The sequence below is a fragment of the Tachyglossus aculeatus genome, chromosome X1, assembly GCF_015852505.1.
Source record: "Tachyglossus aculeatus isolate mTacAcu1 chromosome X1, mTacAcu1.pri, whole genome shotgun sequence".
In the NCBI taxonomy this organism is placed as follows: domain Eukaryota; kingdom Metazoa; phylum Chordata; class Mammalia; order Monotremata; family Tachyglossidae; genus Tachyglossus; species Tachyglossus aculeatus.
In genome coordinates this window covers 96,068,769-96,209,244 of record NC_052101.1, presented here as the reverse complement: position 1 = coordinate 96,209,244, position 140,476 = coordinate 96,068,769, and the positions used below count along the sequence as shown (strand labels likewise).

The following is a 140,476-nucleotide window of genomic DNA, read 5'->3' as shown; positions in this document are numbered from 1 at the left end:
ACTGGTCAGCTCTGTGACTTTGGGCAAGTCACTTAACTTCTCTGTGCCTCATTTACCTCATCTGTGAAATGGGGATTAAGACTGTGAGCCCCACGTGGGACAACCTGATCACCTGGTATCTATCCCGGCGCTTAGAACGGTGCTTGGCACACAGTAAGCACCTAACAAATATCATTATTATTGCTATTCCTGCCCCCATGACCCGTAGAGAGTTGGAGAGGTCATCTGAAGCTATGCCCTCTCGTCCTCTCCCACTCTCCAACCTCAGAAAAGCAAAGCCCGGCTCTAACTGGAGGGTGCATCTTAGGGTACGAAGGGCGCTGAGCTAGGATGGTCAACAGGAGGGAGAGGAAATTCATTGTGCCCTTAAAAACAAGAGGGGAGAGGGGATGCCTGCTCTGAGACCGTGAACCCCACGTGGAGCAGGGACTGTGTCCAACCCGATTTGCTTGTATCCACGCTGGTGCTTAGTACAGTTCCTGGCACATAGTAAGCAGTTAACAGATACCATTATTGTCATGATTGTTGTTGTCGCTCTGTGCGGAGGTTGGATTACAGCGTTAGCCTGGTGTGCCTGTTCCCATCTCCCGGGACAACCCGTTCTTTAGGGTCGGAGGCAGCTACTTCTCAGACTGGCCGAAGTAGGCTAAATCCTAAGTTAACCCCGGTCAGCTCTCTGGGCTGGAGGAATGCCTGTAGTCTTCCCGTCTTCTCTCCCGATCCTTCCTGGGGCAGGACGAGTGGGCGCCCTTGGCCAAAAGCGTGGCAATGCGACGGGCCTCCCAACCTGTAATTCTGGGTAACCCCTTTTGCCAGCCACATGGTTTCTAAGAGACACCCCCTAACACACACACACACACACACACACACACACACACACACACACACACACACAGGGAGGGCCATGCCCTTGAGGTCCCATCCAGAGGGACAGGGACCTGCTCCCATGCATGGCTGCCTGCCCAAGGAGAAGACATTGCTATTTATGGTCTCTGGGAATGAGTAGCTTCCGTGAGCTGCATTTTAAAGCCTCTAAAATGCTATGAAGCCGGGGAGCCTCCTTACCCCATCGTCTGCCTGGGGCTAGAACGCAGTGTCTACTTGAGGAGAATCCAGAATGGGAGGGGAGAGGGGCTGGGAGAAAAGAAGGAGGGGGGAAGAGAGCGCTAAATGAGCATAGCGAGACTTGGGGATTTTCCGTCGGGCTTCAGAAACTCAAGGCCGATCGGGCAGGGAGGCCTGGGGATTTTTCTCTCTGCATTATCCTGCGCTAACTGCAGGCTCGAAGGACAGCTATGGCTTTGCCCATTAGTCACGGTTTGTGTTTCGCGTTTTACAAGGTGGGACTGGAACAGGAGGGGTCAGAGTTAGGCAGGGAACGATGAAACCACGGGATGACAGCCTGCAGATGGTTAGTTAGATACCTGGGGATGAACCGGTGGTGGCGAGTACTCCCGGCCTCACACACGGGCCTCCCCGAACGTTGAGACCATCGGGGCTAACTCAAATGCCACGCCTGCTTGCCATACCTTCAGCTCCAGCTCTGAAAACAGCACTCAGAATAGCGTTTGACACACAGTAGGCACTTATAAATACCAGGATAAACAGGAGCCGAATCAGCAGATTGACTCCGCATCAATAGAACGTAACGATCCATTCCAATCTCCAACATCCAATCTCATGGTTAGGGAAGGCAGTATTCCCTCTAGAAATCCATCATAGAACTACTGTCCAAAAAGAATTGAATCCTTCTTCAGCCTTCCAAGTTCCCTATCATTTTCCTCTGCCCATGAATTTATCCAAACCCTTCTTGAATCTGCGCGCATTTTCGGCCCGCACAACTTTCTGGGAAATTAATTCCGTTAGTTTACCAACCACTCTGGAAGGAAGTGTTTCTTTCTGTTCGTTTTCAGCCCTTTCCCCTCAGGTCTCAGTTGGTGCCCCCTGTCCTGTGGGGTGGGATTTAGTGAACAACAGTTGCCGGTTCACCCTGCTTCAGGGTTTTGTAGACTTCGATCACACCCCCTCTTAACCTGCATCTTTCCAGACTAGATCTCTTCAGCCTTTCCTCAATCAATCAATCAATTAAATCAATCAATCAATCGATTAAATACGATTGATTGATTTCCTCATATAAAAGCTGCTCCTGATCTTTTTGCTGCCCCCCCTGTGCTTTTTCCAATGCTTTCTTCAGTCGTGTCCACTCCTTGATTGATTGAGCGACGGATTGATCTCCTAGGTGTATGACCTAAACCGCACACAGGCTGTATTTCAGCATCGAGAGTGGCTCAAAGAGTAGCAAAATTATGCTTTATCTTTTGTATTCCTTACCCCCCCCCCCCCGCCCCCAATTTTTTTCTGGCTTTTTGGGCTGCCAGCACACACTGGACCAACAATTTGAGGGAACAGTAGACTTAGTACAGTGCTTTGCACACATAAGCGCTCAATAAATACGACTGAATGAATACACCCCCCGTTCTCCTCTAATGCAAGGTTGTGGTTTTGCAAAAATGGAACACTTGCGTTGTCATACTCACCAATTCCAATGCCGCAAACGTGCACCCAAGCAGTTTCTTCCAGAAATGGCCCACTCGGAGCTCAAACGGGCACATGTGGCTTGATAAGCAGTGCCTAGTCCCCTAAGAGCGTTCCAGGGAAAATGTGTAGTGAAAACACAGGTTCTGGCGGAATCGGATGCAACTCCCAAATCTCCTTCCTGAGCCCATCGTTATGCAGTTATAGTTTACATCACGGGTACAGGATATCCTGCTATTGACCGTGTCTCAGGGTGTCTTTGCCTTTCTTCCGATCACCATGGGGATAACTTCTCTATCTATTCATTCCCCTTACCGCACCACCGTGGAAGCGGAATGGCAATTAACACGGTTTGAATTCTAGGAATCCGTTCCATTCAGAAACTTCTGGATAGGCAAGGTGCTGGAATACGGATATTACTTTTCCCGATAGGAAGATGTCTGCCCACATCCCAGTTTCAGCTGCTTCTTGCGATGGCAGTGTGGCCCAGAAGAAAGAGCCCGGGCCTGGGAGACACGGGATCTGGGTTCGAATCCCTACTCTGCCACTTGCCCGCCGAGAGAGTGGGCAAGTCATGTCATGTCACTTCTTGGGGCCTCAGTTTCCTCATCCTTAATATGGAGAGTCAATCCCAGCAGTCCTTCTCGCTTAGACCGTGAGCCCCGTGTGGGACAGGGCCTGCGTCCGACCTGCTTATCTCGTACCTGATCGAATGCTTGGCGCATAGTAAACGGACAGCAAATATCGCAATTATGATTATATTACTGTTGCTGGAGCGAGTTAACATTATGGTATCTCCCATAGGACCACAGGCCCAGGAGATAGTCTCCTGTTTGTTTTTTTTCCTCATGGGGACCTTCAGTTTGGTCTGAAGCTTGACATTTCATGGACACCAGGTATTGCTTTCCAGTCTGCCAACTGGCGCCAGGCTGTGGCCTTTAGGATGTTTAGTTTTTTGTTCGGCAGCGGGTCCGAGACATCAGAATATCCGGGGACTGCTGTCATTTGAGCGTGGCTCAGCGGAAAGGGCCCGGGCTTTGGAGTCAGAGGTCATGGCTTCAAATCCTGGCTCCACCACTTGTCAGCTGTGTGACTTTTGGCAAGTCCCTCCACTTCTCTGGGCCTCAGTTCCCTCATCTGTAAAATGGGGATTAAGACCGTGAGCCCCCCGTGGGACAACCTGATCACCTTGTAACCTCCCCAGCGCTTAGAACAGTGCTTTGCACATAGTAAGCGCTTAATAAATGCCCATTATTATTATTATTACTATTATTATTATTATTTGAGTGCTGTGAGGAAGGTGTTTGGCTTGTACTAGGGTTTGCCTGCAGCAAGTCGATGTGGGATCTGTCTCCTGTCCTTGAGCCATCTTGGGCTTCCCTTGGAGGTTGGCCATATCACCTAGGACAGACCCATTCGCTTGTAGGCCCACGAAAAGCATGAATGAATGGATAACTGCCTGTTAAGGACATAGTGATAATGATGGCATTTAATGATGGCATTTAATGAGCGCTTACTATGTACAAAGCACTGTTCTAAGCGCTGGGGAGGTTACAAGGCAACGAAGCAGAACCGCCAAAGCCGTGAGAAGCAGCGTGGCCTAGTGGATTGAGCACGGGACTGGGAGTCGGAAGGACCTGGGTTCTAATCCCGGCTCTGCCACTTGCCTGCTCCGTGACGTTGGGAGAGTCACTTAACTTCTCTGTGCCTCACTTACCTCATCTGGAAAATGGGGATTAAGACCGTGAGCCCCATGAAGGACCTGGACTTTGTTCAACCTGGTCTCCAGCCCTGATCTCTCTCCTCTCCGCGGTCTCGCATTTCCTCCCGCCTTCGAGACATCTCCACTTGGATGTCTTATGTTGCCAACTTGTACTTCCCAAGCGCTTAGTACAGTGCTCTGCATACAGTAAGCGCTCAATAAATACGATTGAATGAATGAATGAATGAATGTCTTGCCGTCACCTCAAACTTAACGTGTCCAAAACAGAACTCCTTCTCTTCCCACCCAAATCCTATCCTCCCCCTGACTTTCCCATCCAACCCGATTTGCTTGCATCCATACCAGCACTTAGTACAGTGTCTGGCACATAGTAAGCGCTTAACAAATGCCATAATTATTATTATTATGGGGACAGCACCACCATCCTTTCTGTTTCACAAGCCCAAAACCTTGGCGCTATCCTTGACTCCTCTCTCTCATTCAACCCACATATTCAATCTCTCACCAAATCCTGTCGATTCAACGTTCACAACATCTCTAAAATCCGTCCTTTCCTCTCCATCCAAACTGCTACCGTTAATCCAAGCACTTACCCTATCCCATCTATCGAGGTGGGATTGCTGTATCAGCCTCCTTGCCGACCTCCCAGCCTCCTGTCTCTCTCCACTCCAGTCCATACTTCACTCTGCTGCCCAGATGATTTTTCTACAAAAACGTTCTGTCCGTGTTTCTCCACTCCTCAAGAACCTCCAGTGGTTGTCCATCCACCTCCACATCAAACAGAAACTCCCTCCCATCGGCTTCAAAGCACTTAATCACCTTTTCCCCGATTACAACCCAGGCCGCGCACTTCACTCTTCTAATGCCAACCTACTCACTCTATCTCGATCTCACCTCTCTCGCCACCGACCTCTCGCCCACATCCTGCCTCTGTCAATCAATCAATCAATCGTATTTATTGAGCGCTTACTGTGTGCAGAGCACTGTACTAAGCTCTTGGGAAGTGCAAGTTGGCAACATATACAGTCCCTACCCAACAGTGGGCTCCTGGAACGCCCTCCCTTCTCATATCTGACAGACAATTACTCTCCCCACCTTCAAAGCCCAATTGAAGACACGTCTCTTCCAAGAGGCCTTCGGCCTCATTTCCTCTTTTCCCACTCCTTTCTGAGTCGCTCTTTCTCCCTTTATTCACCAACCCGGCCCCAGCCCCACCGCACTTGTGTACATCTGCGTAATTTTACTTATTTAAATTAATGTCTGTCTCTCCCTCTAGACTGTAAGCTCATGTGGGCAGGGAATGTGTCTGTCATATTGTTGTGTTGTAATGATGATAACAATAATAATAATAATGACATTTATTAAGCGCTTACTATGTGCAAAGCACTGTTCTAAGAGCGGGGGAGGATACAAAGTGATTAGGTTGTCCCACGTGGGGCTCACAGACTTAATCCCCATTTTACAGATGAGGGAACTGAGGCACAGAGAAGTCAAGTAACTTGCCCAAAGTCACCCGGCTGACAAGTGGCGGAGCGGGGATTTGAACCCATGACCTCTGACTCCAAAGCCCGGGCTCTTTCCACTGAGCCACGCTGCTTCTCTAATGATGATGATGGTATTTGTTATGTGCTTACCATGTGCAAGCGCCGTTCTAAGTGCTGGGGGAGATACAAGGTAATCACGCTGTCCCACATGGGGCTCACAGTCTTAACCCCCCATTTTACAGATGAGGTAACTGAGGCCCAGAGAAGTTAAGTGACTTGCCCAAAGTCACACAGCTGACCAGACCTTGTCTCTACCCCAGCACTTGTAACAGTGCTTGGCACTTAACACTTAACAAATACCATTATTATTAATGATGTTAATAGAAATTACAGATATGGACATATAAGCCCTTTGGGGGGGAGAGCAGAGGGGGAATAAAGGGAGCAAGTCAGGGCGATGCCGAAGGGTTCAAATCCCGGCTCTGCCACTTGTCAGCTGTGTGACTTTGGGCAAGTCACTTCACTTCTCTGTGCCTCAGTTACCTCATCTGTAAAATGGGGATTAAGACTGTGAGCCCCCCGTGGGACAACCTGATCATCTTGTATCCTCAGTGCTTAGAACAGTGCTTTGCACATAGGAAGCACTTAACAAATGCCATCATCATCATCATCAGTGGCACAGCCGGGATTAGAACCCATGACCTCTGACTTCCAAGCCCGTGCTCTTTCCACTAAGCCACGCTGTACTCTCCCAGGTGCTTAGTACGGTGCCCTACACACATTAAGCACTCGATAACTACGACTGTTCGATCGACTGATTAGCGTATGTCTACCGCAGCATTTAGTACAGTGCCTGGCGCATAGTAAGCGCTTAATACCGTTTATTAAAAAAAAAGCTGGGATTTGAACTCAGAAATGAGCTCTGCTCAGTCTGTTGACTTTCCCACTTACTCCACCCTACCCAAGTACTTAAAAATACTCACAAATCCCTGTAGCACTTATGTACAATCAATCAATCGTATTTATTGAGCGCTTACTGTGTGTGCAGAGCACTGGACTAAGCGCTTGGGAAGTCCAAGTTGGCAACATCAAGAGACGGTCCCTACCCGACAGTGGGCTCACAGTCTAGAAGGGGGAGACAGAGAACAAAACCAAACATATTAACAAAATAAAATAAATAGAATAGATATGTACAAGTAAAATAAATAAATAGAGTCATCTCATCTGCTTTATTATTACCTCCGAACTGTAATTTATTTTAGTGTCTTTCTCCCCAGCTAGACTGTAAGATCCTCGAGGGCAGGAATCGTGTCTGCTAACTCGACTGTACTCTCCTAAGTACTTAGCTCAGTGCTCTGCACAGAGTAAGTACTCGATAGATGTTTTTATTTATGTATTCATTGATAAAGAAGGGGAAGAATGAGGCTAGAGAGGGGAGTTAGGGGATGGGAAGGCTAGACAGGATAATCCCTATTATCCCCTAGGAGCTGGAAAAAGGGGGCCTTGCTACAGTTCTGTACATGCCACGTGGAAGGGACAGTCCTTCAACCCCCCCTTACACATATAGATGAAATTCCACCACCAGAAGCATCATCTTTGAAGATCATCATAATAATAACGATGGCATTTATTAAGCACTTACTCTGTGCAGAGCACTGTTCTAAGCGTTGTGGAGGTTACAAGGTGATCAGGTTGTACCACAGAGGGCTCACAGTCTTAATCCCCATTTGACAGATGAGGTAACAAGACTGTGAGCCCTCCGTCATCCCCATTTGACAGATGAGGTAACTGAGGCCCAGAGAAGTGAAGTGACTTGCCCAAAGTCACACAGCTGACAGTTGGCAGAGCCGGGATTTGAACCCACGACCTCTGACTCCAAAGCCCGGGCTCTTTCCAGTGAGCCACGCTGCTTCCCCGATAATATTGGTAATATTGGTATTTGTTAGGTACTAACCGTGTGCCAAGCACTGCACTCAGCAGTAGTTAAATACAATATATGCAGATTGGACCCGGTCCCCGTCCTCCATAGAGTTCGCGATATAAGTGGGGAGGAGAACGAGTATTTGAGCCCCATCTGACAGGTGAGAAAACCGAGGCACAGAGAACAGTGCTTTGCACATAGTAGGTGCTTAACAAATACCGTCCTTATTATTATTATTATGTGAAGTGACTTTCTCAAGGTCACACAGCAGACAAGTGGCAGAGCCGGAGCTAGAAACGGGGTGTGGGGTCTCCTTGGAAGATAGAAACCGACAGACCGGCATAAACCCCACGTCCTGGCACTGGAGGTCTTTTAGACTGTGAGCCCACTGTGGGGTAGGGACTGTCTCTATGTGTTGCCAACTTGTACTTCCCAAGCGCTTAGTACAGTGCTCTGCACACAGTAAGCGCTCAATAAATACGATTGATTGATTGGAGGTCCCGGATTCCTCCTGAGCCGTTCCGGGCTGCAGGAAACATCATCAGGAACCCAGGCTCCGCACATTCATTCATTCAATCGTATTTATTGAGCGCTTATACTGTGTGCAGTATATATATATGCATATATGTATATATATGTATATATGTTTGTACATATTTATTACTCTATTTATTTATTTATTTTACTTGTACATATCTATTCTATTTATTTTATTTTGTTAGTATGTTTGGTTTTGTTCTCTGTCTTCCCCTTTTAGACTGTGAGCCCAATGTTGGGTAGGGACTGTCTCTATATGTTGCCAATTTGTACTTCCCAAGCGCTTAGTACAGTGCTCTGCACATAGTAAGCGCTCAATAAATATGATTGATTGATTGATTGCAGAGCACTGGACTAAGCGCTTGGGAAGTCCAAGCTGGCAACATCGAGAGATGGTCCCTACCCCACAGCGGGCTCACAGTCTAGAAGGGGGAGACAGGCGACAAAACAAAACCTAGAAACCAAATCAAATAAATAGAATAAATATGTACAAGTAAAATAATTCTCCGGCCTTCCCAGACTGAGCCCCCTCCTTCCTCTCCCCCCTCCACCCCGTCTCCGTCCCCCCCGCCTTACCTCCTTCTCCTCCCCACAGCACCTGTATATATATATGTACATATGTTTGTACGTATTTATTACTCTATTTATTGATTTATTTTACTTGTACATATTTATTCTATTTATTTTATTTTGTTAATATGTTTTGTTCTCTGTCTCCCCCTTCTAGACTGTGGGCCCACTGTTGGGTAGGGACCGTCTCTCTATGTTGCCAACTTGGACTTCCCAAGCGCTTAGTCCAGGGCTCCGCACACAGTAAGCACTCAATAAATGAATGAATGAATTCTATTCATTTTATTTTGTTAATTATGTTTTGTTGTCTGCCTCCCCCTTCTAGACTGTGAGCCCGCTGTCGGGTAGGGACTGTCTCTCGATGTTGCCAACTTGGACTTCCCAAGCGCTTAGTCCAGGGCTCCGCACACAGTAAGCACTCAATAAATGAATGAATGAATGAATTCTATTCATTTTATTTTGTTAATATGTTTTGTTGTCTGCCTCCCCCTTCTAGACTGTGAGCCCGCTGTCGGGTAGGGACTGTCTCTCGATGTTGCCGCCTTGGACTCCCCAAGCACGTAGTCCAGTGCTCCGCACACAGTAAGCGCTCAAAAAATGAATGAATGAATTCTATTCATTTTATTTTGTTAATATGTTTTGTTGTCTGCCTCCCCCTTCTAGACTGTGAGCCCGCTGTTAGTACTTAGTCCAGTGCACTGCACACAGTAAGCGCTCAATAAATACGATTGATTGATTGTTGGGTAGGGACCGTCTCTCAATGTTGCCGCCTTGGACTCCCCAAGCGCGTAGTCCAGCGCTTCGCATACAGTAAGCGCTCAATAAGTGAATGCTATTCATTTTATTTTGTGACTATGTTTTGTTGTCTGCCTCCCCCTTCTAGACTGTAAGCCCGCTGTTAGTACTTAGTCCAGTGCTCTGCAAACAGTAAGCGCTCAATAAATACGATTGATTGATTGTTAGGTAGGGACTGTCTCTCGATGTTGCCGCCTTGGACTCCCCAAGCGCGTGATCCAGCGCTCCGCACACAGTAAGCGCTCAATAAATGAATGCCATTTATTTTATTTTGTGAATATGTTTTGTTGTCTGCCTCCCCCTTCTAGACTGGGAGCCCGCTGTCGGGTAGGGCCCGTCTCACGATGGTTGCCGCCTTGGGACTCCCCAAGGGCGCGATCCAGTGCTCCGCACACAGTAAGCGCTCAATAAGTGAATGCTATTCATTTTATTTTGTGAATATGTTTTGTTGTCTGCCTCCCCCTTCTAGACTGGGAGCCCGCTGTTAGTACTTAGTCCAGTGCTCTGCACACAGTAAGCGCTCAATAAATATGATTGATTGATTGATTGATTATTGGGTAGGGACCGTCTCTCGATGTTGCCGCCTTGGACTCCCCAAGCGCGCGGTCCAGCGCTCCGCACACAGTAAGCGCTCAATAAGTGAATGCTATTCATTTTATTTTGTGAATATGTTTTGTTGTCTGCCTCCCCCTTCTAGACTGGGAGCCCGCTGTCGGGTAGGGACCATCTCTCGATGTTGCTGCCTTGGACTTCCCAAGCGCTTACTCCAGTGCTTTGCACACAGTAAGCACTCAATAAATGAATGAATGAATTCTATTTATTTTATTTTGTTAATTATGATGTTTTGTTGTCTGCCTCCCCCTTCTAGACTGAGCCCGCTGTTAGTACTTAGTCCAGTGCTCTGCACACAGTGAGCGCTCAATAAATACGATTGATTGATTGTTGGGTAGGGACCGTCTCTCTATGTTGCCAACTTGGACTTCCCAAGCGCTTAGTCCAGTGCTCCGCACACAGTAAGCGCTCAATAAATGAATTCTATTATTTATTTTATTCTGTTAATATGTTTTGTTGTCTGCCTCCCCATTCTAGACTGGGAGCCCGCTGTCGGGTAGGGCCCATCTCACGATGGTTGCCGCCTTGGGACTCCCCAAGGGCGCGGTCCAGCGCTCCGCACACAGTAAGCGCTCAATAAGTGAATGCTATTCATTTTATTTTGTGAATATGTTTTGTTGTCTGCCTCCCCCTTCTAGACTGGGAGCCCGCTGTCGGGTAGGGACCGTCTCTCGATGTTGCTGCCTTGGACTTCCCAAGCGCTTACTCCAGTGCTTTGCACACAGTAAGCACTCAATAAATGAATGAATGAATTCTATTTATTTTATTTTGTTAATTATGATGTTCTGTTGTCTGCCTCCCCCTTCTAGACTGAGCCCACTGTTAGTACTTAGTCCAGTGCTCTGCACACAGTGAGCGCTCAATAAATACGATTGATTGATTGATTGATTGTTGGGTAGGGACCGTCTCTCTATGTTGCCAACTTGGACTTCCCAAGCGCTTAGTCCAGTGCTCCGCACACAGTAAGCGCTCAATAAATGAATTCTATTATTTATTTTATTCTGTTAATATGTTTTGTTGTCTGCCTCCCCATTCTAGACTGGGAGCCCGCTGTCGGGTAGGGCCCGTCTCACGATGGTTGCCGCCTTGGGACTCCCCAAGGGCGCGGTCCAGCGCTCCGCACACAGTAAGCGCTCAATAAGTGAATGCTATTCATTTTATTTTGTGAATATGTTTTGTTGTCTGCCTCCCCCTTCTAGACTGGGAGCCCGCTGTCGGGTAGGGACCGTCTCTCGATGTTGCCGCCTTGGACTTCCCAAGCGCTTACTCCAGTGCTTTGCACACAGTAAGCACTCAATAAATGAATGAATGAATTCTATTTATTTTATTTTGTTAATTATGTTTTGTTGTCTGCCTCCCCCTTCTAGACTGTGAGCCCGCTGTTAGTACTTAGTCCAGTGCTCTGCACACAGTGAGCGCTCAATAAATACGATTGATTGATTGTTAGGTAGGGACTGTCTCTCGATGTTGCCGCCTTGGACTCCCCAAGCGCGTAGTCCAGCGCTCCGCACACAGTAAGCGCTCCATAAATGAATGCTATTTATTTTATTCTGTGAATATGTTTTGTTGTCTGCCTCCCCCTTCTAGACTGGGAGCCCGCTGCCGGGTAGGGCCCGTCTCACGACGGTTGCGGCCTTGGGACTCCCCAAGGGCGTGGTCCAGCGCTCCGCACACAGTAAGCGCTCACTAAGTGAATGCTATTCATTTTATTTTGTGAATATGTTTTGTTGTCTGCCTCCCCCTTCTACACTGGGAGCCTGCTGTCGGGTAGGGACTGTCTCTATATGTTGCCAACTTGGACTTCCCAAGTGCTTAGTCCAGTGCTCCGCACACAGTAAGCGCTCAATAAACGAATGCTATTATTTATTTTATTTTGTGAATATGTTTTGTTGTCTGCCTCCCCCTTCTAGACTGGGAGCCCGCTGTCGGGTAGGGCCCGTCTCACGACGGTTGCGGCCTTGGGACTCCCCAAGGGCGCGGTCCAGCGCTCCGCACACAGTAAGCGCTCAATAAGTGAATGCCATTCAACGCTCCGCACACAGTAAGCGCTCAATAAGTACATGCTATTCATTTTATTCTGTGAATATGTTTTGTTGTCTGCCTCCCCCTTCTACACTGGGACCGTCTCTCGATGTGAACCTGCACGGCCCGGACGCGCTCACCGGCCTGCTCTGCGTCCCGTGCCCCGCGGCCGCCAGGCGGCGCTGCGGCGCAGCCTCCACGAGGCCTGCGTCACCTTCTTGGAAGGGGCGACGGAGGAGGAGGGTGGGGGGCCCCGCTCTGCCGACGCTGCCCCGCGTGGGAGGCGGGCCGGCGGCGCACTGCCACCTGCTGGTGCAGATCCCCCCCTGCACCTCTGCTTTCTGGCCACCCCCCCCCCCAAAGACAGAAGACCCGGCCTCCTCCCTCCCCCCGGGAATAGAGATGGCCATTCCATCTAGTGTCATTAAAACTGCCCCCCCCCCCCAAGACAGAAGACCCGTTCGCCTCCCCTCCCCCCGGCAGTAGAGATGGCGATTCCGTCTGGTGTCGTTAAAACCGCCCCCGCCATCCCAGATCTCGCGGAGCGGGGACCCGAGCCTGGGTGATAGCCGCCGGGGATGGAGAAGCGGCGTGCCCGGGCTTTGGAGTCGGAGGCCGTGGGTTCGAATCCCGGCCCCGCCACTGGTCAGCTGGGGTGACTTCGGGCAAGTCGCTGCGCTACTCCGGGCCTCAGTTACCTCGTCTGTAAAATGGGGGTGAAGACTGGGAGTCCCATGTAGGACAACCTCATCACCTTGTAGTCCCCCCCCCAGCGCTTAGAACAGTGCTTTGCACATAGTAAGCGCTTAGTGAATGCCATCATTATTATGCCAGGCGACCACCACGTGCCCATAGGCCGCTCCAGGGGCTCCCCCCACTCCCCCTCCGCCGTCTTGGAGCAGTACCCGGGCAACCTCTTCTCCACCCACCCCCTTCCCTACTTTCCATCTCCAAAGAAAGCACAAATGGGCCCTCCTGTCCCGGTACATCCCCCGGTCCCACTGGATCACCCTCCGCTGTCCCTTTACTCGACGTAAGGGTGGGATCCCTTCTGAAGCCCAGGGTCTACAGCAAAGCCTCAAAACGGCCCTGGGGGCCTCATTCAACCGGAGGCCCGGCTCCGGGATTAAAGTCGGGGTTGCCCGGTTTCCTCCTGGAAGGCCCATCCGAGGAAGGATAAGGAGGAAAAGGCCAATTCACCCCGGGGGGGTGTTGAGCTGAGAACCGGGAGGCCTCCCCCCCCATCCCCTTCCCACCCCACCCGGGACCGAGCGGGGAACTTCAATTTGTACTTCCCAAGCGCTTAGTACAGTGCTCTGCACATAGTAAACGCTCAATAAATACGATTGATTGAACAACGTGGCTCCTCTTCCCATCCCTATTTTGAACGGAAGCCCCCGAGGGAGTGTCGAAGGTGCCTCCGAGTTTAATGCCCCGGGAGGCCCTGGTGGGGCAGGGGCCGAAACTGCAATTAATACAGGCAATAATCCGGAGGGAGGGGGCATCCAGGCCAGAAGGGGACCGCAGAGTCGCTCAGTACAGCAATAAGTAACGGCCGCAGGTAGGTCGGTCAGGTTCCCATCGCCCCCCGGGACCTCCCTGACGGGGTCAGCTGAGCTCGGCCCGTGAAATGGATCTAAAATTCCCGTCCAGTTCTACCAAAGAGGTGCCTCGGTCTCAAATCCAGACAGGGCCCAAGTCCCGCAGCCACTCGGGGTCGGGGGGCAGCACGTGAGCCCACTGTTGGGTAGGGACTGTCTCTATATGTTGCCAACTTGGACTTCCCAAGCGCTTAGTACAGTGCTCTGCACACAGTAAGCGCTCAATAAATACGATTGATTGAAGCAGGAAGAGGTTCCGTTCCCATCGCCGGGGCGCTAGGCCCGGTCCAGGCTAGAAACCCTGGGATCAGGACCCGGAGGAAGGAAAAACCTTCTGGAAAATGTCACCGCCGCCTCCACCTGAAGCTCTGTGGGAAGCGGGATGTGGGGGATGGATGGCGAAGGTAGGGAAGAGAGAATCTCCCCGTCGGGGCTCTGGAAAAGTTATCCCCCGACGAGGGCAGGCGGAGGAGGGAGAGAGGGAGTTGGAATTCTCTTTCTGGGGATCTGGGCTCTGGGACCATCGGTGGGCCCGTCTGACTTGACTGATGATAGGATCGGTGGGTATGACTGTGCCGGGGGTCGCGTACCCCCCGTCTAATTCCTCCCACCCAGGTGGGCTCCCCCAGCCGTCCCGGGGACGGGGAGGATAGAGTACACGGCCACTTCCACGGGCAGGGGCAGCAGAGGCAGGATACCTCCGCGGTTGGGAGTGGGACATTATATATTTTTGAGTACCGTCGATCGGGTTGGACTCGCCCTTTGCACTGGGCAGGCGGGTCTTGGACTCTGTGTAAACACCCCCGAAGGATCTTCTCCGGACCATCCCTGCCCCCTCATCACAATAAACTTGAACCTCTCTGCAGTCCCGGCGTCAGTTCCTCAATGAATCCCCCATCCCTTTCGTTCGGCAGGGTGACCAGGCCTGGCATGGTGCGCGCCAAGTGAGGCAGAGAGCAGCGTGTCTTGGATTTCCTCTCCTCCCCCATCCCTTGCCCCTATTCTAGCGCCTGAAATCTTCATCAGCCTCTGGAGTCTGGGGAGTGGGGGTATGAACGGAGACCGTGATAGTGGAGGGAAGCCCACCAAATGGTAAAGCCCCCTCCGTGGACAGGGAGGGGTGGGCCCACAACTGGAGTGCTCAACCAACGAACGAAAGCTTATGAACGTATTTATTAGAGAAGCAGCGTGGCTCGGTGGAAAGAGCGCGGGCTTTGGAGTCAGAGGCCATGGGTTCAAATCCCACCTCCGCCACCCGCCGGCTGGGTGCCTTTGGGCGAGTCGCTTCACTTCTCTGGGCCTCAGTTCCCTCATCTGGAAAATGGGGATTAAGACCGTGAGCCCCCCCGTGGGACAACCTGATCACCTTGTAACCTCCCCAGCGCTTAGAACAGTGCTTTGCACAGAGTAAGCGCTTAATAAATTCATTCAATTGTATTTATTGAGCAGTTACTGTGTGCACTGTACTAAGCGCTTGGGAAGTGCAAGTTGGCAACATATAGAGACGGTCCCTACCCAACAGTGGGCTCATTATTATTATTATCTCTCCCCCTCGTCCCCCTCTCCATCCCCACCGTCTTACCTCCTTCCCTTCCCCACAGCACCTGTATATATGTATATATGTCTGTACATATTTATTACTGTATTTATTTATTTATTTATATTTATTTATTTATTTACATTTATTTATTTATTTATTTATTTATTTTACTTGTACAGATCTATTCTATTTATTTTATTTAATTAGTATGTTTGGTTTTGTTCTCTGTCTCCCCCTTTCAGACTGTGAGCCCACTGTTGGGTAGGGACTGTCTCTATATGTTGCCAACTTGTACTTCCCAAGCGCTTAGTACAGTGCTATGCACACAGTAAGCGCTCAATAAATACAATTGATTGATTGATTGACTTGTACATATCTATTCTATTTATTTTATTTTGTTAATATGTTTTGTTTTGTTGTCTGTCTCCCCCTTCTAGACAGTGAGCCCACTGTTGGGTAGGGACTGTCTCTATATGTTGCCAACTTGTACTTCCCAAGCGCTTAGTACAGTGCTCTGCACACAGTAAGTGCTCAATAAGTACGATTGATTGATTATTAAAGGGGTGGTTTGGATTCAGAAGATTGCGGGGGGAGGGAATCGGGGTGCTTGATCCCACCTCGGCGAGTATCTAGGGATCGGGGTGCCGGGCAGGAGACGCTTGCAAGTCCCCGTTCAGAGCTGGGCCTGCACCCACCAAACGCGGGCAATCCAATCTCGTGCACGTTGGTGCTCGTAAAATGGCCGCCCAGGCCGCCCTTGTCTTCTCCTCAGATCTCGGGCTCGACGAGGAGGATCTAGGCTACGCCACACACAGACACACAACACACACACACACACACCACACACACACACCACACACAACCCAAGGGGCTGTCTTCTTTCTGCCCCTCAGCCAATGACTAAGCGGCCCGCTCTCCACTCTACCTGGAGATAGAGGAGGAGGGTTGCAAGACTAGAGGGAGGGAAGGGGGTGGGGGGAAATTGGGGAGCAGGGATGATCCAATGATGCTCGACGATCGTTGCCGGGTGTATTTTTGAACATATAACGCTCCCTTAGTACATTCAATCGGTGAGGGGAGGGGTAGAGTTCCCCCAGAGTCTAAGGACATTGTGCTCCCTTCACTACCAGTCTGAGGGTCTCCAAGACAACCACTGTGATCTGGCGGTTCTCATGCACAGCAGGCTCCGTTGTACCTTCACGCCCGGACTTTCCCCGTTCTCTTTCAGCCGTTCCCATTCCCTGTACCCTTCTTCCTCAAAAAGCTTCAGATGGTGGCCCCAAAATGGTCAAGCAATTGTTTGTGCATTATTCTTTTAGACGGCATCTACACGGTTTTCATCTCACGTCGAAAAGCAGAGACGAGACGTTCGCCACTTGCTTCTTTCGCCAGCCAGTTCTTCGCCCCGGCTGCGTCAGGTTGACCGGGCCCAGTCTGGTCAAACTGTCTCTTAGGTTCATCCCTGTCTGCCACCAACACGTCCCTACGCTCCAAATAGAAAACCTAAAGGGGGAGAAACCGTCAGTGGGGCCCTTCAGAAAAACACTCCACACTTTGCCATTTTTCCTGTGGCCTTCTGTTGAGGAATCCTCAGTGGTCCCGGGAGGTGTGTCAATGCTATTGCTTCCAGGACATCTCCACTTGGATGTCCCACTGGAACCTCAAACCCGTCTCAAAGTGAACTTGTTAACTTAAAAACCGACTCCTCTTCCTAACTTTCCTATTTCAGTTCATAATACTACCACCATCCTCCCTGCCCCAGAAGACCACAACCTTGGTGTCATCCTTGACTCCTCATTGTCCTTCAGCTCGTACATTCAATCTACTGGTAAATTCTACCAGTTCCTTCTTCACGACACTGCATGGACCCACCCTTTCCTCTCACACTAAACTGCTACTTTTTTATGGTCTTTGTTAAGTGCTTTACCAAGGGTCAGGCATTGTTCTAAACATTGGGATAAACACAAATCCTAACAGGTCAGACGCAGTCCCTATCCTACTTGGGGCCCGTAGTCTAAGTAGGAGGGAGAACAGATATTGAATCTCCATTTTGCAGTTGAGGAAACTGAGGCACAGAGCAGTTAAGTGACTTGCCCAAAGTCACACAACAGGCAACAGGAGCTGGGATTACAGCCCAGGTCCTCTGACTTCCAGATCCGTGCTCTTTCTACTGGACCACGCTACTTGGTCCAAGTTAATAATAATAATAATAATAATAATGGCATCTATTAAGCGCTTACTATGTGCAAAGCACTGTTCTAAGCGCTGGAGAGGTTACAAGGTGAGCAGGTTGTCCCACGGGGGGCTCACAGTCTTAATCCCCATTTTACAGATGAGGGAACTGAGGCCCAGAGAAGTGAAGTGACTTGCCCAAAGTCACACAACCGACAATTGGCAGAGTTGGGATTTCATTCCTTCAATCGTATTTATTGAGCGCTTACTGTGTGCAGAGCACTGTACTAAGCGCTTGGGAAGTACAAGTTGGCAACATCTAGAGACGGTCCCTACCCAACAGCAGTCTTACAGTCTAGAAGGGGGAGACAGACAACAAAACAAAACATATTAACAAAATAAAATAAATAGAATAAATATGTACAGATAAAATAAATAGAGTAATAAATACATACAAACGTATATACATATATATGTATATACATATATATATATATATATATATATATATATATATATATATATGTATTTTAGACTGTGAGCCCACTGTTGGGTAGGGACTGTCTCTATATGTTGCCAACTTGTACTTCCCAAGCGCTTAGTACAGTGCTCTGCACACAGTAAGCACTCAATAAATACAATTGATTGATATATACATATATACAGGTGCTGTGGGGAGGGGAAGGAGGTAAGGCGAGGGGGACGGAGAGGGGGTCGAGGGGGAGAGGAAGGAGGGGGCTCAGTCTGGGAAGGCCTCCTGGAGGAGGTGAGCTCTCAGTAGGGCCTTGAAGGGAGGAAGAGTGCTAGCTTGGCGGATTTGAACCCATGATCTCGGACTCCAAAGCCCATGCTTGTCACATTGTGACTAGACGGTTGTCTCTACCTCTCCCTGACTCCAACCTCTACTCCAACCAATCTATGCTATGCCCTGGTGCATGGCTCATCTTCTACTGATTCCTCCTCTCCCAAGTGTTTAGTACAGTGTTCTGCACGCAGTGAGTGGTAAATAAATACCGTGTTCTATCCGCTACGCCATGCTGCTTCTCACTATGCCATGCTGCTTTTGTTGTGCGTGCACACACGCAAGCACACACACACACAACCAGTCACACACCAGTCACACACCAGTCACACCTCACAATTCTGTCCCAGTTTTCCTTCTGCAGACAGGATGGGCTTCAGGCTTTCTATCCTCATTGCCCCCTTTGAAGCCTCACAGACTTTCACACCCTGTGTACAGTTCACTTCTGGAGATAAAGTCCTGAGACTTCCCCCAGGCCAGAGTTTCATGGGGGAGGGGCTCCATGTCCCAATGAGGAGATAAATGAACCATCAGCTCCCTGTTGATTTTCAGCAGGTGGGGTTCCTCCCAGCATTCAGGACTGAGAAGTGAGGGCCACCTTAGGTGTTAACAGGGGCGTTTCTGGATGTTAATTAGGGACTTTCACGGGTTTTTCCTCTCTCCTTGGGTGACCACAGGCAGTATACATTCGCACAGTCAATTCTGAGGCCTAGTGGATAGTGCACGGGCCTGGGAATCAGAAGGAGCTGGGTCCCAATCACGGCTCTGCTGCTTGTCTGCTGTGTGACCTTGGGTAAGTCACTTAACTTTTCTGTGCCTCAGTTACCTCGTCTGTAATTGAGACTGAGCCCCACATGGGACATGGACTGTGTCCAACTTGATTAGCTTGTATCTACTGCAGCGCTTCGTACAGTGTCTGACACCTAGTAAGCGCTTAACAAATACCACAAAAAATACACACCCATCCTCCGTGGGAAGAGTCTACAGTGTAAACTTCTCATTGGCATAGGCCGGGTCTCACGTATCTGTTGTACTCTCCCAAGTCCAGTGCTTTGCACCCAGCCACCACTCAGTAAATATCGTTACTAATACTGCAACCCCAATTTTACTACTCCATAGTAGTAGTAGAGTTCTTCTGTTTGAAGATGCAGCAGATGGTGAGGGTTGCACCCACGAATCTGTCTTTGAGAGGACATGACTTGTCACTCAGCAAAGCAGTGGCAGAGAGCTCGGAATGGCAAGGAACCAGACCCAGGTACCCTGGTTCATAACCCAGTTTGCCCAGAGAACCTTTTTCTGCAAAATGGAGATTGGCAAACTGTGCTTAGCAGCTGAGGCCTCCCAAGAAACGTGTAACCCCAACCTCTGTCTCCACCAGCCACTTCCTGGGGCCCTGATGCTGCCAGAGAGCTGCCTCCCTCCACACTGAGCCGGCAAAAAAACTCAGGGGACAATCCAGTCAATCAATCGATCAATCAATCAACCATATTTATTTAGTGCCTACTGGGGGTACTGAACTAAGCACTTGGGGAGCATCTTAAGGTTTAGACCAGGTTGCAGACACTCAGATCTGGCCAGTGGGGCTCAGAGGAAGGGCTGGCTTCATTCATTCATCCATCCATTCATTCATGCAATCGTATTTATTAAGTGCTTACTGTGTGCAGAGCACTGTACTAAGCGCTTGGGAAGTACAGATCGGCAACATACAGAGATGGTCCCTACCCAACAACGGGCTCACAGTCTAGAAGGGGGAGACAGACAACAAAACAAAACATGTAGACAGGTGTCAATACCATCAGAATAAATAGAATTATAGCTTTATGCACATCATTGGTAAAATAGAGTAATAAATATGTACTGTACTCCCCCAAGTAAGCCCTCACTAAATACGATTGAATGAATAAATGAGTGGATGAATGAAGACACAGTCCCCACATCGGGTTCTACGTATCTGTAATTTATTTATATTAATGTCTGTCTCCCCCTCGTTCATTGTTCTACTGTACTCCCCCAAGTAAGCCCTCACTAAATACGATTGAATGAATAAATGAATGGGTGAATGAAGACAGTCCCCACATCAAGTTCTACCTATCTGCAATTTATTTATTTATATTAACGTCTGTCTCCCCCTCGTTCACTGTTCTACTGTACTCCCCCAAGTAAGCCCTCACTAAATACGATTGAATGAATAAATGAATGGATGAATGAAGACACAGTCCCCACATCAAGTTCTACCTATCTGCAATTTATTTATTTATATTAACGTCTGTCTCCCCCTCGTTCACTGTTCTACTGTACTCCCCCAAGTAAGCCCTCACTAAATACGATTGAATGAATAAATGAATGGATGAATGAAGACACAGTCCCCACATCAAGTTCTACCTATCTGCAATTTATTTATTTATATTAACGTCTGTCTCCCCCTCGTTCATTGTTCTACTGTACTCCCCCAAGTAAGCCCTCACTAAATACGATTGAATGAACAAATGAATGGATGGATGAAGACACAATCCCCATATCAAGTTCTACCTATCTGCAATTTATTTATTTATATTAACGTCTGTCTCCCCCTTGTTCATTGTTCTACTGTACGCCCCCAAGTAAGCCCTCACTAAATACGATTGAATGAACGAATGAAGGGATGGATGAAGACACAATCCCCATATCAAGTTCTACCTATCTGCAATTTATTTATTTATATTAACGTCTGTCTCCCCCTCGTTCATTGTTCTACTGCACTCCCCCAAGTAAGCCCTCACTAAATACGATTGAATGAACGAATGAAGGGATGGATGTAGACACAATCCCCATATCCAGTTCTACCTATCTGCAATTTATTTATTTATATTAACGTCTGTCTCCCCCTCGTTCATTGTTCTACTGCACTCCCCCAAGTAAGCCCTCACTAAATACGATTGAATGAACGAATGAAGGGATGGATGTAGACACAATCCCCATATCAAGTTCTACCTATCTGCAATTTATTTATTTATATTAACGTCTGTCTCCCCTTTGTTCATTGTTCTACTGTAGTCCCCCAAGTAAGCCCTCACTAAATACGATTGAGTGAATAAATGAAGACACAGTCCCCACATCACAATCGAAGGGGTGGGATAACCTCCAGTCAAGCCTCCAATGGCGGTACAGAAGAAGTTAAGGACGTCACAAAGTAGACAAGCGGCGGGGGCGGGATTCGAACTTGGAACCCCTGGCTTCCAGCCCTGCCCTGTTTCGTCTAGGCCACACCGTTAGCCACTGGGGCCATTTTAAGGCGTGAACATTGCCGCTTGGTAGCTCCCTAAGGAGACACCCCTTTCTCCTATTTGGACGCCACCCTGCCGAGAGGCTGCTGCCGTTTTTGGAGCTGAGCGCCGAGGAGACGGTACTGGACTACTCTTTGTGCCATTTTTTTTCTCGCAGAACCCGCGAGGGAGAAGCCCGGGCGACCGGGTTGGGTTGGGTTGAAGAGTTTTTCTCGAAGGTTCGGGCCCAGTCCATCCACCTCGGGAATCCCATCCTTCCCTTTCCAGTTTGGGGGGGATACTCGGGTCAGAGGGCGCTGGGGAAGGGGGGCCTCCGGGCCTTGGGTGGGTTTGGAGCTCGGGGGCCGGTGGCAGGGGGGCGTTGGGAGCTTGTCGTTCGGGGGGATCCCACCGGGGCTGAGATGGCTACCGACTTTATCCAGCCCCTCGGGGTGGAAGTGGCTACCGAGTTTATGGTGGTTTGGGGGCTCGTGGCAGGGGAGAATCAATCAATCAATCAATCAGTCGTATTTATTGAGCGCTTACCGTGTGCAGAGCACTGGACTAAGCGCTTGGGAGAAAGAGGGGGCTCGTTGTTGGGCATCCAGGAGCTTGGTGGAGGCGGGGGAACCCATCAGGGCTGGAGGTGGATACGGAGCTTGTTGGGAGATGGAGACGGACTTCGTCCCCAGGGATTCATCCCCGGGGACTCCTCCCGGGCTGAGGTGGACACCGAGCTTGTCGGGGAGGAACCCTCCGGGGGCTGCGATGGGATCGGAGCTTGGCCCGGGTGGCCCTTCCGGAGCTGAGGGGGGTTCCGAGCTGGTTGGGGGGAACCCCACGGGCCAGAGGTGGGTACCTAGCTTATCGCCGGGGGCCGGGGGAACCCTCCGGGGATGGGGTGGATGCCCAGCTTACCGCGGGCGGGCGGAGAACCCTCCGGGGCGGAGGTGGGTGCCCAATTGATCAGGGAGGGGGGTGTGTGTCCTTCCTCTCCCCCTCGTCCCCCTCTCCATCCCCCCATCTTACCTCCCTCCCTTCCCCACAGCACCTGTATATATGTTTGTACAGATTTTCTTACTCTATTTATTTGTACATATCTATTCTATTTTATTTTGTTAGTACGTTTGGTTTCGTTCTCTGTCTCCCCCTTTTAGACTGTGAGCCCACTGTTGGGTAGGGACTGTCTCTATGTGTTGCCAATTTGGACTTCCCAAGCGCTCAGCCCAGTGCTCTGCACACAGTAAGCGCTCAATCAATACGATTGATGATGATGATGATGTGGAGGGGGGGAACCCTCCGGAGCCGAGCCTGGTTTATCCCGGGGAGGGCGGGGCGGGGGGAACCCTCGGGGCTGCGGTGGAAATGGAGTGTAGCGCGCGGGCGGAAGGGAGGGGGACCCCACCGGGGCTGAGATAGGTACCCGCTACATCGCGGGGGCTGCGAGTGGGGACGAGACCCTCCATGAGTGAGGTAAATACCGAACCCGTCGGGGGGCGGGGGGGACCCCCCTTCCCGGGCGGAGTTGAGGTGGGAGCTTGGAGTGGGGGGGGGGGTGAAGTGGGTTTGGGGCTGGGCGCTTCCTATCCAGGAGGCCGTAGCTGGCCTGCCCGGAATCCGGGTAGCCTTTTCCTAGCGGAACAGGAGCAGGAGGAGCTCGGCCGGGAGCCCCACGCCGTGGCACCGACGGCAATAATGACTTCCCAGCAATGCCCGCCCTCCGACAACAGCGACGGGGCGCAGGGCCTGAAGACCCTGGCGGAGTTGGGGCAGTCCGGTGAGTACCGGGGCCTCGGGTGCGAGGCCGCTTTCAACCCCGACGCTAGGGGCGCTCTTTGGAGACGTGGCGCACGAAGAAATGGCCCAGTGCAACAGCTCTCCCTAAAGACCACTGGGATAGAAGAGTTCAGGATCCGGGGTTGCCTGGAAGACAAAAATCCCCCTCCAAGTGGGGCGGTCAGACCGGCAGCCCCATCGGATAGAGGTTGATCCACCCCCCCCCCCCTTTTTTTCCCTCCCTCCCTCCCACCCAGCCACTCTCCCAGGGCGCGCCGCCTTCACCTGGCCCTGCAGGCGTAGGCGGCGCCTTCTGTTGGGGGAGCCGGAGGAGGTGGGCAAGGCGGGGTGAAGGGACGAGCTTCTGAAGTGAAATTGAGGGCGGGGAGATGATGTGCATCTAGCTTTATTCCTACTTATTCTGACGACCCGACGCCCGTCCACGTGTTTTGTCTTGTCGGCTGTCTCCCCCTTCTAGACCGGGAGCCCGTTGTTGGGTAGGGACCGTCCCTATGTGCTGCCAACTTGTAGCTTAGTACAGTGCTCTGCACATAGTAAGCGCTCACTAAATACGATTGAATGAATGAAGGCGATTGAGCGCGCCAGCTGGGCCCGCTGAAGGGTGGCCGCGGCAGGCCCCCTGGTGGCCTCATCCTAGAACTGCAGCAGGGAAAAAGACGAGGCCAACTTCATTTGGCATCTTACAGTTGTTGGGTAGGGACCGTCCCTATATGCTGCCAAGTTGTAGCTTAGTACAGTGCTCTGGACATAGTAAGCGCCCAATAAATACGATTGATTGGATAAAGGAATGAGTGAATGAAGGCGATTGAGCGCGCCAGCTGGGCCCGCTGAAGGGTGGCCGCGGCAGGCCCCCTGGTGGCCTCATCCTAGAACTGCAGCAGGGAAAAAGACGAGGCCAACTTCATTTGGCATCTTACAGTCGTTGGGTAGGGACCGTCCCTATATGCTGCCAACTTGTGGCTTAGTACAGTGCTCTGCACATAGTAAGCGCCCACTAAATACGATTGAATGAATGAATGAATGAATGAATGAAGGCGATTGAGCGCGCCAGCTGGGCCCGCTGAAGGGTGGCCGAGGCAGGACCCCTGGTGGCCTCATCCTAGAGCTGCAGCAGGGAAAAAGACGAGGCCAACTTCATTTGGCATCTTACAGTCGTTGGGTAGGGACCGTCCCTATATGCTGCCAACTTGTGGCTTAGTACAGTGCTCTGCACATAGTAAGCGCCCACTAAATACGATTGATTGAATGAAGGAATGAGTGAATGAAGGCGATTGAGCGCGCCAGCTGGGCCCGCTGAAGGGTGGCCGAGGCAGGCCCCCTGGTGGCCGAGGCAGGCCCCCTGGTGGCCTCATCCTAGAGCTGCAGCAGGGAAAAAGACAGGGCCAACTTCATTTGGCATCTCACAGTTGTTGGGTAGGGACCGTCCCTATATGCTGCCAACTTGTAGCTTAGTACAGTGTTCTGCACATAGTAAGCGCCCACCAAATACGATTGATTGAATGAAGGAATGAGTGAATGAATGAATGAAGGCGATTGAGCGCGCCAGCTGGGCCCGCTGAAGGGTGGCCGAGGCTTATTGAGCGCCGACTGGGTGCAGAGCGCTGGACTAAGCGCTTGGAAAGTACCATTATTAATCTATTTATTTATTTTACTTGTACATATTTATTCTATTTATTTTATTTTGTTAATGTTTTGTTTTGTTGTCCGTCTCCCCCTTCTAGACTGTGAGCCCGCTGTTGGGTAGGGACCGTCTCTAGATGTTGCCAACTTGTACTTCCCAAGCGCTTAGTACAGTGCTCTGCACACAGTAAGCGCTCAATAAATACGATTGAATGAATGAATGAATGAATGAATGAGGCAGGCCCCCTGGTGGCCTCATCCTAGAACTGCAGCAGGGAAAAAGACGAGGCCAACTTCATTTGGCATCTTACAGTACCGACAGCACGGAGCCGGTGGAAGTTACACCAGATACATTTTAAATACGGGCCCTGCCCTCGTGCAGCTTATAGTAGGGCATGCAAGCTGACATAAATGAATAAAAATAGAACAGTTAAAATAGCCTGGGTGGCCCATCCCAATAGCAGACGCATAAAATCCGTAACAAACAGGCAAGTTCAGAGGAGTTCCGGGGTGGTCTAGAATGGAGGATCAATCAGGGAATGCCTCCCGAAGGAAGGAGCTTTTGAGGGGGGCTTTGAAGGAGGGGTAAGATGAGAGGTAGAGCCTGCAATTTGACCCGTGCTTGTCTCTGCAGTCATGTCGTCCTTTGATCAGCGCTACCGTTTAGACTCGGTCATTGGCAGTGGTGGTTTTGGCACCGTCTATAAAGGGATTCGGAGCAGCGATAACCTACCGGTGAGCGGAAAGGCTGGGCAAGATGGGAAAGGAGAGAAGGCCCCACCCGGCCCCACTCCGGAATGGTTCTTAGTGGGCTGAAAAGTAGTAGTAGTAGGATTAATAATGTGGTAACCGTGGTATTTGTTAAGCACGTGCCACATGCCAGGCACTGTACTGAGCGCTAGAGTGGATACAAGCAAATTGGATTGGACACAATTCCTGTCCCGCGTGGGGCTCACAGACTCGGCGTGGCCCAGTGGAAAGGACACGGGCTTTGGAGTCAGTGGTCATAGGTTCAAATCCCGACTCTGCCACTCGTCAAGCTGTGTGACTTGGGGAAAGTCACTTAACTTCTCTGAGCCTCAGTTACCTCAGCTGTAAAATGGGGATTAAGACTGTGAGCCCCCCGTGGGACAACGTGATCACCTTGTAACCTCCCCAGCGCTTAGAACAGTGCTTTGCACATAGTAAGCGCTTAATAAATGCCCTCGTTATTATTACTATGAAGCAACAGAGGCACAGAGAAGTGAAGTGACTTGGCCAAGGTCACACAGCGGACAACTGGAAGAGCTGGGATCAGAACTCCATCCACTAGGCCACGCTGCTTCTCTGTATTAGTATTAGTATTACTGAGTGCAGTGCGCAGAACTAAGCTCTTTGGAAGTCCAAAACAGAAAAGTGACATGTTCCCTCCCCACAAGGAGCTGATAGTGGGGGACACAGTCATAAAAATATTTACAAGTGAAGTAACCAAAGTAAACAATTGAATGTACAATTGAATAAACCTATATACAAAAGTGCTGAGGGTGGGTACAAATAAGCCCATATACGTATAAATGGTTCTACAGCTTGGGGTGCGGGAAGTAATTGTTGGAGGAGGAGGAATTTTAGGAGGGCTTTGACTATGGGGAGAGGATTTGGAAGGTGGGCAGGCCTCCCGGAGCCCGAAAATGGGGTTCCCTGATGCACTGCCCCTTGCAGGTGGCCATCAAACATATTCCCCGGACAAGAATCAGCAAGTTACAGAACCTGGTGAGTCTCCAGTCCTGCTCATCTATCCCAATTTCATCTCTGCTCCGTCCAGGACCTAGGCTTAATACAATGCTGTGATCCCTGGGGGCACTCAGAACTTGATTATTACGGTTATTATTACTAATATTTGCAGCGGGCTCTCAGTGTTTCAAGTACTGTACTAAGCAGTCGATCAGTGGAATTTATTGAGCACTTACTGTCTGCAGAGTGCTGTGCTAAGCAGTGGAGTAAGTACAGGAAAATCAATCAGCTACAGACCCTGCCCCACAACAGCCTCAGAGTCTAAGTGGGGGAGGACGGACACGAGAAAGCAATAAGAGTAAATGACAGACAATCACTGGGCCAAGTTAAAATTCAACAGTCCAAAATAAAACGCCTAGTTAAACGGTAGTTGGAAGGGGAAGCCCATTCGTACCTCACTGCTCCAGGCAAACAGTGGTTGGTGTTCAGAAAGTCGATGTCCTAAGAGTCCAGAAGGCAGGCTTGGTTCCTGCACCGTTTGGTAGGAGGCGGGAAGCGGCCCCCCGAGTCCCCAGTAGCCTGGAGGCTTCAGCTGAATGGGTCCCAGTTTCTGCCCTTCCTCCACTTTTGTGAGGATGATAATGGTCCTGGTCTCCCCCTCCCTCCCTCCCTCCATTCCCTTGTCTCCCCTAGAACGGTGTGTTGGTGCCCCTGGAAGTGCTGCTCCTGGAGAAGGTGTCCTCGGGCTGCCGGGGTGTCATTCACCTCCTGGATTGGGCCGAGATACCTGATGGTTTCTGCTTGGTGATGGAGTTGCCCGTGCCATTCCAAGATTTGTTCGACTACATCTCAGAGCACGGTGCTCTGCCTGAGCAGCTGGCAGCTAACTTCTTCCGCCAGATCGTAGAAGCCGTGCGCCATTGCCACTCCCGGGGCGTCTTGCACCGTGATATCAAGGATGAGAACATCGTGGTGGATCTGAACCGAGGGGAGCTCAAGCTCATTGACTTCGGCTCTGGAGCGCTGCTCCGGGATACACCGTACACCGACTTCGACGGTGAGCCCGCTGGTAGCCGCTCCACCACCTGACCTACTATGGATCGGAGAGTGAGGTGTCTGCTTCCCGCTTCCTCCGTACTGCTGCTGCCTCTCCCTCTCTCAGTCAGTCCACCAAGCCGTGGTATTTATTGAGCACTCGCTCCGTGCAGAGCACCGTACTAAGCACTCGGGAGTAGCAGACAAACGTTCCCTGCCCGTAACGAGCTTACAGTCCGAGCCCTCGCTTGAAGTACTTGCAGCGGGAGCAGTCTGGGCTCCCTGAAACTGGGGGAAGGGGAACTGGCCAATTGGGGTCATCGGTAGAGAGCTGGTCCTCTAATCACAGGGTGGTCTCTTCGTCCCGGCAGGCACCCGTGTCTACAGCCCTCCGGAGTGGATTCTTTTCCAGAAGTACCAGGGGCCCTCGGCGGCTGTCTGGTCTCTGGGGATCTTGCTGTACGATATGGTATGTGGTGACATCCCCTTCGAACGGGACCGGGACATCCTCCTGGGAAACGTTAGCTACCGCTGCTCGCTGTCCAAAGGTAAGGAGATATGAGCGGGGAAGAGGAGTGGTGAATCAAGGAGCTGGGGATTGGGGACCAGGACAGTTGGAGTAGCTGGGGAGAATGTGTCTGATGCCATATCCACCGGAGAATTTTGAGGCTGAGGGACATGGAAAGAGGCCTGGTCCGTCATATAAGCGCTTAGCACAGTGCACTGTCCACAGTAAGTGCCCAGTAAATGCCACTGATTGATCGGTAATATTGAAATCTATTTTGGAGCAAGTTGCTTACCTGTGATTTAGGGCATCTCCAGATCTTCCCAACCCCACTGCATCAGCTTGCTCTCCTCCAGACGCTTCTACCCGGTTGATTCATTCAGTCATGCAGTCGGGTTTTTCGAGCGCTTAACTGTATGCAGAGCACTGTACTAAGCGCTTGGGAGAGTGCAGTAGAACAATCAACAGACACATCGGACCCACAACGAGCTTACGTTCTAGAACTTACAGTTTTGTTCCTTTGGCCAATTGAATCAATCAATCAATCGTATTTATTGAGCGCTTACTGTGTGCAGAGCACTGTACTGAGCGCTTGGGAAGTACAAGTTGGCAGCATATAGAGACGGTCCCTACCCAGCAGTGGGCTCACAGTCTAGAAGGGGGAGACACATTGTCAGTCAGAAACTCTAAGATACGGTCTCGTGCTCGGGAAAGGCAGAGCCAAGCTCTGGTTGCCGTTTGCATTTTTTATACCAATCTTGCCTGTAATTCCCTCATAACACAGAAATGCTAAATTGTTAGCCTCCGTAAGGTTTTGTTCTTATGAAGTAGCATGGAAAGAGCACAGGCCTGGGAGTCTGAAGACCTGGGTTCTAATCCCGGCTCCGCCACTTGCCTGCTGTGTGACCTTGGGCAAGTCCACTTCTCTAGGCCTCAGCTTCCTCAACTGCAAAATGGGGATTCAATACCCGTCCTCCCTCCTACTTTGACTGTGAGCCTTATGTCGGACGGAGACCGTGTCAGATCTGATCAGTTGGCATCTACACCAGCGCTTAGAGCGGTGCTTAACACCTAGTGAGCACTTACCAAATACTGTACTAACAATAAGAATAATCATAAATGGATCTAGAGAGTAATAATTGCCATTATTATTCTATCCAGAGGCAAACGGAAGATTGTAGCCCAGTATACTAGATTCTTGTTTTGGAACATCCGTTCACTCACTCGCTGACAACTAAGCTGGCTGCAGAGTTAAGCGCCCGTTCAACTTCCCATTTACTGCTGCACGCCCATCCTCTCTTTGATGGTTTTGGTGGTGATGGTGGTAGTCATGGTGGAGCCGCGCCACCCACCCTCTTCCTCTCTTATCCGTTTCCCCCCTTTGGCCCCCTGCTTATTCTGACAGACCCTTGCCCTTCCTGCTTGAGAGGTGGGAAAGTATGGCAGAGGGCATCACCTCGCCCAATCTACAGCGGAGATGGAGCCCCAGGGGATGTTCCATAACCGGTCGCTTCTGCTCCCACCCAGTCACCCGAAAACTTTACTGCCTCGGCAGACCCCGGGGCTGAATCCTGAAAGTCGGCTGAGGTGGTCCGTGCTTGGGTATAAGGTTTATAAGGCATTTAATGGTGTTGCGGTTTGGGCATTGAAACTGTCACCTGTTCTTCCCCTTTTCAGAGTGCCAGAACCTGATTGAGTGGTGCCTGTGTAGACACCCTTCTGGGCGGCCTTCTCTGGAAGAGATCCTTGCGCACCCCTGGCTGACCCTTGGTGGATCTGATTGCGAGGGTCTTCCGGACCCAGCAGTGTCCAGCAACAACCAGAATGGCATGTAAACCCCATGGAACCAGATCAAATAAATGGGGGAAGCCTGGCCTAGAAACACCGAGAATGTTAAGTCAAGGGGCAGCCATAAGCGAGGCCTACTGAAGAACAACAATACATTAATACACTTCACTAATGCAGCGTCACTGCAGACCAGCCAGTCGTCATCTCCCATTTATGAGACCTCGTTCCAGGGCTTGAGAAGGTCCTTGGCCATTCGGCACTGGAGATTTTTTTCTTATAAGGTTACAAGTTAGGTTATTAAATCAGCCTCAGATTAACTCGGCTCCTACTCCTGGGACCAACAGAAGGTTAAAGAGGCTTTGTCGTTTCCTGTGGAAAAATTGGGAGGGAGGTGGGGTTTGTAAATAGGTGCTCTGGGTCTCTCACACAATGCACTATGATTAATTCCCTCTGTTACCTGTCAGCCTCCTTTATTTTAATTATTGGGTATTTAATTCTTTCTCTGAAATGGAAACATGCACTCCAGAGTGGATCATGACAGACGGAGGCAGCTAACATATGAAAATCTGGAAGGTAGGGACCATTACCGCTGAAATTGTTTTGTATTTCATCCAGCACGGCTCAGATGTTCACGTGAAGATGAGGGGTGGTGAGAGGGGCTGATTCTGGCTTTCTCTGCCCATCTCCGTAGTTTCAGGCTTTCAAATTTATCTGAAGCTGATTGAGTTGTGGGGGATTTGAACCTACCATCTTGGGGCAGCACCTGGCATTTCCCCTGGGCTGGATGTTAAAGTTCTTAAATAAAGTTTCAAATACATCTTTTCTCATTAGGCCCCTTCATTTCTTGTCTTTGCCTCCATTTGCCCTAAGGGGGCTGCCAGGGAACTTGGGGAATGGAAAAAGACCCCTTCCGAGGGAAGGATGTCAGCGGAAAGCAAACCCAAAAAAAGGCAATGTGAACAATCAATTCACTACCTTCATGTGAAATTAACCGAGGATATGGATCCAGTGAGCGAGGGTTTCTTTGAAAGTTAAACTCCTAAATGAGGACCGAGTTGGAACGCCGGCAGAGATAGCAGCTCGATTAAATTGGAATTACTTCAAGAGCAAGCCGCGTGGCCCTCAGTTCTCTCATCTGTAAAATGGGGATTAAGACTGAGCCCCACGTGGGACACGGATGGAGTCGAACTTGATTAGCCTGTATCCACCCCGGCGCTTAGTTCAGTGCCTGATCCATAGTAAGCGCCTAACAAATACCGTTGTTTTCAAAAAGAGCAAGCCCTGAGTCTTGACTTGTATTGTACATTCCCAAACTCTTAGTAGTTTAGTGCTCAATCAGTACCATCGATAATGACCTGAAAGACCTAGGGCTTCAGAACAGTGAAACCTGGTTCTGAAGTATAAGACCACTGTATGGGCAGAAAAGCCAAGGTGTTGCTGAGAATAACCAGCGAAAGAACTGCAGATCAGGAGGGGGTTTCTGGCTGCTTGGCCGTAGATAACGGGATCTCTGGAAACCCCTCTAGTGAAACAAGTATCTCCTGAACTCTACTACTTCCTCGATAACGGTCGAGCTTCCCCCTCCGTGCCCTTCCCTTCTCCCCTGTGCCCTATTCTTGCCAGCCCCCACCACATGCAGCACTTCCTCCCAGCCCTCCTCTTTCAGGAGCTGGGCGTGAGGGCCGGGGTGACGGAGCATTCCCGCCCTTGACTTCGCAAACCTGAGTGTCTCCTGGAAGCCCCAGAACTAGTAAAAGGGGATGATTGCCCCTTCCCCCCCTGCTAGAGGTAGTAGCTATAGTACTGATTAAGTACTTGGCTCAGTGGAAAGAGCCCAGGCTTGGGACTCAGAGGTTGTGGGTTCTAATTCCGGCTCCGCCACTTGTCAGTTGTGTGACTTTGGGCCTCAGTTCCCTCATCTGTAAAATGGGGATTAAGACTGTGAACCCCACGTGGGACGACCTGATGACCTTGCATCTACCCCAGCGCTCAGAACAGTGCTTGGCACATAGTAAGCGCTTAACAAATCCCAACATTAATTAATTACTTACTGTGTGTGGAGCACTGCACTTAGGACTTGGGATGGTGCAATACAACAGAGTTGGTAGGGATGATCCCGGTTTACAATGTGCTTACAGTCTACAGAGTGAGACGGACAGTAAAATAAATTCCAGACAGGGGAAACGGCAGAGTAGGAGGAGCCATACACAGGAGCTGTAGGGCTGAGGTGAATATCAAAATGGTTGAGTGAACAGCCAAGTGCATGGGCGATGCAGAGGGGAGGACTGATAGAGGAAATGAGGGCTTAGTCAGGGAAGGCTTCTTGGAGCAGATGTGATTTTAGGAGGGTTTTGAAGGTAGGGAGCTATACACAGGCACTGTAGGGCTGAGGTGAATATCAAAGTGGTTAAATAGTGAACAGCCAAATGCATAGGTGATGCAGAGGGGAGGACTGATAGAGGAAATGAAGGCTTAGTCAGGGAAGGCTTCTTGGAGAAGATGTGATTTTAGGAGGGTTTTGAAGGTAGGGAGCTATACACAGGAGCTGTAGGGCTGAGGTGAATATCAAAATGGCTAAGGAGTGAACAGCCAAGTGCATAGGCGATGCAGGAGGGAGGACTGATAGAGGAAATGAGGGCTTAGTCAGGGAAGGCTTCTTGGAGAAGATGTGATTTTAGGAGGGTTTTGAAGGTAGGGAGCATGGTGGACTGCTGGCTATAACAATAATGATGGTATTTGTTAAGCATTTACTATTCGTTCATTCAATCGTATTTATTGAGCACTTACTGTGTGCAGAGCACTGTACTAAGCGCTTGGAAAGTACAATTCGGCAACAGATAGAGACAATCCCTACCCAACAACAGGCTCACTATGTGCCAAGCACTGTTCTAAGCGCTGGGATAGATGCAACGTTATCAGGTTGTCCCACGTGGGGCTCACAGTCTTAATCCCCATTTTCCGGATGAGGCAACTGAGGCACAGAGAAGTGAAGTGACTTGCCCAAAGTCACACAGCTGACAAGTGGCTGAGCTGGGACTAGAACCCACAACCTCTGATTCCCAAGCCCGGGCTCTTCCCATTACGCCCCGCTGCTTCTCCTAATGAAGGGGGAGGGACTTAGTTGAAAACCCGAGGGAAGACAAGAGCGAGGTACAAAGGGTAGGTTGGTGGGAATTAGACATGGTCCCTGCTCCCGGGGGGGCTCCCAATCTAAAAATTGTACTCTTGTGTAATAATAATAAATAAAATAATAATGGCACTTATTAAGCGCTTACTATGTGCAAAGTGCTGTTCTAAGCACTGGGGAGGTTACGAGGTGATCAGGTTGTCCCACGGGGGCTCACAGTCTTCATCCCCATTTTGCAGATGAGGTAACTGAGGCACAGAGAAGTGACTTGCCCAAAGTCACACAGCTGACAATTGGCAGAGCCGGGATTTGAACCCCTGCCCTCTGACTCCAAAGCCCGTGATCTTTCCACTGAGCCACGCTGCTTCACTTGGTACAATGCTCTACCCATCGCAGGTGCTCAGTAATACTATTGATTAAGTGATTACAGTTTTTTTAAAATATTTGAATGAAAATATCACAGCTTCTATCTCGTGAGCTTCCTTTTTTCAGGTGAGATCAGGCCACTGGAACTAGGAAAAAACCCCAGCCCAAACCTCTCTATAATTATAATTTACCAAAATAAAAATGGCTAACATTGGGAAAACAATGGAATTTTAGAAGTACTAGTAGAGCTGTCTACTTTTACATAGTCAGTCGGTAGGAAGACAAGGATATGTGGTGGAGGAGAATGGCGATGTCTTAATTCTAGAGAATTTGCCTGGGGATATAGCCCAAGAAACTACCTCCTACCAACAATCAATCAATCAATCGTATTTATTGAGCGCTTACTGTGTGCAGAGCACTGTACTAAGCGCTTGGGAAGTCCAAGTTGGCAACATATAGAGACAGTCCCTACCCAACAGTGGGCTAACAGTCTAAAAGGGAGAGACAGAGAACAAAACCAAACATACTAACAAAATAAAATAAATAGAATAGATATGTACAAGTAAAATAGAGTAATAAATATGTACAAATATATATATATATGTACAGGTGCTGTGGGGAAGGGAAGGAGGTAAGATGAGGGGAATGGAGAGGGGGACGAGGGGGAGAGCTGTGTGACTTTGGGCAAGTCGCTTCACTTCTCTGGGCCTCAGGTTCCCTCATCTGGAAAATGGGGATGAAGACTGTGAGGCCCCCGTGGGACCACCTGATCACCTCGTAACCTCCCCAGCGCTTAGAACAGTGCTTTGCACTTAGTAAGCGCTTAATAAATGCCGTCATTATAAGTGTTGTGGGGCTGGGATGAGTATCAGAGCGCTTCAGGATTACGAAGCAGAGGGGAGGGTGGATAAGGGTCCTCTTTTTAACGGATCGACCTCGTTTGATGCCGTTTCCCTGGCAACGCTAACTGCTACTCTCTTAATCGGCGGCTTGGCTAGTGACGCCAAACTGGGCGTTTGCCAATCGGCCATATTAGTTCCTGGCGAGCGTGTCACTCCGCAGAGGCCGGCCCTTAACTGCGCGTGTGCGGCAGCAGAGTCGCCCCCCGATTGGCTGGAACGGGGACGCCAAACTGGACGTTTGCCAATCGGCCATATTGGTTCCTGGCGAGCGTGTCACCCCGCAGAGGCCGGCCCTTAACTGCGCGTGTGCGGCAGCAGAGTCGCCTCCCGATTGGCTGAAACTGGGCGTTTGCCAGTCGGCCATATTGGTTCCTGGCGAGCGGGCCCGGCGCGCGTCCCTCCGCGGAGGCCGGCCCTTAACTGCGCGTGTGCGGAAGCAGAGTCGCCCTCCGATTGGCTGGCTCTTTCTCTTCCGGTGCTCGGCCGTTGGGTGCCATGGCCGCCGACCGGCTCTCGCTCTTCACCGGCCTCGGTCTCAGTGAGCAGAAGGCGCGCGAAACGCTCAAGAATGAGGCGCTAAGCGCGCAGCTCCTCGAGGCAGCCGTCCAGGTACCGCCCTCCAACCTCGGACTGTTTGGGGTTGCCTTGGAGACGGGCCCCGGTCCCCTCCAGGGACCCTGCTGTCACGTGGTCCGCACCCCTGCCTCGGTTTCCTCTTTTTGGACGCCGCCCCGCTCCTCGGGGGCTCCCGACTTCCAGGCCTCAGGAGGCCTTTGCTTACTCTGTGCAAAGCACTGTTCTAAGCGCTGGGGAGGTTACAAGGTGATCAGGTTGGCCCACGGGAGGCCAGTCTTCATCCCCATTTTACATTCATTCATTCGTATTTATGAGGTAACAGGCATAGAGAAGTGACTTATAATCATAATGATGGCATTTAGTAAGCGCTTACTCTGTGCAAAGCACTGTTCTAAGCGCTGGGGAGGTTACAAGGTGATCAGGTTGGCCCACGGGAGGCCAGTCTTCATCCCCATTTTACATTCATTCATTCATTCTTTCGTATTTATGAGGTAACAGGCATAGAGAAGTGACTTATAATCATAATGATGGCATTTAGTAAGCGCTTACTATGTGCAAAGCACTGTTCTAAGCGCTGGGGAGGTTACAAGGTGATCAGGTTGGCCCACGGGAGGCCAGTCTTCATCCCCATTTTACATTCATTCATTCATTCATTCGTATTTATGAGGTAACAGGCATAGAGAAGTGACATAATCATAATGATGGCATTTAGTAAGCGCTTACTATGTGCAAAGCACTGTTGTAAGCGCTGGGGAGGTTACAAGGTGATCAGGTTGTCCCACATGGGGCTCACAGTCTTCATCCCCATTTTACATTCATTCATTCATTCGTATTTATGAGGTAACAGGCATAGAGAAGTGACTTATAATCATAATGATGGCATTTAGTAAGCGCTTACTCTGTGCAAAGCACTGTTCTAAGCGCTGGGGAGGTTACAGGGTGATCAGGTTGTCCCACGGAGGGCTCGCAGTCTTAATCGCCATTTTCCAGATGAGGGAACTGAGGCCCAGTGAAGTGACTTGCCCAAAGTCACACCGCTGACAGCTGGCAGGGCCGAGATTTGAACCCACGACCTCTGACTCCAAAGCCCGGGCTCTTTCCACTGAGCCACGCTGCTTCTCATAGACTTTTTCCTTGGGGACTTAGGCGCAGCGGGCCCTGGGGCCCAACATCGACAAGGCTACTGGGACCCTCCTCTACAACATTGCCTCCCGTCTCAAGGATCAGAAGCGGCTCGGCTTCCTCGTGGACTATGTCACCGGGAAGAAGATCCTTACAGACCTTCAGCTCAACGGTCAGTTTGGTTTTCGCCCCACTCGCCGTTACTGCCCATTAGTCCCTTTCTCAGCCTTTATATGGTGCCAACTTGGACTTCCCAAGCGCTTAGTACAGTGCTCTGCACACAGTAAGCACTCAATAAATACGATTGATTGATTCTTCCGGCTGCCCCCCCGCCAAAAAAAATCGCCCTTGGCATCGGGACTTTGACAGAATTGTGTGGCAACTATGTCGAGCCCCAAGACACTCCACCAACTCTTCCCATCGTCAATTTAATAATAATAACAATGATGACGGCATTTATTAAGCACTTACTATGTGCAAAGCACTGTCCTAAGCGCTGGGGAGGCTACAAGGTGATCAGGTTGTCCCACAGAGGGCTTACAGTCAATCCCCGTTATACAGGTGAGGGAACTGAGGCCTAGAGAAGTGAAGTGACTTGCTCAAGGTCCCACAGCAGATGTGGCGGAGCCATCATCATCATCAATTGTATTTATTGAGCGCTTAATGTGTGCAGAGCACTGTACTAAGTGCTTGGGAAGTACAAGTTGGCAACATATAGAGACAGTCCCTACCCAACAGTGGGCTCACAGTCTAAAAGGGGGAGACAGACAACAAAACCAAACATACTAACAAAATAAAATAAATAGAATAGATATGTACAGTTAAATAAATAGAATAACAAATATGTACAAACGTACATATATACAGGTGCTGTGGGGAAGGGAAGGAGGTAAGATGGGGGGGAATGGAGAGGGGGAGGAGGGGGAGAGGGAGGAGGGGGAGAGGAAGGAAGGGGCTCAGTCTGGGAAGGCCTCCTGGAGGAGGTGAGCTCTCAGCAGGGCCTTGAAGGGAGGAAGAGAGCTAGCTTGGCGGATGGGCAGAGGGAGGGATTTGAACCCATGACCTCTGACTCCAAAGCCCGGGCTCTTTCCACTGAGCCACGCTGCTTCTCTAATATCAGTTCTCTTCACCTGCCACTCCTCAGCTCCAGTGCCTCATTCTTTCCAAACCCGTCTTCAGACTGTGTCTTGCTCCCAAGTGTCCAGCCTCCCTCTCCTCACCCTGTCAGACCACTGCTCCTCCCATATTAAAAAAATTCCTAAAATCCCACTGCCTTCAACAAGCCCTCCCCACGTAATCACCAACAACCCGGAGCTGCACAAACCCACCTGCCGTCCCTCTCGTTTATGTATTTTGCACCCATCCTCAGCACTGTGTGTACATATATGTAGTCAATTTTATATCAATCAAACGTATTTATTGAGCACTTACTGTGAGCAGAGCACTGTACTAAGCACTTGGGAGAGTACAATAGAACAGAGTTGGTAGACACGTTCCCTGTCCATAACGAGCTTACAGTCTGTCATCTGTTTTGATTACTGTCGTTGTGAGTATTTTTGTCTCCCCTGTTGATGTAAGCTCTTCGTGGGCAGGGGACGCATCACTTATTTGTGTTGTACTTTCCAAGCGCTTACTGCAGTGCTTTAGACCCAGCAGGTGCTCAGTAAATAAAAAATAACCAATACTACTAGTATTGCTGCCGTGATCAATATCGGCCCTTTTTTGGTTGACTCCGTAAACCTCCTGATGTTTGCACGAGCCTGCAGCTCTGGTCCTGATCTGTGCTCTTCTTAGCTGCTCTGGAGTATGTCCGCAGTCATCCGCTGGATCCCATTGATGCCTCCGATTTTGAGCGGGAATGTGGAGTGGGGGTGACAGTGACCCCAGAGCAGATTGAAGAGGCTGTGAGTACTGGGAAGGAAGGGTGGGCAGAAGCATTCTGTCAACTGACTCATCTTCCCCATCCCCTTCCAGTTTCGTCTTCCCTTGGGATCAGAAACTCTTGGGTTTGCTCTTATGGTCAGTGAGCATCAGCTTAATACATCCCGGCTCCGCCATTTGATTGCTGTGTGACCTTGGGCAAGGCACTTCACTTCTCCGGGCCTTAGTTCCCTTGTGTCTTAAATGGGGATTGAGACCGTGAACCCCACGTGGGACAGGGACTGTGTTCAACCTGATTTGTTTGTGTCCACCCCAGTGCTTCCTACGGTGCCTGGCACATAGTAAGCGCTTAACAGATACCATCATCAGTATTATTATCAGGGTTGCCTACCAGTTTTATGCAGTGAGGTCTGGGCTCTAAGAATAAGGGGAACTGGAGCTGCTTTGGACACTTCCTGCATCATTCAGGACAGACGCAGAAGGGCTCATTGTAACGGTTTAATGCTTTTTGAAGAAAGTTCAGCATGGTTTCTTCTCTTTTCCATCACTGCACCCTCTGAATTGTCACACCCTCTAGAATATTGAGTTTTCCAAACATCCCACTGGGCATTCAGTCAGCTCGGTTTGGGTATATGTAAGGCATCTAAGATTGGCTCATATTGTACTCTCCCAAGTGCTTAGTACAGTACCCTGTACACAGGACGCGCTCAATAAATATCATTGCCTGAACTGTTCCCTCTGTAGGTTGAGGCGTCTATTACCCGACACCGTGCACAGCTACTAGCAGAACGTTATCACTTCAACATGGGGCTGCTAATGGGTAAGTGTGGTTGCTGCGTTGACTCTGCATTTTGAAGCTTGGAGGGATAGTCCCTAGCACTCGCAGTATTTATGAGGCGACGTCTTAGTTCCTTTCCTGCTAAAGTCTTTTTACCAAAGGAGTGGAAAGAACCCAGACACAGTTATCAATCATGTAATCCAGATTCCTGCAGTAAGCTCCAAGACCGCGTTCGTACTGTAACCCTAACTGCATTTTGTCCCTTTCCGGAACATTGGCTTTATCTTTTCCTCTCCTGCGACCTAGTGTTGAAGCTCTCCTGCTAAATGGGGAAAATAGTGGCGTGGAGGCCTGGGGTGCTGGAGGAATAGTATTCTGTGAAATGCCTAGCGCTGCTTCCTATGTGACTGCTACTCTTCTGCTTTCAGGAGAGGCACGTACTGCGCTCAGGTGGGCGGATGGCAAGATTATTAAGAATGAAGTGGATATGCAGGTGGGTCAACGTTGACAAGGCCTAGGTAGGTCATGCCCAGGAATAGCATTGACCCTTGTAGGGTGAAAGCCAAAACAACTGCTTCCTTGAGGGAGATGCCCAGGAACGGGAGTCCGGCCCTTCTGTGGAAAAATGTATTTGCCTCCGGACTAGAGTCTTTGGTAGAGAACCCCGGTGGGGCGGAGGGGAAGCTATCTGTAACGGGAGGGAGCTTTTTGTTAATTGAGCTACTTCTAAGTCCCCTCCACCAGGGAAGTTTCCCGTGATAGCCAGGAGAAGCCAGTGTTTCCTCCTTTTGGTCTGTCCCGATTCTCAGGTGTCTTTCTCCCCCGCCCCAATTCAGGTCCTTCATCTCCTGGGCCCGAAGACAGAAGCTGATTTGGAAAAGAAACCCAAGGTAACGGCTATTGAGTGTGCACTCCCTCCGGGGCCCAGCCAAGATCCCGAACTGGGCTGTGAACTAGACTTTGGCCTAGGATATTCGGGGCTAGGGAGGTGATGGCCCGGTGTTTGCTCAGGGTAAAGGACGAACCGTCCAAGGCAGGATCGCCTAGTGGAAAGAATACAGGACTGGGGGTTGAGACTTGGGCTCTAGTCCCAGCTCTGCCACTGGCCAACTGTGTGACCCTAGGCAAGTCATAAAAACTCTCTGTGCTCCAGTTTTCTCATATGCAAAGTGGGGTTAAGATAAATTGTGAGCCCCCATGTGGGAAGGGGACTGTTGAATTTGAAAATGTCATTACTTACCTCAGCGTTTAACCCCCTGTAAGAAATTAATAGGTACCATTAAAAGAAAACATCATTTGGCAATCTCATAGTGTTTCAGGGTCGCAAGGTCTTTGAACATCTGGGGGCCAGCAAGGTAGCTGTTGACAGCTTGCGGCCAGCCTAGGATCTCAGGCCTTAATAAGCTGAGAACAACCATATCTACCACCCGCCTTTTCTGTCGATATGCTTGGGACGTTCATTCAATCGTATTTATTGAGCACTTACTGTGTGCAGAGCACTGTGCTAAGCGCTTGGGAAGTACAAGTTGGCAGCATATAGAGACGGTCCCTACCCAACAATGGGCTCACAGCCTAGAAGACATGATCTGGGGTGTGAGGAAATATTAGCCCAGTAATTATCAGGCTCCCGTGCCTGGGAGGGTTTAATAGAAGGCATGATCTCTGTCCACAAGGATCTAACCATCTAGTGGGGGAAGACAGACAGGCAATACGACTTGCTTCCATAAGGAAGGGAAGCTTTCAAAATCACTCTGAAAACCCCATCAACAGGGTTAGTGAGAGTTATCTCCCTTCATAGCCTATCCCTTAAAAATGGATATGGTGAACATCAAGCCTTTGATCTGTCCAGGGGACAAAAGGCCTACTTAGACTGTGAGCCTCGCGTGAGAGAGGGACTGTGGCCAACCTGATGATCTTCTATCCCAGCGCGTAGAACAGCACTTGGCACGTAACGCTTAAAACAAAACCAGATGCTATTATTGCTGGTATCACCTCTTGGAGTATGGACCTGCTAAGATGCTTGGGATTGGTCCCTTTTATTGGGACGGGGACGTGGTGGGTGGGTTGAGATACTTGGGGAAGAGGGCAGGGGGGCTTGCCAGGATATGGAACTGCTTTCATGGTCCATTTTTCCCTTCTTATGCCCTTCAGGCTGCGAAGCCAAGACCTACAGAGCCGGAGAAGAAAGTGCCAGGGGATGTGGTGGAGAATGGTAAGCCTGCGGGGTTGGGGGGCGTCGAAAGGATTGGCACACCGTCTTTGGTCTGATGTCTAATTTGGCTCCAGAGGTCAAAATCCCCCTGGCACTGTCTGCTTGGCCCCAAAGCTTTGATCCTAATGTACCTGTTGATGTTCTGACACTGGGCTGAAAGCTTGAAAAATTCATTTCCTTTTTACTACAGGATTCTGAACCGTCAAGAAATAGCCACCCTCTCTTGTTCATCTCTCTAAAGCTTTTGGGGGCTTCACTGGGCCACAGCCGATGACCTCAATTCACTGCACTACACCAGGGCTCTGATGTGCTCCTGTGGATGGTCTGAGACCAGAGGTGTTGGCACAAGTTTAGCAAAACCACAGCTTAAATGCGAGTCTCCCTGTTTGCTTTAGTCATCAATAAGCAGGAAACATCTGGTGTCCTTGGGACCTCTTTCCCTGGCTGTCACTGGAGCAGGTCCCTGGGTACCAAGCTCAGGGACTGTGCAGTAGCTTGAGATCTGTGGAGCGTCAATAAAAAATCTGAGTGTAGAGTTCATAAGTGCAGCCTAGTGGGTACAAGAAGGGGTGTTGCTATCAAACCATTTGGCACCATTACAGTTTTTACCTGATAAGAATTGCAAGTTGACCTTTCTCACTTGAAGGTCTCAAGTCTGGAGTTTGGAGTGATTTGGTCATCAGTATCTTCAAGAGATTCAAGGCCTTGTTCTTTGCATATGTTCTGAACTAATCATACATGCTTTCATAATGCTTGAACCTCATACAGCCTGGCCTTGGACGGCAGGTCACGGTGTTCTGTTTGCTTCTGATAATAATGGTATTTATTAGCGCTTCCTATGAGCCAGGCACCGTACTAAATGCTGGGGTGGGTACAAGCAAATCGAGTTGGACACAGTCACTGGCCCGCATTGGGCTCACAATCTCCCTCCCCATTTTACAGATGCGGTAACTGAGGCCCAGAATAGTGAAGTGACTTGCCCAAGGTCACACAGCAGGCAAGTGGCAGAGCCAGGATTAGACCCAGGTCCTCTGACTCCCAGCCCTGTGCCCTCTTCACTAGGCCACACTGCTGCTCAGTTGCAGTTCAGATGTAGGTGTTTTTACTCCAGCGCTGAGAACAGTGCTTTGCACATAGTAAGCGCTTAATAAATGCCATCATTATTATTATTATTATTGCTGCAGTGTGATTAGGTACTTCTAATCCAATCGCAGGGCATAGTACACCCCATCCAAGTCTCCTTGGAGACCTCTCTTTACGTTACGATGAAAGGGCTTGGAAGTTCTTACGGGTTTGACCTTTTATTTTCCCATAAATTTTAGCTAAAGCTCAACTTCCTTTAATGAGGAAAAAGTAGTAAAAGAAAGTTGATTTCACTATCTGTTCTCTTTTTCAGTTTCTTTACTTCCTGAATTCTCACTGGCGTGGCTTCGTCAGTCGTTGCTTCCTGGCTCGCTACTCAGAGAAGCAGCGTAGCGTAGTGTCAAGGGCACTGGCTTGGGTGCCAAAGGACAAGCGTTCTAATCCCGCCCTCACCACCTGTCTGCTGTGTGACCTTGGGCCAGCCACTTCACTTCTCTGTGCCTCAGTTACCTCATCTGTAAAACGGGAATTAAGACTGAGCCCCACGTGTGACAACCTGCTTACCTTGTATCTCCCACAGCGCTTAGAACAATGCTTGGCACGTAGTAAGCGCTTTACAAATACCATTATTATTACCATTAGGGTGAAGCTTTAAACATTGCTACTGTTTTCAGCAGCGCAGGGACTGTGTCTGATCTGATTATCCGGTATCAATTCAGTGATTAGCACAGTGCTTGACACATAGTGCTTAATAAAATCCCACTAGGATTTAAATAAACATTTTAGTTTCTAGGGACATATAATTTTTTTTTAAAGAATTGTAAATTCTCACAGTGGATTAGAAGAAGTTTCTTTTCAGAATATTCTCCCATTTGTACTTCCCAAGCACTTAGTACAGTGCTCTGCACACAGTAAGCGCTCAATAAATACGATTGATGATGATGATGATGTCTGGATTTAGGAGTATGATAGTTTGTAAGTGTACCTGAGGCTAATATTCAGTGAACATGTCGAGTAAGTAACATATCTTCAACAGGTGAGGTGGCCCCAGAATCCCGGTCGCTGATGGAGCAGTTGAGAGGGGAGGCTCTTAAATTCCACAAACCAGGTAACTAATGTTGGCTGCTCTGCTTTCGTCCTCATTTCCTCTTTTCCCACTCCCTTTTGCTCTGATCCCTGCTGATTTGCTCCGTTTATTCCCCTCTCCCTCAGCCCTACGGCACTTACGCACTTATCCGTAATTTCTTGATTAATGTTTGTCTCCCCTTCTAGGCTGTGAGCTCGTTGTGGGCCGGGAATGTGTCTGTTATATTGTTGCATTGTACTCTCGCAAGCGTTTAGTACAGTGCTCTGCACACAGTAAGCAGTCAATATATACGATTGAGTGATTTGACTGTGTGTTTTAATGGACCCGGGATTCATTCATTCAGTTGTATTTGTTGAGCGCTTCCTGCATGTAGATCACCGTATTAAGCGCTTGGGAGAGTACAGCACAACAATAAACACACATTCCCTGCCCAGAACGAGCTTACAGTCTACAGGGGTGAACCCCAGTTGGCTATGCATTCATTCATTCATTCAATAGTATGTATTGAGCGCTTACTGTGTGCAGAGCACTGTACTAAACGCTTGGGAAGTAGATTGGCAACATACAGAGACCAACAACGGGCTCACAGTCTAGAAGGGGGAGACGGACAACAAAACAAGTAGACAGATGTCAATCATCATCATCATCATCAATTGTATTTATTGAGCGCTTACTGTGTGCAGAGCACTGTACTGAGCGCTTGGGAAGTACAAGTTGGCAACATATAGAGACAGTCCCTACCCAACAGTGGGCTCACAGTCTAAAAGGGGGAGACAGAGAACAAAACCAAACATACTAACAAAATAAAATGAACAGAATAGATATGTACAAGTAAAATAAATAAATAAATAGGTGTGTCAATACCTTCAGAATAAATAGAACTATAGCTATATACACATCATTACTAAAATAGAGTAAAAATAAGTACAAATTTACACAAGTGCTGTAGGGAGGGGGAACGATGGGGAGGAGGAGGAAGAGGAAAAGGGAGGGCTCAGTCTGGGGAGTAGAATGCGTCAATCAATCAGTCGTATTTATTGAGTGCTTACTGTGTGCAGAGCACTGTACTAAGCGCTTGGGAAGTACAAGTTGGCAATATATAGAGACAGTCCCTACCCAGCAACGGGCTCACAGTCTAGAAGGGGGAGACAGACAACAAAACAAAACAAGTAGACAGGTGTCAAAACCTTCAGAATAAATAGAAGTATAGCTATATACACATCATTAATAAAATAGAGTAAAAATAAGTACAAATATACACAAGTGCTGTAGGGAGGGGGAGTGATGGGGAGGAAGAGGAAAAGGGAGGGCTCAGTCTGGGGAGTAGAATGCGTCAATCAATTGTATTTATTGAGCGCTTACTGTGTGCAGAGCACTGTACTAAGCACTTGGGAAGTACAAGTTGGCAACATACAGAGACGGTCCCTACCCAACAGTGGGCTCACAGTCTAGAAGGGGGAGAAGGTATTCTACTACCCTGAAGTGGGCGAAGAAGGTCACACTCCAGATTGCACCATTATATCATGCTGCGTGGGCATGCAACATACCGTAACGATGCCGTGTACACCACTTGGAGGAAGAGTGTTTCTCCGCCGGCATCGCTGTTATCTATCCCTTAACCAACTATCCCCGGTAGCTTGGCTCTGAGACCCCTAATTTCTACCCTAAAGGGTACCGGACTGACAGGGGCAGGCCGACCTCGTTTCTGGTCGTTGTGGGTACCGCAGCACTCTTTGATTCTAGAAGGAGCTGGCTTCCTGAAGTCTGAGGCAAGAAGTTTGTGTGTGGCGTGGAGGGGAAGTGGGGACAGGGTGGGAGGGGGATTAGGGTTAAATGAGGAAGCAGCCCTTGTGCTCTGCACCACCCTGAAATGGAGGGGAGAGGTTTTTTATCCGTTTTTTTCCTTCAGTGAATGAGTGAAGGCAGCGACATCGCGGAACCTGCACAAAGTGATGGTGGCTGGGACCTCCCAGCTCTTCCCCGGCCCGGAGTGACAATCCTTCCGCTCTCTGTCTCTTGCAGGTGAAAACTACAAGACTCCTGGCTATGTGGTCACTTCTAACACCATGGCTCTGCTGAAGCAGCATGTGGAGGTCACGGGTGGGCAGGTGCTTGTCTTTGCCCTCGGGGGCTGTTTCAGCTCACTAGACTGCCCAGGCTCCCTCCCATCATCTCTCCTCTTCTCTCGGATGACAGGATTGAAGGGGGTTGGTGGAGTGGGTTCACCGTGGACATCCCGGTGGTCTGGAGAAAGAAGCACGGTGGAGCTAGGAAAGGGAATTTGTTTCTCAGATATTCCTCAGGTGCCCCACCTATCAGAGCCTCTTGCTGTGCTCTGGGTGGCTGTTTAGTAAGTGGCGTATGAAAGGGGAGGGATTTCTCTTTGAGAAGGCACCGACTTGGAGCCTGCCGTCTCTGCTGGGAATGACTTCTGTCCGGCCGGCTCTCTCGAGCCCTTCTTTCCCCCTCCGTCCAGGTGCGCACCCGTTTCCCACCTGAGCCCAACGGCATCCTGCACATTGGCCACGCTAAGGCCATCAACTTCAATTTTGGCTATGCCAAGGTGAGTGTTGGGGCGTTCGGAGCGGAAGTCCTCTGGGCACGTGCTCGGAGAGCAGCGTGGCCTAGTGGATCGAGCGGGGGGGTCTGGAAGACCGACGGATCTGGGTTCTAATCCTGGCTCTGCCACTCATCTGCTGTGTGACCTTGAGCAAGTCACTTAACTGCTTTGGGCCTCAGGTCCCTCATCTGTTAAATGGGGATTATGCCCGTGAGCCCCATGTGGGAAAGGTATTGTGTCCAGCCCTATTTGTTTGTCTCCACACCAGCGCTTATACAGTGCCTGGCGCATGGTAAGCGCTTAACAAATACCATTATTATTATTATCATCATTATTTGCACTGGTTGATGGGAGCACCCAGTCCCAGTCAATCACTGGTATTTGAGTGCTTACTGTGTGCAGAGCACTGGACTAAGCTCTCGGGAGGGTGCGGTACAACAGAGCCGGTAGACATGTTCCCTGTCCGCAAGGAGCTTACAGTCTAGAGGGGACAGCCACACTTTCAGCTTCCAGCATTGCAGCTCCTTATGCCTTCATGAGCGTCTGCAGGTTTTTTCCCCTCCGACAGCTGTCCGAGGAGAGCCGAGATGACGGAAGACAGCTCCCTTGTGTTTGCCCCTTGCTCTCAAAGCAGAGATGGAGACACCCCCCGGGGCTAGCGACTTCGGGGAATGAACTGGGTGTGACCTTGCCATATTCCCTTTAGGCCAACAACGGTATCTGCTTCCTGCGCTATGATGACACGAATCCTGAAAAGGAAGAGGAGAAATACTTCACCGCCATCCTGGATATGGTGGAGTGGCTGGGTAGGACCTCCACTCTGCCGTCTCATAGCTAAAACCCGTTTCACTCTTACTCTCAGAAGCTGCCCAGAGTCCCTGGAATCATCAGGGAAGGGCACTAATATGAAAGGAGAAGGCATTTGGTAGTACTCTTGTTGTCAGACCTGGCGGGGAGTCTCCTGCCTCTTCTCTAAGCGGTTGCACGGCACCTCTGATGGGGATTCCCAGCTGTGGGACTGGAGCGGGAATCCAGTTCCAAAGTTCCTCCTGGGCCGGGTTGGCTTGGAGCAAAGGGAGCTAGCTGTACGTCTGCTGGGGCGGAGGAATGGGGAAAAGGAGAAGGGATTGAGAATAGGAGTTAAGAGGAATTTGGGGTGAGAGAGAGAGTTTGTGTGTGGTTTTATTTTTTTTCCTCCCCCTCTCTTCCCCGCTCCCATGGATTGGCCCTGTTGTCTTCCAGGTTACAAACCATACACGGTGACTCATGCTTCTGACAATTTTGACCAGCTGTATGCTTGGGCTGTGGAACTTATCCGCAGGTGAGAATCTGAGCTTGCTGGGTGGAGGAAGGAGACCACCTTTATTGAGACTGCAGCAACGTCAGCATTTATTGAGCATGTACCGTGTGCAGAGCGCTGTATTCGGTGCTTGGGAACATACGATAGAAGTAGAATGCCTGGCTCCTGTCCTTGAGCAGCTTACGACCTAGTGGAGGAGGCTAGCATTCATGCATTGCCAAATATACAGTTAGTTGAAAGAGTAAAAGCATAGAGTTTTTTTAAAAAAAGCAAGCAAGCAATTAATTGATAAAGGAGCGAGCAGATCTACGCATGAGTTCTCAAGGTGGTTGACGGGGGTGGGACGACCAGGAAAGTGAGGAATGTGTTGACCACAGACCCAGGCTATAATAAGATTCTGGCCCGGCCTGCTGAGGCACTAATACAGATCAACTGCGTGGTCTTGGCTGTTACTGATGGACCTGTTTGTTGTTGCCGTTTTTCCTTTCTTCTTTCTGTGCAGGGGCCATGCCTATGTCTGCCACCAGCAAGTGGAGGAGATCAAAGGCCACAATCCCCCACCCTCCCCCTGGCGAGACCGGCCCGTCGAGGAGTCTCTACTGCTCTTTGAGGTAGGGCAGCTTGTTGAGATCTTTGGCTTTATCCCCAGGCCCTCCCCCCCCAATGCTGTGCTAAGGCGGTACCCTAGGCACTGATGCCTTCTGTAGGAAGAGTTGAGCAGTCCCGTCACTGGGGCCTGTTCCTGCTGAAAGGAGCCGAAGAGTATCTGATTCCTCTCGCCAACTTCCCAGGGAATGAGAAAGGGCAAGTATGCAGAGGGTGAGGTCACTCTGCGGATGAAGCTGGTGATGGAAGATGGGAAAATGGATCCCGTGGCCTACCGTATTAAGTACACCCCGCATCACCGCACAGGAGATAAGTGGTATGTGTGCTTGCTCCAGATCCGTGGTGGGCTTCTTGGCGTGTGTGTCGTGGTGGGGGGGAGGCAGCCGGGGAAAGGGTCTTGAGTTGGCTTTCGTTGAAGTAGAGCGGCCAGGCTGTTGTTGACTTCTGTTGCCCCTTTGTTTCTGCAGGTGTATCTACCCTACGTATGATTACACCCACTGCCTGTGTGACTCCATTGAGCACATCACCCACTCCCTCTGCACCAAAGAGTTCCAGGCCAGGTGAGTGGCTGGAGCACCTGGAGACGACTGAATTTTAGGAGACGAGTGCTGCCCCTGGAAGGAAGTCGGAGGTGGAGGAGGTGGAGTGGGGTCCTACCATCCACCGTGATCATGGGGCTTTGGATCGAGAGCCGCTTGCGTAGCTTCATCCAGTAGCTGAGCCTTTTGAGAGTGGGTTACACCGGGGAGGGGGTGGGACGATCAAGGACCCGGTTGCGGCGTGGGCCGTAGGCTCGGGAGAACTATGGCAGGAACGTGAGGCTCGCAGGATGGGTTTGGTTATGCAGGTGGGCGGGATCTAAGCAGCTGCTTTCCGGTAGACGCTCTTCCTACTTCTGGCTGTGTAACGCGCTGGACGTCTACTGCCCCGTGCAGTGGGAATATGGCCGCCTCAACCTGCATTACGCTGTCGTGTCCAAAAGGAAGATCATCCAGCTGGTGGAGGCGGGTGCTGTCAGGTGAGAGTTCACTGGACATTATGGGGACCGGAAAAGGGGGTGTGGAGGAGGAAGGAGAGAGAGAGAGAATGAATAAAAAAAAACAGGATTGTTTTTGGCCCGCAGGCCCCTTTCTCCTTGAAATGCCCAGCTTTCGGTTCTTGTTGGAGCCCAGGTCTCTCTCCTGCATTTCAGATGGGGGCAGTTTTTGAGGGTGGTCTAGATGGAGCTGACCTTCTAGGTGCCAGCTGGCACCAACCTTGACAACATTACAGGGATTGGGATGACCCCCGGCTCTTCACGCTGACAGCACTACGTCGGCGTGGCTTCCCCCCCGAGGCCATCAACAACTTCTGTGCGCGGGTAAGCGCGGGGCTGCCGGTGGTCTGCTAGTAGTACGGGTATTGAGCACCTATGGAGTGCAGTGCATTGTATTAAGCGCTTGGTCTACCCCAAGGGACCCGGTGCGGCAGGAGTCAGGTGGGGACTCTGGAGAAGGGTGGTGGCTGGCTGGTAACCCAGCCTGTGTTGCCCATCAGGTGGGAGTGACTGTCGCCCAGACCACATTGGAGCCACATCTTCTGGAAGCGTGTGTGCGGGATGTGCTGAATGATGGAGCCCCCCGGGCCATGGCTGTGCTGGAACCTCTCCGTGTCACCATCACCAATTTTCCCTCCAGCAAGGTGAGGGTCGGTCAGGGCTGGTGCAGGGGAGAAGGAGAGGGGGCAAATGCAGGGCTGTGCTCCCCTCCCCCGGCCCCCATTCTGGCGTATCACTTTATCCGTTTCATTTCCCCATCCTTCCACCACTGCGTGAGCCCTTCTTTTTGTGGCTCCCGCTGCTGTATACATCGACGCGCTGTATCCTGGGTACCGTGAAGGGTAGAGGTGAGCCCTTTCGGAAGCTGCTCTGCTTCTTCTCGAAGAGAAATACAATGCTCAGATCCTCGTTTCACCCTCTGCTCCCGTCAGGGGAGCCCAGCAGCCAGCTAGCATTGTGGCAGACGCAGCAGCATTTGCCGTTTGAGCCTAGGATGTGGTTGGAATTCATGGGGGTAGCTAGGAAATGGGTATTCCTCTGGTGGTGTTGTTCCTGTTTTGGGGTGGGGAGCCCAGTGATAGTCCCAAGCAGCACGAGGCACCTGTTTCCTCTAGGTATACCAGTTCCCTCTTCTGGGTATACTGGTGGTACGGAGAGGGGGCAGCAGAATAGCTCTGCTGTCCGTTCAGCCTCCAGGTCTTCCCTCTTTTCTCCTTGCAAGATCTGGGGAAATCTTTCTGCCCCCCTGTCGTGCCGTCCCCTAGACGTTTCTTATTTGTTGCCGTTCGAATGTTCCACCTGCAGGCAATGGACGTTCACGTGCCCAATTTTCCAGCTGATGAGACCAAGGGCCTCCATCAGGTCTCCTTTTCACCCACGATCTACATTGAGCAGACGGACTTCAAGGAGGTGACGCTAGCAATCCTCCTTTGGGGTTGGGCCTAGCTGAGGAGCAAGGCGAGCTTAGGAGGAAGATGGAAGTGGGTTGGTTTTTGGGGGGTGTTTTTTCCAATTCCCTAAAGAGGTAGGCAGCATTGATTGGGACCTCGAGTGACCGTATTTAAAAGGGCCTGAGTGGTCGTGTGGATGCTCCATGCAGGGGCTAAAGCTTCTAGAACAGAAAATGCAACCCTGATGGATTTGGGGGGGCAACCTACCAGCCCGCCTTCCCTATTCTATCCCTCTAGCTACTGCCAAGGCATCACACCACATCATAACCACAGACGTCCTTCTCACCCAGACTTTTATTCTCCTTGTTCGTACCCCTACCATACACCCCTCCTCAGGCCTCCCACACATTACCATTGACCTCTTTCACTTGCGCTCGTTCCACCACGTCGAAGAATTTGGGACCTAGGGGGATTCTTTTCACTGAAGCAGAAGGACAATAATGCCAAGGGTTATGGTGATTGCAGCAACTGCAGTTTTACTAGCCTTTTCGCTCATCAGTTAATTGTTTTCTCCTTGCCGTTGGCTAGCGGGAAAAGGCTAATCTGGGTGTCTGACAACCTCCTAATGCTAACTGTGGGAGTTGGTGGGGTGGGTTGGGGTTGTGGCCAAGCTGGCCATTTTTGCTGGACCCGAGCCCAAGGCCTATTTGGTCCCAGGGCTTGTGTTAATGGCCTTGTCCTTGCAGGTCCTGGAGAAGGGTTACAAGCGGCTGACACCTAACCAGCCCGTGGGCCTGAGGCACGCCGGCTATGTCATCTCTGTACAGAATGTCATCAAGGTGAGGAAGATGCCTCACTTGCACTGGGGCAAACAACACTGTCTCCCAGGAGGAGAGGGAAATAAATTACCGAGTGGGGTCTAAACTCATATGGGTCAGCGGCTGTCGGTCTCAAACTACGAGTAAAGCGAATTTAAAGCCCCTTCCTGCCCCCCAACCCGGATCACTGGCTCATATCTCCTGGGCGGCGATGGTGACTTGGGGCTCCAACTTCATAGCCCAGCATGTGGGAGAATTGGGGTTGAGGGCCTGTGTCTGGCAATAGCATTCAGGAAGGTTAAGTCTGCTCTCTAGCCCCGACGTAAGTTAATCGTGTCACACAGAGTCCATGTCCCACATGGGGCCCACAGTCTAAGTAGGAGGGAAGGGGGCTTAATTCCCATTTTACAGATGAGAAAACAGAGGCACAGAAAAGCTGGGATTAGAACTCAGGTCCTCCGATTCCCCGGCCTGGGTTCTTTTCACTGGACCATGCTGTTCCTCAGTAGTAGAACTGACCCCCAGATGGGAGGTTTCTGGAGGCAAATGTGTCCGTTGCCCTTCTGTCCTCCACCTCACATTCAGGATGCCAGCGGCCGTGTGATCGAACTGGAGGTGACCTGCAGCAAGTCTGATGCCTCAGAGAAACCCAAAGCCTTTATCCACTGGGTGTCGGAACCCTTGCAGTGTGAGGTCCGGGTCTACGAGAGGCTGTAAGTTGAGGGAGCTGGGATTGGGAGGGGATGGACGTGAGGAGGAGGAACTAGCCACAGTCTGAAATATAATGGGCTCGTTTGGGCCCTACAGCATCCACAATTATAGGGTGTGTAGGGTGCGTCTGTAGAGTGAGAGCCCCGCTAGGAATCAGTCAGTCAGTGAATTCCCTGTTGTTGGGGTGTTGGGGGGCTCCAGCAAGTCGGCCGGAGAGAAGTGTTTAGAAGGAACTAGTCGCAAAAGCCTCCGTTCTGGCTTGGAGGGTTCCTGCCCTGCTTCTCCTCACCTCCCCTTCTTTCTTTGCTTTTGGGAGTGGAGAAAAGTGGTAGGGGAAGGCCGCGAATGGGATTTTCAACGTCCTGCCTCTAACCACGTATCGACACCCTGCAGGGTAAAGTGGGGGCACTTCCCTCTGTTCCGCGGTTTCAAATAGATGGGTGGGGCAGGGGTGCTCACAAGCTCTGTCTGATTACAGATTCCTGCACAAGAATCCTGAAGATCCTTCTGAGGTCCCTGGTGGTTTCTTAACTGACCTAAATCCCGTGAGTATGTACAGGAGCAACCCTACCTGAGGGCTGGCAAGATACAAGTGAAACACTTGCCACTTTAGTGAGAGGGCCCAAATGCCGGCATTTCCTCTTCTTAGCTGTGGGGCCTTGGCTGATCCTTTCAACTCACGAAGTTGAGGAATGAGGCTTGGCATATCAGCCTCTGGGAGTCCTTGCTATTCCAGCCCCAAGTACCCGGCCAGTGTTTGAAGGGTTTGGTGTAAGTCTGATGCTGAAACACCCCAGTTAGGTATCTGAATTGGGCACAGGAAAATAGTGTCTTAGAGGAAATAATGTAAGGTGCTCCCAATGTGTTCCTAAGATCCAAAATACTGACCAGAACCATACACATATTTTAAGTGATAAACACACTTTTGGGGTTTTTTTGTCGTTTGTTTTTGGGTTTTTTTATGGTATCGGTTAAGTTCTTATGTACCAGGCACTGTACTACGTTCTGGGGTAGATACAAGCTAATCAGGTTGGACACAGTCCGTGTCCCATATGGGGCTCACAGTCTTAATCCCCAAGAGACACAGAAGTGAAGTGACTTGCCCAAGATCCCATGACAGACAGATGGCTGTGCCGGGATCGGAACCCAGGTCCTTCTGACTCCCGGGCCTGTGCTCTAACTACAGGCCACATTGCTTCTCATTGGTAACACTATTTACTTGCAGTGTAAATGTGTGCCAATAATAAAAGGTTATTTAACAAATGCTAACATGTATCCGTAAAAAGCTGTTCTCAGAAAAGGCTTTGCATTCTTTGATGTTTATCTGAGCCCAGACGTTTCAATACGTTTACTTTAACTGCCAGATTGAAACCCTTTTGATATTTGATTGCTATGTGCCAGGCTAGATAGCCTAATCTTATACATTAGTCAAGATTTGCTTCGAGGTTGTGATGTGTACTGTATCTGAAAAAACTACGGTAACTTCAGCGCAAAACACAACCGTTATATGGCTGTCATAGATCCCACGTTTCCCGTTCAGTGCATGTGCTATGGAATTTCAAAATTTCAATGCCACTGTTCCCGCCAGCACTCTTACTGGGATAAAGCTTTAAAAGAAGAATGTTACGGAGGGGGATCACTCTTCCATTTCATTCATTCATTCATTCAATCGTATTTATTGAGCGCTTACTGTGTGCAGAGCACTGTACTAAACGCTTGGGAAGTACAAGTTGGCAGCATATAGAGACGGTCCCTACCCAACAGCGGGCTCACAGTCTAGAAGACAGTCCATTGCCCTGTGACCAGGGGTGGCAACTCAGAAGCACAGCTCAGAAAACCCAAAGGGTTTGGTGGTCGAATTCATTCAATTCACTCGTACTTATTGAACACTTACTGTGTGCAAAGCACTGTACTAAGCTCTTAGAATTATCTGTGCTGGAGTGGCCCATGGCCCCAGTAGCATCCATAAAGTACTACAGAAGTCCCTGTGCTTCTGGTGGGACTGGAAACCCGTCCAGGTGTTAACTGTGCACGAGCGATGTGGCTCTTTCCTCCCGGCCTGACGTCCACTCTCTCATCCATCCCAGCTCTCTCTCAAGAGGAGATCTCCTACCTGCTTTCAAAGCCTAATCCTCTACCTGTGCCTCTGACCCCATCCCCCCTCGTCTTCGAAAAACATCTGTTCCCATTCTTCTTCCCTTCCTCACTGCCATCTTGAACTGATCACTCTGATAGCTCCTTTCCCACTGCCTTGAAGCACACTTCAAGTCTCCCTCTTGCTGAAAAAGCCTTCTCTTGATCCCAACGCCCCTTCTAGCTGTTGCTCCCGTTCTTGTCCTAACAAGTGGCCATCTCCACTTCCCATCTTCCAACTAACTCCCCTTGGACCCAGCACAATCCGGTTTCCACCCCCCTACTCCACTGTCGCTTCCCCTACCTGTAATTTATCGATCGGTGGTATCAGTTGACACCAATAAGTGCTTGGGAAAGTACAGTACAATAGAGTTGGGAGAGCCTGTTCCTGGCCTCAGAGATGACAGTCTAATATGTCTCCCTCCCTTGATGGTAAGCTCCTGGAGGGCAGGAATTGGGTCTTCCAACTCTCTTGTTCTACTCACCCAAGTGCTGATTAGGACAGTGCTCTGCGCACAAGCGCTGAGCGAATGCCATTAATTGCTCTCTGGCAAGTCACCAATGACCTCTTCCTTGCCAGATCCATCGGTCTCAGCCTCCTTTACCCTCAGCTGCCTTGGATGCTGTGGACCATTCCCCCCTAGTCTGTTAAATCATTTTGGCTTCAACACAGTTCTGTCCTGTCATTGTCTTCTATTATACTCTCCCAGGCATTTGCACAGTGCTCTGCACACATCAGGTGCCCAGTAAATACTCTCTACCTGTTTTCCTTACCCCGGATGACCCCCTCCTTTCTCCTCTAGGCTTGAAATTTGTTGTGGGCAGGGAATGTGTCTGTTATTGCACTCTCCCAAGTGCTTAGTATAGTGTTCTGCACACAATAAGTGCTCGATAAATTCGGTTGACTGACCCCTGCCCACTCCCTCTTACCCCAATGCCACTGCTAGAAGTGGTTACACACTACCCAGCTGGCATTCAAGCCCCCGATTTTTAGCCCAATCTAAAATGATCTATGCCTCCAGTCTAAAATGATGGATTATCGTTTGTCAGGACTCACTGCGGGTGATTGAAGGGGCTCTGGTGGATCGTTCCGTCTGCAACGCAAAGCCTTTTGACAAGTTCCAGTTTGAGCGGCTGGGTTACTTTTCGGTGGATCCTGATAGCACGGATGGAAAGGTAAGTTCCCTGGCCCTCTTGCCCTATCCCCTTCCCTTTTTTATCAATCAATCGTATTTATTGAGCGCTTACTGTGTACAGAGCACTGTACTAAGCGCTTGGGAAGTACAAGTACGGTATTTAAGTGCTTATTAAGTGTGAGGCGCTATACTAAGCGCTGGGGTAGACACAAGACAATCAGGTCAGGCACAGTCCCTGTCCCACAAAGCGCTTGCAGTCTTAATCCCCATTTTATGGCTGCGGTAACTGAGGCCCAGAGAAGTGAAGTGACTTGCCCAAGGTCGCACAGCAGACAAGTGGCAGAGCTGCGATTAGAACCCAGGTCCTCTGACTACCATTATTCATTCATTCATTCAGTCAGTCGTATTTATTGAGCGCTTACTGTATGCAGAGCACTTGGGAAGTATAAGTTGGCAACATATAGAGACGGTCCCTACCCAAGAACTGGCTCACAGTCTAGAGGGGGGAGACAGACAACAAAACATATTAACAAAATCAAATAAATAGAATAGTAAATATGTACAAGTAAAATAGAGTAATAGATCTGTACAAACATATATACAGGCGCTGTGGGGAGGGGAAGGAGGTAGAGCTGGGGGGATGGGGAGGGGGAGAGGAAGGAGGGGGCTCAGTCTGGGCTCACCACTCCCAGGCTGATGCTTTTTCTTCTCTAAGCCATGCTGCTTCTCTGCATCTTCCCTGCTAGAAGAGCACCTTCCTGGAATTAACTGGAGCCTGGAGCCATAGGGTGGGAGATGGGGGAGGAAGCTCAAATTCTTAATGCGCTTTTGTTCAGTTTTAGATTTGAAGCCGCCCATTTCTCTCCTTTACTAGGTGCCGCTCCCACGCCTTTAACTCTGGGACTCTGGGGCTCTTTCACCGCCTCATCTTTCTCTCGTGGTGTTTGTTCGGTATCCTGGGGACGGTCTGGAAGGAGCCAGAGGAAGAAGCATCTCTTTCCGAGACTCTAGCCTGAGTGGGAGGATCTCTGATACTTACGGCCTTGTCCTTCTTTCCTCCCCAGCTCGTGTTCAACCTAACGGTGACTCTGAAGGAGGATCCCGGCAAGATGTGAGGGTTGTGGGCCCGGGACCCGAGGAAACCACTCAGGAGCTATTCTCCCGCTCTGTGGGGAGAGCCTGCAGGAGCAACCGCTCAATGCACAAATGGACCCACCTTTGCCTTACTGGGGCTGGGCATCTGCCAGGCCTACCCTGGGTACAACTCCAATCTCAATAAACAGCAGCAAAATCTTCCCTGAGGTATCCTTGTTCAGTTGTGTGAAACCCCGAGGGTGATCTCTAGCTTTCCGTCTGGGCTCCACTTGGCTTGTACCCTGCACTCACTCCTGAAGCAGGGACACCATCTAGGTTCTTGATTCAAACTGCCTTCTAGGCCAAGAATGGGAATGTTTTTGTTTTTTGTTTTCTGTCAAAGGGATGGTGATCCCTCCAAGCTCCAAAGACTGGTCAGTATTTGCTACTGGATTGGTGTGTGTTACGTAACTCCTGGGACAGGTGCTGCCCCAGGCACACAGCCTTCAGTTTTGCCGAGTGCCTTTTTGGCCACGTAATCTCTACTATTTGTACAACAGCTAGCTTGCTTTCCCCAGCTCAACATTGCTAAGCGCTTGTCTTTACAGTCTCTTTACTGGTCCCCTGTCGGCCGCCCCTACACTTGATTTGTGTGCAGTAAGCTTGACAGGCAATCATGCAGTGACCTAAATGAAGATTTTTGAACCACTCAGTTAAATCTGGGAAAGGATTCTTGCTAAATTTTGGTCCTTTTCTCTTCCCTTCTACCCTAGCCCTATTTGCTGTGGACTCAAAGGTCCTCTTCGGTGCTCCATGGCTTAATCAGTCACCCCGTCATCACATATTTCTACCTAAAATAATGGCTCCGGCACTACTGCTATCCCAAGAGCCCGGGCTTGGGAGTCAGAGGTCGTGGGTTCTAATCCCGACTTTGCCACTTGTCCACTGTTTGACCTTGGGCAATTTACTTAACTTCTGTGCCTCAACCAGTAAAACGGGGATGAAGACTGAGCCCCACGTGGGACAACCTAATCACCTTATATCTCCCCCAGTGCTTAGAACAGTGCTTGGCACAGAGTAAGCGCTTAACAAATGCCATCATTATTATTATATAACAATCAGGACCCTAGTTCTATATCCTCTTGCGCTTTCCTTATTTTTATTCCAAAACCTTTGAGGGGGGTGCCGAGTGGAGGGAGAGGGGTTGAAGAGTTCCCTACACGGTTTTCTGTCTTTTCACCCTACTTAGTGCCAAATGTCCCAACTTGAATTTAGCATCTCGAGTAGGCTCCTTTCAGCCTTACTGATAACTGGCCCAGGCAATGGACCAGCCATAGGTTGAAATGACTGATTAATTAAGCCTCTGAGTTTAGGAATGTGAAGATGGAGCAATAGGGGAGGGATAGAATGGGTTTAGGGTGGGAACAGTGTCACTCTTGAAATGTTAGTTGGGCATGGGGGTGCTGAGAAGAGTTGGGTAGGGGAGAGAGGTCTTATTCCCTGTCTCTGTGTTGCTTGTGGTACTTCCTCCTCGTGGTAGCTAAACCCATTTGACCCAAAGCAAACCAGGCTTTTATGGGGGACCAAAGCTGGAGCCGTGGGATGGGAGATGGGGGAGAAGCTCAAATTCTTAATGCGCTTTTGTTCGGGTTTAGACTCGAAGCCGCCTCTATTTCTCTCCTGTACTGGGTGCCACGCCCACACCTTGAACCCTCATCTACGGGGTGCTTTCACCACCTCAGCTTTCTCTCGTCTCAGCTCAGGGTCATGGTGGTGTTTGGTAACCCGGGGTCAGTCTGGAAGGAGTCAGAGGAAGACGCTTCCCTTCCCAAGACTCCAGCCTGAGTCCCTAGGAAACGTGTCCTTAGCCTCGGTTCAAAACCTAGGAGACATGCCATAATTACACTGAAATTTTCTTCTTTTTACTCTTGTTTGTTTGGAGGCAGTGGGCGGTTGCAGAAATGATTGTTGGCAAAGCGAAGCCAAGAAGTGATTGGCCAGAGCTGTATTCTTGGGATGGGGCAGACCACAGCACAGTCAGTTCTACTATAGCACATATTTTACATTACACAGTTCGGATGTGATACGATGAAACGGGTAATGTTCTTCCCGCGAGTCGGTGCAAGTACTACTAATGATAATTGTGGTGTTAAATAGCTTACTATATTCCAAGCGCTGCACTGAGCGCTGGGGTAGATACAAGATAATGAGATCCCATGTGGGGCTCACAGCCCAAGTAGGAGGGAGAACAGATATTGACTCCCCGTTTTGCGCACGAAGGAACTGAGCCCCAGGGAAATTAAGTGACTTGCTGAAGGTCACTCAGACAAATGGCAGAGCTGGGATTAGAACCCAGAGCCTCTGACTCCCAGGCTCTAAGTCACTAGGGCACACCGCTTCTCAAATAGTTTTGGGGTAGGGAGAAATGGTTGTGCCCATGGCCTCCATCAAAGCGTGATGTTGGTACGGTCCCCAGCCTCGGCCTCACTGCGCTATACTTTGGGTAACTTTGTGTTTTTGCGACTTTAAAGTATTTTGTAGAGTGAAATAGCAGTGAGTGGCCTGGGTGTCAAGCTTTTGACCAGAGGTGAGCATAACAGAGGACATTATAGTGAAAAATAGCCATCATCTAATGGTATTTTCAGATCAATGGTTATTGTAATATGAATTTTTCCGTAACAGGTTCTTTATGAACACCTGCCGCGTTCTAGGAGAACTGGGCATATCTGACCAGGAGCGGCATTGGGATTGACCCCAGGACATGGTTTCAGGTGCTGCGTCTGAAAGAAAGTGCACCGAGCGTGATCCTGGCCTCCCTCTCACCTGGCATTTGGAATTTCTCCTGCATTATTTTTAGTGCCCACCGTAAGAGGGGCATTGTCCCTGTGCCGTCCCCCTTACCCCCCCATCCTAAAGCTTCCCTATTCCTACTATGCCTTAGGGGATGGAAGGCCTTACTAAGGGCTGCCGAAGAAAGCAGGTAGGGCCCCGAGTTTCCATGTTGAGTGAGCCGGCTGTGGTTACGGGACCATCCACTCTTGAGGCGAAGGCCAGGGGAGAGAAACCAACCAATTTCCCTGGTCCTGCTGCCTTGCAGCTTCCATTTCCCTGGACCCCGTGACAGTGTCACTGCAGCTTTAACATTATCCACATTTCCCACTGTATACAAACACTAGAGCCCAGTCATTCACAGTCACCCAAGGCCTGGTTTAAGGTGGACTGCAGGGAACTGCAGACGTGCAGCCAACTGGCTTGAAGGAGCTTAAAGCAATCATAAAGTCTTATGTAAAAGACCAATCCACTCCCTTAGCGGGAGAAATTAGTTATGAGGTTGGGTGCTGTCATAACTGAGATTGGGGAGGCCAAATGGTCATGTAGGTTTACAAGGCCCGAAGGGGCTTAGAGTCTGGGCCACCTTAAAGCGGGAATGTTGATGTATGTGGGAAGTAGTCACACATGGGAATGGGAAGCAAGCGAATAGGGCCCAATCCAGGGGAGCCGGAGCCTTGGGCTGCAGTCCGGGAGTGGGTGGGAGGAACCCAAGTTGTCTTGGGAAGGAAAGAAATCTTGTCCCCATTCTATGTAGAGTCTGAGAGCCAAGGGGTAGGCTACCTAGTCTTGGCATCAGGGCTGGAATGACTAAGAGATGTCATATACCATATCAGAGCTTGTTTCCTCTGGATTTGGAAAAGATTGGCTTATGGATGTGTTGGTTGTCCTGGACCGTCTTAAATCGGTTGTGTGTGTGCGCCTGTTTGAGAAGTGTAGTAGGGTGGGCATGTTTAAGGTGACAGGAACTGCCCTTATCTGAGTTGATTGCTGCTTGGGTTGCCACGGATCCAAACCTGGTTTTCGCCTTTCCCACCCCACCCTTTTGATTCTCTCCTCTTTCTTGAATGAGTACCAGTGGTTCCCCTCAGGGCAGAACTGGGAAATTTGTGAAGAATACTATTTTGCAATTGCTAGAATTGAATCCTCCCTCCTACTTCCAAGTACAAATTTCCCTGCTGATCTCCAGCTTTGACTATTTTCCTCCACTGTCATTCCCATTATATTGTTTTTCACAAGTTGTCCCCCCCCAGACACACACACACATTCTTCATCAGGTTCCGGATCTAATTCGACTCCCAACCTTCAAATCTCTATGCCTCAGTTCCCTCATCTGTAAGATGGGGATGAAGACTGTGGGCCCCCCGCCTTGGGCCAACCTGATCACCTTGTAATCTCCCCAGCGCTTAGAACAGCGCTTTGCACATAGTAAGCGCTTAATAAATGCCATCATTATTATATTATTAGAGAAGCAGCGTGGCTCAGTGGGGAAGAGCCCGGGCTTTGGAGTCAGAGGGCGTGGGTTCGAATCCCGGCCCCGCCACAAGTCTGCTGTGTGACCTTGAAGTCACTTCACTTCTCTGAGCCTGTTACCTCATCTGTAAAAATGGGGATTAAGACTTTGAGCCCTACGTGGGACAACTTGATCACATTGTATCCCCCCAGCGCTTAGAACAGTGCTTTGCACATAGGAAGCGCTTAACAAATGCCATTATTATTATTATTATTATTATAAGTCTACCTACAGTCACTAGTCTGGACCTTTCCGAGCTCGCCTTCACAGCCCCCTTTCCCCATGACGTTAATCCTGATTTTATTTCGGCAGGGTACGTGTGTCCAGAATGTTTATTTAAACATGCCTCATGTTTTAATAAGTGGGGGGGGGGAGAAATAAAATAAATGTAGGGGCATTTCCGGGAAGATGGGCGTCACTCTGAGGGAAAAGGGCCTGCTGCAGCAAAAGTCCTGTGCTGGCAGTGACCAGTCCCCCATTTGTCCTAAGGGAAAGAGCCCGGCGACCATCCTCTCCCCCATCCTAGCCACAAAGAGCTCCATGACAAACAATGACAGGGGGGCAACCATTTGCCCCCCCCCCCCCCCCGGGACTCGGCGTTGCGCGTTCCCTTTAAGGCGGGCCAAAAGGCGCCAGCGGATCTCGCGATGGTTGAGCCCCCTAATCTCGCGAAGAGGGAGGCGGCTGCCCATTGGTCGAAGGGGTTGAATGTAAGATGGCGCCCAGGGAGCTGTAAGGGAAAATCCTGTCGGTCTGAAACGAGGACAGCGGAACGGGGGCCCGTAGTGGCGCAGCGGGAGGAGCGGTGGTGGCGCCGGGTAAGGGCTCCAGAGGTGGGCGGGAGGGAGGTCGGGGCGCGGGCCGTCTTCGCCACAAAACCGCGGGGGAGGGGAGAGCGCGTGCGCGCGAGCTCGCGCGTGCGCGCGTGCGGGGCGGATCCGCCGCGCGCCGCGCCCCCGCCTCGGCCCTGTCTGTTATGCGGGCAGCGAGGTGAGGCGCGCGCGAGGCCTGCATGGATGCACGGATGCGTGGATGGATGGATGGAACCCGCGCCCGGGAGCGCGCGCGCGCGCCGAACGGGCCTGGGCGACTTCATTCCACGCGCGTGCGCGTGCGCGCCAGGCCTGGAAGCCTTGGCTCGGTTATCCGGTCGACGATGGGAACGCGCACGGGGGGGATCAGGAGCGCGCGCGCGCAGACTGCAGTCTCCGGGCGGGGGACGACGGCGGGAGCGCGCGCGCGCGGCCTGATGCACTGAGGGGGCGGGCGCGCGCGCTCGTGGATCTTGCTGACGTTCCCTCAGCCCGGAGGGGCGAACCGACCTCGGCCGGCCGGGAAAGTGACGTTATTCAGCCCCCGGTGTTGGGGGGGGGGGGGAGGATGCGGCCTATTATTCTCCGTAGCGTTGTTGGTTCCGTGAGGGGCGGTGAGCATCTCCTTTTCACCCTTCCAGTTCTCCCCGGTGCAGCATTTGCGCGGGGGGGGGGGGGATTTGCTTGCCGCCCGGTGGGCTGCCATCGCCCCGAAGTCGGTCGTGACCGAGCGAACTTGCCAGCGATCGCCGACATTTGCCCCCGTTCTTCCCAGTTCACTAGTGGGGGGAGAAAAAAAGCAACCAATCAATCGTATTTATTGAGCGCTTACTGCGCGCAGAGCACTGTACTAAGCGCTTGGGATGTACAGGTTGGCAAAAGAATTGGCCATCATCACATCATCAATCGTATTTATTGAGCGCTTACTGCGTGCAGAACACTGTGCTAAGCGCTGGGGATGTACAGGTTGGCAAAAGAATTGGCCGTCATCATCATCAATCGTATTTATTGAGCGCTTACTGCGCGCAGAGCACTGTACTAAGCGCTTGGGATGTGCAGGTTGGCAAAAGAATTGGCCATCATCACATCATCAATCGTATTTATTGAGCGCTTACTGCGCGCAGAGCACTGTACTAAGCGCTTGGGATGTGCAGGTTGGCAAAAGAATTGGCCATCATCACATCATCAATCGTATTTATTGAGCGCTTACTGCGCGCAGAGCACTGTACTAAGCGCTTGGGATGTGCAGGTTGGCAAAAGAATTGGCCATCATCATCATCATCAATCGTATTTATTGAGCGCTTACTGCGCGCGGAGCACTGTGCTAAGCGCTTGGGAAGTACAAGTTGGCAACGTATAGAGGTAGTCCCTACCCAACAGTGGGCTCACAGTCTAAAAGGGGGAGACAGAGAACAAAATAAATAAAATAAATAGAATAGATATGTACAAGTAAAATAAATAGAGTAACAAATAGGTACAAACATATATACATACGTCTTGTATCCCTGATGCTATTTACGTCTGGGGGGGGGGGGGGGGGGTGGTAACTGGTTCCCAATTTGGTCCCAAGGCCAGTCGCAAATTCCTTTCAATTCTTCCCCACTTCCTAATATTTCGCTTCTACTCCCGCATTAAAAACACGTCACACGCAAAACCGGGCGCTGCCTTCACGCGTTTAATACCTTTAGCTTCTCCAGTTTCAGCTGGAGGGATTCTGGAGAAGAGGTTTTTTTTTTTTTTTTCTGGTGCGTTAATTATCCGGCCTAGCCTTGCTTCGTTAGGTTGTGTGGGGACGAGGACGTTAACGATAATTAAATACATTGGGAATTGGAGGAAAGCCACCTTTACAACTCGCCCTATATATTTTTTTTGAAAGTTGAGACTAAAAGGAAGCCGGGGATGAAAGGCACTTGTTTGTTGTCTTCAGAACATGGCAAGTCGTAAGAGCTCAGGACGAGCAGCAGAGATGCATGCAAACATGGTGACTGGTGAGTCAGAATTGTTCACGTGCCGGAAATGTGTGCACCATCTTTTTTGTAATGTTATTTTTAAGATCGTATAAATCACTTCAAAGACAGTACTCTGCCGTTTTCCAGAAGCCATTTACTGGAAAATTCAATTGACCTAAGGATGGAAGAATTATATCTTGGGATCCAGCATTAGGTTGCTGCTGGGACAATTGTTTCATCTTTAAGTGTGATCAAATGATTATCCTGCCAAGGACTAAATGATCACCCCCCCCCCCCTTTTTTTTTTAATAGACTGAACCAAATGGATCGGGTGGAAAATGTTTCAAGTCATTTCTCTTGATGCTCTGCTTGCCAGTTACCAAGGGCTGTGACTGTCATTATTTGGTGTGAGCTTTAGGCCGACTTGTTCTGAAAACCTTTAATTTGAAGATTGGGTTGGGGTTCGAGAAAAAAATACTCTCAAGGGAAGGGCTGATATACCTACGAGGACCTCATATTTGTAAAATAGGTGCTTTTTTTTTTTTGTCAGCCTTGGCATTTACCAGGAGAGGAACACAGACAAGATTTCTTCCCCCGGGAGCAAAACACCCAAGAATGTTTTTACAAGCTCTAGTATATTCTCAAATGAAGGCTGTGTACCCGACATTCTGTGCCCACTCTATCCAGCTGTCTCTTCAAATTCAAGCACTACCCTTTCAAAAGAAAGGTTTAATTTCCTTGTTAATTTGGCTTGTATCATTTCCAACAAAACTGGGAAATACATCACATGGTTTTAGTGCTCAAGCCGAAACAGAATGGTAAATTGGTTCAGAACTTTGAAAGAGTGCTTTTCTCAAAATAAAGCCAGAATGAAAATGTTCCTGAATCTGACTCACTCTGACAGAGACTAGGGATAGATGACCTAATGGATTGCTTCCATCCCTTACTCCAGACCATTAATAGCTTCAGAAATAGGCATATTCCCCCACTTCCTGAATGTCGTGCTTTGGAAAGGCACCTTATGGTAATTAAAACAAATACTCTTTAAACGGTATTAAAACTGAGCCGAATCGTGAGCGCACACCTCAACGTAATATAAGCGTGCTTTTGAACAAATGTTTCACCAAACCCACTTTCTACTGGACTAAATTCAGTTCCAGAAGTGGCACGGGCCAACGGTAAGACCAGCTCAGCAGAACATAACTTTTGGATGGGATAAAAGTAAGAGGCCGTCTCTCACGTGAGAATAACTACAAATGAGCGTGCCAAAAATAAGAGGCCGCCTCTCACATGAGAATAACTACAAATGAGCATACCTTCTGTTTCTAAAATTATGTTTCAGGCCTTTGGAAATTTCATAAGTTTTGCCTTTTGTGAGGATTTTGGTTGGTGGGAAAGTACTTCGTTCAATTCCCGCTGTTGGGTAGGGGCCGTCTCTATATGTTGCCAACTTGTACTTCCCAAGCGCTCAATACAGTGCTGTGCACACAGTAAGCGCTCAGTATATAAAGATTGAATGAATGAATTGTATTTATTGAGCACTTACTGTGTGCAAAGCACTGTACTCAGCGCTTGGGAGAGTACATTACTTGTGTTCTCTGAGCTTGGTAATATCTGTAGCAGGAGGCCTGGCTAGGAGGTGTGGGGAGTGGAGAATGGTGAGCCCGCTTTTTTGTGATTCTGCTGAGCTGCTATAGAAAAGCTTTTGGAAGCAGAGAAAACAGCTCAGGAAGAGCTCTTTGCACCTATTGTGTGTGTCTGTGTGCGTACACCCACACCCCACCCCCATAAAAACAAGCTCTTCCCCAAAGGCAACCTATTTGTTCTTCATGGTTGCAATTTTTAGAGCGTCCCAGGAGAACTATGTTCTTACAGAAGTTATGAATGGCGTAGAAGCAGCTCAGGTGGTTATTGATTTTCCCCTAAAAATGGAGAGCAGTGATAAGATTCATGATTTGGCTTTTGTGGGGAGGAGAGGTTTAGAAATGTGTGAAAATCAGTGGTGTGTTTCGCAGATGTGAGTGTGTGCGTTGTGGAGCCCTGCTTGGATTAGCAGTGGGCCCGACTGAATTTATGTCTCCTACACCCTCCCCCACCCAATTTTCCTCCCGTTCAGGCCAAGGGGTGGAAATCTGAGCCTCTTTTGAGTTCAGACCATTAGAAGCAGTTGGAGGCCAAAGTTGGTGCTGGTCACGCCAAAAAAAAATGCAGTCTTTTATATTGCCTTGATGGAGAAGTCGAGCCATAATACTGTTTTTTGGGTGTGTTTTTTTTTTCAGTTGGCAACCATTTAACTAAAGTAGGAATGTGCAACCTTCCTTTCGATAGCTCTCTTTTGCCACCATCTCTTTCTCTTATTCGGTACCCAGAATGAGTGTTCCCTCTATGATCTGTCTTTATTCAATCCCGTTTCCCATTTTCATTGTAGTTTATCTCTTTCCCTTTCCCCTCCTGGTCCCAGCCTCTTGCTGGAATAGAGAAGCCATTACTAAAAATACCAAAACAAAATTTTTTTGCCCCCCCCCAAAAAACCGAGCCTTTTCAAACGTGTGCCTAGCAGAAAGACCTGGGGTTTGTATGGGTGTGAGATAAGTAGAGAAGTGTCTGTAAAGGAGAAAATGGAAGAGAGTGGAAAAGAAGACGAGCAGACGGGTAGAGAGAGGGCACAGATACACTTACCCTACATGGCTGTCCTCAGTGCACAACACTGTTGCCACCATTGACACTGGCTGGAAATTCTTGGGGGCGTCCTGTAGAAACTGGCCCGGAAAATCAGGTAGCCAGCGGCAGGGACTGCAGGTTCACTTGACATTCTGCTGCTCCGGTCTCACTTCCAGTTCTGGCTCCTGTGCAGTTCGGTCACAGAACATGTAGACAGGTGTCAGAATCGTCAGAACAAATTAATTCTATTTATTAATTCTATTAAGCTATGTGCACATCATTAACAAAATAAATAGTAGATATGGACAAGTAAAACAAATAGTAAAATAAATAAAATAACAAGTAAAGTAAATTCCTCACCCACATCATCATCATCATCAATCGTATTTATTGAGCGCTTACTGTGTGCAGAGCACTGTACTAAGCGCTTGGGAAGTACAAGTTGGTAACATATAGAGACAGTCCCTACCCAGCAGTGGGCTCACAGTCTAAAAGGGGGAGACGGAGAACAAAACCAAACATACTAACAAAATAAAATAAATAGAATAGATATGTACAAGTAAAATAAATAAATAGAGTAATAAATATGTACAAACATATATACATATATACAGGTGCTGTGGGGAAGGGAGACCAATACACTCACCCCCCGCCACTTAGACTGTGAGCCCGCCGTTGGGTAGGGACCATCTCTATGTGTTGCCAACTTGTACTTCCCAAGCGCTTAGTACAGTGCTCTGCTCACAGTAAGCGCTCAATAAATATGATTGAATGTATGTTTCTCTCATTTAGCTGATCCGCTTGCCCCTGCTGCACTCCCCATTCAACCCCAAGGACACCTGAGTTGGGTGAGTGTATTGGTCTCGATTGGGGAGAATATGTGGGTGAGGAATTTATTTATTTTACTTGTTATTTTATTGATTTTAGTATTTTACTTGTCCATATTTACTATTTATTTTGTTAATGATGTGCATATAGCTTTAATTCTATTTGTTCTGACGATTCTGACACCTGTCTGCATGTTTGGTTTGGTTGTTGTCTCCCCCTTCTAGACTGGGAGCCCGTTGTTGGGTAGGGACCATCTCTATGTGTTGCCGACTTGTATTTCCCAAGCGCTCAGTACAGTGCTTTGCACACAGTAAGCTCTCAATAAATACGATTGATTGATTGGAGAAGGTCTCTCCCTCTGCCCTGGCTCTCCCCGGGTTGCATCCCTCCTAGTAGTTGCCGCCTGGGACCCTCTCCAAGCCAGTTGAAGCACTTTGAGACAAAGACCCTTCCAATTTGCATAATAGAAGAGGGCCCATTTTTGATATAAAGAATATAAAGATGCTTTTCAATCCAGCATTCTGCTAGTTATCATTGTTCTTTGTTTATGGTCCTACTTCTTAGTCTTGCTGTTGATAGGCCAGTTTAAGGGAAATTAGCTTCTAAAATGGAATGATAGCTGTACGCTTCTAAAATAAGGCAGTTGTATCTCTTATCTAAAATTGGATTTTCCAGAAAATAGTTCCTGTGTTTCTTCTTAATGTAGTATTTGAATTATGCATTTTTGGATCCTATTATTAAAAATATAAGAAACTTGGGCCCTTCAGTGTATGGTAACTTTAGCCTTTTCACTGCAGCTCTTTTTTTCCATTTTTCGTATCTGCTCCTCCTTAGAACTTAACCCTTTCTGGTTTCTCCTTGGTTTGGATTTTCTTTAAGCAGTGGTATTTATTGGCGCTAACCATGTGCAGAGCATTGTACTTGGGAGAGTACAGCATAATAATAAAAACTGTGGTATTTGTCAAGCGCTTACTCTGTGCCAGGCACTGTACTAAGCGCTGGGGTGGATGCAAGCAAATCGGGTTGGACACCGTCCCTGTTCTGCGGGGGCTCACAGTCTCAATCCCCGTTTTTCAGATGAGGTAACTGAGGCCCAGCAAAGTGACTTGCCCAGGGTCACACAGCAGACAAGGGCGGAGCTGGGATTAGAAACCATGACCTCCCCAGCGCTTAGAACAGTGCTTTGCACATAGTAAGCGCTTAATAAAATGCTATCATTATTATTATTATGACCTTTTGAGTCCCAGGCCCGTGCTCTAACCACTACGCCATGCTGCTTCTCCTAACGGTGGGTTCCCTGCCCATTTTCGTATGGATCAAAGAATTGTCACTTATGCAATATCTTTGGTTCCCGTGGGTCGGGAAATAAGGGGATGATCACGTGTCAGTGCGTGATGGATCCATGTTTAATAGGGTAGGGTTTTTTTGCGTTTTTTATTTGTCATCACCCCCACGCCTTCGTTAGAGCTCTTTGACACTGGTTGTGGAAGGGTTCCCACAGCAGGTGGCTGTTAGCTAGGAGAGTGTTTTTAGACTGTGAGCCCACTGTTGGGTAGGGACTGTCTCTATATGTTGCCAATTTGTACTTCCCAAGCGCTTAGTACAGTGCTCTGCACATAGTAAGCGCTCAATAAATACGATTGATGATGATGATGATGTTCTTCCCCATAAGAAGTGGTGCTTACTGTGTGCCAGGCACTGTTCTACGCCCTGGGTTAGGTACAAGCTAATCAGTTTGGCCACAGTCCATGTCCCACATGGGGCTCACAGTCTTAATCTCCATTTTACAGATGAGGTAACTGAGGCGCAGAGAAGTTAAATGACTGGCCCAAGGTCACATAGCAGACAGTCGTTTAGATTGTGAGCCCACTGTTGGGTAGGGACTGTCTCTATATGTTGCCAACTTGTACTTCCCAAGCGCTTAGTACAGTGCTCTGCACACAGTAAGCGCTCAATAAACACGATTGATTGATTGATTGACAAGTGGCAGAGCCGGGACTAGAACCTAGGACTTCCTGACTCCCGGGCTTGTGTGCTATCCTTTAGGCCACACTGCTTCTCCAGGCATTACCCCCACCACCGGCCCCTTGTGCACCTGATGCAGTGCGATTTCCTTGGGGACAAAAGTCCCCAAGGAAAAAGTCTATGAGAAGCAGCGTGGCTCAGTGGAAAGAGCCCGGGCTTTGGAGTCAGAGGTCATGGGTTCTGATCTCGGCCCTGCCAGCTGTCAGCGGTGTGACTTTGGGCAAGTCACTTCACTTCTCTGGGCCTCAGTTCCCTCATCTGTAAAATGGGGATGAAGACTGTGAGCCCTCCGTGGGCCCACCTGATCACCTTGTAACCTCCCCGGCGCTTAGAACAGTGCTTTGCACAGAGTAATCGCTTAATAAATGCCATCATTATGATTATAAGTCACTTCTCTGTGCCTCAGTTACCTCATCTGTAAAAGGGGGGTGAAGACTGTGAGCCCCCTCCTGTGGGACAACCTGATCACCTGATGAACAGTGCTTTGCACATAGTAAGCGCTTAATAAATGCCATTTAAAAAAAAAAAACCAGGGTAGAGGTGGTGGTGGTTACAGTATCTGACCCTTCCACTGCTTCCAAGGCTTAGGCCCCCATTTTTGGTCCTGGACACCATCTTAGCAACACGGAGGAGCCCTGGATAGCAACCAAACTGGAGAGGTGAGTCTCCACCTCCCTCCATGTCTCTGTGACTCTCTTTCCCTTCCCCCTCCTTTCCTCTCTCCCCTCGAGCCTGAATGTTTGTTTGCCTGTATGTCTAGGTGTGTGTGCCGAAGAGTCATGCCCATGCAAAGTGTGAGTTCTTTTGTTCTTTTATCTAACAATCTCTCCAGGGCTCCTGAATTTTAATGCCAGTATTCTTTACCGTGCTGTTGTCCTTCAGAATAGTGCTTGGGTTTTGCTGCTCAGAGTGGGAAAGGTGAGTTCGGTGCCACGGGCGTGCATGGGCTCAGCTGCTGTGCATTGCTTTCGTGAGTTATTCTTCAGCTAGATAAAGTACATCGCGACCTCAAAGCAAATCTCAAATAATGCTACCTAGTAGGACATCTGGCCTGGAATGCAGCAGGCGGGTGGCTCTGAGCAGAATCGGATGCTGCAAATAGCAAACATCCTGGAGTGTGTCTAAACTGGTGAGCGTCAAATCGAAAGCTTTGCATTTATTTAAAAAAAAACCACTCTACATATGTTAGCATTTAATTCTTTAAAATGTATAAAGCCTTATTGGTGTATATATAGCAATGTTAAATGAGATCCATTTTGGTTTGTGTTTATACACACACACACACACGAGAAGCAGCGTGGCTCAGTGGAAAGGGCACAGGCTTGGGAGTCAGAGGTCCTGGGTTCTAATTTTGACTCTGCCACTTGTCAGCTATGTGTCTTTGGGCAAGTCACTTAACTTCGGTGCCTGTTATCTCATCTGTAAAATGGGGTTTAAGACTGTGAGCCCCACGTGGGACAACCTGATAACCTTGTATCTATCCCAGTGCTTAGAACAATGCTGGGCACATAGCGCTTAATAAATACCATCATTATTATTTTTATTATTATGTGTGTGTGTGTGTGTATACTCAATTGTTTGGAGTGTGGGAATGCATTATTGCACTTAGCATGATTTCCTATGGAAAACTGTATCGTTTGGGGCACTTTGGCTTCCACTATTTTCATGGAACTAATTAAGAGCCCTAACCAGAGAGTTTCAGTGGAGGAAGAGAGTGAGAGGATCCTTTAGTGCTTGTTGGCTCTCTGTTAATTAACTGTCAGTGATATTAAGGTCACTTGTGTATCCTGTTTCCTATGGTTCTGAGCACCTCAGGAATTGCTCCAGGGATTTTTTTGTCCTTCCCTGCTCTCTTGTCCTGACAAAATGTTTATGATCAGCCAATAACTTTTTGTATTGTCATTCCCTGAGTGAGGCTTCCTGGTTTTGAAATGCCTTTACTCCAGCAGCCCAGCATGACTATTCTCGTCGTTCCTCATGTACGAGAAACATCATTTTGACTTCTTGAATTCTGTACTCCTGAGTAGGTTTCTCTTAAGTCCATTGGGCCACAACCACCGGCCTTCCACTGATCTTGAATTTAAACAGCCTGATTGGCTGGCTAATTAATTTCCCTCCTGTACCTTCTTGTGGTTTGTAATTGGGGTGGTGGGGGTGTAGAGAGTGGAATCATGAGGATCGGCTCCAACTGTTCCCCAACAAGGTATTTTTTTTCTTTAAAAATGCAAGCAAGCAAGTTGATCCTCTCTTCTAAATTTCTCGACTGGCCTTAATTTGCATAAAGCTAGGGAATGTGGCCTTAAAACGCCATGCAATTACAGATGAAATTGAATTCAGGAATCGAGGAGATTTAAATGTGGTTAGGTCTTTGAAGTATGAATCCTGTAGATTTCAGTCCTTAGAGGAGAAGGAATACCTAACCCCCGATACTCTCCCGGGAGGGCGAGAGCTGATTGAGCGCAGTAAAGCCAACTGGCCTCCTCAGTCATGAAGGAAATAGGTGCCCCTGTCACATGCCCAGTTCTCCAACCATGTGATCGTCCAGTCTTCTGGGACTGCTCTCTACTCAACTCAGTACTGCTCAGTATTCCCCTAACCTCTTCTCTTCCCTCACTCTCAACAACCTCCTGAGCCATGTGGTTAACAAGGTAGAGGCTGTCAGATGCAAGCCTCACTTCCTCAGTGTTCTCCTTCCCAGCTGTTTCCCAAGAAGAGATCGACCCCCTACTCTCATGCTAACCCTTCTCTCCATGCCTTGCACAGCCTTATTATTATTAATTGCCTGTGCTCACTCTCCTCCTCCCCCTCCCTCTTCTCTGACTGCTTCCCCTCGGTCTGTCTTCAAACAAGCCCAAGTCTCCTTTGATCCCATCACCCCCCTCTTATCACTCCATTACCCTTCTTCCTTTCCAGGCTCAACCTGAACAGGGTGTATCCACCTGCTGCCCCCACTTCCCCTCTTCCAACTCTTCTAGAGCCCCCAAAAGCTGGATTTTGTTTTTTTTTTATTCTACTGATACTGACCGTACAGGGAGGTGGTGAAATCTGATGGTCTCTTTCTAATTCTCCTTGACTTTTCTTCGTCAATAGCCTACTCCTCTTAGATAATCTCTCCAGCCTTGGTTTTACAGACACAGTATTCCTTTGATTCTTATCCTACCTCCGGGGAGCATACTGTTCCTTGTCCGTTTTGTTTGCTGACTTGTCTTCCTCTCCACCCTTTTACTGTTGAAGTCCATCAAGGTTCATTTCTGGACCCTCTAGTTTTCTCCCTCTGGGAGGAACATCATCAGCTAAGATGGTTTCCGCTACCACCAATCAGAGCACATCATTTCTCTCCTCAGAAATCGTCAATGACTCCCCATTGCTTCCTGCAAAAAAACCCCCAAGAACTGCAGACCGCTGGCTTCAAGACAAATCTGCTTGCTTTGTTTCCTTCCAAGCAAACCTTACCGTCCCTTACTTCAGGCGCTTTCACCACCATCCTTTTCATTGCTCACCCCTTTTACCCACTTGGTGGGTTGCCACCCCCCACCCACCCCCAATTTGTGGAGCCAAATCCCTCTCCTTTGAAATTCTAAAAAGTTACCTCCTTCAGGAGGCATTTGCCAATTATCCACTCTTCTTCCTGGGTGTGCCTTCTCCTCAGCTACCTCAGCACTCATATCTGGGCATTTGTCAGGTTTTTTTGTGTGTGTTTTTATCTTTCTCACATTCAACTGCTTTTCGGCCAATATTCCAAGCGCTCAGTACAGTGCTCTGTACACAGTGAGCGCTCAATACGATCGAATGAATATGACAGCTTGCCTACTCCCGGAGCTTGCAAAGTTCTTGAGGAGCGGTTCTCACTTCTGTATGTTCTCCACGTGACTTAGTACCGTGCCCTGCACGCAAGTCCTCAATACATAATGCTGATTTTGTAACTAGTCCTTGAATTTGTACTCAGTGCTGCAGGGAAAAAAATGCCGAAGGATGGATATAGCAAAACAGATCTCGTCTGAAAGCTACATTCAGATAGTAATGATCCATAGTGAATAGAGAAGACTGTGTACTGGGTAACTGCACTGTAAATCTCTTCTGTGGGAATGTTGCCCAGGAATGCCGTGATGGTGTGGGCCAAGACAGTCCCACCCCCTTGAACAGAACAGGATGCACTCAACTAACCATTTTGTCAGAATCTGTTTCAAGATGGCCTGACCCTGGAATGCAGGGGCCCAGGAAATAGTTGCATATCCTGAAGGTTTTCAAGCTGTCCAGATAGTACAATGACCTCCTTCTCTCCTCCCCCACCTCCGCGCCCCCGCCAGGTCCAGCATGAGGATGATTTTCCCTTGGGACTTTGGAGTAGGAAAAAAATAGAGGCAGGACAGTTTCCTGATTGGATGTAGAAGGAAGCCTGGGGTGAGTTTATGTAGTTACCTTGCCTTTGAGGAGCCTGGTAAAGCGGAGCGTTGGTCGTCCGGCGCGTGGAGTTCACGGAGCAGAAGGGACGGCCACCAGGTGAGGAACTTGAGACCGTAACGATGTGGTGGCTCAAAAGGGGACTTGGTCAGTTGGGTGAGCCTGACATTATTGGGATTGCAAGATCCTCTACTTCTTGGGACATCAGATACCATAACAAGCCAATTGATGGGTTGAGCTTAAATGGGCGTTACAGGAACCATACGATTGACTGGAGGGCAGCATATTTCCCTACTGATCCACCCTCCACGGGAGGGTGAAACATGGAAATGGCTGCTATGTTTGCCTCGACCAAGCTTACTTTGAGGCCCATTTAATCTCTCTTGGCAAGAGATTTGGGGCCCTCAATAGGATTGATGCTCTGATGCCAGAATCATCGAGAGGAGCCCGGCCATTTCCGTGAATGAGATGTCCAGACCGGTGATTAACTAGCTGCCAACACAATTTCTAGATCTGTGATTCAGCACACGCATCCATCTGCTTGCTCGGGAGTCAAGCCGCCGGTGTGAGTGCTTGAGGATTCATTCAATCGTATTTATTGAGCGCTTACTGTGTGCAGAGCACTGTACTGAGCGCTTGGGAAGTACAAGTTGACAACATATAGAGACGGTCCCTACCCAATAACGGGCTCACAGTCTTGAGGATGGAGTCGAAGTAATTGACCTTCCCTCCGGGATGAAGCCAGTGTCGGGGGTCACATCCCAGGAGCATTAGACCCAGGTATGGGCCTGCTTTGATCATTTTTCGCCTCAATCCCCGAATTGCATTAGAATTCTGGAAATTAAGAGGTGAGAAGGAAAGGACAGATGAGGATCACCCTCTCCAAAAGAGTCGAATCCTGAAGCTTATGGTTTTCCGGAGAGCCCGGAAGTTTGGCATCTGGTATGGAAATTAAGGGGTGAGGAGGAAAGGACAGATGAGGATCACCCTCTCCAAAAGAGTCGCATCCTGAAGCTTTCGGTTTTCCGGAGAGCCCGGGAGGTGGGCATCTGGTGTTCCCCAGTTGGGGGTAGGCCGGGGGCTGAGTATCCCTGAGCAACTTGAAGATCGAGAGATTGATTACTTAGGGTGTTCTTCCCTGGCAGAAAAGTGGCAGAGACTTGTGCCCTGATTTACCCTTCCAGATTAAGCCAGATTAAGATTTATTTATTTATTTTACTTGTACATTTCTATTTATTTTATTTTGTTAGTATGTTTGGTTTTGTTCTCTGTCTCCCCCTTTTAGACTGTGAGCCCACTGTTGGGTAGGGACTGTCTCTATATGTTGCCAATTTGTACTTCCCAAGTGCTTAGTACAGTGCTCTGCACATAGTAAGCGCTCAATAAATACGATTGATGATGATGATTAAGCCCCCCTTTTTTCCTCAGCTCCCTCTTCCCTCCCCATCGCCCCGACCCACAGCACTTGTGTGTGTGCATATATATGTGTGTGTACATATCTATAATTCTATTTATAATTAATTCCTGTTTACTTGTTTTGATGTGTATATATATATCTACAATTCCATTTATTGCTATTGATGCCTGTTTACTTGCTTTGATGTTTATCCCCCCCTCTAGACTGTGAGCCCATTGTGGGCAGGGATTGTCTCTCTTTGTTGCTGAATTGTATTTTCCAAGCGCTTAGTACAGTGCTCTGCACACGATGAGTGTGCAATAAATGTGATTGAATGAGTGAATGAATGAACTTCCCAGTTCACCTATGGAGGCTGATGAGTCGCAAGTTGCCTGGGTCCAAGAAGCGTGGCTGGTGGCTTCCCCGAGGTGTGGGTGACAGTGGGCTACCTGGGGTATCTTATTGCTGTGTAGGCTTTATGAGCAAGAAGGAAGGGATTCCTTTTGGCTCCTCTGGCAGTGGTTTGACTCCTCTGCCTCTTCCATTCTCAAAATAAACTACCAGTTCTCCCTCCCCGCTTAGACTGTGAGCCCCTTGTGGGACTGTGTCCAATCTGATGGTCTTGAATCTACCTCAGTGCTTAGTTCAGTGCTGAACAGATGCCACAATTATCATTATTCTTAATGGTAAAATCATTAGCATCAGTTTTAGTAATAAAAACTAAAATCTAGAAAGCGCAACTGTTCTGAAATGGAAAGTAGCCCCATGGCTGAGTAATTCCTCCTCCTGGACCTGCTGTCCTTCCCAGAGACCAGGCTCTGCCTCTTGGGACCGGCCTCCTTACTGCTGCTCTGGAGGGATTTGGTAGGCAGGGGTTTAAGGAGCTTCGATGCTTGCATTTTCATGAACTCCCAACATTTGCTGCGTGGAGAATTATTTTGTTTATCTCCATGTACAATTGATTAGGAGAAGCCAGAAGGGCCTCGCAGTATGGAATATGCGAAGGTGAGCGGGCAGGAAAACTGGCCCTGGATCTGGATGGGAGTGACTGATAAATCATAAACCCCTGCATCCTTGGGCTCCAGGAAGTTTCCCTAGGGTCTCCAGGATGGATGGGAACTCTCTGAACTGGGTCTAGGTCTGTGGTGGTGAAGCACAGAGATTTCATGGAAGACTGGAAGATACACCTCTGAAACATTTTCCTCCAAGTTTTACGTGTTCATTATATCGTGTATTTGTGGGGAAACCGCAAGCCCTGGGAGAAGAGGGAAAGAGGAGTAACACCTCGGAGGAGCCAGGTGTTAATTGAATTCCTTTGTTGCTAAGAGGCACACAAGACAGGCAAGCATTATTGCGTAAACTACAGCCACCCCAGGCACCCCCATCTCATCTTCCTTAATAATAATAATAATAATAATGATGGTATTTGTTAAGCGCTTACTATGTGGAAAGCACTGTTCTTAGTAGTTGCTTACCCCTGACGTGAGCCACATTGTTTCATTGGGCCTTGCCAACTGGATCTAAAACGTTATTAAAATTTTATCGGAGACAGGATGTTTCTTAAAAGTCAAAATTAGTATCCGGGAGGGGTCCGGGGCTGACAGGATCTGAAGCTTTATTAAAACTTCATTAGAGATGGAGAGAAAATGTATATCCTTCCCCAACCCCAGCTCCGTTGTTCCTGCTGCGGGAGAGGTCTGGAGCCAGTGCTGCCGCGTCTCAGCAGAAGCTTTGTTAAAAGGCCCCTGTTCCCGTGTAACGATTAGATCAGAGTGGGACACAGAGACCAAGAGATGGAGAAACTGTTTCTGAAAAATCAAAATCAGGGTCCTTCCCAGTCCCAGCCCCGCTCCCCCTCGAGGTACAGGGCCGCGAGGGGGGACTGGGAGGGGTAGAAGCCAAGCTCCCCAGCTGTCCCACCAGAACAGCAGTGTGGCTCAGTGGAAAGAGCCCGGGCTTGGGAGTCAGAGGTCATGGGTTCAAATCCCAGCACCGCCAATTGTCAGCTGTGTGACTTTGGGCAAGTCACTTAACTTCTCTGTGCCTCAGTTCCCTCATCTGTAAAATGAGGATGAAGACTGTGAGCCCCCAGTGGGACAACCTGATCACGTTGTAACCTCTCTAGTGCTCAGAACAGTGCTTTGCACAAAGTGAGCGCTTAATAAATGCCATCATTATTATTATTAACAGGGGCCACCCACAGCCGTCCCGATGCCTCAGAGCGCCGAGCCACGGATGGGGACAGACAGGAGGCGGAGTGGGGCCAGGAGGGGTAGAAACCAGGCCGACCAGCACCCGGAGGGGATGTTATTTTATTTATTTTTAAATAAAAGAATGCTCACCACCCCCTCCCCGCTGGGTGGGAATCTGGTTTTTTCTTTAGGGCGGCAGTTATGATGGTTCTCGGGCTCACTCCTCCCGCAGCCCCGAGAACGGCAGCTCTCTGTAACCAGCCGGGAACCCCCGGCTGTGGTGGCCCAGACCGGGGTCCCCCTCTGTCACGGGGGTCAGCTCCAGATTCACCTACGTGCACTTGGGTTTCAGAGGAAACCACGCTTGCTCCCATGCCCAGCCTGGGTTCCTTCCTTTCCAGCTTCCCTCTTCCACGGCTCCTCCCCTTACTCGTAGGATCGGGCGACCTAGTGATTCAATACGGAAGACAGATTGTCCCAAAGACGTATGAGACCGCTCTCTGATCTCTCGTCATGAAGGATTTCACCTGAGTAATGTGCCATAGCGGAAAATGTCGAGGAACTGTATTGGATAACTTGCCCCATCCCCTACAAGCAGGGAGTAGGACAGGACCCTGATGCTGCCGTGTTCTCGCTGGGGGAGTGGATGACTGATTGAACAGTATATGCATGACCACTCAGAAAAGAATGAAAAGGACCCAAATTCAGCAGCATTTTACCTATTGCTATCTTTCTGGGAGAGGTGGTATTGTGAGCACTAGCCCGGAAGAGAAGCAACGTGGCCTAGTGGAAAAGAGCAGAGGGGGCTGGGAATCCGGAGACCACTTCTAATCCTGACTCCGCCACTTACCTGCTGTGACACCTTGGGCAAGTCACTTAATTTCAGTTTGTGGTATTAATAATAGTAATGATAATGGTATTTAAGCGCTTACTAATAATGATAATAATGGTATTTAAGTGCATACTACTAATAATAATGATGGCATTTGTTAAGCGCTTACTATGTGCAAAGCACTGTTCCAAGCGCTGGGGGATACAAGGTGATCAGGTTGTCCCACGTGGGGTTCACAAGTCTTAATCCCCATTTTCCAGATGAGGTCACCGAGGCTCAGAGAAGTGAAGTGACTTGCCCGAGGTCACACAGCAGACATGGGGCGGAGCCGGGATTAGAACCTGACTCCCAAACCCGTGCTCTATCCACTAGGCCATGCTGCTTCTAGGCTTGCAGTTTCCTCACCTGCAAAATGGGAATAAAATGCCTGCTTTCTCTTCCCCCTTAGACTGTGAGCCCTATGTGGACAGGGACTTTGTCTGATTATCTTGTTGCTACTCCAGTGCCTAGCACAGGGCTTGGCACATGGTAACCACTTAACAATTAAAACAAGGTGGGGACCCCAATGAGAAGCAGCTTGGCCTGGTGGATTGAGCCCAGGCCTGGGTTCTAATCCTGGCTCCGCCAATCACTTGCTGTGTAACCTCAGCCAAGTAATTTAACTTCTCTGGCCTTCAGTTTGCTCAGCTGTAAAATGGGGAACTCAGTAGTTAGACTGTGAGTTCCGTGCGGGTCCAACCTAATTAACTTGCACTACCCCAGCGCTTAGAACAGTGTTTGACAAGTAGTAAGTGCTTCACACATACTAGAGAAGCAGCGTGGCTCAGTGGAAAGAGCCTGAGGTCATGGGTTCCAATCCCGGCTCCTCCGATTCACTCATTCATTCATTCAATCATATTTATTGAGCGCTTACTGTGTGCAGAGCACTTGGGAAGTACAAGTCGGCATCATATAGAGATGGTCCCTAGCCAACAACGGGCTCACAATTGTCAGCTGTGTGACTTTGGGCAAGTCACTTCTCTGTGCCTTATTTACCTCATCTTAAACTGGGGATCAATCAATCGTGTTTATTGAGTGCTTACTGTGTGCAGAGCACTGTACTAAGCACTTGGGAAGTACAAGTTGGCAACATATAGAGACTGAAGACTGTGAGCCCCACGTGGGACAATCTGATCACCTTGTATTGTCCCCAGTGCTTAGAACGGTGCTTTGCACATAATAAGCACTTAACAAATGCCATCATTATTACTATTATAAAACACAAACCAAAAAAAGAGAGGGGGGTGTCACTTGCGCTCAAAAGAGTGAAGGATGAAAGGGGAGAAGGGAGGCCTGTGTAGATCCCTTCCTCAGCATGGGGTGACCAAACAGATGGGGCCGAGGCCATTTCTAGGAGAGCAAGCAGGGGTGTCAGCATTTTATTTGGAGTTTGAGGGTGAACTTGGGGCAGGGCTTTGAGGAAGGAGGTGGGGAATGGAGAGAAGGGAGGGAACGGGAAGAGGGTGGAGGGAGAGGAAGGGGAAAAGGCAACTTAGCCTTTTCTGCTGGGCTGTCTCTTCCCACCACCGGCCTAATGACTCCAGCACCGACCCTGGACAAGCCAGCTGAGCTGGTGCTTGGGCCGGGACAGGTTCAGGTGGCGGCTCCTTGTGCGGGAAGTGGTGTGGCCTCTGGGAGACCCCGGGGGCCGGACGCCAGCTGGCTTCGAAACCCCCAACACTCACCTTACCATCCAGGCAGCCTCCGGCCATCTAGGCAGCCAGCTGCTGTCGGGGGTGGGGGGCGCCGGGAATGAGAGGAGCATCCAGCCACAGGGAGAGAAGCTGCATGGCCTCGTGGAAAGAGACCGGGCCTGGGGTTCAGAGGAGCTGGCTTCTCATCCTGGCTCTGCCACCTGCCTGCTGGGTCACCTTGGGCAAGTCACTTCACGTCTGTAAAGCGGGGATGAAATACCTGGTCTCCCTCCCCCTGAAACTGGGAGCCCCATGTGAGGCAGCGTCTGTGTCTGGCCCGCTAGTCTTGTATTTCCCCCAGCACTTAGCACGGTGGATGGCACACAGTAAGCGCTCAATAAATCCCCCCAGATATCATTACTGTAAGGATGATGGGAACCTTGCTGGAGATGGAGCTGAGCCTGGACCTGTGGCCTGCCGACAGAGGACACAAAACGAAAACGGCGTCTTGTCTCCCTTTCTGGCTTCAAGGGGTGGAGCAGGCTGTTATTCCTGCCCAAAACCCGCAATGCCAATTAGATGGGCGAGATGTGCCACCCCCTTACCTTGGTGAAGTTGGCGCTTTTGGATTCCTCCCAAAGGTTCATTCATTCATTCATTCAATCGTATTTATTGAGCGCTTACTGTGTGCAGAGCACTGTACTAAGTGCTTGGGAAGTACAAGTAGGAAACATATAGAGACGGTCCCTACCCAACAACGGGCTAACAGTCTAGAAGGGGGAGATATTTACCAGGTCCTCTGCATGAGCAGAAATTCATCTTGAATCCACTGGCAAGACCCCATATGTTTGACCTGATCTCTCTCGAATGCAAGAGGACACGCAGACGTAAATGTTCTTTAAAAATGAACTTTCGGGGTTTTGTAGCTTACCCTTCATTCATTCCGTCATTCATTCAATTGTATCTATTGAGCGCTTACTGTGTGCAGAGCACTGTACTAAGCGCTTGGGAAGTACAAGTTGGCAACCTACAGGGACGGTCTTGGGAGCCAGAGGTCATGGGTTCTAATCCCGGCTCCGCCACTTGTCAGCTGTGTGACTTTGGGCAAGTTGCTTCACTTCTGGACCTCAGTTCCCTCATCTGTAAAATGGGGATTAAGACTGTGAGCCCCCAGTGGGACAACCTGATCACCTTGTAACCTCCCCAGCACTTAGAACAGCACATAGTAAGCACTTAATAAATGCCACCATTATTATTACCTAGCGCTCTGCGCATGGTAAGCATTCCAGAAATACAAGCAATTTGCCCAATTTGAGAGATGGCAAGAAAGCAGAGATTCTACGCCACTCAAAACTACTGTGGTTTTCTGCTCGCGAATTATTTTGAAGGGGTTATGACCTGGGGAAGGGGTTCTCTCAGGAAAAGCAGGAACTGCCCCTTCCCTCTAGACTGTAAGCTCACTATGGGCAGGGAGTGCATCTGCCAACCCTTTTGTACTCCCAAGCATTTAGTACAGTGCTCAAATACCACTGATTGATTGAGTAGAGCCACTGGGGGTTGGAACCTAATGCCTGTGAGCAACTGTTGTTCACAGGCACTAGAAGCAAGAGACCCCCTGGCAAGCTCGGAAGGTGGGGGGCTGTTTTGGGGGGGGACTTTCTGTCCTAAAAATGATTATATAACTTTTTTTTCCTTAAGGGAAAAAGGCCCCAGCACAATATTGGGTGGAGCGACACTCCCCTGAAGTCATTTCGTCTCTGCCTCTCTCTTCCCTTATTAACTGGGTCTGGGGAGTGAGAGAGCAACTGTGTACAAATAACAAAATTGACTATTTTGCCTCCTCTGCCTGAGGATATTACTGGCCAAAAGGCAGTCACTGAGAAGGGGGACGGGGGAGAATTGGTTCTAAATGTCTTTAGTGCTGTAGGTGGAAGGATACCACCAGTTTCATGGTTCTACCATTTCCGGGGAAAATATATTCCACATTTTGTAGGGTGAAAATATTGGCACTGTTGAGGCCAGATCATGTGGTAGCAATACTGTCAAATTTGCCTGTGTGCTTTCTCTCTCTCTCTCTCTTCCTCTCTGTTCCCCCACCCCACTTCCTCTCTTCCCTTTGTTATTCTCCACACCCCTCTAAAAACTGTGTGGCAATTCTAGAGCAGTTATCTATAAAGTTCTTCAACACAGTTGACTAGGTGGAGTTTAACGGACTTTGTGCCTGCTCCATTTTAAGCAGGCGTGAGACCGTATGTGCTCATTGAAAACAGCGTGACCGGACTGCGAGTCAGGAGACCCAGGTTTGAGTCCCAGCTCTGTCACTGGGCAACTTGTGAGCTCGGGCAAATCACTTCACCTCTCTGGGCCTCACTTTCCTCATCTGGAGTCAGTCGGTAGTATTTACTGAGCTCTTGCTGTGGTCCGAGCACTCTGCTAAGTACCTGTCTGTAAAGGTAGTGGTAAGACAGACTGTGAGCCCTGCGTGGGACCGGAATTGTGCCTCATCTCAGAACCTCGTGTATGTGCCGGCGCTTAGCACATAGTAATAAGCACTTGATAAATGCCATAATTAGGCAGTGTTTTCTACAGGGGCTGCTGAATACCTTCTAATAGTGGAAATAAGACCGAAAGTTTCAGTCCACTGTAGAGTGCTTTAAGAACCATATGTTGCGGCATGAACTGGTGTATTCCCCGGAATTTGGGGCAATGTAGTGTGTGTGATTGCCTCGCCAAACTCCGCTCCAGGGTTAAAAGTTAGCTATTGGCTTTGTGCATGGCAGACCTGGAAGCAGAAAAACGTGTGCCTCCTGTTAACTGCTGCCTTTCTGTTTATTTAGGAATCCTAAGAACCTTGCAATATGAATAATTCTTTGGAAAACACCATCTCCTTTGAAGAGTACATCCGGGTGAAAGCACGGTCAATCCCCCAGCACAGGATGAAGGAGTTCCTGGACTCCTTAGCTTCCAAGGGACCTGAAGCCCTCCAGGAGTTCCAGCAGACGGCTACCACCACCATGGTATACCAACAGGGTGGGAACTGCATTTACACAGATAGCACAGAAGTAGCTGGATCTTTGCTTGAACTTGCCTGTCCTGTTACCACCAGTGTCCAACAACAAACCCAACAAGAACAGCAGATTCAAGTTCAGCAGCCACAGCAGGTTCAGGTAAAGAATCTTATCTATCTATGCATCAATATCTCTCTACACACACACACACACACACACACACGCACGCACTTTTTGCTTGCAGGTTTAAATGCAAGTCAACTGGTTATATGGGATTTGCTTGATCTGCTATTTAAAGCTCTGCTGTTTTGGATTTTAAGTACTGATCCCCTTGCCCTTTCTTTTACCAAATTGTGTCCTCTCCCTGGAAAAGTTGTTTCACTCACTGCGCTCCTTTTCTCCCTCCCAACTGTACACTCGTGTGACAGCCAAGGAGAGGCGACTAGGTCTGCCGTGAAATTTATTCCATCAGCGCTATGTATCGTGAAGATTTGGAACTGGACGTGTTTCAAAGGCGAAAGGCTGATCGGGTTTGAAGTTCCACAAACTGGATCGTCCTCAGGCTTCCAGTTGGATATTCTGATGTCGCCAGGGTCGGTTATGCTCAGTCAGTTGGTCCTTCGCCCCAAAATGTACGGTCATGATAATAGCTTACACAGGGAGTAGAAACCTGTATTGACTTTAAAAAAAATCCTCTTTGCTTTATTTCTTTGATACCTTTAATCTACTCATAGCTTTAATACCTGTCTCATAGAGTAACTTCACGTTACTTATCCGAACAGGCTTCGGTGCCACTCTTTTAAGATGGATCACTGGTCTCACCCAGGGTAGCATTTTTTATGATCTTCTCTATTATACTTCCCTTCCATTCTTCCAGAACTGTGCTTCTTGGAATTTCTCCCTCCACTCTCTCAAGAGATGAGATAGGGAGGAGGACCAGGAAGCAGAAATTGGGAAGAAGATCTGGAAATTGGTTGTGGGGGGGCCCTGTGGGGTTAAGTTTTGAACAGGTTTGCAACCAACAGTCCGTTAAAGGTTTTTTAAACCGAACAAAACGAAACACAAAAAACAGTGTCGCTTTCCCGGGAATTGCCTCTACTGCTTCTGCTGTAGGTGGATGGAAGTTATGTTAAAGGACTTTTCTCCCCTGGCAGGTTTGCGTGGTGGCTGCTGTCCTGAGTTTTTTATATGTTTCTCTTTTAGGCCTATCTTCTAAATGGTTTAGCAGGTTGGGATCTAGTTGTAGAATATGTTGACCTAAGATGTATACTGTAAGCTTTTCACTGTGTTCTGGAGTTTCTTGCTATGTTGGTTTGTATACAGGTGTACCCCAGGTTACGGCCACCCTACCATACGTGCAACCCAGGGATACGTCCTGCACTATTTGCTGACGTACCCCAGGATCCGTAAGCCCTGTCCCTGACGTTACGTCCAATCACTGAGGTAAGTCGATTCCCTCCCTGCCCCTTCCTCCCCTTGCCCTGCTCCCTTCCCACTCTCCCCTGGTCTGAGCAGTTTTCCTGCCCTTCCCCTCCGTTCTGCCACGGCTCAGGCTCGGCCGCCACCGTCCCGCGTCTCTCTCCCGCGCTCCAGTATTGTTTTTTTTTTTCTCTGTTTAAACTAGTGATGTGTGTGGCGCCGGGGCAAACCACATGTGCAGCACCGCCCCCCTCTTTACCCTCTTCCCACTCGTAGTTCTACCTCCCTGCCCTAGCCATGGGAATGGGTACAGGGACAGACCGTCACTAGTCTTTGGAAAGAAAACAAAAAATACTGGAGCGTGGTTGGGGGAGGGGCACAGGGAAGGAGGGGGCCAAGTTTGGAGTTATGGGTGCCGGGAAAACTGCTAGGAACAGGGGACGGGGCGAGGAGATGCGGGGACAGGAAGGGATTTATGGTATCGCTTTTACTTACCCGTAAGGCTCGACTGTCATGTTGGGGCTGGTTCTGGACTGGAACCTAGCTGTCTGTATGTAAACCTCTGGGGAAACATACCCCATGATACAGCCACATTTTTGAGGAACAAAACTCGGCGGTATCGTGGGGGGTACACCTGTACACTCATTGGAAGGGAGAAATATAAACCGATGTCTCTCTGTAAAAAGTTGAAAGAATAAAGAACCTTTTGCTTGTATCCCCCAAATACGGCCCCAGGGTGAAAGAACGTGATGAGGGCCTCCTGAGAAGTTTGACATTGAGGGAGCTACTCACCGGTCTGCGTGGGTCCTTGATTCGGTGCTTTCTGAATACTCCTCGAGTGCCTGATATATGGCTTTCCTTACCGCATGGACTGGTGAACAGGAAGTGGAAGGACCAGTAATTATCCTGAAGTGTGGCCTTTGGGCACCAAACTTCTTCCGCGCCTCAATTTCTCGGCTCCTCCTCCCTTCTTCACGCCCCTTGTGTGATGAGGAGTAGTGAGCGTTTCAATTATGGACTTTGAGCTTCTTGGCAGAAAAGCAACTGATATCAGCTTAAGTAGTAGAAGGCAGTATTTCCTGAAATCACTCATTCACGTTATCTATTTGTTAGTGAATTTCTAATGCATTGGCTCACAATGACTGGTAAGATCGTAGAAGTGTTTTCTGCTATTTGAGTTAACGTTTGTCCGTTTAAAATACCCTGACACATGAAAATTTAGGGAGTTTGTTGCCGACACCTGCAACTTCCATACCGACAAAAAAAAACTGAATGTGGTGACAGATCGAGCAGGGGGTTTGCCGATGGACCGCAGGTGGTGTTCCACAGCCGCCTCTGGCTACTTCTGACAATCTCATCATGGTGAGGAATTTTTAAAATGGTGAGCTGGGCGTGGACATGAACCTTCTTTCTCTGGCGTGAGAAAAGGGAGGAGTTTGTTGTAATTTTTTTTTTAATTGGTCATGCTAATGCAGCCGCGTTGTCCCAATGGCCACATATCTTCAGCGGTACCTTCCCACACATCCTTGCCAGGAGAAAAAGAATGGGAGATGGGGGAGTTGAGGGAGGCAAGCTAGGGAGCCGGGTTGGGGTGGTGACGGTCACAGGAGCCTCCTTGCCTCCCCTTCCCTCCCAGCCCTCTATGCTGTTGGTCCAAGGGAGAGGTCAGTGTCTCCAACCTTGGTTTTTTTGTTTGTTTGTTTTTGACAGTTATCTTCTTACCTCTCTGGCCGATCCTTCTCACACTCTTTCCTTGTCTTTTCCTCTGCCTCTCGCTAACTGTGGGTGCCCCTCAATGCTCTGTTCTGGTTTCCCTTCTCTTCTCAATTTACGCTCCATGGGGGAGCTTTATCCACTCCCACGGCTTCGACTACCAGACGACACCAGCCCCCCTCTGAAATCTCGCATCTCCTCCTGCCTCCAAAACAGACTGCAAGCTCCTTGAGGGCCGAGATGATGTCGCCCTAGTGCTTAGTCCAGTGCTGCGCACAAAGTAAAAGCCCGCGAATACCACTGATTGATCGATAGATTGATTACACGGATTTCCCAAAGTTCAGTGTGTCCAAAACAACTTCCTCATCTTCCCAAATCCTCCCCTCCGCCTACCTTCCCCTGTCACCTCCCCGTCTCTCAAAACTGTAACTTTAGCGTTAGCCTTGACTCCTCCCTGTCTTTCAACCCCCATCTTCAGTCTGTCGCCAAATCCTGTCGGTTCTTCCTCTGCAGCATTTACCAGGATTCTCCCCTTTCCTCTTCCTCCAAACAGTCACCACACTGGTCCAGGCAGTATTCGTCGCCAGCCTCCTTGCTGATCTCCCTGCCTCCGGTCGATCCCCATCTCAGTCCATACACCACTCTGCTGTCTGGATTATTTTTCTGAAGAGTCTTTCTGTATGCATCTTGCCCGCTTTTCAGAAACCCCCGGTGGTTGCCTTGTCAGTCGGTCAATCGTATTTGTTGAGCGCTTACTGGATGCCGAGCACTGTACTGAGAGCTTGAGAGAGTACAATATAATAGACACATTCCCTGCCCACAACAAGCTTACAGTCTACAGTCGGAGCATTAAACTGATAAAACTACCTACCTGCTCTCCCCGCCCCACAACCCCCCGAACACCCTAAATAGGTACAGACAGGGAGAGGTGGCCCACAGACACCTTTGCTTTTTTCGCCTTATCTAATTTCAACAATCATTGTTCCCCTAGCCGTACACTCCTCCTTGTTTCACGTCATCTACCTCGTTTGGCTTTTGACTCTCTCCTCTCCAGAGCAGCGTCGATACCATGATGTTGATTTCCAGTTGGATGGTGGTCCGGTGCATTTACTAGAGAGGTTTTTTTCCCCCCCCCAGTTCCTTGGGTCTAGAGAAACTCATCTAATCCTCTTAGTTGGAGCCTGCATTAATGAGCAGAGCGACTCCAACGCTCCCTTGTACCTGCCTCCATCTTCTCTCCTTTCCTCCCTTCTCCTTCCTCTTCCCTCCCGGCTCCCCCCAAGTTTGCTAATAATTTTTTTCTTTTAATCAGGATCTGGGTTTCTTCTCCTAAATTATCTGCCAAGATTCCTTTTCCTCTTCTTAACCTAGCCCTCAAGGCATCTCAGGCTGTTTTGGCGTCCCATAGCTCAATTCCTGCGAACCTTTCCTTGTATGTATTCCCCAACACTTCTGCCCTTTATAAAAGGTTACCGATCTGAGTTTGGAACCTATCGGGCTAATGAATAATGGGTTGAGAATCTAATGAAAGTAGGCTATTAGTAAATGAGGGAGGTTGGAAAAGGTTTGTTAATGATCCATTTGGAGAACTAGAGTTCTACCAGAAAGTGTGTTAGGCATGGGGAGAGGATTTAGTACTTGATTTTTGTGCTTCAGCACCTTTGGCCTTTCCATTCATTCATTCATTCAATCGTATTTATTGAGCGCTTACTGCGTGCAGAGCACTGTACTACGTGCTTTCCAGAAAACAGCAGAATGTGGACTGAGAGGGAATATCCTCTGACTTGTAGTGAACACATTTGAATTTCATGAAGAGTAAATTATGTGGCAATTTTGGATCATCACAGGTGGCTAGAGGGAACCCAGTTGGTATTATATTTGCAAAATTCCACATGGGTTCAACAACGTGGGTATGGTGAAATGTACCCGAACATAGCTTTGGCACTTCGCCTCTTTGTAGTCAGGGCATTTCCCTGTTAATGACAGTGACAGGTCTCACCAGCCAGGCCTAGTAGCCCGCTTCTTCCGTGAGGGAAGGGGAGCAGATGTTACTGTCACAAAAGCCCTAGTTGCAGGGAGTGAGATTTTTGACCTCAAGGTCAGTCAGATAGAACAAGTCAAGGCAATTGGCATGTGGAAGACTATTGCAAAGGGGAATCATCTTGGGGGAGAGGGGTTGAGGCTATCCAAAAAGGAAATATTTCTGAACTTAATTACCACAGATGCAAAGCCTGGGTGGGTTTTTTTGTTGTTTTTTTGCGTGTCTGTGTGTGGGGGGCTGAGGGCCATATCTATTGCCACTGGACACAGAGTGAAACCTTAATAAAAGGGAAAGGCGTGACATCTAGCCTAAGAGTGTCAGAGTGAGAGAAAGCAGACACATGCAGCCTACAGAGTTTTTAGGGGCTTTCTCCTTCTGGGACCCACTGAAAGATAATCAATCAATCACATTTATTGAGCGCTTACTGTGTGCAGAGCACTGGACCAAGTGCTTGGGAAGGGCTTGAGCTGTAAGTTTACATCCTAATTTAATCTGCCCCATTCGAGGTGATCCAGAGGAAGTACTCACTAAAAGTAGAGTGTCTCTCCCGGAATTTAGAAAGTGTGCCATATTAGGGTTTTATCTTTTTATTAGGCTTCTGAAGTCAATGATTCTCAGTGCTTTATTGGGGGGCGGGGGGGGGGTTGTCAAGAGCCCTAGATGGGCATAACTGATGGGTTGAGAACCTCTTCCATTAACCATTTTGTTGCACATCCTTGATCTCCTATCTGCATGGTCTCCATAAATCTGATTAATTTATGGGCAGGAAATGTGTCATGTATGCTCCCAAGTGCTCAGTACAGTGCTTTGCACACCAGAAGCGCTCAATAAATGTGATTGATGAATTTACGCCACTGCCTGGGCCCTCTGAAAGTTTATGGAATAATAGTACTGTCTTTGCCATCAGTTTTGGACTGGGCTTTCCTTTTCTGGGACTTCCGTTTTTGTGCCTCTCTTTAATAATAATTCGCGTCCTCTGGCCTCACATTCCTTAATAATAATAATAATAATAATAATAATAATAATGGCATTTGTTAAGCGCTTACTTTGTGCAAAGCACCGTTCTAAGCGCTGAACAGTGCTTCTGCCCTCCCTCTGGAATGGGAGAGACCAAAGAGGAAGGTAGAGAGTAGAGGTTGGGAATGGAGAGCTGCTTCCCTTAGGCTCCCTTTCCCCTGGTTCTGCTGTGTTGATGCTGCAGGACTCCCGAACCCCCCCACCCACACGTGGCAGATACACTCCTTGGCTTTCTGGTATACCCCCAGTAAACCTCCCCCCCCCCCATCCTCTTTTATGAAAGGTATTGTAGTCTTTGTTCTGTCCCTAACATGCTTTCTATTCCTTTGAGGCCCCTTGGACTGGTTCCTGCCATTCAGAACCAGCCCATACCATTTCCATGTTAGAAGCACCCAATACAGTGCTATTCCCATAGTAAACGGATGCTGATGGTAGTGGTGCTCCCTAGCAAAATGCACATCTTTGAATGAAAAGAAACACGACAGTACACCAAGTTCTCTTTGAAAGCAAGGACTGCATTCTTGCCAAACCTCAAGGGAGGGAAAATTTGCACTTACAGTTCTCACCCGTTCCTGACCCCGCGTGCTGAATCCAATCTTAGATTCATGTCATAGGATAAACGTTCCCTAATTCCCTAACAACATTCCAGCCCAGACATGTAGTGAAAGGCACCCATTATCGCAGAACTGAGTGTGCTCTTGACCAAAAATTTCAAAAACAGCATTGGGTGGTCTTGCTCACAGGTCCTTGGTGGCTTTACATTGCTCCTTAGTGACCTGAGTCTCCAGCTGTCTCTTCCAGATGAGAACACGAAAGACTTTGGAGAAAATCCAGAAAAGTTTCCTCTTTTTTTCATCCCCTCCTGTAAAAATTGGAGAGTAACTCGGGAGAAGTTATTGGTGGGGCGGGATTTGGTAATGGGGAAACAAATCATTCATCTATGCGCAGAGGTCTCCAACCAAAGATCCTATGGATTGGAAAGACCTTGAAAAACCGTCGGGTTACTTTTTTAATGTCATGAGCAGGCTTCACATTTGACTTAAACTTAGTGTAGAGTAGAGCCTGATGGAAAATGTATATATATATGTATGTGCCAAAGGAGAACCAGGTCTACCCACATAGGGTTCAGTTGGAACAGTGTTATCACTCAGCTCTTCAGGGCTCTGGAGAAGAGGAAGTTGTGGAATCGCATGAATCCATCATTCATTCTCTGGGTAATAATGGGTCTGAGCTTATCAGAGGATCCAGTTGGCTGGGTGAGTTAATTAATGACCTTAGTGCCCTTTGATAATAATAACAATAATGGTATGTAAGTGCTTACTACGTGCCAGACACTCTGCTAAGCACTGGGGGGGATACAAGATACAGTCCCTGTCCCATGTGGGGCTCACAGTTTCAATCCCCATTTTACAGATGAGGCAGCTGAGGCCCAGAGAAGCAAAGTGACTTGCCCAACGTCACACAGCAGACAAGTTTTATGCTGGCTAATCTTATTTTGTTTTTACCAAAAACCAGTTTCCCTACTTTCCTGCAACTGGGGAAGGAACATCTCTCCACAGGAAAGAGAGAGGACTGTAGAAAAGTAGCATATTCTCACTGCCAAAGCTGGATGGATCTTTCAGGCTTATTCTGTGAACTAGTAGGGGGACGCGATGATCTGTGTAGATAAGAAGGTCAGCCTGAAATTAAGGAAAGAAGTCCACAGTTGCAGCATCCAAAGAAACACATCCAACCTGTCAAACTTCGAATCTACCTCCAAGGCCTCAGTCTCTCAACATCAGTGCCACCTGAGCCTCCTCCCATGACACAGTGAGGTCTTTGGGTCAGAAGGTTTGGCCATCCCTGATCTAACCATGTGAATTACTTTTCTACACCGTTCCTGGAAAACCTCCCATGTCTCACCCTGTCCCCCCCCCTTTTTCTAACCTCTCTTCTGGATGTGGAAGAGAGAGAATATTGCCAACGTTTGGGATGGGCACATGAGTGCATTTTCCCTCCACCTCTACCCCTGTTACTTAGTGGAGCTGAGAATGTGGCATTTTACAAGAAGAAATTTCCTCGTTATTCTGGGAAAGATACTTGAAATGCCATGAGCATGCAGCCTTAAAAGCTTAGGTGTATGAACAAGAGGAAAAGGGACTTGGCCAAAGGATTAGTCCTGCAAAATGGTATTTTTAATTATTCTCTTTGTTAAATACAGGAGTGAGTGGGAGGATATGTTTTTAGTAACTGGTACTTAAGCACCTACTATGTGGCAAGCAGGGTGGCCGTGAACTTAGTGTGGCAGCGCCAAGTGCTGGGATAGATATGAGGTAATTTGGCTGGACACGGTCCCTGTCCATGTGGGGCTCGGTCTGTGGGAGAGAGAACGGATATTTCAACCCCGTTTTACAGATGAGGAAATTAAGTGAAGTGACTTGCCCGAGGTCCCACAGCGGGAAATAGAAGAGCTGGGATTAGGACCCAAGCCCATGCTCTTTCCACCAGGCTTCGCTGCTTTCTTGGCTGAATTGGGCTAAACTTTATGTGGTGGCAAAAACTCTTTGCAGTGTTTGCTGTCCTGTTTATCAGTCCCTTGAAATGTTCAGTTTCTATCCTGGGTGTCTTTTCTTCGGAAAACAAAAGTCTAACAAAGTTCAAGTGATGATGGGTGGGGGTGCGGGGAAGCATCGTCTTGTAAATAAAGGCTCGAGGCAGAAAATAACCATTTGATTGTAAGCAGGGACTGTATCTCGTGGTGTTTGGGGGTTTTTTTATGGCATTTGTTAAGGGTCTACTATGTGTCAGGCACTGTTCTAAGCTCTGGGGTTCATAGAAATTAATCAGGTTGATCACAGTCCCGGTCCCACGTGGGGCACGCAGTCCAAGTGGGAAGGAGAACAGGAATTGAATCCCCATTTTACAGTTGAGAAAATTCAGGCACAGGGAAGTGAAGTGACTTGCCCAGGGTCACGGAGCAGATAAGTGGCAGAGCTGGGTTTAGAATCCAGGTCCTCTGACGCCCAGGCTCTTTCCTCTAGGCCACACTGCTTCCCATTTGTGCTCTCCCAAGCGCTCTTCACACGGGCCCTTGAGAAACACTATTGATTGACTAAACAGCAAGGTTTTCATGATGAATTGTGCAACGCTGGATGAGGGTCAGGTCTTCCGGGTGATGCGTTGGGTGTAGCAACTTGCCTTACCATCTTTATACTAGTCCGTTTCATTTTAATGTTAATCCTGAGACCAGATAAATCACTTTCCATAAAGAGACGAAATGAAACCCTTGGGGCACTGTAGGCTATGATTTGAGAAACAATTAGTTTTAAGCAGAGGAAGATAGAGGAATAATGTGCTTCTTAATTCCCCCTCTATTGCTTTTAACGACTGCCATTAGTTCCTGCCTTCATTCCTCTGGCTAAAAAAAAAATATCTAGCTTTTCTTGGTCGAAGGCTCATCAAATATAGTCAGTTCTCCTATAACACAGGGTTCCATTCCCGATGACCCGAAGTTAAGGCAAATTCGCTTGATGGTACGCCTCGACTGACACAGCGTGCATGGGCGCAGTCGTTGCTTTCCGGCAGCGCCTCGCATTGCGTCCGGACAGACTTGCGTGTTGAAGGAACAGTCCTCAATTCCCCAGCAGCATTGTCTCCAAAATGCACAGCGAAAATAGGTACTATGGGAGCGCTGACTCATTTTACTTGTTAGGTTGTTGGGCACCTTACTCGGGAAACAAGTCTCCCACTGACATCAGGCACAGTTTGGGCATTTTCAAGTGTGAACATCTCTCTCTTTACTATAGAGACAGCTTAACTCCTAGCTTCTGTTTTGCAAGCTGCTTCATTGTCAAGCATTTGGGCCCTGATTTTATTTTTTTTTAAATAAGTGTCTGTTAAGCACTTTCTATGTTTCAGGTACTGTACTAAGCACTGGAGGATACAAGCTAATCAGGTTGGACACAATTCGTGCCCCACATGGGGCTCACAGTCTTCATCCCCATTTTATAAATGTGGTAACCGAGGCACAGGGGAGTTGCCCACGGTGACACAGCAGACAAGTGGCAGAGCCAGGATCAGAACCCAGGTCCTTCTAACGCCCGGGCCCGTGCTGTATCCACTAGGCCATGCAGATCTTACCGGAGAAGCAGTGGAAATAGTGCGAGAAACTATAACTCTCTCTTCTTTATGGCGAGCAACTCTGTTAAGGGTTGTTGCTCAGTTTTGCCAGAGCATTTTATGTTACTTTGTGTGTGTTCATTCCTTGGTATTTATTAAGCACCCATGATGTGCAAGCCTGGGGAACTCCGTGGGTGAGAATGACATGAGGGAGCTCACAGTCTAAGACTAGTTGGGGGCCAGGAGAATGGGTGCTGCCCACGCTCCACCACTTACCTGCTGTGTGACCTTGAGCAAGTCACTTCGCTTATCTGTGCCTCAGTTGCCTCATCTGCAAAATGGGGATTAAGACTCTGAGCCCATGTGGGATAGGGACCGTATCTAACCTCATTTGCTTGCGTCTACCCCAGCATCAAGTACAGTGCCTGGCACATAGGAAGCGCTCAACAAATTCCATTTTTAAAAAAAGAAACCAGCAACGGCATAGGAACACAAACACTGCTCAAGACATAGATACGACGAAGACAGTAAGCGCACCAGAGCTGACCCAAGTTTCAGGTTCCTCAAGGCCCAGTTAGGGCTGTAAGTCAGAGTCATCGTAGCCTCAGCCCCAGGCTTCCCAGCGGTCTAAAAGTTGGGAAGGCATGTTCCCGGTTGGGCCTCCCAGTGTGGCCTTGGAGAAGAGGAGGCGAGACGGAAGTCCGAGTAACGTGGGGGTCGCGCAGCTTGTCTCCGGGGAGGCGGGCCTGGGGGTTCCGGTGTTAAAGGAGCAGAGTCCAGCCTTGCTTTGTCCGGGTGGTCCGCGTCCACTCTCCCCACCCTGCGGGACTTCTCGCCAGGTCGATGGGGCAGCGTCTCACGATTTCCCTCCGACTGAATGGGTCCCGTGAAGGACGGCGAGGAGCTCAGCTCGAGACCCGCGGGCAGCAGTTCAGTCGCTCCGTTGCCGTTGGGTTTCCTCCGGCGTGCTGCCGTGGCGGGGAGCGGGGCCGACGGCCGGGACGAGTCTCGCGGGCTGACGTTCGGGTGACTTGTTGTTGCTGCAGGTGCAGGTGCAGGTCCAGCAGTCCCCTCAGCAGGTGTCAGCCCAGCAGCTCTCTCCTCAGCTGACCGTCCATCAGGCTGCCGACCAGCCGATACAGGTCCAGGTGCAGATCCAAGGCCAGGCCCAGCAGCAGGCCCCCCAGGCCATTCAGAGTCAGTCTCTGCAGAACCCGAGCCCGTCTCAGCTTCAGGCAGCTCAGATCCAGGTGCAGCACGTGCAGACGGCCCAGCAGATTCAGGCCCCGGAGATCCAGGAGGAGCACATACAGCATCAACAGATCCAGGCCCAGCTCGTGGCGGGGCAGGCTATCGCCGGGGGCCAGCAGATCCAGATCCAGACGGTCGGGGCCCTGTCCCCGCCGCCGTCCCAGCAAGGCTCGCCGAGGGAGGGGGAGCGGCGGATCAGCACGGCCAGCGTTCTTCAGCCGGTGAAGAAACGCAAAGTGGATATGCCGATTACCGTGTCATATGCTATTTCTGGGCAGCCAGTTGCTACCGTGCTGGCTATTCCCCAGGGTCAGCAGCAGAGTTACGTGTCCTTAAGGCCAGACCTATTGACAGTGGACAGCGCTCACTTGTACAGTGCCACTGGGACCATCACCAGCCCGACCGGAGAGACCTGGACCATCCCCGTGTACTCTGCCCAGCCCCGCGGCGACCTGCAGCAGCAGAACATAACCCACATCGCCATCCCTCAGGAGGCCTACAACGCGGTCCACGTCAGTGGCTCACCGACAGCCTTAACGGCCGTGAAGTTGGAAGATGACAAGGATAAGATGGTGGGCGCCACATCCGTCGTGAAAAACTCGCACGAGGAAGTAGTGCAGACCCTGGCCAACTCCCTCTTTCCGGCGCAGTTCATGAATGGCAACATCCACATTCCGGTGGCGGTGCAGGCCGTAGCGGGGACCTACCAGAATACGGCGCAGACTGTGCACATATGGGACCCCCAGCAGCAGCCGACCCCACAGGAGCAGACGCCGCAGCAGCAGCAGCAGCAGCAGCAGCAGCAGCAGCTTCAAGTAACCTGTTCAGTAAGTGAAAGTTTTCTGCCGCGCAGCCGACTTGACATTTTGGCTCACGAAGGAAAATGTCAAGTCAGGCCGCACGCCTCGTGGCCGTGAATTGTTCCGCAGTGAGCACGCGTAGTTGTCGGTTCAACACGAGACTTATCGCACACACCGCACCACACGCGCACCCGACACGGGGCCTTACTCGAGAAGCCGAAACTGCTCTCCGGAGCGGAGGGACTTCCAGCGGTTGGAAGAGAGGGAACGTGGCCCGGTGGATGCCGATTTTGGAGGCTCTCCAGAGGGGTAGCTCCTTGAGGATTAGATGTCTGGGATAGGCTAGGCACTGCCCGGAGTGTGAGATCAAAGGCACAAAAAGCCAGAAGCGGGCTGAGGAGATGCTGGGAGTAAACTGCATTAGAAGAGCGAGTTGGATGAAAGATAAAGGAGAGAAAATTGGGCAGTACCGAGGCCTGAGGGGAAGCCCACCTAGCAGTCCTTTCGTGAGGTAGTAGAAAACCCAAGTTTAATTTTAGGACTAAAGTGGACGCTCCTTTTATGCATCACAGCTGGGTCTTTAAGGCCTGGGATTCTGCTTCTAACGGGTGCAAACTCCAATCGAAAACCGGTTAACTGCAGCCCTTTTAAAAGGCAGAGGGCTTTTGTGCCCCCGTCGTAGTTACTACTCGGCCGCAGTCATTTTTTTGACCCGAGTTCCTGTTCTAAAGAGTCAGGAATTCACACCGGGAAGGTGGACAACACCCCCTGGCCAATCCGTTCATTATTCAGTTTTGGTGCCAGGCTTGACTTCCCCGGCCATTTTTAATGCTGCGGCGGGGGAGCCCGTATTGATTTAGGGCCCGGGTCTTCACTGTGAGTCTCCTCAAAGCCATCCAACTCCGTTAAAATACGTTGAAGGTCTTAGGTGCCTGGTCATATGATTTACCAATTAAAAACTGGCTGGCACCATAGACTGCCACCCGTTTGCGGGTCATTTTAGCTGTGACCATCCCGCTGGTCGCTTCTCGATTTTCTCTGCTCGGCGGTTCCTCACCCGCCCCCGTGCATCCGATGAAAATTTCCCACATCCAAAGTGCACAGCAGAGTCGGGGGATGCACAAAGCCAGGAGAAGTGAGAAGATGCGGCTAAGGCCTTCCAAAGTCCCTGCTAGGCCACGGCTGGGAGAGACCCAGTTTAGGGTCTCGAAGCGGCATAATTACAGTTAGCCTAGTATTTTGTGGGTTTCAAATCACTGTGTGTGCAATCGCAGAATTCTGCGTCGTCTTAGACCAGGAGTTCACAGATTTTGTTTCTGACTTTTCACTGACACACTTAAGATTTTTGGTGTTGTTGTTGTTGTTTTTTTCTGCAGCGTACCTACTGAAAGATATTTTGTATAGCCATAAACAGAGCAACAAGGCAATTTGCTATACGGGGACTCGGAGGGCCATCGCCCCCATGGGATGGGGGGCATCTTTGGGGCACAGTGGGCAGCCAGAGCTGCTGGTGGCTAGGTGGTTAGATGGTTAGATGTCTGCTCTACTTCTTTCCCCCTACAGCAGGCCCCCAGGGATTTCCTTCGTCCTCACCCGGGCCGGGCCAGGGGCGCCTCTCGCCACTGGCCCCGGAGCCTAGGGGGAGCGAGCGGGAAGCCACCCTGCCTCACCCCCGGCCTGCCCGGAAAGCCTGGGGGACCTTCCGGGGGTGAGGCGGGTGTCGGGGCTGCAAGGTTGGTTTGCCCAGCTGCTGCACTATTCCCAAGGCCAGGGGATGGCATCCTCTGCCTCTGCCGCCGCCGCTCAGGCGTCGGCGGCCCTGGCTCAGCTGGCCCCTTCTGGGCCAAGCTCTGGGGGCACTGCCGCTTGGCTGGTGGTGACATTGGCGGCAGCAGAAGGCGGAGACGGCGCAACCGCAGAGGGTAAGTACCCTCTCTCTCACCTCCTGCCTTCCTGTGTCACCTCCCCTTTCCTTCTCACCTCCTCCCTTCTTCCGTCTCACCTCCTTTCCTCCCCCTCACCTCCCTCTCTTCTTCCCTCTCACCTCCTCCCTCCCTCCGTCTCGCCTCCTTCCCTCCTTCTTCCCTCTCACCTCCTTCCATCCCTCCCTGTTCTCTCGCCCTCCCTCCCTCTCATGTCCCTCCTTTCTTCTCACCTCCCTCCCTCTCAGCCCCTCCTCTCTCCATCCCACCCTCTCTCCATTCTCCTTCCCCCTCTCTCCATCTCACCCTCCCTCTCCCCGCCTTTCCTTCTCACTTCCCTCTTTCTGTCTTCCCAACCCATTCCATCTGCTGCCATAGCAGTCATATGTATAGCTGTTGTTTATTTAATTGCCTACTTACAAAAATTATTTTTTTGTCCCCTTTTACCTACTGAATCATTGACAGTTTGTGCCTGTCTAGCTCCCCAATTAGTTTGCAGGGAAACAGGGAAGCATCTTTTATTTCTGTTAAACGTTTGAGTGCTCTGCCCCCAGGCTCTCAATAAATGCTGTTGAAGATTCCTGTTTTCCCCCCGAGCTCCTCTTCTGGAAAGCCTGCTCCCTCAACTTCACCCCCGTGCTGGAAAAGGAGAAGTTGGTCCCTTGAGTGGAGCATTTTATTTGTGTATTTAAGTACTTTCTCCGTGTCAAGCACTGTACTAAGTGATGGGGTAAATGTGAGACGGTCATGGTTGTCTGGGGTCCTCCACTTTTAAGGACTCGGATGTCCAAATTGGATTAGAACATGACATCCTGTTATTTCAGAGAAGGGACTTTTTGGATGGCTGAATTAAATTTTTCCTGTGGAAATTGTGCAGATAATATAGCTGTAGGGGCTGACCCTTTGCAGTGCCGGAAAAAGCACCCCATCAACCCCAGCCTATCTGCTACTGATTTTGGATTTTTAGGGCTCTACTGTAAAATGCATCATCAGGAAAATTAGAATTTTCTCAGGTGATAAATGTCTCATTTGCTTCTGGTGACACATTTGACTTCTCTTTGGTAGATCTTGAACTGTTAAAATATTTAAATAGCTGGGAGGTAGGGAATCAAATTTCTGCAAATTCAGTAGGCTTTAAAGCTTTATAATGCCTTTTTTTTCCCCAAAAACAAAAACACCCTCCACCCTATAGCTGGGGTGAGGATTCTTGGGGCTTAAAAAATATAATTCGGAGAGGGTGATTGTTGGATTTTATGTTTTGGAGCAAGAAGAGTAACAGGCAGTAGGTAACCACAAATTTACCATGGATATGAAGGAGGCTCATTTTTACAGAATGGAAAGGAGGAAAATCCCCCTAGGAAAAAATCTTAGCGCATTTTTCAAATAAGATCATCCTGACATCTCATTGCAAAATAGCTGGCAGCTCTATTGATGACAGAGGAGGTAGTGACAGTTTGTTACACTTAAGGCACCAAGTTGATTTGAGTCAACAGGGGCAGAATTGGGATGGATTTGTTGATCTGCTGAAGCCCATTATGGCAGTGGTAATTTTGAGAAAAATTTTGAAAATTAAATTTGTTCAGCTTTTTGGGGGGTTTAACCCTAATTTAAAAAAATGGATTGAGGATAGAAATCAAGTTAAAGTTGATTTTTTTTTTAAAAAAAAAAGCAACTAAAAATCCACACCCTACCTATTAATCAGCAATTTCACTGCCATATCTACCTTTCCTCCTTTGGCCATCTGGCACAGGTCTTTACAATAAAAAAGTAAGATTTATCAAACAATAATAATATTCCACTTCCAGGAAATATATTATTAGTTTGATTTAGTCCCTTGAGAGGTTTCACGGATCAGAGGGGCAAAAAAAAAAACCCCTCCGTATAAATTTCAGAGTGTAGAAGGAGGAGACCTTCTTGATCAAATGATTGAATTTGGAAAATTTGGCTTAGTTCCATTAGCCTTCACTGAAGTAATCTGAAAAACTGAAGGGTGAAAGGAGTTAAGAATATCATTTTCTGAGCGGTATTTATTGGTTATCATACTACTGAATAGGAGCTCCACAAAGCCAAAATAACAGCACCCTAACCCTGTTTCCTCTGTGTACTTGTCGCTTCATATTTTTCATCAGAAGTTGCTGATTACCAACAGTGACCAGAGAGGAGAATCCTTCCTGCCAGTTTATGCACATTGTTGCAGTTAACACACATAGCATGTGCCCTTGGGAATGGGGGAGGAACCAAACTTAATTATATATGCACCAAATTATATTGTCCATTTGAAATGGGCAATTGTAATTAAAACATCTGCATTTCTCAACTGACTTGAATAGAAATCTTGTCAGAGTTAGTAGAACCCGTACATGATTTTGTTTGGGTTCTTTGTTGTTGTTGTTGTTGATGATGAGGTTGAACATATACTGTAATGTCATGAAGCTCCTCTTTTCTGTTTGTTCCTTTCCTTGGAATTGGGATAATAATGATATTTGCCACCCTTTTCCTCTTTAAGAGCTGAGTTGACACAGCGGGCAGAGGCAGACATCTGTCCAAGTGATTATAAGCCAGGTGTCTTCTGGCAGTTTAGATTAAAGCCAGTTTGCAAGTTTTGATCTAGAAAATTCCCAAAGGGGATTTTGACGTGGGGGTGGAGGGGAAGTTCAGGTGACAGTTGTTTTCTTTATAAAAAAACAAAACAAAAAATCCCCCCCCCCAAACAGTTTTGAAATGTTAGTGGTTTTGTTCGTAGAACGTGTCCATTTCGAGGGGGTCTTGTAATAATACAGAAATCCTGCCGGTCATCGTTATTTCCCCAAAGAACCAGCTTTAAATGGGTGGTGTGGCTTTTGGAGTTTATTACAAACTTCTGAATCCAGTTGGGTTTAATCCAAGAGTCGTAATCGGGACAACAGAGTGATCTTTTAAACAAAGATTAAGGTCTCGGCCCCCTTCTCCAGTCTTTCCAGCAGGGGGCGATCGTCTATGGGATCTTGAACATTTAAGCGGGTTTTTTGGGGGGGGTTTTATAGCATTTATTAAGCGCTTACTATGTGCAGTGCACTGTTCTAAGCGCTGGGGAGGTTACAATGTGATCAGGTTGTGATCCGGTTGTCCCACGGTGGGGGGCTCACAGTCTTAATCCTCATTTTACAGATGAGGGAACTGAGGCACAGTGAAGTGAAGTGACTTGCCCAAAGTCACACAGTCCTGTTTGGACACTGTTTTAGTCGCTGCCTTTCAATGTTATAATGCATTTATTTGCATTCTGCCTTAATTAACCAAAGGCCTAGGGGCACCCGCAGGGAGGTGGTGGTCCTGGGGCAGTGATCCCCCCCCCCACCCCTTCCCGATATGTAAAGTCGGCCTGATTGTTAAGAAGGAGCAGCGAAAGAGTCTTAAAGGACCGCCTTTGGTCAGGGAGCTCTAGGGTAAGGGGAGTTGGGTGGCTAAAGAAGAAAACTTGCAAATTTGGAAAAGCTGCCCGAGAGCTCAAAAGGGCATAGCGTCAACCAGCGTGGTCCAATGATCCCAGCTCCCTTCCCTAGCTCCATGGCACCCTAAGCTCATTTGATTCCTCAGTGCCTTTAGTAATGATGCCAGTAGTATGTATATGCCACTTTCACTTCCCCAGCACACTACCAGTGTCATTTTTTAAAAAATCTTCCAGGAGGTCCCTGGGGAGCTGGATGAGGGAGTGCAAGTGCTTTGGAGTCAGGTAAGGGAGCAATGATACCAGGGAGCTGGGATTCAGGGTTAGGATGCGACCGTTGAGACCAAAAGTGTCCTATTCCCATTTTCCCCACCGTTCCCTTCCCTTCCCCTCCCCTCCCCCCCCCCCCCCCCCCCCCCCCCCCACGTCCATTCCCCTCCCCTCGCCCCCCTCCCATCACCCTTGGTAATTTGGAAGCAGAGGGTCAGACGTGCCATAAGCAAATTTGGGGTACCATTTCTTAGCTGGTTTGCTTAAGGGGTTGGGGGGAGGGCCATAGTGTGACACGCCTATGATTGTCTATCTTTCACAGGCTCAAGCTGTCCAGGTTGCCGAAGTTGAGCCACAACCACAGCCGCAGCCTTCACCCGAACTCCTGCTCCCAAATTCCCTGAAACCAGAAGAAGGGCTTGAGGTGTGGAAGAGCTGGGCGCAGACCAAGAACGCTGAGCTGGAGAAGGAGGCCCAGAACAGACTAGCACCAATTGGGAGTAAGTGTTTGGGACTGGAACTTTAGAGATACAAGGCTGAGCGGGAAGCGTAGACACAACTCACTCCACGTCAGGGGACGTCTGGGTTAGAGAGCCTAAGCAGAGACTTATCTACATCACAGAATGACTCTTTCTGGCCCCCAACACTTTCTCCAGCTTCCCGTGACTTTATGATTAGCAGCTGTCTCTTATGTCACCTGCACCGAGTCCACTTGCGGGAGGACCTGGCCTCTGCCTTGGTGGTTTTTCACCCTCAGCAGGCTGTCTGTGCTGGTAGCTCAGGGGATCCCTTGGGGACGAGGCGGGGATCGGAGCCCTGGAGCCACGACCCCGATTTTAAAGCCCCTGGAGCTGCAGTTTAGCGCTGCTGCCCGGCAGGGAGCTGTGACTCCAGAGCTACAACCTTCCCATCTTGTTCCCAGAGGATCCCCCAGACTGTCTGGACAGTACCTCGCCTTGCCTCTCTAACCCTCTCGCCTTCCACCCTTTGCCTTTCCTTCTCTCCCTCCTTCATTTCCTTTTCCTCCTCCAGACACCCCCTGCCCAGTCTTCTTAATAATAATCTAATAATGATGGTGTCTGTTAAGCACCTACTATGTGCGAAGCACTCTTCTGAGCGCTGGGATAGATAAAAGGCAATCGGGTTGTCCCACACGGGGCTCACAGTCTTAATCCCCATTTTACAGATGAGGTAACTGAGGCCCAGACAAGTGAAGTGACTTGCCCAAAGTCACCCAGCACACGAGTGGCAGAGCCGGGATTAGAACCCGCGTCCTCTGGCTTCCAAGCCCGTGCTCTTCCCACTAGGCTATGCTGCTTCCCAAAGAAGCCTTCGTTCTGGGTCCTCTCAATTACTGCCCCAAGTTTGCCACTAAGCTTAATTTGAAGGCAGCACCCTATTTTTTTTTAAATGGTGTGTAAGTGCTTACTATGTGCCAAGCATTCATTCATTCAATCGCATTTATTGAGCGCTTACTGTGTACCAAGCACTATATTAAACGCTTGGGAGAATACAATCTAACAAGACATTCCCTGCCCACAACGAGCTCACAGTCTAGAGGGGGAGACAGACCAATATAAATGAATAGATAAATAAATTACAGATATATACATATGTGCCGTGGGGACGGGAGTGGGGGTGAATGATGGAGCAAGTAAGAGCGGCGCAGAAGGGAGTGGAAGAAGAGGAGAGGAGGGCTTAGGGAAGGCTTCTTGGTCAGGGAGCTCTGTACTGAGGTCTGGAGTAGGTGCAGAATAATCAGATTGAATGCAATCCCTGTCCCACATAGGGTTCTCAGTCTTAATCGCCACTCGAGGTGAGGTAACTGAGGCACAGAGAAGTGAAGAGACTTGCCCATGGTCACACAGCAGACCAGTGGCAGAACCGGGAGTAGAACCCAGGTCTTCTGATTCCCAGGCCTGGGCTCTTTCCACTAGGCCATGCTGCTTATCATTGCCTATGCAGTATTATAGACTGCATCATTGTTGCTTCTTAGCCACTTTGGGCTTTAAAAATGAACTTCTCTGTTACCTGAAGTGTATTCCTTTAAAAAAAAAAATGGGAAAAAAGCAATATAATTCAGTAAACACAAAGGGATCAAGGCCTTTTAATAATTCTGTGTCACTTGGGTGACTTAATGATGAACTCCCTGGCCCCCCATCTTCCACAAGAAGTGCCAGGATTCAGGAATTTCCACTGTTAGGACTTGAGGGAGGGGAAACTCCTCATTCTTCCTTTATCTTTTTTCTTTCTTTCTCTTCTCTTTTCTCTTCTCTTCTCTTCTCTTTTCTCTTCTCTTCTCTTTTCTCTTCTCTTCTCTTTTCTCTTCTCTTCTCTTCTCCTCTTTCTCTCCCCACCCCTGTTTTTCCTTTACTGCGGCTGGTTAGTGGTAGTACCAAGCCAGAAGTACTTGATGCTGAACCAGAAATGGCCAGAAAGTTGTCTAGTTTCCAAGATTGCACCCTGAAGTGACTTCCTGAGCCCTTTTAAATTTGTGGCATTACAGCTTCAGTCAAAGAGACATAAAGCCACCGCATTTCCTCCCCTTTGGCTGTAGCTTTTCACTTACTGTTCAGTCCCATTCAATTCCACAGGCTGTAACCAACGTTTCTTCTGTGTGGGACGGTGCAGTACCAAGGCTGAAAAATACATTTTATTGTATAAGAAAGTCACTGAGATCAATAAGTGAGTAAAACTATCTCATAATTGGAGCGTCAAAACGAAAGGGTGCCGGTTAAAGTAAAGTTAGCCATAAGACATAAAGTGTTTTACTTTGTTCAAAACTCAAAAAATTGACCAAAACAGTATAAATATATTAAACGACAAGGTTAAAAAAAAACACACTGGAGTTACCCGATCAGATAGTAATGCAGTTATGAATCAGTAAGAAAAAATTGAGTTAGATATTTTTCTGTTTGCATAAAGACAAGAAAGACACTTTGTGCCTACTAGACTAAAGATCTCTCATCTAATGCCAAACAGAGAACAAGCAGCTCCTGAAATGGGCTCTAAACCTCTCTTTTTAAGTCAGAATACTGTTGAAGGGGTAGGGATGGAGACGGAGTGAGAAGTGGGAGGTTTGAGCCAAGGTAAACTTGGTGGGTTAGCGCAAAGTGCATTGCTGTTAAAATTCAAGAGCATTACAGCAGGAGAGCCCTGAATAGCCAAGTTGATCAATCAATCAATCATATTTATTGAGCGCTTACTGTGTGCAGAGCACTGTACTAAGCGCTTGGGAAGTCCAAGTTGGCAACGTCTAGAGACGGTCCCTACCCAACAGTGGGCTCACAGTCTAGAAGGGGGAGACAGAGAACAAAACAAAACATATTAACAAAATAAAATGAATAGAATAAATACGTACAAGTAGAATACATAGAGTAATAAATGCGAACAAACATATATACATATATACAGGTGCTGTGGGGAAGGGAAGGAGGTAAGGGGGAGGAGGAGGAGAGGAAGGAGAGCAAGTTTATTAAAAGTAGTGTCCACTGCGTGGCATCAGTCAGGAAGCCAAAAGGTGACCACCTTCTTCAGACTGGTTGGAATTAATTCATTCAGTCGTATTTATTGAGCGCTTACTGTGTGCAGAGTACTGTACTAAGCACTTGGGAAGTACAAGTCGGTTACATATTCATTCAGTCGTATTTATTGAGCGCTCACTGTGTGCAGAGCACTGTACTAAGTGCTTGGGAAGTACAGGTCGGTAACGTCTAGAGACGGTCCCTACCCAACAACGGGCTCACAGTCTAGAAGGGGGAGACAGCAACAAAATAAATGAATAAAATAGAGTAGTAAATATGTACAAATAAAATAGTGTAATAAATATGTACAAATCTATACAAGTGCTGTGGGGAGGGGAAGGAGGTAGTGCGGGGGGGGCGATGGAGGGGGGAGGAGGAGAGGAAAAAGGGGGCTCAGTCTGGGAAGGCCTCCTGGAGGAGGTGAGCTCGCAGTAGGGCTTTGAAGGGAGGAAAAGAGCTAGTTTGGCAGATGTGGGGAGGGAGGGCATTCCAGGCCAGGGGAAGGACGTGAGCCGGGGGTCGGCGGCGGGACAGGCGAGAATGAGGCACAGTGAGGAGGTGAGCGGCAGAGGAGCGGAGGGTGAGGGCTGGGCTGTAGAAGGATAGAAGGGAGGTGAGGTAGGAGGGGGCGAGGTGATGGACAGCCTTGAAGCCTTGAATCCAGAGTGTTTTGCCCCCCCCCCCCCCCCCCCCCAAAAAAAAAAAGTTGGCTTAAAAATGCCCTGCATCTTTTGGGCCAGTAGACAGAGCCGTGTACTTTATCTGTTTTTTGGATGAGTAAACTGGGGCTGAGACAAGAAAGGAGAAAACAATGAGGAAAATCCTGTAAGATGTTGAGGAGCTTGGGAGTAATTGGTTACAGACGTCACAACCTAAATTCTCAGATATGCCAGGGAAGAAGGCTAAGCGTGATGTCCTGGCCTCAGACCACCACTGAGATTTTGCGCCCTAAGAGAACAGTGGGTCCGGAAAGATTAATCTGTCGGTTTTGTTCTGCAGGACGTCAGCTACTGAGGTTCCAAGAAGATCTCATCTCCTCGGCAGTGGCAGAGTTGAATTATGGGCTGTGTTTAATGACACGGGAAGCCCGCAATGGAGAAGGGGAGGCCTATGACCCAGATGTGCTGTACTACATCTTCCTGTGTATTCAGAAGGTAAAGGGAGGGGGAGAGGGGAGAAACGGACCTCGAGCTACATTTCGACTGTTAAAAAAAAGAAAATAGGTGGCGGTTGCAAAGGAGCTTCAGTGACTTTAATTCGTGTTCACTATAACTCAACCTTTGTTAAGAACCTGCTGTTTTTATTTTAACCGTTGTAGCAACTGAATTAAAAAACCAACGCCTCGACCTTTTGATGCCACCGAGAGTACAAAAATTTAGGTTTGGTCTTCGATGCACTTTTTTCCTAAGGACAAAGGAAGGCATTTAGGACTGTTTAGCGAAGTGGTAGCGATAGGGCAAAGGGACACCCCCAGCAAGGTTTAGGGAAAATGGCAGAGGTTGAGAAACGACAGGAAGCAAAAGCCAGAAATGTGTCAGCAGCTTGCACCTTGCAGCTGCTCACAATGAAGGAGGGGCCTACGAAATCTGCAGAGTGAAAAACGTGCACAACCCGTGGTGGAATGCCATAGTAAAAGAGCGGTGGGTTCCTGAGGAGGTTGACGAGAGTTTTTGACAAGGACAGTTCGTCACACTTAGTGCCAAATTAAAACCCCGTGAAACTGCAGAGTGGTCTCCCCTCTTACGTAGCTCTGAGACGTGGACCAACCGCAGCTTTTCAAGCAGTTGGGCAGCCGACTCCTGCCACCCACACTCGGCGGCAAACGGCCGGACAGGCCACCAAGAAGAAGGTCCTAGAGTGCAGTCGGCTCCCCCTTTTTTGAGGCGGTGCTCATGGCCCCGCAGCTGTGGGTGAGACGGGAAGAGGATGGATGGAGGAAAACAGGACGCCCGAGCTTGTAGCTGTACGGTGAACTGAAACGGGGGTCCGTGCGAGCGGAGAGGCCGCAACAGATATGTAAATGTCACAGTGAAGCCTGTCCCCACTCTGCGTGACATAACAGAGCAGCCGACTATGTGGCGACCGGGAAAGGAGTCCCCTCTGGGCTGTAAGCTCATCGTGGACAGGGAACGTGTCTGTTGTGCTGTACTCTCCCAAGTGCTCAGTACAGTGCCCTGCCCACGGTCAGCACTCAAGAAATACGATTGATTGATTGATTGGTTGAGTTGCTCTCCTGGAGCTGAGACTTTAGGGGGGATCGCGGGGCAGATTTGGAAACTGCAACAGGTGGTCCAAGTGGCAGTGCATCAGGGTGGTAAAAGATACTCTGCGTGCAATGTGGAATGGCATGTTGGTCATACTATAGGTCGTCTCAGCCGCACCACGTGCGGGGCTAGGATCTCATCGTTAATAGTGATGTCTTCGAATGTGAAGAATAACCTTTCACCCCCTTCCCTTCTCTCTTTCCCTCTCCCCCCCTCCCGAAGTTTAACTCAGATTAGGATTGGGGAGAGGAGTTTGATTTTCAGTGCGCTTAGCTAAAGACCCAAAGTAGCTACTTGTGTGTGCACTGCAGTTTATCTCTGGGCAAATTTCCGAGTATCATTCCGCTTTCACGAGAGTTTGGGGGGTATGTCCAGCAAGCTTCTAAAACCTATCCTAGGAATCAATTGGTTTTCTCTTACGCGGGTAACTACTGCACTAGCCTTCTCTCTGATCTCCCATCCTCGTGTCTCTCTCCACTTCAATCCATACTTCATGCTGCTGCCCGGATTATCTTTGTCCAGAAACGCTCTGGACATATCACTCCCCTCCTCAAAAACCTCCAATGGCTACCGATCAATCTGCGCATCAGGCAGAAACTCCTCACCCTGGGCTTCAAGGCTGTCCATCACCTCGCCCCCTCCTACCTCACCTCCCTTCTCTCCTTCTACTGCCCAGCCCGCACCCTCCCCTCCTCCACCACTAATCTCCTCACTGTACCTCGCTCTCGCCTGTCCCGCCATCGACCCCCGGCCCACGTCATCCCCCGGGCCTGGAATGCCCTCCCTCTGCCCATCCGCCAAGCTAGCTCTCTTCCTCCCTTCAAGGCCCTGCTGAGAGCTCACCTCCTCCAGGAGGCCTTCCCAGATTGAGCCCCTTCTTTCCTCTCCCCCTCGTCCCCCTCTCCATCCCCCCGCCTTACCGCCTTCCCCTCCCCACAGCACCTGTATATATGTATATATGGTTGTACATATTTATTACTCTGTTTATTTATTTATTTATTTATTTTACTTGTACATTTCTATCCTACTTATTTTATTTTGTTGGTATGTTTGGTTCTGTTCTCTGTCTCCCCCTTTTAGACTGTGAGCCCACTATCGGGTAGGGACTGTCTCTATGTGATGCCAATTTGTACTTCCCAAGCGCTTAGTACAGTGCTCTGCACATAGTAAGCGCTCAATAAATACGATTGATTGATTGATTGATTGATTTTCTATTTAGACTACTAAAGTTCGTGATGGTTCTGTTTTGCAGTACCTGTTTGAAAATGGTCGAGTAGATGACATATTTTCCGATCTCTACTATGTCCGGTTCACCGAGTGGCTACATGAAGTTCTAAAGGATTTTCAGCCTCGGGTCACCCCCCTTGGTAAGAGATGTTTCCTTTTTTTGTTTTCTTCTCTCCCCCTCCCACCCCCCTTTCAAAAACCACTTCTCCCTCCTTCCCTCTCCCCCCAGAGTTACGTTGGTCAACCAGTGGTATTTATTGAGCACTTCCTGTGGGCAGAGCACTCTGCTAAGCAGATGGGTAGAAACAAGATGATGCATTCCTATCATCTACAGGGCTCCCAGTCTTCTGATGAGAAAACTGAAGCCCAGAGATTAAGTGCTTTATCTGTGGTCACACAGCAAGCCAGTGGCAGAGCAGGGATTAGAATTTGGGTCTCCTGGACTCCCAGTCCACTCGGTTCTGCCTCCCTGAGTGCCTCGTTGAATTTGGGTCCAGTTATGTGGTTCGGTCTGGCAAGTCTCATAACTTGGGGTGAGAGGAAAGAAAGAATGGGGAGGATGACGTCAAGTTTGTTTCTCCCACGTTTTATAAGTGACTACTACGGAAATATAACGCTCCCTTCATTTGCTTTTTCGTCCTAAACCGTTTCTTTTGAGAGAAATCTGTTTACCCAAATCTGGGTTAAGATAAGTATGGTCAATTCTAAATGATTCAGGACAATTAGGCAAAGTTTCGGCATGGATTATCCCAAGCCGCAGGTAGTTGACAGACCATGCAAAGCTAATCAGTAACTTGTACTTCCCAAGCGCTTAGTACAGTGCTCTGCACACAGTAAGCGCTCAATAAATACGATTGATTGATTGATTAATCAGCCACCATCAGAGCATTTAATACAAATTCCATCTAAGTCTCCTAGTTTAGGTACAGGGAGTTGTACGTGTACGTGCGAAGTGGGTACCTGATTTTCAAAAGGGTACACTGTAGAAAACAGATCTACAGACAACTTGCTTATTCAGGGCATGAGAACCCAGTTTGTGGATCATCTGGAGCAATTTTACTTGTCTTCCCTGTCGCCTTGACCTTCCTCTGGCTGGTGCACGAGCATTTTACCAAAGGAAGTGAAGGGTAAATGCAAGGAGGGCGGTCTATCAGCTTTGCCGCACGGAGCAACTCCAGCAGAAGGTTTGGTAGAAGAGGCAGTTGTGAAACCTTTGGTTTAAATGAAGTGTCGGGATGATTGGTGGAGTTCGCTTCTCCCTGTTAATCTCTGTTCCCGCTCATTGCCCCAAGATGAGCGTTGAGCGAACAGATGGACGGAAGAAACTCTGGTTCCTCTATGCAGTCAAGGAAGTGTGACAGACAGTTCAGTGACTGATGCGGGCGTTAGGAATCGGTGGCTCAAGCTGATGGTTTTAGTTGGTCTTTTTTCCTTTCCCGGCCTTCCCGCCTGGGGTGCGTCAGTGTAATAAAGTGGTCCAAAACGGGGCAAGATCCTGAGTGCGACAGGTTTAGTCCGTTTCAAAGCCTTTCAGTGTTCTTGACACGTTTTCAGTCCTGGAAATAACAAACCCTGCCTTTTCCTGTGTATCGTTTGTGAAAATAAATGCCTGTCACTGGCAATTTGATTTTTGAGATTGTGTATTTTTGTGGAAAGTCCGTGGTGATGAGGGGGCTAAAATGGCCCAAGCGAAAAGGCGGCTCCGGGCCCTAAAGTGGTAGGTCGATTGCTCCCCAAGCATCTTGGGGAACCTCGGCCCTGGACCAAAAAGATTAACTTCCTTTCTGACGGTTTTCTGTTGAGTGCTGTTTGATGTTTTACTTTAATTGCATTTTGTGCAGTAGCAATCAGCAAGTTACCAACAGACACACAAGGATCAGTGGGGTGTCATGTCCACCAAAGTCACGTTCAAAGCATCCTGTTTGTGTGTAACCGGGCATTTTACAGTTAACCCACTTGAATAGCAAGGAGTTTATGGTGCATTTGGAGCAAACATTGTCACACCATTTCTCTCCCCACCACCCCCTTTTTTCTAAAGGAATGTCCATTTAATCTTCAATTTAATGAAGATCTGAGCACCCCAGAGCAGTTTTATTAGAAAACCGTGCAGGTGTGCAGCAGGTAGTTTAACTTGAAGTCAACACCCTTTCCTTCCTTCCCTAGTGGAGTTCATAGGTCTTTCTGCCTTTGAACACCTGTGAACACTAATTAAGTAATTAGGTAAACCTGTTTTCCCCTAGGGAATGGAAGATAATGAGACCGTAGGTGAAGCATATTCATGGTCATAGTGTGCTGTAGTAGACTCTGTAACCGGTTTGCTGCTCTGAGGCCCCAGGTTTGGCCAATTGAGGGAAAATTCCCGGATGAGAAGTTCCTAATTGATTACTAGGGGGAAGGATAGGGATGTTTTGTGGTCCATCCCTAACCGGGAGGCCGGAGGTCAAGGAGGAAACGGTCACCTGTTGCCTGTTTGTAATTGCTTGCCACTGAGCTTTATTATTGCCAAATTATATTCTCCAAGTCTTCAGTGGAGTTACATAAATCTACTTCTGATATGAAGGAGTGGGATTCAGGAACCCCGATCCACCAAATGGGGATGAAGCTGGGTCTCTGATGAGGCATGGTTCAGTAATAGTAACTGTATGTGTTAATGGATGCCAAGCACTGGACTTAGCGCTAGGGTTGGTGCACTATAAGCAGATAATAATAATAATGGCATTTATTAAGCACTTACTGTGTACAAAGCACTGTTCTAAGCGCTGGGGAAGTTACAAGGTGATCAGGTCGTCCCACGGGGGGCTCACAATCTTAATCCCCATTTTACAGTTGAGGTAACTGAGGCCCAGAGAAGTGAAGTGACTTGCCCAAAGTCACACAGCTGACAATTGGCAGAGCCGGGATTCGAACTCATGAACTCCGACTCCAAAGCCTGTGCTCTTTCCACTGAGCCACGCCGCTTCCCCGTGTTCCCTAGTTCGGACATCTGTCCCACGTGGGGCTTACATTGTAAGGGGAAGGGAGATCAGGTGTTGAATCCCTAGTTTACACATGAGGAAACTGAGGTCCAGAGAACTTAAGTGACTTGCCCAAGGTCCCACAGCAGGCAAGAGTCAGAGCTCGGATTAGAGCCCCGGTCCTCTGACTAACCTCCATTCTACCGGCCGGCCCAGCCAACTGGCAAGATGCAGCCTTTTAACTGCAGCGTATCTGCAGTTGTTACATGGAAAGGTTACTTCCCACGTCATTTCTCGAGTGTCTATAGTGTGCAGAGGACTAGTTGTCCGAGCACTGGGGAAACGTTCTGAAGAAATGAAAGCCGCCATCCCAAATAGCTAATATACCAGGGAGAGACCGTTGTAAAGGGTGGCCAGTAGTGGCTGTAACAGTAGTTGAGCACCCACTGGGTGCATTTGCACTGGTACTGAGCACTCGAGAGAGCAACACAAAGAAGAGATGGGCCCACAAGTGGGGGGGATACAGATAATAAACCTGAGGTTAAACCACAACCCTGCTTCCAACTACATTGTCGCCAAAATCGAAACCATCAGGTGTAAACTCCCCCAAACTGCCCTCTTATTACATCCACTTCTTCATCCTTCTCAGCTGTGTTTCAAGAGGAGGCCTGCCTGCTTTCAACTTTTAGACTGTGAGCCCACTGTTGGGTAGGGACTGTCTCTATATGTTGCCAACTTGGACTTCCCAAGCGCTTAGCACAGTGCTCTGCACACAGTAAGCGCTCAATAAATACGATTGATTGATTTACCCCTGACCTCCCCCCGCCCCCCTCACCTTCTAAAAACCCTTGCTCCTATTCTTCCTTCCCTGACCACCGTCTTCAACTCTCAATCTCCACTGGTTCCTTCTCTTCTGCTTTCAAACATGGTCTGTCTGGGTCCCACGGCACCCACCACCTCCCCTTCCTCTCCTCCAACTCCATTCTTTACCCTCCACACTCTGGTTTCTGCCCTTTTCACTCCATGACACCGCTCTCTCCGAGGTCACCGGAGATCCTCCAGTTGCCCTAGCTAACGAACTCTATCCCCTCCTCCTTTTTCCTCTCTGCTGCCTCGACTCTGGGGACCCGCTCCCTTCTGCTTTGTAGCCGTGATTTTATTGACATAGTCCTCTCCTGGTTCTTCTCCTCTTCCTCTGGCCTGTCCTCCGTCACTTCAGCTAGCCTCTCACCCCCTAACTGTGGATGTTCAGAATCCCCCTTCGCTTTTCACTTCCTTGGGGCGCTCCTCCACTCCCGTGGCTTCCATACAAATGACTCTCAGGTCTCCCGCTTTCTCTTCCGTCTCGCATCTCCTCTTTCCTCCTCGACACGAGAAGCAGTGTGGCCTAGCTAGCGGCCAGAGTCCGGGCTTGGGAGTCCGAGGACGTGGGTTCTAGTCCCCGCTCCGCCACTTGTCCGTTGTGTGATCTTGGGCAAGTCACTTAACCTCTCTGTGCTTCGGTTACCTCATCTGTAAAATGGGGATTAAAACCGTGAGCCCCACCTGATTACCTTGTATCTGTCACAGTGCTTGGCACATAGTATGCGCTTAATAAATACCATCGGTATTATTATTATGACATCTCCATGTGGATGTCCCACTGGTGCCTTCAGGTCAGGTTGACTTTGACCGAGTTCCTCATTTTCCCTCCCAAATCCTTTCTTCCCACTGTAGTTGACACCACCACTGAAGGCTACGATTTGACGTTATCCCTGACACCTCCCTCACTTTCAACTCTCATGTCAGAGTTGTATTTATTATTATCGCTTACGTGCGCGGAGCATTGTATTAAGTGTTTGGAAGAGCACTATCCGGTAGAGTTGGGAGACCCATCCCATTCCCAAGAGCATTTTATAGTCTCCGTCAGGTCCTAATTCCTGTCAGATTTTCCTCCATGGCGTTTTCTCAGTCCATCCCTTCTCCTCCAGCCACACAGCCACCACCGGTGTGGGCATGTCATATCCCAGCTAGATTGCTCAATCAGCTTTCTCACTCTCTTCCCCCCCTTCGTTTTTCCAAGACGTCATTCCGCACGCATCTCCCCACTCCCTGAAAACTTCGATGGCTACTCGTTTCCGTCCGCATCAAGCGGGATTTCCTGATGATCGGCTTTAAGGGGCTCTACCAGCTCCGTCCCCAGCCTGGCTCAGTGGAAAGAGCCCGGGCTTTGGAGTCAGAGGTCATGGGTTCGAATCCCTGCTCCACCAATTGTCAGGTGGGTGACTTTGGGCAAGTCACTTCACTTCTCTGGGCCTCAGTTACCTCATCTGTAAAATGGGAATTAAGACTGTGAGTCCCCCGTAGGACCACCTAATCGCCTTGTAATCTCCCCGGCGCTTAGAACAGTGCTTTGCACATAGTGAGCGCTTAATAAATGCCATCATCATCATCATCATTATTATTATTATTATTACTACACCCTAGCTGGCACTCTTCGCACCTCTCCAACCTCATTCGCTCAGCTCTTCCGCCTCCAACCTGCCCTCCTCCCTGCCCGGAACTCCCTCTCCCCTTTCAAAAACTGGGAAAGACCACTCTTTTCCCATCTTCAGGGTCCTTCTGAAATCACATCATCTTCATCGCTGATATATAAGTTGCTTCCCAGATCCAATCCCCCAAACCGTCCCCCACGGGATTTCTGTGCCAGATTTTGGAGTCACACCCCAAGTAGTAGCAGTTGAGCACTTACTGATTTATATTCCCTGCTGTTTAAGCACTTACTCATCCACATATCCGTTTTTCCTTTTTCTCTCTGTAGATGCTTTGGGGTCTGTCCCTCCCCACACACACACACTCTCTCCTTGCAAGCAGGGTTCATGCCTACAGCTTCTCACGGACTTTTCCACGTATTTAGTACAGGGCTCTGCACACAATACTGTTGGTCGATCGACTCAGTAGCAACCGAGCAGATGATTCATATGAGTGCTGAGGTGGGCGAGGGGACAGGGTGCAACTGGGAAGCTGGGCAGGTTCACTCAGTATCAGTTGGGTTTATTGAGCGCTTACTAGGTGTAGAGCACTGTTCTAAGTGCTTGGGAGAGTACAGTACAGTACAACAGAATTAGCATAATAATGATAATAATGGCATTTATTAAGCGCTTACTATGTGCAAAGCACTGTTCTAAGCACCGGGGAGGTTACAAGATGATCAGGTTGTCCCACAGTGGGGCTCACAGTCTTAATCCCCATTTTCCAGATGAGGGAACTGAGGCCCAGAGAAGTGAAGTGACGTGCCCCAAGTCACACAGCTGACACTTGGTGGCACCGGGATTTGAACCCATGACCTCTGACTCCAAAGCCCGGGCTCCTTCCACCGAGCCACGCCGCTTCTCAATAATCAAGGCTCGTTAGCTCACGTCGGTAGAATGTGAGGTGTGCTTGACTTTGTATCCCAGGAAACTCAACGTTTTAAATCCACGGCCAGGCCAGGGGAGGGATGGTTTAGTAACTCTTCGGGACCATGTTCTGGGCGTAACGCTCCAACTGCATGGTTGGCCACTCTTTTTTTGTTCTTTTTTTCTTTCAAATGGCATTGAAGTGCTTACTCCGTGCCCAGCACTGGGGTAGATATGAGGTAATCAGGATGGACACGGTCCATGTCCCACATGGGGCTCACAACAGTGGCGGAACCGGGTTTGGAACCCAAGTCCTTCCGACGAGTCCCAGGCTCTACCTCTGGGCCACGCAGCTTAAATCTTTAATTCCCCGGGGCGGTTCTAGAGCACACAGGGCCATCGGTGAAAAGCTAACGTGAGCGTTTTAATCCATCCCGTGGCCCTTGGCGCCTCTTTCCGTTCTGAAAGTGCCTTTGGCTCTCCTCCTAGCCCTGCATTTCCCCAGTAAATGTAATTTTTTCCCACCCCGTTGTTCCACATTCAGGATCTGAAAGCTCCCGTCACTGTGCTTCTCCAGTCTGCGGCAGCAGCTGGTGAAAGAACCAAAGCGTAACCTCTGTTTCATGGATTCGGCAGCTTCGGGGAGAAAGCGGAGTTATTTATAGTTCAGACGTAAACCGATCCCTAGAGCCGGCAATCTCATCCCACCACCTCCTATTCCTGGCCTCCAGCTCCTTCCTGGGGGGTCCTTCAGTTAGTCCTAAGATCCCTTGACCTCTCATATCGCTCCTTCCTTCCGTGCTGGAACAAAACTTTCCTCTCCTCACCCACCCAGCTCCATCCTTTCATTACCACCACTGCCCTTAGCAGTAATGCGTGGTCAGAAATAGAAGCCCACGGCTTGACGTTCACCCATTCGTCCCTCTGGGAGCGGGGATCGTACGGATTTTTCCGTCCATACCTCCGGGGTACCCACATTATAGGGCACCTGGGGGATTCAGTAACCGTCCTTTGAATGAATGAGTATACGATTGTTTTGGGCCCCGTCAGTCATTCGTATTGATTGAGTGCTTACTTTGGGCGCTTGGGAGAATCCAACACAACAATATAGCGTGGCTTAGTGGAGGGAGTACGGGCTTGGGTGGCGGAGGGCGTGAGTTCTAATCCCAGCTCCGCCGCTTGTCTGCTGTGCGACTGTGGGTGAGTCGCTTCAATCAATCAATCAATCAATCGTATTTATTGAGTGCTTACTGTGTGCAGAGCACTGTACTAAGCACTTGGGAAGTACAAGTTGTACTTCTCTGTACCTCAGCTACCTCCTCTGGAAAATGGGGATTAAGACTGTGAGCCCCGCGTGGGACCACCTGATTACCTTGTGTCTACCCCAGCGCTTAGAACGGTGCTTGGCACCTAGTAAGCGCTTATCAAATACCATCGTTATTATAACAGACACATTTCCTGCCCGCAGTCTAGAGGGGGAGACAGACATTAATATAAATAAATGAATTAAGGGTATATTCAAAAGTGCTGTGGGGCTGGGGGTAGGGGTGGTGAATAAAGGGGGCAAGTTAGGCAGAAGGGAGTGGAAAAAAAAGGACATGAGGGCTTAGCCAGGGAATGTCTCTTGGAGATGTGCCTTCAATAAGGTGGGTGAAGGTGGGGAGAGTAATTGTTGGATATGAGAAGGGAGGCCCGGGGCAGGACGTGGGTGAGATAGATGAGATCGAGGTACAGCGAGTCGGAGGGGAGTCCAGTTAGTAGGTTGGCATTAGCGGAGCGAAGCTTGCGGCCTGGGTTTTATTAGGAGAATAGCGAGGTGAGGTAGGAGGGGGGCAAGGTAATTGAGTGCCTGAAAGCCAATGGTTGGGAGTTTCTGTTCGTCGTGGAGGTGGGTGGGCAACCGCCGGAGGTTCTTGAGGCGTGGGGAGACATGGCCTGAAGGTTTTGGTAGGAAAATGATCCGGGCAGCAGAGTGAAGTATGGACTGGAGTGGGAGGTGGCAGGAGGCAGATACAGTAGTCATGGCGGGGGTAGGAGAAGTGCTTCGATGATGGATGGAGGGGCAAAGGCGGATTTTAGCGAAGTCATGAAGGCTGAACCAACAGGATTTAGTAAATTGAATATATGGCTTGAAGGAGAGAGAGGAGTCAAGGATAACGCCAAAGCTACTTGCTTGTGAGACCACCTGTTGTGTGGTGCGATAAATATTTTTAGAGCACCAGCTTGTACATAATTCTTTAAAATGACACTTTGGAAACCTAAGATTAGAGACAAGCAAAAGTGAAGTACAGATATCAACCCATCATTGGCTATTTATTGAGCGCTTACTGTGTGGGGCTCACTTAGCCCGCAAGTCGCATGTGGGACATGTGCCCAACCCAGTTTTCTTCTGTCTGCCCCAGCGCTTAGTGTAGTGCTTGGCACACACTAAGCATTTAACAGTTACCACAATTGTTATTATTGTTATTATTATTATTATTATCGAAGTGCTTAGGGGGTACAGACTCAAGTACATAGGCGATGCAGAAGGGAGGAAGAGTAGGGAAGATGGGGAGAGTGGTAGTGTGTCAGATGAAGTGGCAGGGAGGAGGTGAACGAGGATATATTGCCAACTTGTACTTCCCAAGCGCTTAGTACAGTGCTCTGCACACAGTAAGCGCTCAATAAATACGATTGATTGATTGAGTCAAGGGTGAGAGGAGACAAAAGCGAGGCCCGGTGGTGTCACAGGAGTAAAGTTTGTGGGCTGGGTTGTAGTGGAAGCGGAGCGGAGGGAGGAGAGGGAGAGTTGATTAAGTGCCTTGAAACCAGGCAACCATTGGAGGTTTCTGATGACTTAGTCCAACGTATAACATTTTTTTTTTAAAAAAACAACCAGCTTTTACATGTCTTGCTTTATTTTCAACTCATAATAATATTTGTTAAGCGCTTACTGTGTGTCAGGCAGTGTACTGAGCGCTGGGGTGGAGACAAGCAAATCGAGTTCTACGTAGTCTCTGTCCCACGTGGGGCTCGGGGGCTCGGTCCCCATTTTCCAGATGCGGGAACTGAGGCCCAGAGAAGCGAAGTGACTTGCCCCGGGGTCACACAGCTGGCAAGTGGCGGCGCTGGGATTAGAACCCGTGACCTTCCGACTCGCAGGCTATAGCCACTACGCCACGCCATGCCGCTTCTCAACTCATCCAGCGCTTAGAACAGTGCTTTGCCCATAGTAAGCGCTTAATAAATGCCATTATTATTATCCAGTTGGGCTGGGCCTGGTGATTTGCACAGGGCCCTAAAAGGAGGGAAACAAGGTGCCGAGAGGGTGATAAAATGGACACTGCAAGACCATGAAAGTAGAAAGAAGTGGCTAAAACAGCCTCAGGAGAGAGGTTGTGTTTCCTGGAACACCCCCCAGGCTCTTGCCCTAAAACTCATTCACTCAGTCGTATTTATTGAGCGCTTACTGTGTGCAGAGCACTGGACTGAGCGCTTGGGAAGTCCAAGTTGGCAACACATAGAGACGGTCCCTATCCAACAGCTTCCAGATTCAGTAGCCATCGCTTGGTTTTGTGTGTCGGTGAACTGCGGCGTGAATTCCACCGTCCTAGGGTCACCCGATGAAAACTGTATATGTTCGGCGGACAGCAAAAGTGTCTCCTGGGGCGGGGGAGGAGAATCAATCGTATTCATTGAGCGCTTACTGTGTGCAGAGCTCTGTACTAAGCGCTTGGGCGAGAACAATCTAACAGACACATTCCATGCCCGCAACGAGTTTACAGTCTGAGGGGGAGACAGACAGTAATGTGAATAAATCCAATCGCAGGTATGTACGTAAGTGCCGTGGGGCTGGGAGGGGGTATATATAAAGGGAGCGAGACGCAGAGGAGAAAGGGAGAAGGGGTCTTAATCGGGGAAGGCCTCCCGGAGGAGAAGTGCCTTCAGTGAGGGTTTGAAGTGGAAGAGAGTAATTGCTCATCCATTCAGTCGTATTTATTGAGCGCTTACTACGTGCAAAGCACTGTTCTAAGCGCTGGGGGGGATACAAGGTGATCAGGTTGCCCCACGTGGGGCTCACGGTCTTCATCCCCATTTCACAGATGAGGTCACTGGGGCTCAGAGCAGCGACGTGACTTGCCCAAGGCCACACAGCAGACGTGCAGGATTCGAACCCATGACCCCTGACTCCAAAGCCCAGGCTCTTCCCACCGAGCCACGCCGCTTCTCCGGTGGATATTAAGAGGCGGGGCGATCCGGGCCAGAGGCAGGATGTGGCTCTGCCACGAAGCAGCGTGGCTCGGTGGAAAGAGCCCGGGCTTTGGAGTCGGAGGTCGTGGGTTCGAATCCCGGCTCCACCAGGTGTCTGCTGTGTGGCCTTGGGCAAGTCACTTAACTTCTCGGAGCCTCAGTGACCTCATCTGTAAAATGGGGATGATGACTGTGAGCCCCACACGGGACAACCTGTCCCCTTCCTTCCTCTCCCCCTCGTCCCCCTCTCCATCCCCCCCATCTTACCTCCTTCCCTTCCCCACAGCACCTGTATATATGTATATATGTTTGTACATATTTATTACTCTATTTTACTTGTACATATCTATCCTATTTATTTTATTTTGTTAGTATGTTTGGTTTTGTTCTCTGTCTCCCCCTTTTAGACTGTGAGCCCACTGTTGGGTAGGGACTGTCTCTATATGTTGCCAATTTGGACTTCCCAAGCGCTTAGTACACTGCCCTGCACATAGTAAGCGCTCAATAAATACGATTGATGATGATGATGATGATGTGGGCGAGGGGTCGGCGGTGAGACTGAGGCACACTGAGCAGGCTGGCGTTAGAGGAGCAAAGCGTGAGGGCTGGGTTGCAATGGGAGAACGGCGAGGTAAGAGGCGGCGAGGTGATGGCTTGAAAGCCGGCAAATATCCCCCCGTTTAGCTGGGGGCTCCTCAAATGCCGTCAAGATGCCCATGCTGCAGCAGCTGCGTCCCAAGCACCCCCGGCTACTTATTCTGTGTGTGTGTGGCTACTTATTGGGTGACTTTGGGCAAGTCACTTCACTTCTCTGGGCCTCAGTTTCCTCATCTGTAAAATGGGGATTAAGCCTGTGAGCCCCCTGCGGGACCACCTGATCGCCTTGTAACCTCCCCAGTGCTTAGAACAGTGCTTTGCACATACTAAGCGCTTAATAAATGCCATTATTATTATTATTATTATTCGATCAGGAGACGGAGCGCAGGTCACCATTTCAAGCCGGCCGAGGTTCTTGCCGTGGCTGAAGAAAGGCATAAATAGATTGGCGGGGGGCTAGCGCTCCACCCATCACAGCCCCGGGGGTCGTTTCAGAGGGACCTGGAGAGTGAAGGAAAGCGGGACGGGTTTTGTTTTTTAAGCAGAAGGTCAAAAGACAGTTTTCGTATCAGAAAAAGGCAACGCGCCCCGCCCCGAAATCTTTCGGTGCAGAATATAGATTACAACGGAAACGGTGGGGGCATTGAAGTTGCGGCGGGGCTCCCGCGTTGGCAGTCGTACTGAGCAGCTCGTCTCCCTATGTGGTGACGAGGAGGCGGGCTGGAAATGTGTAATCTGGATTCCCGATCGTGAGGAAGTGTGTATGCAGTGAACAAAAATCTATTGTGTAGATACAGGGCCGGCGGTGGAGGGGGGCGGCAGCCTTGGTGTGCCAAACTTTTCATTCCAGAGAGGCTGGATAGCGGTGAGCTTACTGCCTTAGAGCTTAAGCATATCAATCAATCAATCAATCAATCGTATTTATTGAGCGCTTACTATGTGCAGAGCACTGTACTAAGCGCTTGGGAAGTACAAATTGGCAACATATAGAGACAGTCCCTACCCAACAGTGGGCTCACAGTCTAAAAGGGGGAGACAGAGAACAAAACCAAACATACTAACAAAATAAAATAAATAGGATAGATATGTACAAGTAAAATAAATAAGTAGAGTAATAAATATGTACAAATATATATACATATATACAGGTGCTGTGGGGAAGGGAGGGAGGTAAGGTGGGGGGGATGGAGAGGGAGAGGAGGGGGAGAGGAAGGAAGGGGCTCATATGAAAACGTGTGGTGCCTAGAAAGACATGGGGAGAAGGGAGAAAGGATTGGTGTGGTCAAAGGTTACAAACCATACCCGGTTCATTTGGGGTACGGAAGAAGGTGGCATAGGAATCCTGTTTCTGTGACCCCCCTCCACCCTTAAGTGCCTTGGAGCCAGGCAGCCATTGGAGGTTTTTGATGACTCAGTCCGACGTAGAACATTTTTTAAAAAAACCAACCAGCTTTTACACGCCTTGCTTTATTTTCAACTCGTAAGGGTAATAACGACATCTGTTAAGCGCTCACCACGTGCCGGGCGCTGAACTAAGCGCCGGGGTGGCGACCGGCAAGTCGAATCGGACACGGTCCCTGTGCGGCTCGAGAGTCTCAATCCCCACTTTACAGAGAAGGGAACTGAGGCCCAGAGAAGTGAAGTGACTTGCCCCCCGCCCCAAAACATGACATCTGGCCCCTTTGAGGAAGCCTTCGGAGTCTGCCATAACGATGTACCCTGCCTGTTGTAGGTTACGTCCTGCCCAGTCACGTGACGGAGGAGATGCTGTGGGAGTGCAAGCAACTGGGCGCTCACTCCCCGTCCACGCTGCTCACCACGCTCATGTTTTTTAACACCAAGTAAGTGTTTCGGCGGCACCGAGGCCCGCGTGCTTGCTGTGGTCGGTGGATTGGATTGGAGGAGGTGTGGGAGGGCCGGGGGGAGGTCTCTGTGGAGCCTGTATTAAGGGGGTTGGGGGACCTTACCGATTCCCATCTCAGAACAGGAAAGTTCTGCCAGGGCCGTTCCTCGAACACTTATCGTATTTATTTAGTAGCCACTCTCTCTGCTTCGGAAGCTGACTCTTTGACTGGTCTCCAAAGGTCACGCCCAGTTCTCTGCTTTGAAAGAGAGAACGCCGCTTGGAGGGAAGAAGGGGAGAACCGAGTCCTCAGGAGGGAGCCTATTTGATAGGCTTCCCAAAGAGGAGTAGCTCTTGTCTCATCTCAGAACAAGGCCCCTGGGCTGCATTTTGTGCGGGTACTGCTTGAAGCAGATCCCGCAGAAGCTTGCGCGGAGCCCACGGAGAGAGTCTGGTGCCTCTCACTAGTCAGACGCGCCCCTCGATAGCCAAACTGGGGTCCCAGGACACGGTGTTTGGGGGACGCCCCGTCCCTCCTGTGACGCCGTTGGCAGGGGCCGGGAGAGCCGGGGGATTGACCTCACTCCCCACTGCGACTCACTCTCCTCCCTCCGTTCTTCCCTCCCCCGGCCCCCAGACTGCTTCCCCCCAACTTCCGGGCTGCCGGAGTGGGGCTGGCGAGGGGCCCCAGGGCGGGCAGGCGTCTCCCCCCGCCTTGAGCAAGCCCCAGGCCGGCTCTGATCGCTAGAGCCTTTGGTGGACTGCAGTTTTGCGGCTCCAGCCAGTCCCCCCTGCCCCGCCAAAATCTTGGCCACCCACGGCTGAGCCCGATCCGGCCGGTGTCCGCACGGAACCAGCGGTGGGGCCTCGCTTTCTCAGGAGCAGTGTTTCTGCATGCGGGCTCCTGGAACGACAGACAGAAGGGCGCTCGGGCGGAAAGCCACGCGTGGCCGACCGCCGTGTACCGAAGCTGCCCCGACCCTCAAGAAGTGGCTGCGAAACGGGGGTTCGTGGAGGAGCCCGAGCTCCGCCAAGTTCACCCTTGGGCCTGACCAGGCCTCGCGGGGAAAGGGATCCAAAGCCCAGGCAGGGCTTTCCGTTGGCTGCCCCGACCCCCCCTCCGCTCTTTCAGACCCAGGCGCCGGGGAGGGGAGGGAAGACGGGCGAGAAAGAGCCCGCCGCGAAGCGATCAACGCAATGGGACAAGAAGCAGCCGAGAGACGCTGCTGCCAAAACGCTGCTGCCCTCCCGAAATTGTTTCCCGGGGCCCGGGGAGGAGAAGAGATGGGAGTCCTCCAGCTCCTTACTTAGAGCAATAGCATCCAAGTGCAAAGCACCGTACGCGTGCCGATGGCTGGGAGAGAGACCAGGACGCTGATTTAGCCCCGGTTGGCCGGGAAAAGCCAGCGGTCAAAACGAGGCACAGCATGGAGAGCCAGATAAAATAATAGAACCCGCGCCCGGGCCGACGGCGACAAAGCGTCACGCCTTGCGGTCCTCGGGCAGTTGGCGGCTCCGGCCGGGCGTTCTTGTGTGCGCGAGAGCGCCACGACCTGCCCGACGTCCTGAGAGGGGGGGAAAGGTAGCTTCCGCGTGCCCTCCTCTCCTCCAGGGCGGGCAGGGCATCTCCCAGAGTTGGCACGGCGGAGCAGGGACCCAGGGCGGGCCGAAGCCTCCGTCCGCCACGGGGGCCAGGGCCCCCACCAGCCCAGTTTGCTTTTACCCGTCCCCGACTCGGAATGAGACTGCCCTCCCGCTCGTCTTCTCGGCCATACTTGGTTAGTGGGCGAGTAAAGGTCTCTCCCCCTTTCTCCCCGCCATTCCATCTTACCTCACAAATATCTTTTGTCTATGGTTGTGGTTCAGGTACTTCCTGTTGAAAACCGTAGACCAGCACATGAAGCTGGCCTTCTCCAAAGTCTTGCGACAGACAAAGAAGAACCCTTCGAATCCCAAGGATAAGAGCACAAGTATCCGGTATCTGAAGGCATTTGGGATTCACCAGACAGGCCAGAAAGGTAGAGCAAGGGCGGGGAGAGCGGGTCTTGTCGGGTAGCAGCAGCTCACGCTTCCTGTTCTCTTATAACTTGTCCCGGGGGAGCTGCAGGAAGAACGCAAGTCCACTGCCAGTTTTGACCATCTTCCCTTTGCATGAGCGGATCCTCCTCTGATCCAGTGCAGGCGCTCAGATCCTCCGGCACGGTGTCAGGTGGCTGGAATCTGGCTCTTCTTGAAAGCTGTAAACCTTGCGCTTCTGTCCTGCCAGGTAGAGCTAGAGCTTCTTAGGTTCGGAGGAAAGCCCATCTCTCTGTTCCTCACTGCCTCACTCTTGCACTTTTTAGTTCCGAGGCCACACGTTGCCCTGAAAGCCTAGTTCTTGCCCAGGTGCTCCGGAGGGTTTTGAAATTCCTCATCCCGGGGTGTTCGGATCGGTGGGGGCGGGGGCCGCCGCTGTTGTCGTCTTTGGGTGTTTGCTGTCCGTGACGGGGTAGGAATCACGCTAGAGGAGGCGGGTGGCGGAAGCGGCGGACGCCGGGCGGGGGTAGGACTTAACTGTGAAAGGGAATAGCGGCCGAAACTTAACTCGTAGGTGGGGGGCGCGGGATGGCGGGCGGGCGAGTCTGTGCGGACGGCGACCTGCGGTCCCCTTCTCGATCCGGCTTCGTGGCCCGGCCCGGTCCGGGGGCCGTCTGATGCCATGTGCCTTTCGGGTGGGGCGGGTTTTGTAGTTACAGATGATATGTACGCGGAGCAGACGGAGAACCCGGAGAATCCACTGAGGTGTCCCATAAAGCTCTACGACTTCTACCTCTTCAAATGGTAAGCGGGCCTTCGTGGCACCGTGCCCTCGTGCCCGGGGCCGACCTCACCGCCGGACGGATTGGGGGCCCTGAATCAGAGAGAGAGAGCGAGCGGCGATCCGTCGGGCCCGCATCCAAAATGCATTCGGTTTCTCCTACGGCCCCTCGAGGACCCCCGTACGCGAACCCCGTGTTAAGGAAAACTCCCGCCTTGACCAGCGCCGTGCGCGTCCCCACGAGCGGCTCGTCTGGCCCCCGGGCTTATCGAAAGATGCGTTCGTTCAATTCGGCCGTGTTTATTGAGCGCTTTCTGGCTGCGGGGCGCTGTACCGAGCGCTCGGGAAGTACAAATCGGCGGCCTAAAGATCAGTACCTGATTCCCGGCCAGAGATACGGGGTGAAAACCCGTGTTATCAGAGAACTGACTGTTCTATTCTAAATTGTCTGTCGCCGAGTGGTAACGTAGGCCACGTCTTCCCGGAGAGCGCGTCTGGGGTGTGCGGGGGGGTGCTCCCGGGTTATTGAGGGGGCCGGTTGTCCTGTGCCGCCTTTTTTCCCCGTTTTTCCGGTTTGCGGGAGTCCCAGAGCGGGGGCGGGCCCGCCGGTCCTGACGCCTGCCCTTTCCTCCTCCAGCCCCCAGAGTGTGAAAGGCCGAAATGATACGTTTTACCTGACGCCGGAGCCCGTCGTGGCCCCCAACAGCCCCATCTGGTATTCGATCCAGCCGATCAGCAGGGAGCAGATGGAGCAGATGCTGACACGGATCCTGGTGATACGCGAAATTCAGGAAGCTATTGCTGTAGCAAACGCCAGCAATATGCACTAAGGCTCCCTTCTCCTCTGAGAGCAAGGAAATGAAATAAGCAAGGAAAAAAAAAAACTGTATGGACTTTCACACTAAAGAAGAGGCCTAAGTTTTTCTTTCTTTTCTATTTTTCCCCCCCCCTCCTTATTGGTGTAGCTATGAAGCCCTTTTAGGCTGCTTCTGTATAAAAGGAAAACATACCCCCCCTCCCGCCCCCCGTGCATCATGACAGACTGTGTACCCATTGGAGCGCTGTTTTTGAGAGAGCTGGAAGTCCTGGAAAGTTGCTGGCTGACTTGTTCTTGTTTTTTTTTGGTTTTTTTTTTTTTTTTGGTTTTTCGTTTCATTTCGTTTTTGGGGGGGTTGCGGCCCGGACCCACCGCGTAAGGAGAATTTCCGGTCCCCTCCGCGCCTCCAGAGAGAGTGGAAATAATGGTAAAATGGACCCTGAAGACACTCCCCGGCCTCACCCGCCTACTGAGGCTGGGGCCGGGACTGGGTGTCCGAGGGGCGGCAAATTATGTTTTCTTTCTTTGTGCTCAGACATTAACTTGGCATCATTATGGAAAATTAGGGGAAGGAACTTGAGTTCTGATTAATTAAAGACAATTTCTATTCATTCCCAAAAGACAAGTGACATTTTTAGATGTTAAAGTAAAAACTTTACCTTTTTTTTTTTTTTTTTTGGCCTAACATTGAGGCCTTAAACTTGAGGCTCCTGTGCCTGATGGGATTCTTGTAACATACACTCGTGTATCATATAAAGATACCACCTTGTTTCTCTTATGTATTCTTACTCTAGTTGTTTATTAAGAATGACGAGCACGTCTTTTCAACATGCCATTGAACAACGCGTCTTTATTTCGGGAGGAAAGCGGGAATGGGAAAACTGGGAGCGGGGGGGGGGGGGGGCGCGGGCGTTCCGCTATCCTGAGCTGACTGGAGGGTGGACCGGGAATTGCCGCCTTTCCCTCCTGTCCCTCCCCGGTTTCTAGCTGGCTAAGTTTACCGGCGCTCGGCGAAAGACGGTAAAGGTAGCCCCGATAACCTCTTTCTGCTGGCCAAACTGACCGAGTTGCGGTTGAATTCTTCATCCTTTCCTCTCTGCCTTGATAAAAACGGGTGTGATGTTACCAGTTCAGCGGCTGCGGCCTTCCCTTTTTGCGGCCCTGTTAAGATGGCTCTTCTAGATTTGGGTGGGTTTTGTGTGTGCGCGTTTTGTTTTTTTTAATTGGCTTACGGGGAAAGATTAGGGAGCTTCCTCCTGGTTCTCGGGGAACCGGCTAGATCTGTCTTGGGCGGGAGCCTTTTCTTTTTTTCCCCTCTCCCCTCCCCACCCGTTGGAAGAAATGTTCCAACGGGCGGCTCTTTTGACCCTCGGCGTCAAACCGGCGCTTGCGGGAAGAGCACGGATTGAGTGCGGGAAGCCACGTCCCGCCCCCGAGTCCACCCTGCTGCTGCTGGTGGCCTGGGGGGCCTCGTGGTAGTCCCTAAGGACCCTAGGAGGTCGGCAGTGGGTGAAAAGTGAAGCAGAGATCTGCCAGCACGTCCGGGCAGCAGCCGCTAATCGCGGGAACTCCGGGAGGCGTCACGTGGCCACAAACTCGGGCCCGTGGAGCCTGTACCGGCTAACCCGAAAACGTAACAGCAAATGATACTGTTTACAGATGCCCGTCCGGTTGGGTTGCCGACGAACCCGGACTGCACGTCGTCTGGGGGTTGGGCGCCCGGAGGGGATCGAGCGTCGATTGTGCCCTCCACGCATTTGGCTACCGTTTTTCTTTTTCCTTTTTCAGATTTTTTCACCCGGGAAACTTAGGCAGGTGGCGAGAAGGCTCCGGAACCCCTGCTGTAACCTGCCGCGGCAGGGTCCGGGGCCGACGCTTCCCGTAGCGTGGCACGCTTCTACTGTGAGCCCACTGTTGGGTAGGGACCGTCTCAATCTGTTGCCAACTTGGACTTCCCAAGCGCTCAGTACAGTGCTCTGCACACAGTAAGCGCTCAATAAATACGATTGATTGATCCCAGTTGGAGCTGTGTTTAGATTTGCTTCCCGAGAGGAATCGCTAAGCTTATCTTTGGCAACTGCTCCTGGGAGATGTAACTCTTGCTTCTCAAACTTCCTTCTCTCTCCTCACCTTTCAATCACTGACGTTTGAATGCCCGTAGTCCGGTGCTCTGCCCGCAGGGGAGGCTCGGTCTGCAAGAAGAGAGATCATTTTTAGCAAATGAGCTGCAATTTCACTTGCCATCGGGGTCAAGCGCTTAGTACGGGGCTGGGGCACACGGTAAGCGCTCAATAAATACGGTTGAGTGAATGAAGAGCCACCCAGAGCTTGGAGGGAGACTGACTGGATGGGCAGGTCTGCACAGGAGGCGGGAGAATCGGGCAAGAAAGGTCCTCAAGGGCAGGGATCATGTCTTTACTTCTATTGTATGTGCCCAAGTGCCAGCGCTTAGAACAGTGCTTTGCACATAGTAAGCGCTTAACAAATGCCAACATTATTATTAGTGCAGTGCTCTGTATACGGTAGGTGGTCAATAAACACCGTTTGACGGTGATGATGGCGACAGCCAGCGTACCGGGAGGGAATCGGATGAAAATGAAAACCACGTGAGCTTGCTTTGAAATCACTGTCTTCAACCTTATATCTTTAAAAGCTGCCTTTGTCATTTCTTTCATTAAATATGTTTCAGAGGTAGATGTAAAGCTTTCAGTTAAGACCCTTCTTTCAAATCCCTAACTTCAGAATGACCCAAAAAAGAACTTCTCGGCGGCAGGGGCCCATCACAGGTTATAATTGTGGCATCGATCACGGGCTTACTAGGTGCTGAGTGCCGGGGTAGGTACAAGGCTCCCTGCCCCGGCTCAGAGCTCACGGTCTGTCTTATCCCCGTTTTACTCATGAGGAAACTGAGGCCCGGAGAGGTTAAATGACCGGCCCAAGGCTATGCCGTTGACCCGTGGCAGAGCTGGCCCGAGAACTCGGATTTCCTGACCGCCGGGTCTCCGGCAGGCCGGTTCAGTGAACTGTTGGGCTGGAACGTGCCCCAGAGCTGGAAAGCTGGCATCCCAGAACCCTGCTGGACCGTGACGGTCTTGTGCTTAAGCGCTTAGTACAGTGCTCTGCACACAGGAAGCGCTCAATAAATACGATTGATTGTGGGTGCTTCCTCCCGGCAGGAAGTTGATGCCCGAAAGGATTTCCGATTCACATCCGCCTCTGCTAAAGTGGATTTATCTTGCCCGGAGCTCCCCTCCAAACTGCGTGGGCTAGAATTGGGTTGTTTGAAGTGGTGAGGGAGAACGGATTAAAGAGAGTAAAGGCTAGAAGCCGCTCTAAGTGGTCAGTGGCTGGTTGAGGGAGGTGATGCTTTCACCATCGTCTCTTATCCCAGTCTGGGCCTGGGAGAGTGAAAAATCTGCCCCTTGGATATAGTTTGCCGTCCCCTGGTGTCTTCCCCGTTCCGGGGGGGGCAGCTTTTGAAAAACTTCCCATTTCCACATCGTAAACCTGCATCTTTTGCGTGCGGGTGTGCTGTGGGAGACGGTTCTCTTGGCGTTGGGGAAGTTGGGGGGGTGCCGCAGGGCTGTTAGTCCTAATGTCACGACTAGTAAACCGCAGAGGAAGCCCCCGGCATCTCAGCCGCACAATTTTTTTCCCTAGATGGGTGGGAGGACTCCTCCATCTGGCGTACGGGGACGTAAAGGGGAATCTGGAAGGAAGGTGGGGGTGGTCGGGGGGAATCTGGAAGGAAGGTGGGGGTGGTCGGGGGGAACCCCCACATCAAAAACACTCCATTAACATCCGGCACATAAGCAGCCTTCCCGTGGGGCTTCTCATCCCCGAATGAAACCGGAGCATCTTCAAGTCCCCAGACGCTCTTAGGGATTTGGGACTGCTCGGAAGGATGAGTCGACCGTATTTCTGGAGTCATTTAGCGGAGCTGAGCTGAGCGGCGCACAACAATCCCTATTCCCCGGCTGCCCTGGTCCCGCTGATGCATAATGGCAATATCTGAGAAGCGGAGCCTGGCGTGAAGCAGCTGGGGTTGTCGCCTCCTCTGAGGCAGAGAAGCACAGATAAGAGAGTCTTTTTGTAACAGCGCAACAGCCCACGTGCCGGCCCGTGCTCAAATGTAATCTGGTTGAAGAGGACCCTTCCCTGATGCCGTGCAAAATGACCTTCAGCTCTCCCCAACCCCATTGATTGATTGATTGATTGATCAATCGCTCTCACGAGTCCCCCTGTATTGTGAGGGAGAGCCGGTACGACCGCTCTTCAAATTGCTCTATTCTCCAGGGCCGGAATAACCCCAGTGAAGCCGTAAATCTTTCACTCCGATTTTCATCTGCCACCTCCTCCTCCTCCTCTATTCGGGATTTGTTGGAGCCTAAAGCTTGGGATTTAGCCACCTGCTAGCTTTCGGTTCGCTCTAAGGTTGTTGTTTTTTTCCAAATGGTATTTAAGTGCTTACTATGTGCCAGGCGCTGTTTTGAGCGCTGGGGGTAGATACAAGCAAATCCACTTGGATAATAATCAATCAATCAATCAATTGTATTTATTGAGCGCTTACTGTGTGCAGAGCACTGTACTAAGCACTTGGGAAGTACAAGTTGGCAGTATATAGAGACAGTCCCTACCCAACAGTGGGCTCACAGTCTGAAGTCACAGTCAAAGTCTAATAATGATGGCATTTATTAAGCGCTTACTATGTGCAAAGCACTGTTCTAAGCGCTGGGGAGGTTACAGAGTGATCAGGTTGTCCCACATGTGGCTCACAGTCTTAATCCCCAATTTACAGATGAGGGAACTGAGGCACAGAGAAGTTGACTTGCCCAAAGCCACACAGCTGACAGTTGGCGGAGCCGGGATTTGAACCCATGACCTCGGACTCCAAAGCCCGGGCCCTTTCCGCTGAGCCACGCTGGTGGCATCACCCGGTGCTCAGCTGGACAAAGGTCTTCAGCAAAGGGGATGGAGGAAAGGAAGAAGCGGAATACTTTTGTCTGTTCCCCGGCGAGGCTGGAGAAGGGAAAGTCATTCATTCATTCATTCAATCGTATTTATTGAGCGCTTACTGTGTGCAGAGCACTGTACTAAGCGCTTGGGAAGTCCAAGTTGGCAACATATAGAGACAGTCCCTATCCAACAGCGGGCTCACAGTCTAGAAGTCGCCCTCAGGGATCGGTTCTAAGAGAAGCAGCGTGGCTCAGTGGAGAAGAGCCCGGGCTTTGGAGTCAGAGGTCATGGGTTCAAATCCCAGCTCAGCCAATTGTCAGCTGTGTGACTTTGGGCAAGTCACTTCACTTCTCTGGGCTTCAGTTGCCTCATCTGTAAAATGGGGATTAAGATTGTGAGCCCCCCGTGGGACAACCTGCTCACCTCGTAACCTACCCAGCGCTTAGAACAGTGCTTTGCACATAGTGCTTAATAAATGCCATTATCATTATTATTATTATTATTCTAAGAAGCAGCGTGGCTCAGTGGAAAGAGCCAATTGCCTGCTGTGTGACCTCCCTCCCTCTCCATCCCTCCCACCTTACCTCCTTCCCCTCCCCACAGCACCTGTATATATGTATATATGTTTGTGCGTATTTATTACTCTATTTAATAATAATAATAATGATGGCATTTGTTAAGCGCTTACTATGTGCAAAGCACTGTTCTAAGCGCTGGGGGGGATACAAGGGGATCGGGATTTCCCACGTGGGGCTCACAGTCTTAATCCCCATTTTATGGATGAGGGAACTGAGGCACAGAGAAGTTAAGTGACTTGCCCAAGGTCACGCAGCTGACAATTGGCAGAGCAGGAATTTGAACCCATGACCTCTGACTCCCAAGCCCGTGCTCTTTCCAGCCACGCTGCTTCTCTATTATTCTTTTATTCTATTCTATTTTATTCTATTATTCTTTCTCTATTATTATTATTATTCTCTATTCTTTATTACTATTTATTTATTTTATTTGTACATATTTATTCTATTTATATTATTTTGTTAATATATTTTGTTTTGTTCTCTGTCTCCCTCTTCTAGACTGTGAGCCCGCTGTTGGGTGGGGACCGTCTCTATATGTTGCCAACTTGGACTTCCCAAGCGCTTAGTACAGTGCTCTGCACACAGTAAGCGCTCAATAAATACGATTGAATGAATGAATGACCACCTGATCACCTCATAACCTCCCCAGCGCTTAGAACAGTGCTTTGCACATAGTAAGCACTTAATATAATAATAATAATAATAATAATAATGATGGTATTTGTTAAGCAGCAACAGAGAAGCAGCGTGGCTCAGTGGTAAGAGCTTAATAATAATAACCAGCGGTTAGAACAGTGCTTTGCACATAGTAAGTGCTTAACAAATGCCATCATCATTATTATTATTAAGCACTTACTATGTGCAAAGCACTGTTCTAAGCGCTGGGGGGGGAGGATACAAGGTGATCAGGGTGTCCCATGTGGGGCTTACAGTCTTCATCCCCATTTTCCAGATGAGGTCACTGAGGCCCAGAGAAGTGAAGTGACTTGCCCAAAGTCACCCAGCTGACAAGTTCTAGACTGTGAGTCCACTGATGGGTAGGGACCGTCTCTAGATGCTGCCGACTTGGACTTCCCCAGCGCTTAGTCCAGTGCTCTGCACACAGGAAGCGCTCGATCAATCAATCGTATTTATTGAGCGCTTACTGTGTGCACAGCACTGGACTAAGCGCTTGGGAAGTCCAAGTTGGCAACATCTAGAGACGGTCCCTACCCAACAATGGGCTCACAGTCTAGAAGGGGGAGACAGAGAACAAAAGAAAACATATTAACAAAATAAAATAAATAGAATAGATATGTACAAGTAAAATAAATAAATAGAGTAATAAATACGTACAAACATATACAGGTGCTGTGGGGAGGGGAAGGAGGTAAGGCACATAAAATAAAATAAATAGAATAGATATGTACAAGTAAAATAAGTAGAGTAAAATAAATACGTACAAACATATATACATATATACAGGTGCTGTGGAGAGGGGAAGGAGGTAAGGCACATATTAACAAAAATAGAATAGAGTAGCTATGTACAAGTAAAATAAATAGAGTAATAAATACGTACAAGCATATATACAGGTGCTGTGGGGAGGGGAAGGAGGTAAGGCACATATTAACAAAATAAAATAAATAGAATAGATATGTACAAGTAAAATAGAGTAGTAAATATGTACAAACATATATACAGGTGCTGTGGGGAGGGGAAGGAGGTAAGGCACATATTAACAAAATAAAATAGAATAGCTATGTACAAGTAAAATAAATAGAGTAATAAATACGTACAAACGTATATACAGGTGCTGTGGGGAGGGGAAGGAGGTAAGGAACATAGTAACAAAGTAAAATAGAATTGATATGTACAAGTAAAATAGAGTAATAAATACGTACATAAATATATACAGGTGGCTATGCACAAGTAAAATAAATAGAGTAATAAATAGGTACAAACATATATACAGGTGCTGTGGGGAGGGGAAGGAGGTAAGGCACATATTAACAAAATAAAATAGAATAGCTATGTACAAGTAAAACAGGGTAATAAATACGTACATACATATATACAGGCGCTGTGGGGAGGGGAAGGAGGTAAGGCACATATTAACAAAATAAAATAGAATAGCTATGTACAAGTAAAATAACTAGAGTAATAAATACGTACAAACGTATATACAGGTGCTGAGGGGAGGGGAAGGAGGTAAGGCACATAGTAACAAAATAAAATAGAATAGCTATGTACAAGTAAAATAGAGTAATAAATGCGTACAAACATACATACAGATGCTGTGGAGAGGGGAAGGAGGTAAGGCACATATTAACAAAATAAAATAGAATAGCTATGCACAAGTAAAATAAATAGAGTAATAAATACGTACAAACATATATACGGTTGAATGAATGAATGAAAAGTGGCGGAGCCGGGATTTGAACCCATGACCTCTGACTCTAAAGCCCGCTGTTGTTATTATTATTATTATTATCGTTGTTGTAAGCCGCCATTCCGTACTGATTATTATTATTATTGTAAGCCGCCATTCCGTACTGATTATTATTGTTGTTATTATTATTATTATCATTGTGAGCCGCCATTCCGCACTGAGGCACGGCCGTTGACGGGCGAGGGGCTGGTTGTGCGCAAGCGCAGAGCCGTGCCTTCCGCGCTCCCAGGGCGCACGCGCGGCGCCGTGACGTCGGGCGGCGCCGTGACGTCACGCGGCGGGCGGGTTTATATTGCCGCCGCCGAGGCGCCTTGGGCCTCTGCGGGACAAGCGGCATGGCCGACTACCTCATCAGCGGCGGCACCTGCTACGTCCCGGACGACGGGCTCACGGCGCAGCAGCTCTTCAACTGCGGCGACGGACTCACCTACAAGTAAGTTTGCACGAGGCGGGGGAGATGAGCTGGGGGGGCCCCGCCGGAGGGAGCACGTGCGGGGACTGCGGCAGGCTTGTGTGGGGGGGAAGGGTGCGAGGAAACCGGTGGCTGGAATAACAGTCCTAAAAATAGCCCCCCCCCGGGGGCATGTGGAGCTGTCACTCCCCTGCTCCGGCCGGGGCAGGGCTAAGTATGTAGTTGGTGGAGTACATGTACTTGTATCCCATCTCTATTCTATTTCTTTTATTTTGTTAGTAAGTTTGGTTTGGTTCCCTGTCTCCCCCTTTTAGACTGGGAGCCCACTGGTGGGTGGGGACTGGCTCTAGATGTTGCCGATTTGGACTTCCCAAGCGCTTGGTCCAGTGCTCTGCACATAGTAAGCGCTCGATAAATACGATTGATTGATTGATTGGAGGGGCTGCGAGAAAGAGCAAGGCTTGGAGCCGTTTGTCCCTGCTGGGCCTGAAGTGGGTGGGGAGGCGGTTCTCGACTGGGAGCCCCCGGTTGGGTAGGGGCCGTCTCGAGATGTTGCCAACTTGGACTGCCCAAGCGCTTAGGACAGTGCTGTGCACACAGTAAGCGCTCGATCAGTGCGACTGAATGAAGGAAGTCGCATAACTTCTAGACTGGGAGCCCACTGTTGGGTAGGGACCGTCTCGAGATGTTGCCAGCTTGGACTTAGCACGGTGCTCTGCACACAGTAAGCGCTCAGTCAGTACGAATGAATGAATGAATGAAGTCGCAAACTTCTAGACTGGGAGCCCACTGTTGGGTAGGGACCGTCTCTAGATCATCATCATCAATCGTATTTATTGAGCGCTTACTGTGTGCAGAGCACTGTACTAAGCGCTTGGGAAGTACAAATTGGCAATATGTAGAGACAGTCCCTACCCAACAGTGGGCTCCCAGTCTAACTGGGAGCCCACTGTTGGGTAGGGACCGTCTCTCTATGTTGCCAACTTGGACTTAGCACGGTGCTCTGCACACAGTAAGCACTCAATCAGTACGATTGAATGAATGAAGTCGCAAACTTCTAGACTGTGAGCCCACTGTTGGGTAGGGACCGTCTCTAGATGTTGCCAACTTGGACTTAGCACGGTGCTCAGCACACAGTAAGCGCTCAATCAGTACGATTGAATGAATGAAGGAAGTTGCATAACCTCTAGACTGTATGCCCACTGTTGGGTAGGGACCGTCTCTAGATGTTGCCAACTTGGACTTAGCACGGTGCTCTGCACACAGTAAGCGCTCAATCAGTACGATTGAATGAATGAAGTTGCAAACTTCTAGACTGTGAGCCCACTGTTGGGTAGGGACCGTCTCTCTATGTTGCCAACTTGGACTTAGCACGGTGCCCTGCACACAGTAAGCACTCAATCAGTACAACTGAATGAATGAGTGAAGTCGCAACTTCTAGACTGAGCCCACTGTTGGGTAAGGACCATCTGTATATATGTTGCCAACTTGGACTTAGCACAGTGCCCTGCACATTGTAAGTGCTCAATCAATACGATTGAATGGATGAATGAAGTCGCATAACTTCTAGACTGTGAGCCCACTATTGGGTAGGGACCATCTCTCTATGTTGCCAACTTGGACTTCCCAAGCGCTTAGTACACTGCTCTGCACACAGTAAGCGCTCAATAAATACGATTGATTGATTATTGTGTTGACCTTCTCTCCCACCACAGTGACTTCCTTATTCTTCCTGGCTACATTGACTTCACTGCAGACCAAGTGGTGAGTACAGACCTCTTAGCCAGAGGTCCCCTTTTTGGTAGACGCTATGGGAAGCTGAGTGGTGATGAGGGGTGAACGCGAGGCAACCCCTAAGGTCACAAGCGCCCTCGGCAGCTGGAGCACCACTGGAGCCCCTGGGTTGTGCTGGGGAAGGGTGTGACGGGAAAGGGGCTGCCGGCTACCAAAGTGGCTCCGGGGCCTGCCGCTCAATACAGCAACCAGAGCTGAGGAGTCAGCTCTCTGGATACCTTGACACGGGAGACGGCTTGGATGCAGTCCTGCCAAAAGGCAGGAAGGGTTGACTCCTTGGGTCCTTTCCAGCTTGATTCTCTCTGTCTTGGTGGCTCCCCAGCAAAGCCACGGCCCAACTCGGTAAGTGTCAGGAGGAGGGGGCCCTGCCCCCTCACCGCTAACTGAACACACCTCTTCTAGGACCTGACCTCTGCATTAACCAAAAAGATCACGCTGAAGACCCCGCTCATCTCCTCCCCGATGGATACGGTCACGGAGGCAGGGATGGCCATCGCCATGGCGGTGAGTCCCCCAGAGGGCAGAGACCAGTTCCCGGAGACGTTCGGTGGTTAACCAGGAGTGGCCCTGGCAAGAGCGGCAGGATCTCTGATCGATGACTTGAGGGGGGAAAAGTCCCAATGAGGAAACCGAGCGGTAGCTGGAGCCATTGTAGTTAGGGTGCGATAGCTTTGGGTCAGATTCTGTTTTGTCGCTTTGTCTTAAGGGCCTGCTTACGCTATATGGAAACAGCAGGGAGCTCAAAAGCGCATTCAGCCTCTGATTCCGTGGCTCTGGATCTGGCAGAAATTTTGTAGCCCAGCAGTGTGAGCGTATGGCCGGAACAGGGATGAGCTGGCATCAGGATCGGTTTTAGCCCCCGTATAGGCGGGTCGGTCCAATAAAGATCGGAAGGGCTCTGCCGGTTAAGACTATCAACTGTTTGCTCTCTCGTGTGTCCTCAGCTCACCGGCGGAATCGGATTCATCCATCACAACTGCACCCCAGAATTCCAGGCCAACGAAGTGCGGAAAGTGAAGGTGAGCGAAGCCTGGCACAAGGGAGACCAGGTTTCCTCTGGAACTGGATCTCCCAAAAGATTCTTGGAGGGAAACAGTGGGACTTGGCTGTTCTCCTGCCACGCGTGAACACTGCCTCTTTTCTCCCGCTAATCTCTCTCCAGAAATACGAGCAGGGCTTCATCACCGATCCTGTGGTCCTGAGCCCCAAAGACCGAGTCCGAGACGTGTTCGAAGCCAAAGCCCGCCATGGCTTCTGCGGTATTCCCATCACAGATAACGGCAAGATGGGCAGTCGGTTGATGGGGATCATCTCCTCCCGAGACATTGACTTCCTCAAAGAGGAGGAGCATGACCTGTATCTCGGAGAGGTACCCGAGCGTGGGGGCCAGGGGCCTGTTCTGGGATTTAGCTCCGAAGTGATGAACTCCGGCTTAAGCCCCAGGAACTTGGTGCTGCTGGCCGTATCTTGCGGTGTGTGTGCCAAAGGAAGACGAGGTGGACAGGCCAGCCTTTTCCAACACTCCATTCCTTTCCTCTTGCCAGATCATGACGAAGTGGGAGGATCTGGTGGTGGCTCCGTCTGGGGTCACGTTGAAAGAAGCAAATGAAATCCTGCAGCGGAGCAAGAAAGGTTTGTGTGGGGCCTGGGCCCCGCGTGGTGTGGATGGGGGTTGGGGTTCTGGGGTTTCACTGGAAAAGTCTCCCATTGAGGGCTGCTGGGTGTCCCTCAGGAAAGCTGCCAATTGTGAATGAAGATAATGAATTGGTGGCGATCATTGCTCGCACGGACCTGAAAAAGAACCGTGACTACCCGCTGGCTTCTAAGGATGCCAAGAAACAGCTACTGTGTGGGGCGGCCATTGGCACGCATGAAGACGACAAGTACCGACTTGACTTACTGGCCCAGGCCGGGGTTGATGTCGTCGTGCTGGTGAGCGGAACAGCCCCGTCTTGTTTCCAAGTCCCGGAGGATGGGGACGGTCTTGTAGGATCTAACTTGGGTTCATAGTCTTTGCTCATAAAGGGGACCGGGGAGAGGAAAGATGTGGGCAGAGTATTGCTACTGATCCTTGTCTGTCTTCGCCCCCCCCACCTCCAGGATTCCTCCCAGGGCAACTCCATCTTTCAGATCAACATGATCAAGTACATCAAAGAAAAATATCACAACCTGCAGGTTATTGGTGGCAATGGTAAGACACCTTGTCTCCACTGCCACTCCCCATCCCTACACACACAAAAAAACCCACATTAAAACTGGACTAGAAAACAAATGTAACATCCCCGGTACTGCCTCCATCCTCTTTGGCCTCCCTCTAAGACGCTAAACATGACTCTACCTCTGCACCCCACCAAACGAACTAATCTGAGCTTCAGCTTCCCAAATGGGGAGGGGATGTGAGTAGCTGGGGTTGTCTGAACTCTGCAGAGCCAGAGAGTGACGCCGAGTGTGAAGAACGGGCCACTGAGCTTATCTCGTCTTCTCCCCCACAGTTGTGACAGCTGCACAGGCCAAAAACCTGATTGACGCTGGGGTGGATGCCTTGCGCGTTGGGATGGGCAGTGGCTCTATCTGCATCACCCAGGAAGGTAAGGGGGAGGCAAGGGTCTGGGCTGAAGGGACCCCGGTATTTGCCTACCAGCGTGCCGGGGTTGGGTCCAGCCCCCTGTGGAATCCCCATTGGAGGCCAGTGCGTCGCGGTCCGCTTTGTCACTAGCTACGTAGGACCTGAGCCGGAGGGCAGAGGCGTCCTTGTTGATCGCGGGACGCCCTCTTCCCCCAGCCTTCCTTCGGGCTCTCCTCAGGAATGGGGCTCCCTCCCTGGGCCTATCCTGGGAGCGTAAACACTGCTTCTAGGGTGGGAGCTCAGTCCCTCTGCAGACTGGGGGAGCCTGGAGAGGGGCCTTGATTGAAGATCATTGACCTTGTCCTGAGGAGGGGTGGGGTTGGGTTGGGGGGGGGGCGTTGCTTGGATCAGTGGGTCTTGCTATTGTAAGTGCTCTGCCAGCCGGGAATGGGGCCGGAATTCCCCATCAATAATCCCACTCTTTGCCCTTACCCATGCCAGGCCTGGTGGCCCTGCTGCTGCTCTGCTCTGCTCTTCTCTCTCTCTCTCTCTCTCTCTCTCTCTCTCTCTCTCTCTCTCTCTCTCTAAACTTTGGTCTTGTTTGTTTTGTTTAGTGTCTCCAAAGATCCCTCCAGACATAAAGTCCCACAGCCCCAAATGCCCTTCTACTGTCACGGGCACTTATAGTAAGTCCGGCCTGGCCGGCCACAGGCCCTCACTGGCTGCCCATTGCCCGGCTTCTTGGTTGACGTAGCTGTAGTTTCCTTGGGGTTTGTGGCACTGGGAGAGGTGTAGGGGCTCCTTGGGTTCTGGTTTGGACAGAGCCCTAAAACCTGCCCCAAGGAGCCCTCTGTAATTCCAAAAGCCTCTCACCTGTTCTGCCAGCCTAATCCACTTGTCTGAGGGACATTAAATAGGACGTATTTATTTTCTGGGCTCCCCGAAGTCATCCACTCCCTGCCTTAGCCGCAGCTCACCACCTTGGCGTCAGTCAGTGGCCGTAGGATTCTTCTTTGGCTCCTCTTCACCTCCTAATCCCTCACCTGCTCAGGCTGGACCGCACTCCTCAACCATTCCAGTTCCGATTCATCTGCAGAGGGTGACCTGGAGCAGTTCCCTGGGCTCTGGGACTCAACTCCTTGGCTGAGGCTACATTCCTGGGGACTGCCGTGTGGAAACTAACCAGCGCTGTGAATCTTCTCAGACGGCCATTAACCGGAGCTTGCCTGGGCTGGTGGCTATGTGGATTTTGCATGTGCCCCTGGCTGCCCTGAAATTCCAGGCTCCTTGGTTGTGGCTGGGGAGGGTGTGGCAGAGAATGGACAATTATCCCACGTCTCTTACTGGGGGCTGCGGGCCCTCCTGTTCCAGGTGAAAACGCTGAGCCACAACCTACCCTCTCCTTGCTCTCAGGATGGAGGTGGAGACATCTGGGCTCCGTCCAGCCAGACCTTGATGGAGGGTCATCTGTTGGCCGGGAGGAAGGCAGCGGGGAGATGGAGAGGGCCAGGCTTTTCAGATGTATGCTCTGCACCGTCCGGGCTGATTCCTGAGACTGTGCAGCAGAAGGGTCTCCCTGATGCTAAGGGCTCAAGGGTGGCTCTGCTTCGATCCATGATGCAAGCTCCGTTTCTTTCCCCCTTCAGTGCTGGCGTGCGGGCGACCTCAGGCGACGGCGGTGTACAAGGTATCCGAATACGCCCGGCGCTTTGGCGTGCCCGTGATTGCTGATGGGGGCATCCAGAATGTGGGGCACATTGCCAAGGCCCTTGCCCTCGGGGCCTCCACAGGTGAGAGTTCCTGTTGGGGGGCGTGGCTGTAACCTCTCTCCTCTCCCCATCCCTCCCCTGTCCATCTGGAAGAGGAAGATAAGGCCCTTTCCTCTAAACTTCCTGCTCTTGATGGTGGTGGGGTGTTTGTGCTTACAGTGATGATGGGCTCCCTCCTGGCTGCCACCACAGAGGCCCCTGGCGAGTACTTCTTCTCTGACGGGATCCGGCTTAAGAAATACCGAGGGATGGGCTCCCTGGATGCCATGGACAAGAACTTGGGCAGCCAGAACCGTTACTTCAGGTAAGCGGGCAAGAGGGTTAGGGGGGTGGAGAGGGGCGGCACTCGTCCGGAAGCTAGAGCCCACGTGGGGCGTCGGAATCTGTGGGTTCCTGTACCACTCCGCCTCAGCAGGAGTGTAGGGGTGAAAGCCAGAAGTGATGCACAAAGGTAGTAGAGTGGGAGAGGGGGAATTGTCACAGGGAAAAGTAACCGGCCCTGCAAAACCCCCGACCCCAGTTAGTCTACTATTATGTGCTTACTATTGTGTTACCGATCCCTTAACTCTGCTCTTTTTCCCCTCCACAGTGAGGCCGATAAGATCAAAGTGGCCCAGGGTGTGTCTGGGGCTGTGCAAGACAAAGGATCCATCCACAAATTTGTTCCCTACCTGATTGCTGGCATCCAGCATTCCTGCCAAGATATCGGTGCCAAGAGTTTAACACTTGTCAGGTGAGTACCCGTGGGCGGAGAGGATGGAAAGAGGTAGGGAACAGGCAGAATTGCAGAGGGGTCCGGGGCGGGGGGATGATCTTGGCATGGCCTGCCCTGTCATGGAGAGGGAACCATAGGGGTAGCCTCATCATTATCATCATCATGGCATTTTTTTAGAAGCGCTTGGGACCAAAACAGCAGCTTCTTGCTGTATTAAAAATAGGTTAATTCCCTTTCAGAGCCATGATGTATTCAGGGGAGCTCAAGTTCGAGAAGAGGACATCATCTGCCCAGGTTGAGGGCGGGGTCCATGGACTCCACTCGTAAGTATCACAAGAGATCTCCCTGCCCATTCACAGTTTCCAATCCGAATGGCCTTACTCCTTTCGGCAAGCAAAAGCAAACCTCCCCCTTTATATTTCAATCTCCCCGTGATGGGAGATTTTTTTTTTTTTGGACATGTAAGGTGCACAACACTAAAAACGTTTCTGGCTTTCTCTCTGCAGCTATGAGAAACGACTTTTCTGAGAAATAGTCCCCACCTGCCTTACGTGTATTTCCAGTCTGTCCCTATTACTTAAATTTTTCAATAAAATATTGGAAAAGACAGGTTATTGCATTTTCTCGGTTGAAGCAAAGTACAGGGGCCGCACGTGGCCTGACCTTTGGTGTTGGAATCAAGCCATGGTTTCTGCCCTGCCTTGTACAGTGCTTTGTTGTAATCCAACACAAAACCCTTCAATAACAGCCTCCCACTGTGGATGCAAACTGTTTCAAGTCCAAATCCAGATCCTTGGCCTCTTGCATTGGGGAGGGAGACGCATGTGGGCAATATCCAAAGCCAAAGTCCTCCAGCCCCCGCATAAAAGGTTCTCACATATGTCACATACGTCCACACTCATGGCAGTCTCTGCATCTCTAGTCCTTCCCCAAACCAATCCTGTCACTACTGGAAGAAACCCAGGGTCAGATTGGTGACGTTGGGCCAACTGGGACAGGCGGTCCTGTAAACTGTATGCTCCTTGTGGGCAGGCATCGTGCCTACCAACTAGCGTACTGCACTTTCCATAAACACCGATTGATAGGTGTGCCTCAGTTGCTGCTCTGAACAGCTTAATCGACCTGACTTGAAGCAGCGTGGCCTAGAGGAAAAAGTATGGGCCTGGGAATCAAGAGGACTTGGGTTCTAATCCCAGTTCTGCCACTGTGTGGCCTTGGGCAAGTTACTTCTCTGGGCCTCATCTGTAAAATGGGAATTCAATACCTGTTTTCACTTAGACTGTTAGCCCCAGGGGCTGTGTTCACTCAGATTATCTTGTACCTACCCTGTAGGTGCTTGACAGAGTAAGGGTTTAAGTATCATCACTTGAAAGGTAATCCTAAAAGCTAGCATTTTGTCTCCTGGACTGTTCAGCTGATTACAAGCACAACACTGAAATTAGTAAAACTGTCTTCACTTGGCTCTCCTAGGTGTGAGACTCTTTTTTTTCCCCATCAGAATTAGCCATTCTCTTTAGACTGTCCCCCCACCATGCTCTGATTCTGAGGGCCTCCTGCTCTACAGACCCAGCTGCAAGCGTTTTCTGTTCCCCGGCTCTGCGCTGTATATATAAAAAGATTTGCATTGCAGTTACCAATGCT

General features: G+C 49.8%; 4 protein-coding genes across 10 annotated transcripts; all 4 read left to right on the top strand.

Moving 5' to 3' along the window:
• The first annotated feature begins 21,606 nt into the window (after positions 1-21,606).
• LOC119919664 (serine/threonine-protein kinase pim-1-like) lies at positions 21,607-30,786 on the top strand. The gene is made up of 8 exons (XM_038740256.1): positions 21,607-21,696; positions 22,249-22,407; positions 23,182-23,333; positions 25,608-25,708; positions 26,672-26,722; positions 27,377-27,740; positions 28,090-28,266; positions 29,901-30,786. The coding sequence occupies exons 2-8, from the start codon at positions 22,325-22,327 to the stop codon at positions 30,056-30,058; spliced, it is 1,086 nt and encodes a 361-aa protein (XP_038596184.1). The 5' UTR covers positions 21,607-21,696; positions 22,249-22,324; the 3' UTR covers positions 30,059-30,786.
• Positions 30,787-34,901: 4,115 nt separating this feature from the next.
• QARS1 (glutaminyl-tRNA synthetase 1) lies at positions 34,902-56,137 on the top strand. 2 transcript variants are annotated; one of them, XM_038740090.1, is made up of 24 exons: positions 34,902-35,015; positions 36,129-36,276; positions 37,899-38,008; positions 38,730-38,805; positions 39,192-39,256; positions 39,600-39,653; positions 40,915-40,975; positions 43,095-43,166; positions 45,168-45,253; positions 45,622-45,708; positions 46,412-46,511; positions 46,948-47,026; positions 47,508-47,616; positions 47,797-47,927; positions 48,079-48,171; positions 48,492-48,629; positions 48,884-48,971; positions 49,148-49,291; positions 49,953-50,057; positions 50,785-50,877; positions 51,442-51,569; positions 52,046-52,112; positions 54,751-54,876; positions 55,901-56,137. In XM_038740090.1, exons 1-24 carry the CDS (start codon positions 34,902-34,904, stop codon positions 55,949-55,951), a joined length of 2,325 nt encoding a protein of 774 aa, XP_038596018.1. In that variant the 3' UTR covers positions 55,952-56,137. The 2 variants fall into 2 exon arrangements, with proteins under 2 accessions (XP_038596018.1, XP_038596019.1); XM_038740091.1 differs by lacking the exons at positions 34,902-35,015; positions 37,899-38,008 and having other exon boundaries at positions 36,143-36,276.
• Positions 56,138-60,958: 4,821 nt separating this feature from the next.
• On the top strand, positions 60,959-124,447 carry QRICH1 (glutamine rich 1). 5 transcript variants are annotated; one of them, XM_038771711.1, is made up of 12 exons: positions 60,959-61,070; positions 81,859-82,188; positions 93,364-94,140; positions 94,219-94,395; positions 99,952-99,999; positions 100,307-100,484; positions 104,508-104,662; positions 107,025-107,139; positions 119,890-119,998; positions 121,867-122,018; positions 122,730-122,820; positions 123,435-124,447. In XM_038771711.1, the coding sequence occupies exons 2-12, from the start codon at positions 81,880-81,882 to the stop codon at positions 123,625-123,627; spliced, it is 2,304 nt and encodes a 767-aa protein (XP_038627639.1). In that variant the 5' UTR covers positions 60,959-61,070; positions 81,859-81,879; the 3' UTR covers positions 123,628-124,447. The 5 variants fall into 5 exon arrangements, with proteins under 5 accessions (XP_038627639.1, XP_038627635.1, XP_038627638.1 ...); XM_038771707.1 differs by having other exon boundaries at positions 93,364-94,395; XM_038771708.1 differs by lacking the exon at positions 60,959-61,070 and adding an exon at positions 63,032-63,052 and having other exon boundaries at positions 93,364-94,395.
• Positions 124,448-131,912: 7,465 nt separating this feature from the next.
• On the top strand, positions 131,913-139,444 carry IMPDH2 (inosine monophosphate dehydrogenase 2). 2 transcript variants are annotated; one of them, XM_038740188.1, is made up of 15 exons: positions 131,913-132,012; positions 133,707-133,755; positions 134,188-134,289; positions 134,730-134,804; positions 134,948-135,154; positions 135,330-135,417; positions 135,518-135,717; positions 135,886-135,976; positions 136,278-136,373; positions 136,966-137,037; positions 137,998-138,141; positions 138,280-138,424; positions 138,710-138,853; positions 139,075-139,158; positions 139,342-139,444. In XM_038740188.1, exons 1-15 carry the CDS (start codon positions 131,915-131,917, stop codon positions 139,361-139,363), a joined length of 1,617 nt encoding a protein of 538 aa, XP_038596116.1. In that variant the 5' UTR covers positions 131,913-131,914; the 3' UTR covers positions 139,364-139,444. The 2 variants fall into 2 exon arrangements, with proteins under 2 accessions (XP_038596116.1, XP_038596117.1); XM_038740189.1 differs by lacking the exon at positions 136,966-137,037.
• The last annotated feature ends 1,032 nt before the right edge of the window (positions 139,445-140,476 follow it).

What these genes read in the sequence shown, in the direction of transcription:
- LOC119919664 (XM_038740256.1), top strand. Translation starts at nt 22,325, where the DNA reads ATGGGATCGGAGCTTGGCCCGGGTGGCCCTTCCGGAGCTGAGGGGGGT. An exon ending in ACCGTACACCGACTTCGACG is followed by an intron (nt 27,741 to 28,089) that starts GTGAGCCCGCTG and finishes TCGTCCCGGCAG; the next exon opens with GCACCCGTGTCTACAGCCCT. An exon ending in CCGCTGCTCGCTGTCCAAAG is followed by an intron (nt 28,267 to 29,900) that starts GTAAGGAGATAT and finishes TCCCCTTTTCAG; the next exon opens with AGTGCCAGAACCTGATTGAG.
- QARS1 (XM_038740090.1), top strand. Translation starts at nt 34,902, where the DNA reads ATGGCCGCCGACCGGCTCTCGCTCTTCACCGGCCTCGGTCTCAGTGAG. An exon ending in CAACATGGGGCTGCTAATGG is followed by an intron (nt 38,806 to 39,191) that starts GTAAGTGTGGTT and finishes TTCTGCTTTCAG; the next exon opens with GAGAGGCACGTACTGCGCTC. An exon ending in ATTTGGAAAAGAAACCCAAG is followed by an intron (nt 39,654 to 40,914) that starts GTAACGGCTATT and finishes TATGCCCTTCAG; the next exon opens with GCTGCGAAGCCAAGACCTAC.
- QRICH1 (XM_038771707.1), top strand. Translation starts at nt 81,880, where the DNA reads ATGAATAATTCTTTGGAAAACACCATCTCCTTTGAAGAGTACATCCGG. An exon ending in AGCTTCAAGTAACCTGTTCA is followed by an intron (nt 94,396 to 99,951) that starts GTAAGTGAAAGT and finishes AAAATCTTCCAG; the next exon opens with GAGGTCCCTGGGGAGCTGGA. An exon ending in GACTTCTACCTCTTCAAATG is followed by an intron (nt 122,821 to 123,434) that starts GTAAGCGGGCCT and finishes TTCCTCCTCCAG; the next exon opens with CCCCCAGAGTGTGAAAGGCC.
- IMPDH2 (XM_038740188.1), top strand. Translation starts at nt 131,915, where the DNA reads ATGGCCGACTACCTCATCAGCGGCGGCACCTGCTACGTCCCGGACGAC. An exon ending in CCTGCAGCGGAGCAAGAAAG is followed by an intron (nt 135,418 to 135,517) that starts GTTTGTGTGGGG and finishes GGTGTCCCTCAG; the next exon opens with GAAAGCTGCCAATTGTGAAT. An exon ending in GCAGGTTATTGGTGGCAATG is followed by an intron (nt 135,977 to 136,277) that starts GTAAGACACCTT and finishes TCTCCCCCACAG; the next exon opens with TTGTGACAGCTGCACAGGCC.